At 44.1% G+C, this 138,096-nt stretch overlaps 1 protein-coding gene across 12 annotated transcripts; it reads right to left on the bottom strand.

The window, feature by feature from the left end:
* Positions 1 to 38,400: 38,400 nt before the first annotated feature.
* On the bottom strand, positions 38,401 to 122,001 carry LOC122920160 (sulfotransferase 1 family member D1-like). 12 transcript variants are annotated; one of them, XM_044269398.1, is made up of 10 exons: positions 121,905 to 121,970; positions 117,149 to 117,257; positions 73,238 to 73,386; positions 58,553 to 58,678; positions 58,073 to 58,170; positions 45,853 to 45,979; positions 45,675 to 45,769; positions 43,445 to 43,625; positions 39,809 to 39,967; positions 38,401 to 38,969 (listed from the first exon to the last, which is right to left on the bottom strand). In XM_044269398.1, exons 3-9 carry the CDS (start codon positions 73,374 to 73,376, stop codon positions 39,855 to 39,857), a joined length of 879 nt encoding a protein of 292 aa, XP_044125333.1. In that variant the 5' UTR covers positions 73,377 to 73,386; positions 117,149 to 117,257; positions 121,905 to 121,970; the 3' UTR covers positions 38,401 to 38,969; positions 39,809 to 39,854. The 12 variants fall into 12 exon arrangements, with proteins under 12 accessions (XP_044125333.1, XP_044125330.1, XP_044125331.1 ...); XM_044269395.1 differs by lacking the exon at positions 117,149 to 117,257 and adding an exon at positions 80,017 to 80,179 and having other exon boundaries at positions 121,905 to 121,965; XM_044269396.1 differs by lacking the exon at positions 117,149 to 117,257 and having other exon boundaries at positions 121,905 to 122,001.
* Positions 122,002 to 138,096: the final 16,095 nt, after the last annotated feature.

Here is a 138,096-nt window from a genome sequence, read left to right as displayed (position 1 = left end):
TTTCTTTATTCTTTCCCCGCCTCTGCCCGCCCTCTTATTCCCTTGTGTCATCATTCGGTCCGTCTGAAATCCCGCACCTGCGCACTGCCTCGCTGGGTCAGGGCATGCACACTGTGATGCCCATTGTTGGCACGGCATTAGTTTAACTACTATGCATGCCCCGGCGAACGGCGCGAAACCAGCGCCAATGTGCTGTTTGTCGGCGCAGTAGCTAAACCGATGCTGTACCAACAATGGGCATCGCTGTGTGCATGCCCCAGCAAGGCAGTGCACAGGCGCAGGATCTCAGCCGGACCGAAGGATGACGCGAGGGAATAGGAGGGCAGGCGAGGCATTGCTATATGTACAGTCAGGTTCATAAATATTGGGACATCGACACAATTCTAACATGTTTTGCTTTATACACCACCACAATGGATTTAAAATGAAACAAACAAAATGTGCTTTAACTGCAGACTGTCAGCTTTAATTTGAGGGTATTTACATCCAAATCAAGTGAACAGTGTAAGAATTACAACAGTTTGCATATGGGCCTCCCACTTGTTAATGGACCCAAAGTAATGTGACAATTGGCTTCTCAGCTGTTCCATGGCCAGGTGTGTGTTATTCCCTCATTATTCCAATTACAATGAGCAGATAAAAGGTCCAGAGTTCATTTCAAGTGTGCTATTTGCATTTGGAATCTGTTGCTGTCAACTGTCAAGATGAGATCCAAAGAGCTGTCACTATCAGTGAAGCAAGCTATCATTAGGCTGAAAAAAACAAAACAAACCCATCAGAGAGATAGCAAAAATATTAGGCGTGGTCAAAACAACAGTTTGGAACATTCTTAAAAAGAAGGAACGCACCGGTGAGCTCAGCAACACCAAAAGACCCGAAAGACCAAGGAACAACTATGGTGAATGACCGAAGAATTCTTTCCCTGGTGAAGAAAACACCCTTCACAATAGTTGGCCAGATCAAGAACACTCTCCAGGAGGTAGGTGTATGTGTGTCAAAGTCAACAATCAAGAGAAGACTTCACCAGAGTGAATACAGAGGGTTCACCACAAGATATAAACCATTGGTGAGCCTCAAAAACAGGAAGGCCAGATTAGAGTTTGCCAAATGATATCTAAAAAAGCCTTCACAGTTCTGGAACAACATCCTATGGACGGATGAGACCAAGATCAACTTGTACCAGAGTGATGGGAAGAAGAGAGTATGGAGAAGGAAAGGAACTGCTCATGATCCTAAGCATACCACCTCATCAGTGAAGCATGGTGGTGGTAGTGTCATGGCGTGGGCATGTATGGCTGCCAATGGAACTGGTTCTCTTGTATTTATTGATGATGTGACTGCTGACAAAAGCAGCAGGATGAATTCTAAAGTGTTTCGGGCAATATTACCTGCTCATATTCAGCCAAATGCTTCAGAACTCATTGGACGGCGCTACACAATGCAGATGGACAATGACCCAAAGCATACTGCAAAAGCAATGAAATATTATTTTTTTTAAATCTTTATTTATGACCTTTTTTTTCCGCATAAAGACATACAGTGTTCAAATTAGTACATCAGATATTAAATACGGCACAGTCGACATTATTGCATCAATTCGACCTTCATACAAAGCAGAAAGAGGGTCAACCAGTTGGGCGAGTCTTCCCAGCCACAAATAAGAGATGTCATGTATCCGCCTATAAGGCTAGAGTCAACTAACTCTTCCATTCATGCTACTTTATCCTAGGGCCGAGATATAGAATTGGCTGGAAGACAACCGCCCTCCCAGTCATCGCCTCCACCCGCTCGAGGCAATATAGGAGAAATACATACAACCCAAGAACAAAAGGACAGAAAAGGGGGGGGGGAGGGGGAACAAGTCAGTCAGGATGTCAAATATTCAATCCCATGGCTATTACCACAGTACTGATACCTCTGAGATATAAAGGATGCGAATGGATGGAACATGCATTGCCTACTATACCACAATAATGAAGACGATACTAGCCCGTGCCCTGAGCATATCTCTCCTCCATATGCACAAGCCAAGGCTTCCAGGTTTTAAGAAACAAGTCCCTGTTATTATTTTCCCACCCAGCCAACTCCTCCATCCTACAGATAAGATTAATTTTCTCGTACCACATTGTCAAGGTTGGTGGGTCAACCTCCCTCCATTTAATGGGGATAAGGAGTTTTGCAGCTGTGATCATATGAGTAGCCAGCGAGGATTTTTTTGGTCTAAAGTTTTTCTCTGGGCGCCATAATAGAACCAATGGGCCCGTGAGGACAATGTTATCCTGACATACCTTGTTAATAGTGGTCTCAATTTCATGCCAGAAATGTCTCAGTGACTGGCAAGCCCACCAAATGTGCGAGATGCTACCCACCCCCTTAGAACATCTCCAGCATTAATTTGAAGGAATTAAGTTAATCTTGTGGAGAAATTCCGGTGTACGATACCACCTAGTCAGTATCTTGACCGAGTTCTCTTGGACCCACACACATCTTGAGAAACCATGGGAATGAGATAGAATAAATGCCTTTTCTTTGTCATCCAATGTGATATTCAGTTCTCTCTCCCACTCCCTCAAATAAGTTGGGGTCTGCTTATCTCTCTCAGTCAGTAGTTGTCTATATATCAGAGAAAGACATTTTGGGGGGCGTGGAAGGGAGAAGGACATAATTCTCCAACCAGGTAGGATCCGGAAGGGGCATCAGTGAAGATCTCAAGAACTTGGCACATGTACTTTCGAAGTCCCATTTTTGAATCATATCTATCTCATCCACAGGGTTCCCAGTCAAGGCATTGTAATAGTCTGACCTTGGGCCAATTTTCACTAAGTCCCCCAATCTGAGATCATGAACAAATCCCCAGATCTTGGGTCGTCTACTCGACGTGGTTGAGAGCATTTGTGGAAGTAGCTGAAGAGGTACTATGGGTGAAAGGCAGTTCCGCCCCATATTGAGAGCTGAGGTAGCATTACAGTGCATAATTGTACATCTCGTGATGTCGCTCAAGACAACCTGTCTACTGGGAGTCTTGCTACTGTGTCTCCATATGAGGTGTTCCTGATTCTCTCCCAGAAGAGCCCTTTCTAGTGAAATATGTAGGGGGAGAGATTGCGTCCTAGAAAGGGTCAACCATCTCTCCAAGTGTATAGCCTGAATGTACATAGACAGGTCCGGAAGGGATATACCCCCCTGTTTCCGGCGCCTGGTTAAGAGTGCATAAGACAGTCTGGCTCTTTTGTCAGCCCAGAGAAACCTACCCATGAGTGTTTTCAGCTTGTTCAGGAACGACTTTGGGACCGTGATCGGAAGAGATCTAAATGTGTACATAACCTGAGGAAGGACATATGTCGTCAATACATTTTTTCTCCCTAACCAAGAAAGATTAGGTATTGAGGGCTTGGAGAGGAAAGCTTTTGTTTTATTTAGTAAGGGGGCATAATTAAGCCTGAAGAGGAGAGCTGGATTAGCCGGTACCATGATCCCTAGATATTTTATAGCTTCAGAGGGCCATCTAAAGGGGGTCAAAGCTTCCAACTGCTTCTTTTTGACAGGATCCAATGAGAAACCTAAGGCTTCGGATTTATCCATATTTATTTTGAAATTAGAAACACCTCCAAACTGTTCAAAAATTCCCAGGACATGAGGCATGGCTTCCTCTGGGTTCGTGATCATCAAAAGAAGGTCGTCAGCAAAGGCCGCCATCTTATGATGTACACCTTCAATTCTCAGTCCTTCAATGACGGGGGACTGTCTAAATTTCAATAAGAGGGTCTCCAAAGTCAAAACAAACAGGGTTGGGGAAAGTGGGCACCCCTGCCTAGTTCCATTTTTAATCTGAAAGGCGTCCGACAGAGTTCCATTAACCAACACTTTGGCCGAAGGGGCTGAGTATAATGAAAATATAGTAAAATATAAAGTATACTGGGCACTCACACTATATGTGGAACCAAGTGATAGATACTATGAGCTTCAATTGATAAGTTTATTGACATAACCATACATTGACATATATAGAAATATAATGTCCCCACAATTAATAATATAATAAGAACAACCTAAAAATTACTAGTAACTAAAATGGTGGATTAATTAAACATCGGTATAACCACAATAGCTTATCTTGCAACTAAAAGGACACTCCAAGAGTAGGTAAAATGATGCCTACGTATTAGATTAGTTGTACATCAGTGTGACCGCAATAGTTTCCTTGCGGCTAAAAACCTTGATCACTTAGGATGATAGAATGTAGTGACAAGAGTCATTAAATCGCTGCCTGTGTTATGTACAAGCAGGATTGGGGTCCGCTGGTTGGGACAAAGTCTCTGCGTCTCTAAAAGTCCACTTTACAATGAGTGTTTAAAGCGGCGTCCCGCTCTTACTCACTGTTCGGTGATTCCTTTTGCAGTATTCCACTGCTGAAGTTCCGGTTCACTGTGTCGTAAACTTGCTCCCAGGTTCGTCTGCTGCCGGACTCTATGGCTCTGGGCACCGTTCCGTTTTGGTAAAGAGCCGGTGTCCTCCAAGCCTATAGTCACCCTGCTTCCACGCTGAGTTACCTTTGCAGGCACGATGTTAGATAATCTCGTGCTGGGATCTTGATTGATCAGTGTTTGTCCCAACCAGCGGAGCGGTTATACCGATGTTTAATTAATCCACCATTTTAGTTACTATTAATTTTTAGGTTGTTCTTATTATATTATTAATTGTGGGGACATTATATTTCTATATATGTCAATGTATGGTTATGTCAATAAACTTATCAATTGAAGCTCATAGTATCTATCACTTGGTTCCACATATAGTGTGAGTGCCCAGTATACTTTATATTTTACTGTCAATTTCTTAAAAGAGGGGTGATTCCTTTTTACTGTGAGCACCTCCTTCTGCGGGGTCATCCACTCCTGTGCGTCTCATTACTGTATCTTTTATAAGGAAAATATAGCATCAATGACCTGCGAAGGAAAACCAAACGCAACCAAGCAGGCTTTCATGAAAAGCCAATTAACTCTGTCGAACGCCTTTTCAGCATCCGTCCCTAGGAGCAATAGGGGGATCTTTCTTTCTTTAGCCACGAATATGGAGTGTAGTACTCTGCTGATGTTGTGTCTTCCCTCCCTCCCCGGCACAAACCCTACTTGTTCTTCTCCTATTAGCTCTGGGAGCAATTTGGAAATGCGCTGGCTCAAGAGCTTTGCCCACCATTTCAAATCCGTATTGAGCAAGGAAATGGGTCGATAACTACCGCATTCCTCCGGATCTTTCCCTTCTTTATGCAAAATAGTTATGTGAGCCAATTGGGCCTGGGGAGTGAGAGAAGAACCTGACATCAGAGAGTTACATAAATTAGCAAAGTGAGGCAACAGTACCTCCTTGAACTTTTTATAATAGGCAATCGGGAATCCGTCAGGTCTCGGGCTTTTGCCAGACGGGATAGTGTGGAGAGTTGCTTCTATCTCCTTGATAGTGAAAGGCATTAATAGGCTAGCTTTCCCAGCTTCATTGAGGGTAGGAATTTTTATGGATTGAAGGAACGTATCAATGTGATCCTGCATGTGGGGAGGAGCGTTTCTAGAAGCGTCCTCTAGGTTGTATAGCGAGGTATAGAATTTACAGAATTCCTCGGCAATGGCAGGGGTCGTCGTCATTCTATTACCCGATTTAGTCTTTACCGCACTAATAAAGGTCTTATTTCTCTGGGCCTTCAAAAGAGCCGACACTAGCCTAGAACCCTTGTCTCCATGCGAATAATATTTAAACCTTAACTTTTGCAAAGCTCTGGCAGATGTAACATTGAGCACATCTTTTAATTGAGAACGTAATAGATTCAAATTATTTTGAGCTTCTTCTGACATATTGGATTTGTGTTTTCTTTCCAAACCGGAAATTTGTAGTAAGAGCCCTTCTACTTTCTTTGCCCTTAATTTATTTACCCTGGTTCCCATACTGATTAATTCCCCCCTAACAACTGTTTTATGGGCTTCCCACAATATAGTCTTGGAGGTTTCAGGAATATCATTGACTTTAAAATAGTCAAGTATTTTATCTTTAATGAGGTCCCTATTAACCATGTCATCTATAAGCGTGGTATTCAGCCTCCACGACCAAGCTTTAGGTGGAATGTCCTGAAGCCTAAAACAGAAGCTGACAGGAGAATGGTCTGACACAGTAATACTCCCAATCGAAGCACTAGTTACAGACAGTAGGGCTGTATTAGATATAAACAAATAGTCCAACTGTTGATAGGATCTATGGACCTGGGAGAAATAAGTATAATCTTTATCGCTCGGGTGTAGTACCCTCCATATGTCAGAAATTCCCAAATCTGTTAGGCTAATTTGAATCCTACGTATCTGCTTCCTAGGGACAGAAGCATGCTTGGACGTGGAGTCCTTTGAAAAATCTAAAGCCAGGTTAAGATCACCTCCCACAATAAGGGTCCCCTTGGTAAATTTCTTAAGATCTTCTAATGTCTGGACCACCCATGACACCTGTTTAACATTGGGGGCATACAAGGTAGCGAGCGTAACAACGGAATTCAAGATTCTCCCTTTAAGGAACAAATACCTGCCCTCGGGATCTACTTTTTTATCCAACACCACCAAGGGAATGTTGCTGCTAATCCCTATAGAAACTCCCCTGGCTGCTGACGAATAAGTAGCGTGATGCCAACTGCTAAAATACTTATTTACCATATTGGGTACATGTAAATGCCTGAAATGTGTTTCCTGTAGAAACGTGATGTCAGCTTTTTCCTTCCTGAGCATGTGATATACCTGGCTACGTTTTTGCGGCGTGTTCAACCCATTCACATTCAGCGTCACTACCGTGACTTCAGCCATATGAGAATTGTAGGAGGTACCCAAAGAGCATTGTCTTCCAATCCCGGACTGACAGGGGGGATTAACAATAAAAGAACGAAACCTAACATCGGCCCCTCATAGAAGATGAGGTAAGCCAAAAATCCACTAACGTAGATAACAGAGATGACATACATAGTGATGTATGTGGGGGGAGATAACTTATTGGTGAGAGCCACGATCTCATCCGGAGCACCGCCACCCGGTCTTGAATAGCATATTACCTGCCTGATGCTAAAGGGATCCATGAAGGGGACGATACCTATATATATATATATATATATATATACCCACGGATCTATTTCCGTGTTCTTCATCCCTAGCCAAGGTGACACCGCTAGTATCCTGTCCGTCTCAATAAACACACTATATGTGGAACATTGATAATAAACTGTGCGGACAGCCCTATCTTATAATGACACTGCGTCCCCTGTCCCAGGATAGTATTACAATAAACATACATAGGTGTCAGCCATCAAACAGTAAATCACTATGATATTCAGTCCCTTCATACAACCCTAAAAAGCAAAAGGTTAGGCAAAGTTGTGAAAGTCTCACGTGAAGGAACTCAATCCGCTGGACCAGCTCTCTTCTTGGGGGATTTGAACTTCCCCGCTCGGCTCCATGGAGAAGGAACATTTAACTTGGGAAGTTCGTCAAAATCCGCCACCGGCAGCCAAGGTGTAATGTCCATCGGTGCGATATCTAAAGCCTCCCAGATCTTCTGCAAGTCGTCAGGATGTTTCACCAGGAGCTGTCGGCCATTTATGGTGGTGCTGAGACCAAATGGAAACAGCCACCTCAAGGGGTGCTTCCTCGCTCTCAATTCCGCCGTCAGCGGTCGCAGGGCCCTGCGTTTAGCAAGTGTACTTGCGGCTAAGTCCTGGAATAGCAGGATCTTATTGTTCTCAAGAAGAACTTCTTCCTTTTCCCTCGCCGCTCTTAGGACGTCTGCAGTGTCCACATAATTAAGCAGAGCACATATGGTGTCCCGAGGAGGGTCGCCCGCTGGAGGTTTTGGGCGCAGAGCTCTGTGAGCCCTTTCTATTGTAATGGCTGCCGCACGGTCCGGTCCCAGCAGCGTGGCAAATACACTGCGGACCGCTTCCATCAAATCTTCAGAAGAGACCGTCTCCGGGATTCCTCTCAGTCTCACATTCTTACGACGACCCCGATTTTCTTGGTCTTCAAGGTACAGGTACGCATTATTTACCTGCGTGCGGAGCACTTGCATTTGAGACTGCATGCATTTGCTGTGTTGGATGACCGCTGCTTGTGATTCCTCTAAGGCCTCAACTCTGTGCCCCACGTGAGTCACTTCAGCCTTAATATCGGCCAGTTCCTTCATAACTGGAGAGAGTGCTTGCGCCAGAGTATGTTTCAGGAAGGATCTGGTGATAGGCATCGGGTTCTCCCGATCCTGAGCTTCGGAGTGAGCGCAGGAACTTGCGCCATCAGAATCTTCCTCCTCATGCGCCGCGTCGCTGTAGTCAGCCGGCGCCATTTTGCTGCGCTCGGCCGTGAGGTACAACTTCTTTTGGAAGAATTTATTCATGTCTCTATGCGACTTCTTGACCCTCGGGGTAGCCTCCGCTTCTTTCCCTCTCTCCTTGCTGAGTTTGCCCATAGTTTGGCAGTAAGAAACGCTGTTATAGCTAAGAAGCCGGGTGGTGTGGTGAGGAGCTGAAGGTTCAAGCGTCCTCCACCATGATCCGTTGGCTCCGCCCCCCTCATGAAATATTTTTTTAAGGGAAAGAAGTGGAATGTTATGCAATGGCCAAGTCAATCACCTGACCTGAATCCGATTGAGAATGCATTTCACTTGCTGAAGACAAAACTGAAGGGAAAATGCCCCAAGAACAAGCAGGAACTGAAGACAGTTGCAGTAGAGGCCTGGCAGAGCATCACCAGGGATGAAACCCAGCGTCTAGTGATGTCTATGCGTTCCAGACTTCAGGTAGTAATTGACTGCAAAGGATTTGCAACCAAGTATTAAAAAGTGAAAGTTTGATTTATGATTATTATTCTGTCCCATTACTTTTGGTCACTTAACAAGTGGGAGGCACATATGCAAACTGTTGTAATTCCTACACCGTTCACCTGATTTGGATGTAAATACCCTCAAATTAAAGTTGAGAGTCTGCAGTTAAAGCACATCTTGTTTGTTTCATTTCAAATCCATTGTGGTGGTGTATAGAGCCAAAAATGTTAGAATTGTGTTGATGTCCCAATATTTATGTACCTGATTGTACTAAATGGTAAAACACTGGGTAACACTGACATGGAAAAGGACTTAGGAATTTTAGTGGACGGCAAACTTAACTGTAGAAACCAGCGTGCGGTAGCTGCTGCCAAGGCCAAAAAGATTATGGGGTCTATCAAAAGGAGCATAGATGCATGTGATGAGAACATAGTCCTGCCACTTTACAAATCACTAGTCAGACCACACATGGAGTATTGTGTATAATTCTGGGTTCCTGTGAACAAAACAGACATAGCAGAACTAGAGAGGGTTCAGAGGAGCAACTAAAGTAATAACTGGAAGGGATGGACTACAGTAACTTGAAAGATTGTCAAGATTAGGGTTATTCACTTTAGAAAAAAGATGACTAATGGGAGATCTAATACCTATGTATAAATATATCAGGGGACAGTACAGAGATCTCTCCTATCATCTATTTATACCCAGGACTGTGACTGTGATGAGGGGACATCCTCTGTGTCTAGAGGGAAGAAGGTTTCTACACAAACATAGAAGAGGATTCTTTACTGTAAGAGCAGTGAGACTATGGAACTCTCTGCCGGAAGAGATGGTGATGGTGAATTCACTAAAAGATTTCAAGAGGGTGGATGTATTTCTGGAGTGTCATAATATTTCAGGCTATAATTACTAGAATTCTGAAGAAGGGTCGTTGATCCAGGGAGTTTTTCTGATTGGAGTCGGGATGGAAAATTGGCCTCCACCTCATGGCGTTTTGCCTTTTTCTTGATCACAGAAGTGCAGTGTAATTACAAGTACTCGTTCCATGCAAGTACTTGAAATTGCCCTATGCCACTACTACAGGTAAGAAAACACAATGTAATGAAAAGGAAGCATCGCTCGCAATGAGCACCACGTTTTCTTTAAAAAGCTGATTAGATACTGATGGCCTGCACAATCCCTGTAAAGGGGTTGGACATCTTTTTGTGTTTTTTTGGCAAACGGGGCAGCCGAGGCTGGGGAGCAAAGGAGCAAGGACCTAGAGGTATAGGAGTAGGTGAGTATGCTCCCCTTTCCAGGTTTGCCCAAGAGGGGAGGGAGGGGCTTGACGAAACCTGCAAAGGGGAGCATACTCACCTGCTCTGGGTCCCTGGGGGGTTTCCAAAGAAATTCAAAATTCCTCTAAGGTCAAATAGGGGTTAAGCTGCCTTATCTTACTTTGCTGTGTTTTTACAGTGCTGTAGAACACATCCTGCATAGGTGTACCATACCTCAATGGAGTGGATGCTTAGCAGTCTAATGACTGCTTAAGCTCTTGCTCAAATGGCCAGGATCTGAGTTTAACCTTTTGACTCCCATTGTCAAGAGTGTGGTGGCATGACAAAAAGAGGACTTCCCCAGCCATTCTGTCACCGAGTTTCTTCGTAACAAGAATGAAGATTGGAGAATCCCCGGAAACCTAGAAAGTACCCCAGGATTGTCTATTACATAGCCTCCTAATTTGGCTTGATCATCATCTAAAATAACATGAACCAATAAAAATGCCCAGCCACTCCCCCATGTGAAGGAACTCGCGCATCGCGAGAGTACTGCAATCTAACTGTGAGCAAGGAGGAGATGCGGAGGACGCAGGTGGTGCTGGGTTCCTTCACAGGGGGTGTGGCTGGGCTCCAAGAAGGTTAGTACAGCCCCTTGGGCTCCTTACCAGGGTAATTGACATATTTATAAAATCATTTTTTAAACACAATAAAAGGACACAGCACTATGGGACAGGTATATTGCAGACATGCTAGCGGCGAGCTCTATAAACTAAAACGAGGTGACAGAATCCCTTTAAGGCCTGGTCATTAAAGGGTTAACCAATAAGTGCTTTCCCGGGTAGTAAGGCCTCATACACATGACCGTACCTTTTATTTTGGTCCACGGGACACCAGCCATGTGTGTTCTGCATTTTGCAGAATGGAGTAATGGATGTGGGCAGCACACGGAGTTCTGTCCGCATCTTTTCGGCCCTGTTGAAGTGAATGGGTCCACATCCAAGCCACATAAAAAAAAATTTGGCTCAGATGTGGACTAAATTGCCGTGTGCGTGAGCCCTCAGAGAAAATGCTTACTGGTTATTGCTGGGCACCTACAGTATATCTGGGAGTGCAGAAGGTGGTAATAACTAGTGAGCGTCGTCCTCTGCAGTGTAAAGAACTCAGTGAATAGGAGGCAGGAAGGAAACGTCGCCATTTAAAGGAGTTTCCTAGTTAAAATAATTTTTAACCAGTTCCTGCAGCATAGTCCCTGACACAGAAGATTCCTACTTTCCTGCTCTGTGATGCACTCGCTGTCTCTATTCTCCTGCCTCGGAGCACCTCTGCAGCAAATGACTGGCTTAAGCGGTAAAATGCTGCTTGTGGCCACATCACCAGTGATGCCAGTCATTGGCTGGAGAGGTACAAGTGACTATGCCCATATCCAACCAGATGTAAACAGCGCTGGAACCAGAAGATGGAGACAGTGGGAGCGGCAGGTAGCAGGAGAGTATGAGTCTTCTGTTTCAGGCCCATGCTGCAGGAACGTGTTAAAAATATTTTTTTGTCAGGAAATCTCTAAGCCCCTGCTACACGGCACGCTATTCAGGACAATTACTGGGAACAAGTGTTCGTAGGAGCGCTGATATCTGGCCAGTATAATCGTGCCGCTGATCAGCCGATAAACAAGGAATCACTCCTTTGTCGGCTGATTTGCATATTTTATCAGGATGAAAGATGTACAATTATCGTCAGCACATCTCCCCGTGTAATCAGGAATGTGCTTCCGATAATCGATAGAAGTGAATAAGGGAGGAATGACTGTGGTAGTGACCATTCCTCCCCAGTCACTTTGCATAAGCCTGTGTAATAGGCTTATTAAAACAAGCGCTGATTAACTTTTTTTTTGCGGCCCCTTGAAATAGTGTGATGTGACAATGTGGCCCCCACACCAAAAAAGGTTGTGCACCCCTGGTATAAAGTTTGAAGAATGTAGGGAATGCACCTCACTTGTTTCTGAAGTGGCCATACATAAACATTGGAGGACTGTATCTAAAAATAAAATACCGTATTTTTCGCCGTATAAGACGCACCGGCGTATAAGACGCACCTAGGTTTTTGGGGAGGAAAATAAGAAAAAAAATATTTTGAACTAATTGTGGTCTGTGGGTGATGCACTGTTATGGGGATCTGTGGATGACGCACTGTTATGGGGGATCTGTGGATGACACTTATAGGGGATCCTCTCTGGATGGCGCTGTTATGAGGATCTGTGTATGACAGTTATGGGGGGGATCTGTGGATGACACATATATAGCATCTTATGCTATGTGTCATCCACAGATCCCCTCCATAAGTGTGGGGGTCGCATTTGCTTTTATAATGGGGGTGGGGGTCGCATCTGCATTTATAATGACAGCGGGGCCCGTGCAGTGACTGTATTCTACTACACGGGCCCCGCTTACTGTACAATCATATCCCTAATACCGTAGTTAATTGTTGTGTGCACTGCATGTAAAAGCATAATGAGCGATGATGAGCGCTATTACTTACAATTAGAAGCGCTTGCCGTTCGGAGCAGGGAGGAGGGAGGAGGCAGGAGGCAGGCCGGGAGGACGGGCGCTGGCAGTGTGAGTCATCCGTCATGCGCCCACGCCGCCTGCTTCATTCATGAAGCAGGCGGCGCAGGCGCGTGACGTATGACTCACACTGCCAGCGCCCGTCCTCCCGGCCTGCCTCCTGCCTCCTCCCTCCTCCCTGCTCCGAACGGCAAGCGCTTCTAATTGTAAGTAATAGCGCTCATCATCGCTCATTATGCTTTTACATGCAGTGCACACAACAATTAACTACGGTATTAGGGATATGATTGTACAGTAAGCGGGGCCCGTGTAGTAGAATACAGTCACTGCACGGGCCCCGCTGTCATTATAAATGCAGATGCCGCCCCCAGCCCCTCCTCCCTCACAGCTGATATACCCGCCGCACGGCATCGCGGCGGGTGTATCATTGAAAACTAAGCAAAATCGGCTACATTCGCCGTATAAGACGCACTGCTATTTCCCCCCCACTTTTGGGGGGGAAAAAGTGCGTCTTATACGGCGAAAAATACGGTACATTTCCCGCATATTCACTTAGATATTAAAATAGTAGTGTGACATTTGAGACATGAGGATATTCAGATATTCACCCACATAAAATGAATCTATACTATACATTTTTTTTATAATGGAGCATGGTTCCCAATTGCTGTAAAGTGACAACTATTGATCTGAACCAGAGTAGTTGGTGCTCCTCATCCTCTCATGATGGTAGAATTAGCACCATAAGGCCCCTTTCACACGGGCGAGTTTTCCGTGCGGGTGCGATGCGTGCGGTGAACGCATTGCACCCGCACTGAATCCTGACCCATTCATTTCTATGGGGCTGTGCACACGAGCGGTGATTTTCACGCATCACTTGTGCGTTGCGTGAAAATCGCAGCATGCTCCTCTTTGTGCGTTTTTCACGTAACGCAGGCCCTATAGAAATGAATGGGGTTGCGTGAAAATCGCATGCATCCGCAAGCAAGTGCGGATGCGGTGTGATTTTCACGCATGGGTTCTAGGTGACAGTCTATTCACTGTATTATTTTCCCTTATAACATGGTTATAAGGGAAAATAATAGCATTCTGAATACAGAATGCTTTGTATAATAGTGCTGGAGGGGTTAAAAATAATAAAAAAGTTAACTCACCTTCTCCTCTTGTTAGCGCAGATGCCGGTCTGTTCTTTATCTGTGGGCTAAAGGACCTTTGATGACGTCAGATCACATGCTCCATCACCATGGTGATGGACCATGTGATTGGAGCATGTGATCTGACGTCACCTCAGGTCATTCAGTCCACAGCTAAAGAACAGAGTGGAATCTGCGCGAACAAGAGGAGAAGGTGAGTTAACTTTTTTATTATTTTTAACCCTTCCAGCACTATTATACAAAGCATTCTGTAGTCAGAATGCTATTATTTTCCCTTATAACCATGTTATAAGGGAAAATAATACAATCTTCAGAACATCAATCCCAAGCCCGAACTTCTGTGAAGAAGTTCGGGTCTGGGTACCAAACATGCGCGATTTTTCTCACGCAAGTGCAAAACGCATGACAATGTTTTGCACTCGCGCGGAAAAATCGCGCATTTTCCCGCAACGCACCCGCCTCTTATCCGGGCAAAAAACATGACGCCCGTGTGAAAGAGGCCTAACAGTTGAAGCAGATACTTAAGGTCAAGCAATGAATCCTTGTGTCAAGACAGAGTAGCTAGCAGCTTTACTATTACTGCATTTACGTATGATGTCTGTGATGTTAGAATTCATGTAGAATAGGTAGACGTGAGAATGGGTTTTCCTATTGCTAAGGCAACCAGAAGATACAGGCATTACTGGAGTTGCATTTTAATGTGATCTTGTGGCACAGATCAGCATGCTGCCACTAAGTCCTTCCAGTATTATAAATTATAAGATTGCGTGTATAAAACTAAGACATTTCTGGGGTAAATCTAGATTAGTAGAGTGCACTCATATATGCCATATTTATAAAGCTAGAGTATTACCTATTTTTGCAAGTTTTCACGTCATTACATTTCACCTCACTACAGCAGGTCACATGCTCTATTAGGGTACGACCACCTGTAGCCAACATCCATAATGCCATCAAATCAGTGCAGAAATGCTGAAGATTTCACCTCTGCATTTCAGAGGGTGAAATCCGCAGAAAAGATCAGCAACATGCTGGATTCGGGCGCACAAATTCTCTGCAGCATGTAGATAAGATTTGTGAAACTCTCATCCACTTCACTGCTACAGTAAAGGCTGTGGAAAATCTGCAGTGTATACGTATTGGTGGAGGTTTGTTAAAATTGGTGCAAAGGAAAGGTCGAGGAGTTGCTCATAGCAACCAGTCATTTTGCTTCTTTCATTTTCAAAAGGACCTCTGAAAGGTCCTTTTGGAAATCTGATTTTATTGCTTTAAGCACCATGGAAATAAGTAGTTACCGGTATGTCACTTTTTTTGGTACAAAATTTGGTACAAATGCAAAGGATTATCCACAGTAAACGACAATGGGGCTAATCCTCACATGGATCCACCAAATTGAAAAGAGCAGATCCACTTTGAAAGTTCAGGGGTAATCCTCAAGTTTCTGCTGTGGAAAATACATGTTGGGAAAAAATTCCATCACATGAACACACACTTATAGATCTAAGGTGGTATTCTTGGTGTAAAATAAATGTAAAAGAAAAGGTTTAAGAGAAAGATAATGACATACCATATTCTATACTACTGGAGCATTCGAAATCATCTCGTGAACCTGAAGCTTAGATAATATTGTGCCAAGCTTTGTCTGTACACAGATTAGACATTTAGACAGGAGAGCTCATAGCAACCAATATTTACATGTGACTGAATGGATGGCTACAGATGGCTGTGTGAACAGCTGTCGGAACAACACACACTAAAAATGACTTGGTCCAGACGTCAGCACTACTATTTATGTTTTTGTTAACTAAACACGCTAGTGAGGTTGGAAAATAACAAGCAAATGCTAACACTGTAATCACATTCTCCAATTAGTCTTAAAGGGTTTCTGCCACTCCAATTTTTGCTATCAAACAGGCTGACATTATAGATGTGAAAATGTCACCTGAATTTAACTCTGCATTATTTAAGTATGCCCCTGTTTTCGTGTAATTTTAACTTTTATTATATGCAAATGAGCCTCTAGGAGCGGGGGGTGTGTTGCACCTGCTCCTAGAGGCTCCGTTCGCCCACCTCATTTCCATGCCCTTCTGTCATGATTGACAGGGCCAGGTCAGCGTTGGTTCTCCTGCTGGCCCCGTTTGCCGTGTAAATCTCGGGGCCAGCAGGAGAACCAACGCTGGCCTGGTCCTGTCAATCAAGACAGAAAGGCGTGGAAATGAGGTGGGCGAACGGAGCCTCTAGGAGCAGGTGCAACGGCCCCCTGCTCCTAGAGGCTCATTTGCATATAATAAAAGTAAAAATTACACGAAAGACTTCTACCACACAGATCGTTTGAACCATGAATGTTCTTGGATGTACATTCTTTTCACTCCAGAAACTGTCACGGCCTTTGGTGTGTTTTGTGACACTTTCCTTCACTTGGTTGCCCGTGGCAACGTGTGGTGTTGTGTGCATGTGGTGGCAGTGTCTCAGCCCTATGGCTGATCCCCAGGACATGGTTGCCACGCATGCCGTTGCCCGCGGCAACAGGTGAAGTGTGTGTTTATGTGTGTACTTCCCCTTTAAGTGTCCGTCTTCCCTTGCCTTGTGTTGGAAGGGTTAACTCCCTTCTGTGTGTGTGATCACCTGGTGTGTCTGAGTGTGGGTGTGGCTACTTTGGGCTATAAAGCCTCTGCTGTTTTCAGTTAGCTGAGGGGTTCTTCAGCCATGGTTGCTGGAGACAGCCTCCTGTTATACCATCTGCCAGTGGGGGCCACCCTTGTGGTCATAAGCTTTATGTATGGTGTTAAGTAGCTGTTTCTTTGGTCTTTATTTATTGCAGCATATGGTTTCCTGGTTTCCCGTGTGATGTGTGTTGTGTGCTGTGTCCCTTGTGTTGTTGTGGACAGCAGCACTTATACATGGGTTCCAGGCTCTGTGTCGGTGGCAGGTAGGTGTGGTACTAGTCTCACTTACCTGCCATTGCCATATGTCTGTTTCTGTTTCCCCTGTCTTTATAGCTTGGCCAGTGAGACTCCTGTTCGTCCATTTCTAGGAGGAACAGGTAGTCTTACCCAGCTCCTAGTCCAGGGCCACCCTGAGGGCTAGCAGGAATATTAGGTTCCGGAGTATGAGCCCTCCTACCATCAGGGACGGCTCATACAGGCTAGGAGACAGGGTCAGAATTAGGGATTGTTAGGTGACCTGCTCCCTGATTCCTGTCCTGGCCATGCTCTGACCATCCATCTGCTGATACCGCACGGCTGAGGGTTTTCCCCATCCTCAGCCGTGACAGTATGGCCACAATGGCTCCTCACATGGCATTCCCTCGAAAGAGGGTGCAGCAATTGGGTGCATGCGCGTTCTCCGGAGGGAGAGCGTTATGGGGGTTTCACCGTTTACGGCGCGGTGAGTGGCATTCCCCGCCATTTCTTTCTCACCGTTGTCCGTGTTGGTGTCCCCTTGTTTGTCATTCCCCTCCCATTGTTTTTTGTGCCCCACCAACTTTCCCCTTTTGTTGTTGGGGGGGGGGGGACTTTAAGGGGTGGGAGTATCCCGCCTTCGGAAGAGGGCGCAGCATGTGGTGCCTGCCGCTTTCTGGCACACATGCTTATCCTCCGGAGGGAGGGTGAAAGGGGAACCCTGATACTGTGCAGTTCTCTGTTGCTGCAGTGTCTGTGAACTGACACTTGTGGTTGGGTCTCTCCTCATCCACTTCTCAGAGGTTCGCTCACCTGTGTCGGAGTGGCTGGATGCAGTCCTCGTTGGACTGGCTGTAGTGTCTGCTGGGAGTGGATGCATGATGGCAGCGACTTGGTGGAACCATTTACTGAGAGTGGACGCAGTGTTCAGTGCGGTATCTCCGGGCTGTTTCTTTGCTGGTCTCTGGTCCCTGTGTGTTGTTCCAGAGGCTGGCAGTCAGCACCCTGGTCCCTGTGTGTTGTTCCAGGGGCTGGCAGCAGTCTTGGGGAGACTCGCTGACACTGATTCTGCTACCCTTTTCCCATATCCCTTCCCTGTTTTGGGTCCCACACTGGTTTTCCCTTTTTGTGTTGGTAAGGGGGCTTTGAGGGGTGAGAGTGTCACGGCCTTTGGTGTGTTTTGTGACACTTTCCTTCACTTGGTTGCCCGTGGCAACATGTGGTGTTGTGTGCATTGTTGTGCTTTTTCATAAGTTTAAACAGTTATATTTACTTATTTTAGTTATAATGGGTATTCATTGCCTTTAAGAGCAATGTTGATTTATATTCACTGTTTTGTATGAAGTTTCATGTAGGCCGAAGTAAGTCCATGAGAAGATTATTGTGCTGTTCAAAAACTAGTGTTATTGTAACAATATATTATACATTTAGAAAGTTAGAAGATACGCCGCACCTGCAGATTCTGAGGCTTTATTGTTTTTCCTATCTGAACATGAATTCCACAGTGTGAGAATGGTCTAGATGTTCCTCAAAGTATATATTCATGTATCAAAGTTTGTCCCTCAGCCCTGAGACAAGGCCTCTAGATGTCAGAGGTGTGAAGTGTTGAAAATATTAGGCATGTATGAGTTAACCCTTAATGGTATGATGCATATTGCTTATACAACAGTGCCACCTAGATATAAGCGGTTAATACTACATCAGTAGCAAAATTGCATTCTGGGTAGTATTATGACGTCATGCTCCTTATCAATGCACACACCCCTCCAACAATGATTGGAAAGTTCCAAACTCGGAGGGCGTGTTCATCTGATAAGTTTTGGGTTAAGAAACCAGTTACCAGAAAGACAAAGGAGGGAGGGAGAAAAAGAAAGATAACGTATATTTTGTTTTATGTAGTATTGATCTAAATTAATTGGCTTGATACTTAGCCAGATACCCGCTCACTTGCGGACGTGTAACGTTAGTTGCTACATCAGTATTTTCTCTGATTTCAGTTACGATGCATATAACTGAAACAAGGGGATAATATTGGAGAAACTCTTTGTTGGGAATCTTTGTATTCCATAGTTTGATATCAAGCCAATAATTTATACGTTTTGTTGCAATACTACCATTATCTGAAGATTGGTCATAATTTTTGGGCGGAGCAAGGGCTCGTATCTGTCATCTTCTTGATTGAGTTTTTCTGCATAATCCATTGATTGTATATCTCTCACAGATTTAAAGCTGTATTGCATCATATTCTTGTGTTGGTTGAGTAGTGTTTTGTTGGTATCATATAGTGGTGAATTCTGGGTACTGCATATCATTGTATATTATTGAAATTTATGTTGATTCATTTTTGTTTGTATTTTAACCTATTGTATAATAAATCATTTATATTTTTGCATAGACGCTTGTACCCTGTTTTACTGATTGCACAAAATAATCAGGTTCTCGATTGAACTCTTTCAGATGTTTATGTCCATCTAACGGGTCAATATAGTTTGCATAATTTTTCTTTTGACCCGATATTATTTATTTTTTTATATTTATATAAAGCATTTGCTTTATATACCCGACATAAAATGGAGGCCCCAGCAAGATCGAGTTAATTCTTTGATTATTTGTGCAAATAGTAAACCGTTCCATACGTTTCTTGGCTCACCAGATTATTCATAGATCTGTGTATAACTTTATTGTAAGAAAATGAGTGCAGCCGGTAGTGAAGCCGGTTGTGATGTTGCAACAGGAGATTGTCCATCTAGCCCGGAGCAGTTAATCCATAACGTTGTTGAATATGTAAATTCACATTTAGATTTGGATCATGATGTGGCTGCATGGATAAGTGAGTTGCAGGCAGAAGCCAAGAGAGAATGTGTGGATGTATGGACGCCACTTGGCACAGTCAGGAGACAACTAACTTATCTTGATGTGCTTAGAAATACCGCAGGTAAAAACCAACACCTCCTAAAGATGTTGCCATCAATTTTGTATGCATTATTAGAGGTCAGCATTTTCTCAGAGAGTAGACATATGCATATAACGAAAATGAAAGCATATATATCCCATATGGAAGAAAGATTAGAATCTGCAAATGCATCGATCGAGGACTTAAAATGTGAGCTCGATCACAGCCATGCTGCCTATCACAAATTAAAAAGTGAGGCAGAGGAGCTGCACATCCGTTATAGCAGTCTGCAGCAAACAAATGAACTAAGCCAAACTGTAGCTGATGTTCAAGGTGATCTGTCTGATCATGAGGGATATCCAGACCCTCCAATTCTCACACCCCAAAATGTAGATATGTCATCATCACATGCTCTTAAAGCGCAATCCATCCGAGACCTTAAGCCCCCTGAGGGTGATGGCATGATTACACATGAGGTCTTAACCCATTTCAGTCAGGCGTGTCAAGCTGTAACCGCCTTACTAGGCGCTAGCGACGCAAAAGGCCGCAGAAGTGCCCCTCCACGTCCTCTTCTAGAGAGGAATGTTAGGGTTAAGTCACCTGTGCCAAGTGGGTCTGATGGAAGTGAGCCGAGCATGAGTGATTGTGACAGTGATGTGGGAAAGCGTGTGATCCATTCCCTACCACGCAGGCATAAGATTGCCCATCAGGGGGATGAGAGTCTCAGACGACCAACATATGCTGAGGTGGTCTCTAGAAAGAAAAATACCCAGTGTTCAGAAAAGGATCAGAACTCCTCGAGTATTATTAAGTTTTTAAATGTCACTGTGCCCAAATTCTCTAAAAAGGGTTCTCCTGAAATCGCCAATCACTTAGAACTGTACCAGTCCACCATGGATTCTTTAAAATTGTATTCTGATGCAGACGGGATCAGATTCCTACCATGGGCATTTGATGGTAAATATCGCCACTACTTTATTTCATTTAGGGAGAGGGGAATTCAGGATTGGCAGGATGTTTTACATGAGGTCAAATTAGAATTCGGACCTTACCGTACTGTGACTGCTGCAAAACGTGATATCTATAAACTCACATGTAGACCCAATCAAAGTCCCCGTGAATTCCTCCCTATCCTTAAAAATGCCTATGGGTTGGCGTATAGATCCCCAAACTGGGAGTCTGAGGAGTTCAAACAGCTGTTTTATGATGCAATGCCCATGCAAATTAAACTTAGCTTGGCTAGAGATCTTGATCTCAAAGCTCCCTTGGACAGGTTGGTGACGGCTGCCACCTCACTGTATAACATCAGTGAATGCCATGCTACAGGTGAGAGGAGATATAAAAAGTCCCCAGAACAAAGCATAGCAGAGGCTAAGGTAAGCCCTAGCTTCAAATTTGAAACGCAGCCACGTAAGTACCCTCAGTCTACAGGACCTGTCCAACAAACCCAGCGACAACAGTTAGGACCCAAGCAAACAAGACCTCAGAGCCCCAATGGGCCAGAGGGGGATAACTCCAGTGCTGGCAGGTTTAACTACCGTCCCCGATATTACAATAGGGGTCCCCAAGGAGGATACAGACGCTGGAACAACAGGCCCAGACAACAGAAGGAAAATAGGCCTGAATCCCCTACCTCACCTAGAAGTCGGTCACCCACTTCTAATAAGGGCGCACCAGAGGTCCAAACTGTGCGCAAACCAAACAATCGTTTGGATCAGTTGGCAGATCAAGTGGCCAAATTACAGGAGATCGTTAGTAAAATGTCCCAGGTGTCAACTGGAAAACAGCCTGAGTCTTTTTTAGGGGCAACTGCAGGACCCAGCTCAGCCCCATAATGCAGGCAGGGCAGGGTCAGAGCCCAGGCCGGTGCAAGGCTACTGAGATAGTTGTAAAAGAATCTAATGTGATTTCTAATCCTACTTTGCCTTGCAGTGTTCTTGTCCCTAAAATTGAGGCCAAGGAGGAGATGTCTAACATGTTATCTATATTACAGTCTAATCATGATGATTCCTGCACTAATGTGTCTTCTCCAGTGAGTGATCCTATCATGTCAGCGTCCACCTGCGAGCTGCCGTCTGTAAGCTGTGATGTGATCCAGTGTTCTCCGAAGATGGGGGCTGCTGCTGCTGCCACCGCGAGCAGCAAGAATTCCAAGAATTCATCAGAGGTCGCGACGCTGCAGAAAGATCAAATCCTTAACAAATGTCAAATAAGTGATCACCCTAATTTTTTTATGTGATTTGTTTCAGATAGAAGGCCGATATTTTCTTGATTCCTATCTCCAAGATGAACTTATTGGACCAATCAGGGGTTTACTTGACACAGGATCACAAGCCACTATATTGTCATATAGTTATTTCCAACAGGTATTAGGGGTGACGGCAAAGAAGCCGAAGCTGAAATCGTTTGATGGCTCTTTGATAAGTGTCGACAGAGACACTTTGCAGCTCACCAATACATAGAGAATCTACGTAAGCACCTTCAACATGCTTTTGCATTTGCCCAGAAGAATCTGGAGAAAGCAGCCGTGAGCGCCAAAACCTACTATGATCTGAAGACTACTCAAAAGGAGTACCAAATTTCCGATCAGGTTTATCTCTATAACTTCGCCCGGGATCAGGTGAAGGAAAGGAAGTTCCTGCCTTCCTGGAAGGGACCCTATGTCGTCACTAACAAATTGTCACCTGTGGTCTACAAGATCAAAATTCCTAAGGGGGATGAATTTATAGAGAAATGGCTGCACATTAATCAATTACGTGTTTGTCATCCTAGGTCACAACTTCACCAAATGGAAAGATTGCCGGATGATGAAGAGTAAAGAGATAACAAGGTTCCAGCTAAAGACGGAAACCCAGGATTGGTATAGTATGAACATACAAATGTACTAACCTATCCTCATGTATTTTCCTCTGTAACTAATTATCTCTTGACTCACTTTTGTATCGAGAACTTGCTCTGTCCAAGAAAAGAAACGAGACCAAATCAAAGATGTATGGTAGTATTAACTCTTTTCTTGCAGGAGTGATAAAAAGTGGAAGATGTATGTACTTATATTTGTCATACAATGTATTACAGGTGTAAGATGGCACAGAGGGTTGTTGCCGTTGTCTACATCGTCCTGATCTTGGGGAAAGAGTTCCAGGCCGAGCCGATTGCTGTACCAGGCCCTTCATCTGGGATCATGCTACAGGATACCACGGGATTCATCTTGACGAATAAGAGGATTCTATCCCAAAAGATCTACGTCAGTTTAAAACCCACGTGTCTTCGTCGAGAGACAGTTCAACATTTCTGAGATTTCGTCTCCGGAGATAAAGAGTTGGTATCAAATGCACATCGGCTATTCCCAAGAAAGGGTTACACAGATCCTGGAACAGACAAGGAAAACCATGACCAGAGAACAGTTTTCAACAAGTCGACGACCAAAGCGGTTCATTTCTGCAATTACAGCCGCCATAATCTTTGCCGTAGTGGGCACTGTCATTGCCACCTGTGTATCAGCTGTTAATTCCATCTCTATTAAGACATTGGAACTTGAGATCGGTTCACTGAAAAGGAACCTAATGAGTATTCATGCAGAGATGGAGGATCAGAAAAAAAACATTTATCTAACTTATATTCCGTTGCAGAGGATACTGTCGTTACCGCCGACTTACACTCAAAGTTATTGACTCATTCAATGAATCTTCATGAGAGTCACGAACAGTTTAAACAAAAACTAATGTCTCTAAAGACTCTGAATGAAAACACCATTGTGACATTCCAATGTAACCCAACTTCTCTATTGGATTACATTGTAATGAAGGGGGATTTTGTTGTGCTTTTTCATAAGTTTAAACAGTTATATTTACTTATTTTAGTTATAATGGGTATTCATTGCCTTTAAGAGCAATGTTGATTTATATTCACTGTTTTGTATGAAGTTTCATGTAGGCCGAAGTAAGTCCATGAGAAGATTATTGTGCTGTTCAAAAACTAGTGTTATTGTAACAATATATTATACATTTAGAAAGTTAGAAGATACGCCGCACCTGCAGATTCTGAGGCTTTATTGTTTTTCCTATCTGAACATGAATTCCACAGTGTGAGAATGGTCTAGATGTTCCTCAAAGTATATATTCATGTATCAAAGTTTGTCCCTCAGCCCTGAGACAAGGCCTCTAGATGTCAGAGGTGTGAAGTGTTGAAAATATTAGGCATGTATGAGTTAACCCTTAATGGTATGATGCATATTGCTTATACAACAGTGCCACCTAGATATAAGCGGTTAATACTACATCAGTAGCAAAATTGCATTCTGGGTAGTATTATGACGTCATGCTCCTTATCAATGCACACACCCCTCCAACAATGATTGGAAAGTTCCAAACTCGGAGGGCGTGTTCATCTGATAAGTTTTGGGTTAAGAAACCAGTTACCAGAAAGACAAAGGAGGGAGGGAGAAAAAGAAAGATAGAGAAAACAAACATTTGGATTATAGATCTCTGGGGAATCATTTGGATTATCGGGAAAAACTCTTGAGAGCTGGCTGCCCCAAGACTCTGCACATCACTTGACCCTTGGGTAACGTATATTTTGTTTTATGTAGTATTGATCTAAATTAATTGGCTTGATACTTAGCCAGATACCCGCTCACTTGCGGACGTGTAACGTTAGTTGCTACATCAGTATTTTCTCTGATTTCAGTTACGATGCATATAACTGAAACAAGGGGATAATATTGGAGAAACTCTTTGTTGGGAATCTTTGTATTCCATAGTTTGATATCAAGCCAATAATTTATACGTTTTGTTGCAATACTACCATTATCTGAAGATTGGTCATAATTTTTGGGCGGAGCAAGGGCTCGTATCTGTCATCTTCTTGATTGAGTTTTCCGCATAATCCATTGATTGTATATCTCTCACAGATTTAAAGCTGTATTGCATCATATTCTTGTGTTGGTTGAGTAGTGTTTTGTTGGTATCATATAGTGGTGAATTCTGGGTACTGCATATCATTGTATATTATTGAAATTTATGTTGATTCATTTTTGTTTGTATTTTAACCTATTGTATAATAAATCATTTATATTTTTGCATAGACGCTTGTACCCTGTTTTACTGATTGCACAAAATAATCAGGTTCTCGATTGAACTCTTTCAGATGTTTATGTCCATCTAACGGGTCAATATAGTTTGCATAATTTTTCTTTTGACCCAATATTATTTTTTTTTTTATATTTATATAAAGCATTTGCTTTATATACCCGACAGCATGTGGTGGCAGTGTCTCAGCCCTATGGCTGATCCCCAGGACATAGTTGCCACGCATGCCGTTGCCCGCGGCAACAGGTGAAGTGTGTGTTTATGTGTGTACTTCCCCTTTAAGTGTCCGTCTTCCCTTGCCTTGTGTTGGAAGGGTTAACTCCCTTCTGTGTGTGTGATCACCTGGTGTGTCTGAGTGTGGGTGTGGCTACTTTGGGCTATAAAGCCTCTGCTGTTTTCAGTTAGCTGAGGGGTTCTTCAGCCATGGTTGCTGGAGACATCCTCCTGTTATACCATCTGCCAGTGGGGGCCACCCTTGTGGTCATAAGCTTTATGTATGGTGTTAAGTAGATGTTTCTTTGGTCTTTATTTATTGCAGCATATGTTTCCTGGTTTCCCGTGTAATGTGTGTTGTGTGCTGTGTCCCTTGTGTTGTTGTGGACAGCAGCACTTATACATGGGTTCCAGGCTCTGTGTCGGTGGCAGGTAGGTGTGGTACTAGTCTCACTTACCTGCCATTGCCATATGTCTGTTTCTGTTTCCCCTGTCTTTATAGCTTGGCCAGTGAGACTCCTGTTTGTCCGTATTTAGGAGGAACAGGTAGTCTTACCCAGCTCCTAGTCCAGGGCCACCCTGATGGCTAGCAGGAATATTAGGTTCCGGAGTATGAGCCCTCCTACCATCAGGGTCGGCTCATACAGGCTAGGAGACAGGGTCAGAATTAGGGATTGTTAGGAGGTGACCTGCTCCCTGATTCCTGTCCTGGCCATTGTCAGGGAACCATGAACCAGACGTACAACAAGAGATAAGTGGAAAATAAGAAGGCTTTATTGAAAATCAAGCCGTAAGCAAAAGTCCAAACGGATGGCTAAACCGAAGCAGGGTCTTGCGTAGACAGAGGTCAGGAACCAGAAGGGTAGTCAGACGAAGCCAGGATCAGGAACCAACGGGGTAGTCAGACGAAGCCAGGATCAGGAACCAACGGGGTAGTCAGACGAGGCCAGGATCAGGAACCAGAAGCAGCAGCAGTCTTAGAAGCATGTGAACACAGGAGGACCAAGCAAGGAACTGAAGCCACAGACCTCCTATATATATGAGCTAGGCATCCAGCTCCTCCCAGTGGGAAGGAGAAGCCGCAGGGTGGGAGGCTACAAGAAACCCAGAAACCAAGATGGCCGCCAGCACATGTCAAACGAAGGAGAACAGTGAGAAGGTAAGACCATGACAGTACCTCCCCCTCAAGGGCCCCTCCTCCGCGGAGTAAGGAACGGTTTCTGAGGGAAGCGTGCGTGGAAGGCTCGGAGCAAAGCAGGAGCATGGACATCTGCGGAGGGAACCCAGGAACGCTCCTCTGGACCATAACCACGCCAATGGACCAAAAACTGCAACCGACCGCGGACCAGGCGCGAGTCCAGGATATTGCTCACCTCATATTCCTCACGATTGCCCACTTGGACCGGACGGGGCCGAGGAACCGAGGAAGTGAAACGATTACACACCAATGGCTTCAACAGGGAGACATGAAACACGTTGGAGATCCGCATGCCAGGAGGAAGCGCAAGGGCATAGGCTACCGGGTTTACCCTGCGAAGCACTCGGAAGGGACCAACAAAGCGAGGCGCCAGCTTGGGAGTGGGCACTCGAAGGTTGAGGTTGCGGGTGGACAACCATACACGGTCTCCGACCTGGTAGGAAGGAGCGGGCGCTCGTCTGCGATCAGCCTGGAGTCTCTGGCGCTGCGCAGAGACCTCAAGGGACCTCTGGATCTGTACCCAAGAAGCACGTAGGACGGAAAGCTGATCCTCCACAGCCGGAATATCCTGGGGAGAGAATACCTCCGGTAACACGGCAGGTTGGAACCCATAATTGGCCATGAAGGGAGACGTCCCAGAGGAAGAGTTCACTGCCGTGTTCCTGGCAAACTCAGCCCAAGGCAGGAGGTCAACCCAATTGTCTTGGTGATCGGAGACATAGCAACGAAGGAATTGCTCCAAGGCCTGATTGGATCGTTCTGTGGCCCCATTGGACTGAGGGTGGTAGGCCGAGGAGAAAGAGAGATGAATCCCCAACTGGGAGCAAAAGGCGCGCCAGAACCTGGACACAAACTGACTCCCCCGATCCGACACAATCTCCTTGGGCAAACCGTGCAACCGGAAGACCTCCCTGGCGAAAATCGTGGCCAACTCTTGTGCAGAGGGTAACTTCTTGAGAGGAACACAGTGGCACATTTTGGAAAACCGATCCACAATCATGAGAATGACCGTATGGCCTCGGGATGCAGGGAGGTCCACAATGAAATCCATCCCCAGGTGTGACCATGGGCGCTCCCCGGTGGCTATGGGTTGCAACAGGCCCAACGGAAGGTGCCGAGGGGACTTACTCTGGGCACAAACGGAGCATGCCGCTACATATGCGGCGATGTCGGAACGTAGAGAAGGCCACCAGAACAGACGTGAAACAGCCCAGGACAGCTGATTCTTTCCAGGATGCCCCGCGGCCTTGGAGTTATGGTAGGTTCGCAACAACCGAGTGCGCAACTCCTCAGGCACAAAACACCTGCCGTTGGGTCTCCCAGAGGGAGCACCAGATTGAGCCGCCAAAATCTGCTCACCCAGGGGAGAGGTCAGGCTGGTGCGAATGGCGGCCAGGATCTGATTCGGAGGTATGACCGAAGTCGGAATCGACTCCTCCCCGGACAGCTCGGAGTACTGCCGTGATAAGGCATCCGCTCTGATGTTCTTGGAACCGGGTAGGTAGGAGACCACGTAATTAAAACGTGACAAGAACAGAGCCCATCTGGCCTGACGTGGTGTCAATCTCTTGGCCTCAGAAAGGTAGGTCAGATTCTTGTGGTCCGTCAGGATGAGAACCGGAACCACCGAACCCTCGAGCAAGTGCCTCCATTCTTTAAGGGCCTGCACGATGGCCAATAACTCCCTGTCACCAATCTGATAGTTGCACTCCGCGGAAGACAGTTTCCGGGAGTAAAACCCACAAGGAAGCAGAGGACCCTCTGGTGTTCTACGCTGAGACAGGAGGGCGCCTACTCCCGTCTCAGACGCGTCCACCTCGAGGACAAAGGGCAACCCAGGGTTGGGATGCGACAGAATCGGAGCCGACACAAAGGCGGACTTTAGAGCCTCAAACGCTCGGATGGCCTCGAGCGGCCAGACCTGGAAATTACTGCCCTTCCTGGTCAGATCCGTGAGCGGCTTGGCTAGCATAGAAAAGTCCCTGATGAACTTCCGATAATAATTGGCGAAGCCCAAAAAGCGCTGCAGGGCACGGAGACCACTGGGCTGGGGCCACTGTAAGACAGCCGAAACCTTCTCAGGATCCATGGAGAACCCCTCAGCGGAAATGATGTAACCTAAGAAGGTTACCTGGGATCGGTGAAATTCGCATTTCTCAAGCTTACCGAACAGCCTGTTCTCTCGCAACCGTTGCAACACTCGTCTGACATCCAGAATGTGGGCCTCCATGGATTCAGAATATACCAAGATGTCATCCAAATAGACCACCACACACTGCTGCAACAGGTCACGGAAAACATCGTTGATGAATTCCTGGAAGACTGCGGGCGCATTGCACAACCCAAAGGGCATAACCAAGGATTCATAATGACCGGTCCTGGTGTTAAACGCGGTCTTCCACTCATCGCCCGCCTTGATCCTTACCAGGTTATATGCCGCCCTCAGGTCGAGTTTGGTAAAGACCCCTGTAATCGATGCAAGGCCTCAACTCACCGCCCTTCTTTTTCACAAAGAAAAATCCAGCCCCTGCCGGGGACGAGGATTTGCGAATGTGTCCGCGTGAAAGCGCCTCCCTCACGTACTCCTCCATGGCCTCATTCTCCGCTACCGACAGTGGATAGACTTTGCCACGAGGAGGAACGGCACCAGATTGTAACTCTATGGCACAATCGTATGGGCGGTGCGGAGGTAGGGCAACCGCGCGCACCTTATCGAATACATCCCGGTACTCTTCGTATTCAGGAGGCAACAGAGAGTCCGAGGAAGTACACAGCAACTTGACAGGCCCATAGATGCAACTAGCCCCACACTGCGGTGACCACGAGAGGATCTCGGCCGATCTCCAATCGAAAGTCGGATTATGCTTCTGGAGCCAGGGGTACCCCAAGACCACCGAGTAGTGTGGAGACGAAATCACCTGGAAACAGACCGACTCTCTGTGAACGGCACCAATGGCTATCCCCACTGGAAGGGTCTCATGAGTCACGTGTGGCGGCAGAAGGGGTCTGCCGTCTATCGCCTCAAGAGCCAGTGGGGAACCTCGAGGCTGCAGAGGAATGGAATTGGCGGCAGCGAACACACTATCAATGAACAAACCACCAGCACCAGAGTCCACCAACGCCTGGGTCGTCACCGAGCCCCCGACCCAGGAGAGGACAACAGTGATCAGTGGTTTGTCAACACGGGAAACCGGGGACGAGGAGACTCCACCCAAGATCTGCCCCCGACAGGATCTCAGGTGCGAGCGTTTCCCGGACGGTTCTGGAAATGCCAACCGAAAATGCCCACCGAGACCACAGTACATGCATCGGCCCTCGTGTCTCCGGAGTACCCTCTCCCCCTCGGACAGGCGAGCAAACCCCAGCTGCATGGGTTCACCCCCAGACAAGTCATCCCCAGGAGGCGTGGGAGGAGAGGGAGGCACGGGTGGGACAGCAAACGTAGGCGCCAATCTGTTAGAAGACCTCCGCAGGCTCTCCTTAAAGGAAGGTCTCTCCCTGAGTCTGGTGTCAATCAAAATCAGGAAAGAAATAAGAGACTCGAGCTCCACTGGTAGGTCCTTAGCTGCAACCTCATCCTTCAAGGCATCCGAGAGACCATGAGAGAAAGCAGCGACCAGAGCCTCATTATTCCAGCCCACCTCTGCTGCCAGGGTACGAAACTCAATGGCGTATTCAGCTACGGATCGTGAACCCTGTCTGATGGACATAAGGAGCTTCGCAGCAGAGGCAGCACGAGCCGGCACATCGAATACCTTCCGAAGAGAAGCAACAAAACCGGAAAACTCGGCAACCACCGGATTGTTGTTCTCCCATAAAGGGCTGGCCCAGGCCAAGGCCTTGTCCGAGAGCAGCGAGATCAAGAAGCCCACCTTTGATCTCTCAGTAGGAAAGGCATGTGGCAGCAACTCGAAATAAATGCCCACCTGGTTAAGGAAACCTCGGCACTGAGTTGGCTCTCCCCCAAAGCGCTGTGGAAGGGGGGCAGAACCGGTCATACCCCGAGACACCGCAGGCGCAGCAACAGGTGTCGGGGTAGACTCTGGCGCAACAACCGGAGCGGCAGTAGGAGCGGGCCCAGGAGCGACAACCGACCCATCGGCAACGGAAGCGAAATGAGCCGTGCGTTCAAGCAGGGTTTGCAACGCCACAGCGAACCGACCCAACAGGTGATCCTGCTGATCAAGTCTGGCAACCAGCGTAGGTAGCGAGGATGGCCCTGTACCGTCAGAATTCATGGCTTGGTCCTAATGTCAGGGAACCATGAACCAGACGTACAACAAGAGATAAGTGGAAAATAAGAAGGCTTTATTGAAAATCAAGCCGTAAGCAAAAGTCCAAACGGATGGCTAAACCGAAGCAGGGTCTTGCGTAGACAGAGGTCAGGAACCAGAAGGGTAGTCAGACGAAGCCAGGATCAGGAACCAACGGGGTAGTCAGACGAAGCCAGGATCAGGAACCAACGGGGTAGTCAGACGAGGCCAGGATCAGGAACCAGAAGCAGCAGCAGTCTTAGAAGCATGTGAACACAGGAGGACCAAGCATGGAACTGAAGCCACAGACCTCCTATATATATGAGCTAGGCATCCAGCTCCTCCCAGTGGGAAGGAGAAGCCGCAGGGTGGGAGGCTACAAGAAACCCAGAAACCAAGATGGCCGCCAGCACATGTCAAACGAAGGAGAACAGTGAGAAGGTAAGACCATGACAGCCATGCTCTGACCATCCATCTGCTGATACCGCACGGCTGAGGGTTTTCCCCATCCTCAGCCGTGACAGAAACAGTGATAAAGTAGTGACCCCAATTTTTGAGACTGACATAAATTTTAGTTCTCACAAAGTTTTTTTGTGTTTATGGTGGCAGTTTGCATTAACTCTAGATTGTTATGAAGAGTTTTCAGATTAACCCCTTAAGGACCGGGCTCATTTTCACCTTCAGGACCAGGCCATTTTTTGCAAATCTAACCAGTGTCGCTTTATGTGGTGATAACTTTAAAACGTTTTGTTTTTTCGTCACATATTGTACTTCATGACACTGGTAAAATGGAGTAAAAAAAAATTCATTTTTATTTATAAAAAGATACCAAATTTACCCCAAATTTTTTAATTTCTCTACTTCTATAATACATAGTTATTCCAAAAATAGTTATTACTTTACATTCCCCATATGTCTACTTCATGTTTGGATCATTTTGGGAATATTTTGTTTTTTACGGATGTTACAAGGCTTAGAAGTTTAGAAGTAAATCTTGAAATTTCTCAGAAATTTTCAAAAAACAACTTTTTAAGGACCAGTTCAGGTCTGAAGTCACTTTGCGAAGCTTTCATGATAGAAAGCACCCAAAATGACCCCATTCTAGAAACTACACCCCTCAAGGTATTCAAAACTGATTTTACAAACGTTGTTAACCCTTTAGGTGTTCCACAAGAATTAATAGAAAATAAAGATACAATTTCAAAATTTCACTTTTTTGGCAGATTTTTCATTTGAATATTTTTTTTTCAGTTACATAGCAAGGGTTAACAGCCAAACAAAACTCAATATTTATGGCCCTGATTCTGTAGTTTACAGAAACACCCCATATGTGGTCGTAAACTTCTGTACGGGCACACGGCAGGGCGCAGAAGGAAAGGAATGCCATACGGTTTTTGGAAGGCAGATTTTGCTAGACTGTTTTTATTTTTTTACACCATGTCCCATTTGAAGCCCCCCCCATGCACCCCTAGAGTAGAAACTCCATAAAAGTGACCCCATCTAAGAAACTACACCCCTCAAGGTTTTCAAAACAGATTTTACAAACATCGTTTACCCTTTAGGTGTTCCACAAGAGTTATTGGCAAATAGAGATGAAGTTTTAGAATTTTAATTTTTGGGCAAATTTTCCATTTTATTCCATTTTTTCCAGTAACAAAACAAGGGTTAAGAGCCTAACAAAACTCAATATTTATGACCCTGATTCTGTAGTTTACAGAAACACCCTATATGTGGTCGTAAACTGATGTAAGGGCACACGGCAAGGCACAGAAGAAAAGGAGCGATGTAGGGTTTTTGGAAGGCAGATTTTGCTGGACTGATTTTTAGATGCTATGTCCCATTTGAAGCCCCGCTGATGCACCCCTACAGTAGAAACTCCCAAAAAGTGACCCCATTTTGGAAACTAGGGGATATGGTGCCAGTTTTATTGGTACTATTTTGGGGTACATATGATTTTTAATTGCTCTATATTATGTTTTTTGTGAGGCAAGGTAACAAAAAAATTGTTATTTTGGCACCTTTTTTATTTTCTATTTTTTACAAGATTCATCTGACGGGGTAGATCCTGTGCTATTTTTATAGAGCAGGTTGTTATGGACATAATGATATCAAATATGTCTACTTTCTTTGTTTCAGTTTTACATAATAAAGCATTTTTGAAAAAAAAAATGTTTTTGTGTCTCCATATTCTGAATGCCATATTTTTTTTTTTTTTTTCTGCCGATCGTCTTGTGCAGGGGCTCAATTTTTGCAGGAAGAGTTGACGTTTTTATTGGTACCATTTTTCGGTACATATGATTTTTTGATCATTCATTATTACACTTTATGGGGCAAGGTGACAAAAAATTGGTTGTTTTAGCACAGTTTTTATTTATTTTTACAGTGTTCACCTGAGGGGGTTCGTTCATGTGACATTTTTTATAGAGCAGATCGTTACGGACGTGGCAATACCTAATATGTATACTTTTTCTTATTTATTTAAGTTTTACACAATAATAGTATTTTTGAAACAAAACAAATGATGTTTTAGTGTCTCCATAGTCTGAGAGCCATAGCTTTTTTATTTTTTGACCGATTCTCTTAGTTAGGATCAAATTTTTTTGCGGTATTAAGCGACGGTTTGATTCTATTTTGGGGGCAGATACCTTTTTGATCGCTTGGTGTTATCCCGCTAACGGGATATATATATATATATATATATATATATATATATATAGTGAAAAACCAACCCGCAGTAGCTTATAACTAGGCCGAAATACGGAGGTGGGGATTCGTGATCGAGACAGCAAAAGATTAAATTACATATTTAATCACATTAAGGGCACACTAGATAACACAATATACACAATGAATATATACAGTGGTCTGAGGTTACGAACACAGGTAGTATGGTACAAACAGGATTACACAGAGTACAAGTCAGTTACCGGGTAGATGAATGTTCCTTTGGGTTATGATTAGTCCTTTGCTGTAGTCACATGGAGGGCAGTGATGTCAGCTGGTTGCAGGTCCCTCTAAACACATGGCATGATAAGACCCTTCTTCAGAGAAAGACGCCACCCGCTGGCTTGAATGGGCTTTTGAACTGTAGCCGATCCCTCCCCTCCCCACCTCTGGGAAGGGTCTCCTCTTCTGACCTGGCAACCAAGGACCCACAAAACCCTATTAGGGCCTATAGCACCAGACCAGGAGGTCAAAGGTAGATGGTTCTGGGACCAACAGACCCGCCTGGGTTCCGGTTACAATTAGAGTCCAAGCATGGTACCGTTATTAGGTTTCTGTGGGGAGATATGTATATCTCGCTTCCCTGGCCTCCCACCACCACACTAAGACCACGGGCCTGTTCATCGTGGCCACAGGGACACAAATATGTATCCGGTTTGTGCCTGTGATGGCCAGGCAATTCATAATTCCTTATAAATCGCCAGTTCCATGCTGTCTACTAGATTTTATTGAAATGGGGAATGGACTAGACGTCATGCTGAGAGATTTTTCCTGTCACATCATCTTGGTTCCTTGCTGACTGAATTCATACGCATGTGGCCTCATTGAAGCCAGAACCCCTGTGGAGTTCACTACCTCCTCTATCTGACAAGCAGAGGGTTGAAGTGAGAACTTATTTTGCATGTACACTGACAAAGGTGAATCAGATGAAAATCATGGCTGCCAGTAAATAATAATCCATATTCCTCACATACGCCTTTTTGATCGCTTGGTGTTAACACTTTTTGTGGTGTAAGGTAACAAAAATTGAATTTTTCATTTTTTTTACACAGTTTGTATTTTATTTTTTATGGTGTTTATCGGACAGGGTGGATCATGTAATATATTTATAGAGCCGGTTGTTACGGACGCGGCGATACCTAATCTTTGCCTAATTTTTTTATGACATAAATTAACTGATATGAGAAAAGACCATCTGATCAGCCTTAGGTACATGGCAGCCCGGACACCTTTGTAAGGCGTCCGGTTGACATGTCAACTATTGCACCGCTGCGATGCAGGAGAGAGGGAGCTCCTTCCCTCTCAACCCCATGGATGCCATGGGCGGCTGCTGACCGCAGCATCTATGGGGTTAAATGGTCGATTGGTGCCAGCACCGATTTCGCCCGTTGCAGCAGAGAGTTAGCTGTAAATTACAGCTAACACTCTCTGCTGATGGCAGCAGCTCCGTTCCTGAGCAGTGAAGATATCAGGGGCATGGGGGCACAGTGGGGGCAATTGCTGATTTCAGGCTGTGATCTCCAGCGTGGAGATCACAGCCTGAAACTGGCATTTTTACAAAGTGCCTCACTCCGATTAGTTATTCTGCATAGACTAACCCATCGGAGCGATCGTCGGCAAGGGACCACTCTGATTGGTTCCTTCGCCGGCATTACTGGACTGAATGCTGTCCCTGACAGCAGCAGTGCAGGGGCAGAAGCTTTAATCCAAGCATTTTGCAGCGCTTGGATTAAAGCGCTGCCATGACGTCTATACACATGCTAGCTGCATGGGGTAAGTGCAAATAGCACGTATATAGCCGTATGGCAGTCGGGAAGGGGTTAAAGAGAACCTGTTACTATAGACTTATTCACATGACTCCTGTTGCGGTCCACAAATAGTGGTATGCAATGCATGGGCACCGGCTGCGTGAATCCTGTATTGCAGTGCCGACTCACTGACTTAAATGGGTGAGCCATCTGCAAAATACAGCAAAAGACAGGACATGCCCTATATTTTGCAGTGCAGAAGCACAGATCCGAAAGCTCATGGAAGCACTTTGGAGTGTTTTCATGGGCTTCCGATCCGTGTCCTTTTTTTCACCTCTGCAGAGTCATTCAAGTCAGTGGGCCAGTTACCGTGTACTGCGGACCCGCCGTTTACGGTACACAATATGGGCACGGAGCCCTTACATTCTTCTGAATGAGCCCAATAACAGACCACTTTAAGGAATTTAGCATAATGCCCTATTTTAGTTATAGTAGTATGTAAAAACTTCATCCTTTATGCCCCCTAAAGTGTCAATTATGGGAATGGAAAATATTAGTTAAAAGACCTTTGTTAGTGCTGTTGTCTCATATACATTTTATGGTATTGGTCTCTGAAGTGTTTGACACTTCTGGCCACAAATTGCTGGGCATAAGCGTATACACTAGTATAGCACAGTTAGGAAATTATGCTAGGTACACTGTATGACCACAGGCTTTTGCCATAATTCTGCAGCTTGGAATTATGGCTGGAATTGCCACAGATTTCACCCTATGCTAGTACTTGTTTTAGTGGCATGTTTAAAAAGGACCTCATAATTGTATGCAACATTAAATGACCATCCTTGAGCATCTATTCTTATGACTATGTTATGGTACTCCTCTGTTATTCCTAATAGACATTTATGAATGTAATGCCAACTGGATATTACCAGTTGCGGTGTGCCTCAGTGGCCTGATGTACAGGGGTGGTGGTGGTAACACCTAGTTGTCAATTCATTAATTAACATCTAGTAGGTAATAGAGCAATAATACTAGAGAAATAGCACAATATAGAGATGTATGAAAAGATGCTCCAAAAGTGTTATTACATGGGCAGTGCGGGTAGTTTCTAAACAGACATGTCAGATGACCACTTCGATGACTTTGAGCTTCGATAATGCCGATGCTGAAAGGATCCTTTCCCAAGTGACATCGACTTCTGATTTTTTGAATATTCCTACCAGTGAATTTAAAAAGCGATACTGGGAATGTGAACTCAGACGACTCACATCATATGAGTTACATGCCATTACATTGGCGGAATACCATAAGGTGAAGAGAACATTTTCTTAACACAATTGCCAGTTTAGAATCGGTCCCCTCTGATAGTCTCTCTGATAGTCTCTTGGTAACTATAAACGTGGTTAGTTTATATACCTCTATTGACCATGTAACTGGTATGGAAGCAGTTAGATCATTGTTAGGTAGTAGTAAGTATACTCAGGAAGAACAGTAATTTTTTCTGCATTTATTAAAACTTGTGTTATATGAAAATTACTTCATGTTTGAGGATGACTACTACCTTCAGTGGCGAGGGACCGGGTCTCTTGTGGCCCCGCCCTATGCAAATGCATATATGTCTGATTTTCAGGATTTACATGTATATAATACCAGTTGGTATCTAAATAATGTCCTCGTTTGGAAGAGATTTATTGATTACATTTTTTGCATATGGACGGGGTCACAAGAGATTTACATTAGTCTATGACAACCATAAAGTGAGCTTTCTTGATACGATGGTGAAAAAGGATAAATGCGGTATGTTATCCACAGATCTGTTTAGAAAGGGCACAGACAACATTCTTTATTTCTCAAGTTTTCATCCACCAGCATTAAAGAGGGCTATTCCGAAATCCCAGTATCAGCGAGTGCAACGAATTGTGTCTGATGCTGACATACAGCTTATCAGGACTAATGAGATGACTCATACATTTGAACAAAGGGGTTATCCCCACTCAATTCTGAGTCAAACTAGAGGAGAACTTACTAATCCTGATAAATCAGTTAAAACTAATTTATCTAGAGTGGCACTGGTACATCAGTTTCATCCCTATAACCAGAAATTGGATAATATTATACGTAGACATTGGCACTTGTTGGAGAAGGCTTATCCTACCATAAAAGAGTTTAAAGGGAACCTGTCACCAGGATTTTGTGTATAGAGCTGAGGACATGGGATGCTAGATGGCCGCTAGCACATCCATAATACCCAGTCCCCATAGCTCTGTGTGCTTTTATTGTGTAAAAAAAAAAAGATTTGATACATATGCAAAAAACCTGAGATGAGTCCTGTCCCTGACTCATCTCACATACAGGACTCATCTCAGGTTAATTTGCATATGTATCAAATCGTTTTTTTTTACACAATAAAAGCACACAGAGCTAGCGGTGACAGGTTCCGGTGACAGGTTCCCTTTAAAAATCCTCCCTTGATATGTAACAAGAAGAATCCTTGTTACAGGGATAAACTTCTACATTCTGATATTGGGAGTACAAAAAAGACGTTAAAACAAATGGTGTTAGCTACTCAACGTAAGGGCACGTTCCCATGTTTGCACTGTTCTCAATGTTCCCATATAATTAGAGGCTCTACATTTTATCATCCACATAGTGGGCGACCCTTTGCGATTTTTTTCACATGTGAATCCACTAATGTGATTTATTTGATAAAATGTCCCTGTGGCTTGTTATATATTGGAGAGACCACACAAACGATTAGGGATCGTATTGGGAAACATAAATCTACTATTCGAACCAAGAATTTAATGTTACCTATCCCATTTCATTTTGATCAGTGCAAACATGGGATAGCTCAATTGAGGTTCCAGGTATTGGAACAGGTTAAAAGACCTAGGAGAGGAGGAGATTTGAAGAAGCTGTTATTACGTAGAGAGGCCTATTGGATTCATACGTTGGATACTCTGCACCCAAAGGGCCTTAACAGAGATTATGAGATCATGCACCTCTGATATTGTGTTATTTATATATAATCTTTATTTTATTTTTCAGACAGCAATTATCCGTTGTGGGATCTCATACACCAGGAAATATGAAATATATGATTTGTGGTAGATATGCAAATTTTTTGAAGTATTATATATATATTCTTTGAAGCTTAGTTTGAGACATGAACTCTGTTGTATAAGCCTTTGATATACTGATTGATATTTCTGTTTGTTACTTACCCCTCCCACCACCTGTGCAGGTGAGGGGAGTTGGTGTTGATGTCACAAGGGGAGGAGTTATCCCATTATATATACTTGGTCATTTTGTATACCTGTACCTGTTGATAAAGGCATGCTAGCCGAAACGCGTCCTGGATTGAGGACATCTTTTGATTTGATGCAATAAATACAGCATATACTTGAAGACACGACTGCTGGGATTCTCTTTGAATATTTGTGGAGACTTCTTCCTATCCCGTGCAGCGTACAACACTGAATGAGTGCCGGCTGTTTCTTTTGTGATGTCAGGAAAGATGACAGTCCTTAAAATGTATCATGTATTTAGTTTTTTTCAGATGTCACAAAATAGGCAAAAAAACATAAAAATGCAAATTTTATTCTAGAGTCGCATATGCCGTTTTTGGCATACGTTCACATATCCTGGTAATGGCCTACTCCAACTGTTGATATATATATATACCAATTTATCAACTCATTTCAAAATGTGTATCATATTATTACTTTGAAAACACAGATAGTATGACATTTTTATAATGGTCTGTTTCTGCAACAATGGAGTAACCTTATGATATTTAAAAAATTAAGAAAAATGTATCCTTATACATGTAAAGTATATTTAAAGTAATGATACATTTACAACAATTATGTGTACAAAGAATGCAAAAAAATTTATTTGAGCAAAACATATAGGATTCTGTAGATCGATTACATGTGGATTAATGTAAGACATTTAAATAAAAAGACTGTTTATATGAAAATAGTGATTCATTTATACAAGATTAAAACATCAGCAAAATCTCAGTTCTTTCAGTGCAAAATGTGTGTTGATTATTTCAGTGATTGGGGATAAACCACAGTAAAGCATGTAAATCAGTAGTAGGTGAAGACGTTGCAGATTTGGCCGCAAATCCCTTTTGTGATCGAATCTGTGAAAGATATATGCCAAAAATTGGCGTGTATTTATTAATACATGACCTCCATTGTGCATAGAGTAGTCTTGCCATTTTACAAAAATTAAGTGGCAACTGGAAATCGAAGGAACAGCATCATAAATATTCACAAAAGGAGGACGTTAAGTACTTTAAGGGTCCATTCACACATCCGTTGTTTCTTTCCTGATCTGTTCCGTTTTTTGCGGAACAGATCTGGACCAGATCTGGACCCATTCATTTTCAATGGGTCCTGAAAAAAATCGGACAGCACAATGTCTGATTTTTTTTTTCAGGACCCATTGAAAATGAATGGGTCCAGATCTGTTCCACAAAAAACGGAACAGATCAGGAAAGAAACAACGGACGTGTGAATAGACCCTAACTATGCATTATTATATATTTCAAGTGGGATTTTATTTGTGAAGCAGGCATCCTCAAACTGCGGCCCTCCAGCTGTTGTAAAACTACAACTCCCACAATGCCCTGCTGTAGGCTGATACCTGTAGGCTGTTCGGGCATGCTGGGAGTTGTAGTTTTGCGACAGCTGGAGGGCCGCAGTTTGAGGATGCCTTTTTTAAAGAAAGAGAGCAATTTGTGAGTCAGTCCATGTTTAGTATATGGAAATGCGTGTCCGGTTGGAGCGAACTATGATAGCCATGTTCCCTCCCATCAGCGGCCATGTTGGGACAGGATTATATATATACAGGAACCAGCTTTGTGGCCTGCGCTGCACAGCGTGGAGCAGCATATTAGTAAGCTGATTATAGTGCTATTTCCAGCACATTTGTAAAAGTTAGCATAAAATAGCAAAACCCTTTAATATTTACTTATACCTGTTATGTTGAATTAAACCATGAAAAAGGAGCTGTAAACTGTTCTTTAAATCTCAGTCCTGAAGTGAAGATCTGTGCCTGACATCTTCCACTTGTAGTCCTCATCAAACTTTTCATTCTGAGCAACAGTGAAATGCTTCTTCCAGTCCCCGGCAATACCTTATTTAGAGCAAAATATATCAAATAATTTTATTTCCATTATGGGAAACCTGTCAGAATTCCTAGAATATACTCAGGGCCGGCGTCAGAACCCGGCAAACCCGGGCAAGTGCCGGGGCCCACTGTAAGTTAAGGGGCCCACTCGTCTCCGCGGCGGCCCCTTTAAAATGTTTGCCAGAAATATTTGCGCAGCGCCTGCTCGCCGTCCGAGCCATAATTATTCATGTTGCGCAGCGCAGCGCCCGCCCCCTCTCTCACGTGATCCTCTTCTCTTCTGACTCCGAGTCCAGGCACCGCACGCCGCACAGATCAACGAATCCAGCGATGATCCTCATTTGAGTCTGACTCACTGTAAGCCCGCCCCCAGCCAGCAGCAGGCCTGATAGCCGAGCCCAGAGGAAACCTGGCGCCCAGCCCAGAGGAAACCTGGAGGAGCTGAATGCTGCTGCTGGACTCGTTTTAAATTTAGAATTAAGGTGAACTAGTAACAGTCACATACCAAGACCAGTTCATGAATTTTTGCCAATAAACTGTATAATTGATTTCATGTGTTCTAGTATTTTCTTATAGGAGTTTATATTGTGTTTTAGGCCGAATGCACACGTCCGCGTTCCACGGCTGTGAGCGGTCCGTGGTATCCCGGCCTGGCATCCTGCTAAGAGCAGGAGCGCACGGCGTCATTGGTTTCTGCTATGACGCCGTGCGCTTCATGCCGTCGCTGCACTACAGTAATACACTAGTATAGATCATACGAGTGTATTACTGTAGTGCAGCGACGGCATGAAGCGCACGGCGTCATAGCAGAAACCAATGACGCCGTGCGTTCCTGCTCTTAGCAGGATGCCAGGCCGGGATACCACGGACCGCTCACAGCCGTGGAACGCGGACGTGTGCATTCGGCCTAAAACACAATATAAACTCCTATAAGAAAATACTAGAATACATGAAATCAATTATACAGTTTATTGGCAAAACTTCATAAGAGGAAATTTTCCTCTTATGAATTTTTGACAATAAAGTGTATTATTGATTATCATTTTCTTATAGGAGTTTGTTTTAAGCCTCATTCACACGGCCGTTGTGTGCCCATGGCTGTATTGCGGCCCGCATACGGCAGGTCCGCAACGCAATACACGGGCACCGGCCCATGTGCACTCCGCATCACAGATGCGGACCCATTCACTTGAATGGGTCCGCAATCACAGAGATGCAGAACGAACGCATGGATTGGAAGCACTATGGAGTGCTTCCGTGGTATTTCTGGCCGTGCCTCCGCACCCCAATAAAATAGAACTTATTCAATTTTTTTGCGGGGGGCGGACGGTTAACGGACCCATTCAAGTTGAATGGGTCCGGATTCGTCCCGGCCACTGCATGGACGTTGCCCGTGCATTGGGGCCCGCAACGGATGTACAACGGCCGTGTGCATGAGGCCTAAGGGCTCTTTCATACGAGTGGATGCCGTGCGGGTAATCCGCTGCGTGAAAGAGTGCCAAGCCCCGTCCAGGACAGCAGAGACACGGAGCAGTAACATGAGTGATAATGCTCTTTGCCTCTCTCTGACATTTTTACTACAAAATGACAGTGAGATACAGTTGTCACTTGGATTTTGTAGTAGAATGATCACAGAGAGGCAAAGAGCATTATCAATCATGTTACTGCTCCGTGTCTCTGCTGTCCTGGACGGGGCTTGGCACTCTTTCACGCAGCGGATTACCCGCACGGCATCCGCTCGTATGAAAGAGCCCTTATGCCCCTTGCAGACTAGCGTTCCTCCCGCAGCAAGTCCACATCGCAGCACCTGGCCCAACCTCCCAGCGCTGCCGGAGGTCACATAGCATTATATTGATTGATCTAACCCTTAAAGTTCTGGAATGTATTGGATAACTGGCATAATGCTGTTAGTGTCATCTAATACATTCCAGGACTATAAGGGTTACATAGCATCATAAATTAATATAATGCTATGTGAATCCCATCAGTGCTGGGAGGTCAGGCCGGGTGCTGCGATGCGGACTCGCTGCGGGAGGAACGCTTGTCTGCAAGGGGCCTTAGCACAGGGGGGCCCACTGAGGCTTTATCGCCCAAGGGCCCACATGAACCTGGAGCCGGCCCTGAATATACTGATTGTCTCTCTGATAAAAGTGACCTGTGTTTTAGTTGCAGTATTTTCAGAGAAAAATTATATACTTTAAAATAGTGCTGGGCTCAGGGAGAAGGGTCCTCTGGGCTACTCCTCTCAGCTTTCTCCCCACCAAGCTTGGCTCGATTGTCATGTAACACATCTCACTCCCCATAGGGGTGTATGCACAGTCACCTGTATTATGGAGGTGAGTGGGTTGGAAATGTAGGATTCGAAGTTGGAGATCATGAGGTTGTTGCAGCCAGTGCCAATGCATTTAGTTGAAATCCTCCGGAGAAAGGTCCCCACCCAGCCGGAGGAATATCACAAGAACAGGAAGGTGAGTAGGGGTGGTATACCTGATGGGTTCCAACCAACTCAACTAGTTGAGGCAGGTGCAAGAAACGACAAGCAAATGGATAAAAGGAACTTTATTGGTGGGTAATTTTCAAGACAGACAATGCGTCTGTTTCTATTAGGAGGTGGCCAGTGGTAAGGGCTTTTGTATACGCTGCATGGCAGTGTGATGGATGACAGTCCAGATGCTGGGTGTGAGAAAGGTTTCTCTTTTGCTGGTCATTTCCTGCTCCTGCGTCAACTAGTTGAGTTAGTTGAAACCCATCGGGTACACCTCTCCTACTCACCCTTCTGTTCTTATTTGCATATAGGGAGAGACCTGACAATGAAGCTTAAAAGGGTTGTCCTGCCATTCATATGGATGACCTATTCTCAGGATAGGTCATCAATATCTGATCAGTGAAGGTCCGACACCTGGCACCCCCACCAATCAGCTGCTCGAAGAGGAGGCGGCATTCCATGCAAGCACCACTTCCTGTTCATTACCCTACGTTTCTGAATAGGTCATCAGTAAAAAGAAAACTGGATAGGTCATCAGTATCTGATCGGTGGGGGTCCAACACTTAGGACCCCCGCCTATCAGCTGTTTGAGAAGGGACCAATGCTCACAGTAGCACTGCGGCCTTCTCTCTGCTTTTCCTAGGTTGAGTGGTGACACTTTCATGTGTCACGTGGCCTAGGAGTAGCTCAACCCCATTCAACTGAATGGGGCTGATCACAATACCAAGCACAGCTGCTATACAATGTACGGTGCTGTGCTTTGTAAACTGCAAGAAGGCTGCAGTCTAAAACACCGGTCTTAATAAATTTGCTCCAAAATGTTCGGGGAAGTTTATTGCTCCTAAAGAGGCATGAACAAGTTATGAAATTCATAGCACTTACTTTTTCAGACCACATTTTATTGGTAATTCATGCAAAAATCCAGGTAATTCCAAAGCATTCACTTTTTTCTTGCAGCTGTACAACGCTAAAATGTAGGATGTTAATGTAAATCTTACCTTGTCTCATGAAGGGAGAAATAGTCTGATCTAGAACCTCATTGGGTATGGTTGTATAATTGACCATGTCATTGGTTTTCATGACATCAAAAGATGTGTGATAAATAATCTTTTCCAGAATATCATCACTCATCTCTTTTTCCAAGAAATGCAGCATCTTCCTGATTTCTCTCTTTGGATCCTATAAATCATGATGATAATTCAGATTTTGATTGATCAGTAATTAAGTGGTCAGTAACTGGGTTTTCTAAAATAAAATGCCTTACTGTGAGGCACACCTTCAAGCAATGTAAGCTTTTAACCTGATTCTGTTAGAGCAGGGGTGCATGCGGCCCCGAGAGCCAAGGTTTGCGGCCCCAGTCCTCCTGGACAGAAACACAGCTGATCGTGCGACCAGCTGTGTTTATGCCTGCAGCACTGCACTATGGAGCATTACAGCACTGTAGCAGGAGCAGGACGAGTCCCCGGCTGTCAGAGACAGCACAAGACCCGAGGAGAAGGCAGAAGCAGTGTATCAGCACTTCTGCCTTCTCCTCACACAGGTGAGCGGAGCGTTGTGCAGTTTAGACCTGGCGATCACGTGATCGCCGGGTGTCAGGGGCAGAGGACTGCAGAGCTTCACTAGCTCTGCCCTGTACAAAGCTCCCCTCAGCAGGCTTGTTTTTTTTTCCTGTAATTGGGGCTCCTTTGGATGCTCCAGTTACAGTGGAAATAGTGCAAAAAAAAAAAAAAATACAATTTGTGTCCCCAAAGGTCTTTTATAGACCTTTTGGGAAAAATGATGTGGCAAATATATATATTAAAAGTTAAAAGAAAATGTGAAAATACAAGTCCGTGTATTAAAAGACCTCTTGAGGGACATACAATGCTGCAAAAGTATATTACAAAAAAAAGAAAAGAAAATTTTAGCAAAAAGATAAATAAATAAATAGAATACAAGTAAAACAAAACTGTAAAAAATTTAAATTGTTCACTGTCATATTATGTGGCAAAAATATATTTTAAAAATAAATAATAGTGATGATAAAAAATGAAAAAAAAAAAAAAACATAAAAAAGGAAAATATGCAAAATAAAAAAGTCAGTGTCCCCCAATTTTTGTAGCAGAAATATATTTAAAAAAGTAAAAAAAGAAATAATTGTAAAATACATAAATGACAAAAACGCCGACACCAACCAAAACCATTACAATTATCACCCCATTCATGTGAAACTATACATATTGTATAATAAAACAATCCAACACATATAGGGAACGAATTATAATAATTTGCATATTTAAATAATGAGCTATAGTTTGACTTAAAAACAAAAAAAAAACTCTACAGTTTGTGACTGGTCATTAAGGTCTTTTCAGGCCTGGTCAATAAAAGGTTAACCAATAAGTGCTTTCCCAGCTAGTAAGGCCTCATACACACGACCGTACCTTTTCTTTTGGTTCGCAGGACACCAGCCATGTGAGTTCTGCATTTTGCAGAATGGAGTAATGGATGTGGACAGCACACGGAGTACTGTCCGCATCTTTTCGGCCCTGTTGAAGTGAATGGGTCCACATCCATGCCACATAAAAAAAAATGTGGCTCAGATGTGGACTAAAACAATGACCGTGTGCCTGAGCCCTCAGGGAAAATGCTTACTGGTTATTGCAGGGCACCTACAGTATATCTGGGGGTGCAGAAGGTGGTAATAACCAGTAAGCGTAGTCCTCTGCAGTGTAAAGCACTCATTTGTGAATAGGAGGCAGGAAGGAAACGTCTCCACTTAAAGGAGTTTCCTAGCTAAAATGATTTTTTACCAGTTCGTGCAGCATAGTCCCTGACACAGAATATTCCTACTTTCCTGCTCTGTGCTGCTCTCGCTGTCTCCATTTTCCAGTCTCGGAGCACCTCTCCAGCAAATGACTGGCTTCAGCGGTGAAACGCAATACGGGCAGGGGGCACACACACTCGTGTCCATGAGCCCTTAAAAATAATACTGTTCCCTACTAGACTGAGATTGCATTGTTTCTGACTTTTTGGTAAAGCCACATTTGATAGATTTGGTGTATACCGACTCGCATAGCTAACCATGACTACGTTCAAGAGTGAGGTAAAAATCACAAAGAGACAAATTTTTTTGCAAAAATGGTGTGCAATAAGAGTTACAACTTTTTTTTTTTTAACAGAAAGCTGACATAGAGGATTTCATTAATTCCTCCCATCTGTGTATGTACGATTTATTGTTGACTTTACCTCTTTCATATCTTCATAGAACAAATACAAGATATTGTAATCATGCCTCTTTTCCCACCAGCCTTTTACATGTTCATGCCATGAACCATAGCTCACTAAAGAAAAATAACAACTGTCAGGCTGCATATACTTATATATATTGTATGATATCATTGTATAATCAGTATCTTTCTCTTACCATTTCCCTTCATGTAATTATCTAAGAATGTATCCCAGGGTCCTGGATCAGGCATTGCTGTGACAATTTTTTGGAAGAAATAATATGACACTGCCACATCTTTAGCATTTCTTGCAAAATAGATAACCTGTTAGGAATATAATTATATTTATTTTTAATGTGTTGTGCAAAAATGGAATATGCTTATCTGCACAATAAATAAGCCAAGAATAAGGCCATATTCAAACATCCGTGTGTCAGCTGTAATATACGCCTGTATTACTCGGATGTGTCACGGCCTGGCCATGGGTATAACTGACCTAAACTCACAGCATCATACAGTAGATGTCTATCATGCTTTGAGTCATGGTCAGTTAAACCTGCAGGCGGGCCATGACACATCTGACTTTTACGGACGTATATATAATACGGCCAGCACACAGACATGTGAATCCATCCTAATAGTATAGCAGCAAATCAAGTATCTACAGTCGAGTCACATTATTATGACCACTTCCTACTTTCATTGACTGTAGCTTATAAAGGAGGTCATGTATTCTAAACTGGCTTGGTTGGGTATATAAGGTGTGCGATAGGCTGTCTGTACACATATCCTTCGTTGCTGGGTAAAAGGGACAGTTCCAAATAGAGATAATTATAAGCTTTTGGGCAGGGGCGTAGCTAATGGCTCATGGGCCCCGGTGCAAGAGTTTAGCTTGGTGCCCCCCTTTGCGCCCAGGGAAGCACTTAGCATTCGTGCTGCCTGAAGCAAAAATTAAAACAGCACCCCCCACCCCTGCCACAAATTTTTTGACCTAACCCCTTCCCTCCAGCCAGCATGCACTTTCTTTAATACCGTCTTATGCGGCACAAGGGTCTTTGGGCCCCCTCAGGCTCCTGGGCCCGGTAGCGACTGCTACCTCTGCACCCCCTATAGCTACGCCCCTGCTTTTGGGCCAAGGGTGGCAGTATTTCTGAAACTGCGCAGTTTGTGAACTATTTGCCGGCTGCTGTGGTTAAAGTGTATCGTGAGTGGACAGATGGCACCATTGCAAAAAAGCAACATGTAAACTCCATGTGCCATTGATTTGAGAGGTGAATGTCAGCTACATGGGTGTGCGAGGGCAGACCGACACACTAAATGTCTGTCTAAACAGTTAATGTATGGGACTCTGAAGTAGACAGGTGGTCACTGCACCTCTGCTAAGTTGAATAGGCAGAAAAGGATTCCTATTTCACGGTAGTATTGGAATTGGACCTCCGCTGGTTGGCAAAGGGTTGCCTTCTTCGATGAGTCACATTTTCTGCTTCACCAAACAGATGGGTGTTTGCGTCTCAGGTGTGAAAGAAATCTTGACGTGAACACAGCTGTGCCCAACAGGCATCCATTTTGTCTACTTTCTCCATATATCTTTGAATTAAGTAATATAGTCTGTGTTTTCTTGAATCTGTTTTGCAACCATCATTTATAAGGAACTTTCCTTCTCCTATATTTGCAAGTAGAGAAACTGCTTAGATAGCAAGATATTATTAAATTTAGAAAAGGGGCTCAGATCATGCGTTTGTACAAAATGTCTGATTGGTTACTTTATAATTAATATGTCTAATTGGTTGTATTGAAATTAGTGTGTGAGGGTGATGGCACACAGTGCAGTTCTGACATGCATTTAGGATGCAGTTTTCAATTTAGCCAGTTTAGCAGCCTTGTAAAACCCAGGTGTTTTGCATTGTGGGGATGATTTAAGTAATTTCAGCTTGCAACAATAAAAAAACTGCATCCTGAATGCATGTCAGAACTGCACTATGTGCCATCACCCTAAGGCAGGGGTGCACAACCTGCGGCCAGGGGGCCACATGCGGCCCTTGATACTATTCTGTGCAGCCCCCAACCATCTGGTAACAGACATGTATGTCTATGTTTTTTGACTGCTCACATGTATGTTTTTATGAATTCTTCCATTAGATGGGAGTCCTGAAACTGTAACTAGATCTTAATGTAATATACTATATGTTCAATATGCCATAAATACAGTATTTCAGTTGTTAATACCTCTTTAAATTTTAGTTTTGGCCCTTGACGTTGGTTCAGTCTGACAATGTGGCCCCCAAACAGAAAACGTTGTGCACACCTGGTCTAAGGGGAGGGGTCGATTCCCTAGGCTAGTGATAGCGAACCTATGGCACGGGTGCCATCGCCAGCACTCAGAGCCCTCTCTGTGGGCACCTGCACCCTGAAAAAAGTTTATGGTGTACCAATATGCCTTAGACTTTTCCTGCCATTCATTAGCGCAGGCCGCGTTATGAACACCACAGGCAGCGCATTGAATGTAGGCAGGCCATTATAGCTAAATGATAAAGTACATAGAGATATACTATATTGCATGGTAGTATTCAGGATAAATTGCCGTGTTGGCACTATGCGATAAATAGGTGGGTTTTGGGTTGCAGTTTGGGCACTCGGTCTCTAAAAGGTTCGCCATCACTGCCCTAGGCTATAGTTAATATAGCGTTCCATGGGCTACATCTGGGAAATAATCCATTACACAGCAAGCTGTCTGCATCTTTGATTCTTAGGCCAGCTGACTTTCCTTGGCACAGGGAAAGACCATTAACCAATTTGAATCCCACAGACAAGCCAAGTCTAGTCCCCTGGTTTGGGACTTGTCCTAATTTGCAGCAACACAGGCGAGAAACTTCAGAGAGCAAACACTCTGCAACCATTGCTGGAAGAACACAAGCCAGTGGTAGAAGCATTATGGTCTAGGGCAGGGGTTGCCAACCTGTGGCTCTTGAGCCACATGCGGCTCTTTGCTTCTTCAAGTGAGGCTCTAGCTGTGAAGCCAGGAAGCACTCTCCACCCCATGCTCAGATCTCTTTTCCTGATCGGGCACTGTTACTACTTTGCAGCTCCAGCTCATTCTCCACTACGTCCTGATGCACACAGTGTAAGAACGTAGTACGTGGAGACATGCACTATGACCTTAAATTGTGCTCATCAGGTCACAGTGGAGAGCATGTCAGACCTGCCGAGTAGCAGGTGCCCGACCGAGCAGGAGCGCAGTGCCTGATCAGGAGAGGGAAGAGATTTTTTTACATTATAGAACTGAGAATGTGGGTCTGATCTGAGCCTGGTGGGGGGGTGTCCTGATCTGGGCAATGGGGGGTCTGATCTGAGCATGGGGGGTCCAGATCTGAGCAATGGGGGTCTGATCTGTGCATGAGGGTTCAGATTTGAGCATGAGGGGCAGATCTGAGCATGGGGGTCTTGTTTGAGCATGGGTTGGTCAGGTCTGAGCATGGGGGGGGTCAGATCTGAGAAGGGGGAGATCTGAGCATGGGGGGGAATCTGAGCATGTGGGGGAGATCTGAGCACTGAGGGTCTGACACTGGGAGTCTGATTTGTGTTGTCTGATCCAAGCATTGGTGGTCTGATTTTGGGGGTTTGATTTGGAAGTCTGATGAGGTTTGGGGATCTTATTGTAGGTCAGATAAGGATTGGCGATCTGATTTAGGAGTTTGATCTGAGGTCTGATGAAAAATATATTTTTTATTTTTTTCTCTGCTAATGAACAATAAGAAAAAATATTTTTTAGCAGACCTCAAATTAGATGAAAAATATATTTTTTTAATCTTATTTTTCTTTGTTAAAACCTAGGTGCATCTTGTAGGGCGAAAAATACAGTAACTGTTTGTAAATGTATAGCCTGTGGCTCCTGGTAGTCATACTTTTTTTTTTTGGCTCTTTGTGTGTGTAAGGTTGGCCACCCCTGGTCTAGGGAATTTTTCTGTGGCATTCCCTGGGCCCACTCATCCATGTGGAAGGCACTCTACCGATTTAGGTATGAATCCATCCTTGCAGATTACGTACACGCAGATTGTCTTCCTTGGGGACATTGGTTGGAAAAGCATAATCAAGACTTCAAGTACTAGTCTGGCCTCCTAATTCCCCAGATTTGAACCCAATTGAGTATCTGTGGGACCATATCAATTGTTGTGTTCACTCTGTGGATCCTCCCCCATGCAACCTTCAGCAGCTGTAGGATGCTCTGCTTTCAGCTTGGCTCCAGATATCTGTGACAAGCTACCAGGACCTTAGTGAATCACTCCTAGCTCGTCTAGCTGCTGTCCGAGCTGCACACGGAAGATACTCTGGATATTAGCTGGTGGTCATAATAATGTGACTTAACGGTGTATATACTATAATATATACTTTATATCGTCATGATTTCTTAAGACCGAACCATTATTCACCTTTATACCCAGGCCATTCTTTGCTAATTTGACATGTGTCACTTTATGTGGTAATAATTTTGGAACGTTTTACTTATCCAAGCAATTCTGAGATAATGTTTCTTGTGACACATTGTACTCCATGACAGTGATAAATTTGAGCCAACTTGTTTCACCTTTATTTATGAAAAAATCCAAAATGGATCAAAATTTGAAAAAAATTCTATTTCCAGAATTTCAATTTCTCTGCTTTTAAAACAGATAGTGATACCTCATCAAATCTTTATGTTTGCATCATTTTGTAAATGTAATTTTTTTTTTTAAGTACCAGTTTAAGTTCAGTTAGGAAGTCACTTTGTTGGGCTTAAGTAATAGAAACCACCCATAAATGTCTCTATTTTAGAAACTACACCCTCAGTTTATTCAAAACCAACTTCACACATTTTGTTGATCCTTTAGGTGTTCCACAAGAATTAAAGGAAAATAGAGATGAAATTTTAAAATTCCACTTTTTTGGGCAGATTTTACATTTTAATAAATTTTTTCTGTAACACATCAAGGGTTAACAGCCAAACAAAACTCAAATATCTATTACCCTGAGTTTACAGAAACACCCCACATGTGGTCGCAAACTGCTGTATAAGCACATGTCAGGGCGCAGAAGAAAAGGAGCGCCATATGGTTTTTGGAGGGCAGATTTTGCTGGACTGGTTTTTAGACACCATGTCACATTTGAAGACCCCCTGATGCACCCCTACAGTAGAAACTCCCAAAAAGTGACCCTATGTTGGAAATTATGGGATAAGGTAACAGTTTTGTTGGTACTATTTTGGGGTAAATATGATTTTTTATCGCTCCATATTTTTTAAAATGTTCTGCCAATTGTCTTGAGTAGGGGCTTGTATTTCGCAGGAAGAGTTGACATTTATATTGGTACAATTTTTGGGTGCATATGATTTTTGATCATTCAGTATTACACTTTATGGGGCAAGGTGACAAAAATTTTTTATTTATTTTACAGCATTCACCTTAGGGAGTAGATCATGTGATATTTTTGTAGAGCAGGTCGTTAAGGACGCAGCAATACCTAATATGTCTACCTTTTGTAAATTTATTTCAGTTTTACACAATAAAAGCATTCTTGAAAATAAACATGTTTTTGTCTCCATTTTCTGAAATCCATGTATTTTGTCTTTTGTAGTGGCTAATTTTTTGCAGGATGATGTGATGGTTTGATTGGTACCATTTTAGGGTTAGGGTACATTTGACTTTTTGATCGCTTGGTATTACACTTTTTGTGATGTAAAGTGGCTTTTTTGACATCATATTTATTTTATTTTTTATGGCGTTCACATGACGGGGTGGATTATGTGATATTTTTATAGAGCAGGTCATTACGGATGAGCGGTACCTCGTCAACTTTTTGACATTTATTTCAGTTTTACACAATAAAAGAATTCTTGAACAATAAAAAAAATCATGTTTTTATATCTCCATTTTCTGAAAGCCATATTTTTTTGTTTTTTGGGGTGATTTTTTTGTAGGATGGGGTGACGCTTTGATTGATACCATTTTGGGGTACATTTGACTTTTTAATCACTTGGTATTACACTTTATGTGATTTAAGGTGACAAAAATTGCTTTTTTTGGCACAGTTTTTACTTTTTTTACGGCATGGATTTACAGGGTGGATTATGTAAAAATTTTCATAGATCAGGTCATTACGGACACGGCGATACCTAATATGTCAGTTTTTTTCTTCTATTTTTTACAACTTTATATGTCTTTATTAGGGGAAAGGGGTGTTTTTTTTAAGCTACTTTCACACTAGCGTTTTTGTTGGATCCGTCATGGATCAGCAAAAATGCTTCCGTTCTTATAATATAACCGCCTGCATCCGTGATGAAAGGATCCTGTTGTATTATTTTTAACATAGCCAAGATAAAACCGTCATGAACTCCATCGAAAGTTAATGGGGGATGGATCTGTTTTCTATTGTGTCAGAGAATCAAAATCTGTCCCCATGACTTACATTATGAGTCAGGACAAATCCGTCTTGCTCCGCACCACATCGTGGACAGAAAAACGGTGTAGGCAGCATTATTCTATCCGCGATGGGGACGCAACCAAATGGAACGGAATGCATTCTGGTGCATTCCATTTCGTTCAGTTCAGTTTTGTCCCCATTGACAATGACTGGGGACAAAACGGAATTTTTTTTCTCCCACTATTGAGATCCTATGACGGATTTCAATAGCGGAAAGTGTGAAAGTAGCCTTACTTGAAACTTTTTTTTTAATTCTCTTTTTAAAACTTGTTTTCACTTGTTATTTTTGTCCCACTGTGGGACATCAACTTTTGGGGGTCTAATCCCCTCTACAATGCACAAATAAAAGCACAGTTTATGGATTTTGAGACCTTTATTTTATTATGATGTTTTTCAGGCACCATTTAAGGTTTGCAGAGGCCTGAGGTGCCAACACATGAAAAATCCCTTTCCTCTTTAATGATCCCATTTTGGAAACTACACCCCTGAAGGAGTTCACCTAGTGATTTATTAAGCATATTAAAACCACAGGTGTTTCACAGAAGTTTTCAGCATTGGGTTGTGAAAATGAAATATTTAATATTTTTCCAATAATACATATAGTTTTAGCTCAAAATGTTTAATTTTCGATATGAGCACTCAGCAGTCCTCAGAAGGGAAGGAGAGCTGTTTGGCTTTTGAAGCACTAATTGATGGTTTTCAGGCGCCATGTCGCACCTGCAGATCCCTCGCAGTACAGTATAAACTCCCAATAAGTGACCCCATTTTGGAACTTCACCCTTCAGGGAATTTATTTAGGGGTGTATTTTCTTAACCCCACAGCTGTTTGATATAGAATTGGGCTTTTAAAATGAATGAAAATCAGTTTTTGCCATTAATATGTAGTTTTAGCTCAAATTTTTTTATTCACCCTATTATTTGTTAAGCAGTTTGTCCTGAGTGTGGCACATGGCAGGGCTCAGAATGGTAAACTGCCTTTTAGCTTTTGGAGCACAGATTTTGCTGGAATGGTTTTCAAGCTATTTGAGAGACACACTGCAAAGCCACACCCCTGGTGATGCAACAGCAACCTTAGGGCTCATGTCCGCAAACAGCAGTTCCGCTATATACAATTTTTTTTGTGGTGCGGACAGATCATGGATCCATTCAAGTTGAGTGGTTGTGGTCCCGAATGCACAGAACGGCTGGGCAACGGCTGTGTGCATGAGCCCTCAGCAAAAGGATGCAATGCTCTGTTTCTCCCCACAGTCAGCGTGTGCTGTAGGTAACTAACAGTGGGTTGATTGTTCAGCTGTTCTATTCTTGTGTGCTGTGTTCTGACTAAAGGAGCGCCGATGTATGACCTATCAGGTTCTGATCCTGGGACTCGGTGCTCTATTTAAACCCATTCCTGGCCAGATACTAGTGCAAGTGATAGTACTGTATAGGCTCATTAGCTAGGTTCCTGGTTTTTGGAATCATTTAGATTGCTTGTGTTTCTGACCATGGCTTGTCTTTTGACCACTGTGAGTTGTACTGTGTATCCCATTTGGTTCTGATATTGGCTTGTCTTTTGACTATTCTCTGTCTATCATTTTGGTACTGTGTTGTCCACCTGGTTCTGACCCATTTTTGTACGACTATCCCTTTGTGTTGTTTTGTCTTTTGGTGCCTGTCTGTCTCTGCACCTTAGTAGTGTAGGGACTGTTGACCAGTTGCGGTCTTGCTAGCTAGCGCTCGTACTGCAAGTAGGTAGAGAAAGCGGGCTGTGTTCCAGGTCATGGATCACTGTACGTGTCTGTCCCTATATACAAGCATTACAATTGTATTGTGCATTTTGACAGCACAGGTACTTTGCAGAAATGAATGCACAGTGTATGGTGCAAAGTAAAAACTGCTATTTTCCTACAAATATGCCATTTCAGTATGTTGTGCCCAGAGCACCATGCACATTTGAGAACCAGTATGATGATTTACAGAGCCATTACCATGTAAAAAAATAAAAGGAACCCCCCAAAAGTGACCCTATTGTGGGGTGTAGTGAACATTTTGACCCTGCAAGTGCTTCGTAAAACGTATGTGCAGTGGACCGTCCGCAGTGACTATTGCATTTTTCCCCATAGAGATGGCATTTCAGTGCCCAATTTGTTGTGCCCAGCTTGTGACACTTATGGTCCCTTTAAATGGGACAACAATCTAGCAGATTGTCGGGAAGAAAGCGTTCCTTCCCGACAACTTGCTGATCACTAGCGGAGGAGACCAGTTACATTTACATGCAGCGAGCTCCTCCAGAGTATGGGAAGGAGCGATCGCTAATGACATCGCTCTTGCCCATACTGTCTCGTTGTTTTCCTGGCAGAAGATCATGTTTACACAGCACAATCTGCCACTGGAAAACGATGATCTTTTGTTTTGCACAAAACATACAATTACCTGATGAACAAGTGTCACGGATGAAGTTGCAGATAGCTGGAACTTATAAATAAACGACCGACTGGCTTGATCCCAAACTAAGCATATAGCATATAGGTGAGCCCTATTAAAACCCTAAGCGTTCTCCCTGACTGCTATGCACATGCAAGGATCTCAATAGTAGACGATTGCATGCCCACGTACCTAAGACTGTGTGACACCTGAAAACCCTATAATAGTGAGGGGGCACGACCACCGGCTCCCTGCACTTAATATGGATGGAGTCAGGGTCACCTAGAATCAAGCCAGCAAGAAAACACAATAAAGGAAAAGACTTATCTGAGCAAACAGCAGCAGCAGCCTCCAACAGTAAACACTTCTTCGAGGAAGTAGTATAAACCGCAAAGTGAGGCAGTAGGGGAGGGAATATAAAGGAAGACAATTAGTCTAAATAAGTGACACCTGGCAGAAGGAAAGGAGATGAGAAAGTGAAACCAAAACAAAGAACGTCATACAAGAGGTAGAGAAGAACGTCTGCCAGTCCTTCTCACAGAACTGGCAGTGACAATACCCCTCCCTCTACGGGTGGACTCCGGACACTCGGAGCCCACCTTCTCAGGATGAGACCTATGGAAATCCCTGATGAGATGAGGGGCCTTAATGTCCGCCATTGGGACCCACATCCTCTCCTCAGGACCATAACCCTTCCAATGAACGAGGTACTGAAGAGAACCGCAGATAATGCGAGAATCCATTATTACCATTCAAGAAATTCAAGATTACCATCAACAAAAATCGGGGGAGGAGGCAAAGAGGAGGGTACAGTGTGTTGGACATAAGGTTTTAATAGGGACCTGTGAAAAACATTATGGATCTTCCAAGTCTGAGGAAGATTAAGACGGAAGGCAATGGGATTGATGACGGACAAGATCTTGCAAGGCCCAATAAACTTAGGACCCAACTTCCAGGAGGGAACCTTCAGTTTGATATTCTTTGTAGACAACCACACCAGATCACCCACATTCTGGTCCGGACCAGGCACACGTCTCTTATCCGCCACACGCTTATATCTCTCATTCATCCTCTTCAGATTACCGTGAATCTTTTGCCAAATAAATGACAAAGACGAGGAAAATCTCTCCTCATCAGGTAAACCAGAAGACCCTTTTCCAGAGAATGTCCCAAACTGCGGATGAAACCCATATGCACCAAAAAATGGTGACTTATCAGAGGACTCCTGGCGACGGTTATTTAAAGCAAACTCACCAAGGGACAAAAAAGAATACCAATCCTCCTGATTCTCCACCACAAAACAGCGCAGATATGTCTCCAGATTCTGATTGACGCGTTCGGTCTGACCATTCAACAGCGGGTGAAAAGCAGAAGAGAACGACAACCGAACCCCCAAGCGAGAACAGAAGGCCTTCCAGAATCTGGAAACAAATTGCGTGCCCCTATCAGAAACGATGTCTGTAGGAATGCCATGCAATTTAACAATGTGATCAACAAACGCTTGTGCCAGCATCTTAGCATTGGGTAACCCAGGAAAGGGAATGAAATGCGCCATTTTGCTAAAACGGTCCACTACCACCAGAATCACAGTCTTCCCCAAGGAACGAGGCAGGTCCATAATGAAGTCCATGGACAGATGCGTTCAAGGACGGGAAGGAATGGGTAACTGGAGGAGAGAACCAGATGGCCGTGAATGAGGGACCTTGGCACGAGCTCAGGTCTCGCAGGCTGCCACAAAACCCTCAACCCTCTTATGAAGAGCCAGCCACCAGAATCTCCGAGCAATGAGATCCATTGTGGCTCTACTCCCCGGGTGCCCAGCAAGGACAGTATCGTGGTGCTCCTTCAAAACCTTGTGTTGTATAGCGAGAGGCACAAACAATCTCCCAGGAGGACAAAGATCAGGAGCCTCTGCCTGGGCTGCCTGAAACTCTGCCTCCAAATCAGGATAAATAGCAGAGACGACCACCCCTTCAGCCAAAATGGGACCGGGGTCTTCAAAGTTCCCCCCTCTCGGAAAACAACATGACAGGGCATCCGCCTTCACATTTTTAACCCCAGGGCGGAACGTAACAACAAAATTAAACCTAGAAAAGAACAAAGACCATCTGGCCTGTCTCGGATTCAGACGCTTGGCTGATTCCAAGTAGGCCAGATTCTTATGGTCAGTAAACACGGTAATAGGGTGTCTGGCTCCCTCTAACCAATGGCGCCATTGCTCAAAAGCTAATTTGATGGCCAACAACTCCCTATCTCCCACATTGTAATTTCTCTCTGCAGAGGAGAGTTTCCTTAAGAATAAAGCACATGGTCGCCATTTGGCAGTGCAGCGTCCCACTACGTGTGTGTGGGCACTGCTTAAAAGCACTTTTTACTTTATTATAAGCACTAGGTTGTCATGTATAATTTTGCATTTGTGTATCTGCTAAATCCCTGTTAACAGGCCTATTAGGTGCAATTTATACATCCTGCCACTAGATGGGGATAAAGGTTAGGTCTTATATATACTTAGGTCAGGCCTAGTTAGTCAGTTGAGACCAGGAGTGAGTTGAGAGGAGTTGAAACCAGGAGGAGAGCAGATCTGAGGTAATCAGATCAAGTTAGTGGGAGGAAAGATAGAGTGAAGACTTCGCAACACAGATTAGTGAGTGGAGCCAACTTCGCTAGAAGGTGTTTACTCAGATATTTAGGCGCAGAAGAGCGTTTTCCTTCTGTAGCAGGACTATAGACTTGCATCCCTGACCAGTAGGAGAAGAGTTTGCCTGCCTGGAAAAGAAACAAGCAATCCTAGGAATTCATCGGTGATAAGAGCCATTCAGACCTTCTCAGGGTGCATCCGTCAAACAAGAGGTAGAGAAGAACGTCTGCCAGACCTTCTCACAGAACTGGCGGTGACAACAAGCATTTTGCTCATACATCGGGTAATCGGTGGTGCATTTACACGGCAAGATCATCACTAATAAGCATCACTAGTAGCGCTGGTTAACGATGATCTTTTCAATTGTCGGCCCGTGTAAATGGCCAATTAGAATGATAGCTCAATTGTTCTCTTGATAGGCCTAGATAAATATGCAAACAGAGGAGTGCTGTGATCCTCCTAGCTGCAGCAGTCATGAAGTCATCGTCTTTGTTGCAGTGATGATGTGTCCATATACCACATGTGAACGCTACAGCCAGTCACTGACCTCAGCGGGATACAATACAGGATTGCTGAGGTAGTGGTTATGTTCAGCATATAGGAACATCACTACTGAAAACATGTAAAGACCTGGAGGACCATAGCAGCAGTGGTAGAGCAAATTGGGCTTGTAAGTATTCATTATTTTAACACCTTCCCTGCCATTTAACATTGTTTTTAATTTATTTTAACTTTGACAATCCCTTTAATCCACGTATAACTTTCTTGGCAGTTCTTTAACAGACAGGAGCTTTTATGAAATTACTCTTATACCCATGTAGTGTGCTTCGAGATTGAGATTTCAGACCTAAATTAGTATTTGTAGTCTTATGTGATCATTATCAGAATACAGTACCATGCCTTATCTTGAAATGTATGGCTACCTTTGCGTTCTTTTCCCAAAAAGACTCTGGCATCAGCTGAATGGGGAGATGTGTTTTCACTAGTCTTGGGGATGGAGTGGCATTAAGTTGGTCAATACCTGTTAGAGTAAAGAAAATTTAGGTTTATGTAATCTAGTGAATCCTTGTGATTCCGATACTGGAGAGATTTTTTAAATCTATAATAAAAGAGGAGGAGCTGCGCATGACCATCAAACTGATTTAATTTCTATATTGAAAAATACTGCAGTAAACTTAGGCTCAGTTCACATTAGCATTGGGTTCCTGTATGAGTTTATGGCATTCTGTGAAAAGTACTGGTGGCTACCCTAAAGCACCCAGCATAACTGTCAAAGCTCTGTTACAAATGGAAGCCATGACACTAATGTGAATTGAGCCTGGTTTGTCAATTTCAGCTGTGGAAGTGGAGTTCTTTGCACATGATAACATATTTACCCTATATCTTAATATGTTCTCTATTACCTGAAGGCATTCCAGGAATTTTAAATTCTAGATATGGCACACGATTATGTATAGTATCTCGACGACATTTTTCATGGTCTCCTCCACAATAAATCATGTCGATAATTTCACTTGCCCATGTTGTTCCTAGAAAATAAAATATACTACGTCATTATTAATATCTATATCATTGAAATCTAGAAAATTTCCATAAAAAACAAACAAACATATTAATGGCCATAAAGTGGATTTGTAAATCAGGAAATAACAAATATTTGCTAATATAAAGTGGATCAGCCAAGTCATACAATAGGATGTAAAAATGTAACTAATATTGTAATGGATGGATATGGAGGTAAAATGAGTCCCTCCTTCTTGACTCGTTGTGCTCTGTGGATATTGCTCAATCCATAACTAACTTTTTCACTGATCACACTGAAGACTAAAGGCCACCCCTGTTAGTGGGAGGCACCCAAATGCGTAATTCATGGAGTTCTTATTAAACATGGGTCCCATCTCAAAAAAGAGAAAGCTCACTCAGTCAACCTTGCCCTCCAGAAGGTTGCCTCCATTGAACTGGCCCATAAGCATACACTCTCCTTGTCCACCTTACAAGAGCTTCAGAATGATTGTATAGAGGCTAAGCGCCTGTTAGAGTCATCCTATAAACGTATTATTCATATATGTTGCAGCAAGTTTTATGAATATGGAGATACGAGTGGGCACTTGTTGGCTCTTAGGGAACAACTAGCCAGTTCCCATATTCTGGCCATTAACCACCTCAGCCCCCCTAGCTTAAACACCCTTAATGACCAGACCACTTTTTACACTTCTGCACTACACTACTTTCACCGTTTATTGCTCGGTCATGCAACTTACCACCCAAATTAATTTTACCTCCTTTTCTTCTCACTAATAGAGCTTTCATTTGGTGGTATTTCATTGCTGCTGACATTTTTACTTTTTTTGTTATAAATCGAAATTTAACGATTTTTTTTTTTAAATTACATTTTTCACTTTCAGTTGTAATTTTTTTTAAAAAAACGACATCTATATATAAATTTTTCTCTAAATTTATTGTTCTACATGTCTTTGATTAAAAAAAATGTTTAGGTAAAAAAAAAATGGTTTGGGTAAAAGTTATAGCGTTTACAAACTATGGTACAAAAATGTGAATTTCCGCTTTTTGAAGCAGCTCTGACTTTCTGAGCACCTGTCATGTTTCGTGAGGTTCTACAATGCCCAGACAGTAGAAAAACACCACAAATAACCCCATTTCAGAAAGTAGACACCCTAAGGTTGTCACGACCTTGTTTATGGCCGTGACTCCTTGGGAGCCGCATACAGTTGCCCGCGGTTTGGTTTGTTGTGTAAACCGCAGCGGGGGGGCACTTTGCTGTCTGCCTCAAGTGCGGTTGCCGCGGAAAACAGGTATGTGTGCGGTTGCCTTTGAGTTGTGTGTGTGTATGTATGCACTCTGAATGTCTGGTGGGCACTCTGTTTTATGTTTGGTGTGCACTCTGACATTTTCCTTTCATCTGTGGCTGCCCATGGCAACGTTTGGTGTTAGTACATGTGGTGGCAGTGTCTCGGCCTATTGGCCGGCTACCAGGACACGTTTGCCACACATGTCGTTGTCATCGGTAACAGCTGCAGTGAGTATTTGTGTGTATTCCCCTTTATGTAGTCTCACTACACTTCCTGGTGTTGAAAGGGTTAATTCCCTTCTGTGTGTGTGTGAACACTGGGTGTGTCTGTGTGGGTGTGACTACTTGGGCCTATAAAGCCTTAGTGTTAATCTCCAGTCTGAGGGGTACTTCAGCCATGACTAGCTGGAGTAGCCTCCTGTCTTATATCACCTGCCAGTGGGGGCCACCCTTGTGGTCATATGTTTAAGTTTAAGTTTATGTGTGATGTTTAAGTTGATGTTTTCCTTTATTATTCTGTGCAGCTATGGATCTGGGTTCCTGTGTGTGGATGTGTGTGTGCTGAGTTATATTTGTATTGTTGTGGACTTCAGCTTGCCTGCACACGGATCCAGTCAGCAAGGCTGTGGCAGGTGGCTGGAGCTAGTGCAGCACCTGCCATATCCATAGGCCTGTTTCTGTTCCCCTTTTTCCTGCAGCTTGGCCAGTGAGACTCCTGTTCCTCCGTGTCCAGAAGGAACAGGTCGTCTTACCCTTCACTCCTAGTTCAGGGACCGGTCGGAGGGTGAGTAGGGATCCGAGGTTCCTGAGCATGGGCCCTCCTACCTTCAAGGTCGGCCCATGCAGCTAGGAGTTAGGGACGGATTAGGGATGTGTTAGGAGGTGACCTGCTCCCTAATTCTGTCGTCCTGGCCGAGCAGCCGTTAGCATCTTCTGGCATCGCACGGCTGAGGGTTTTTCCCATCCTCAGCCATGACAAAGGTATTCGCTGATGGGCATAGTGAGTTTATAGAACTTTTTATTTTTTGTCACAAGTTAGCGGAAAATGATGATTTTTTTATTTATTTTTTCCTTACAAAGTCTCATATTCCACTAACTTGTGACAAAAAATTAAAACTTCCATGAACTCACTATGCCCATCACGAAATACCTTGGGGTGTCTTCTTTCCAAAATGGGGTCACTTGTGAGGTAGTTATACTGCCCTGGCATTTTAGGGGCCCTAATGTGTGAGAAGTAGTTTGAAATCAAAATGTGTAAAAAATGCCCTGTTAAATCCGAAAGGTGCTCTTTGGAATGTGGGCCCCTTTGCCCACCTAGGCTGCAAAAAAGTGTCACACATCTGGTATCGCTGTACTCAGAAGAAGTAGGGCAATGTGTTTTGCGGTGTCTTTTTACATATACCCATGCTGGGTGAGAGAAATATCTCGGCAAAAGACAACTTTTCCCATTTTTTTATACAAAGTTGGCATTTGACCAAGATATTTATCTCACCCAGCATGGGTATATGTAAAATGACACCCAAAACACATTCCCCAACTTCTCCTGAGTACGGCGATACCACATGTGTGACACTTTCTCTGCAGCCTAGATGCGCAAAGGGGCCCAAATTCCTTTTAGGAGGGCATTTTTAGACATTTGGATCCCAGACTTCTTCTCACGCTTTAGGGCCCCTAAAATGCCAGGGCAGTATAAATACCCCACATGTGACCCCATTTTGGAAAGAAGACACCCAATGTATTCAATGAGGGGCATGGCGAGTTCATCGAAAAAAAAATTTGGGGGCACAAGTTAGCGGAAATTTTTTATTTTTATTTTTTCTCACAAAGTTTCCCTTTCCGCTAACTTGGGACAAAAATGTAAATCTTTCATGGACTCAATATGCCCCTCAGCGAATACATTGGGGTGTCTTCTTTCCAAAATGGGGTCATTTGTGGGGTGTTTGAACTGCCCTGGCATTTGAGGGTCTCCGCAATCATTACATGTATGGCCAGCATTACGAGTTTCTACTATTCTCTTTATATTGAGCATACAGGTAATGAGATTTTTTTTTTCCATTCAGCCTCTGGGCTGAAAGAAAAAATGAACAGCATGATCGATCAATTTGGATGAAAAAATCTCTGCCAAAAAAAAAAGGAGGGGAAAGGCGTCTGCCAGGACATAGGAGCTCCGCCCAACATCCATACCCACTTAGCTCGTATGCCCTGGCAAACCCGATTTCTCCATTCACATCAATCGATGTGGATGAATAAATCATTGCCGGGATTTTTTTATTTATTTTTTATATACAAAGTGTTTGCCAAAGCATAGGAACGCCGCCTCCTCCTCAGCTCGTATGCCTCGGCAAACTTATCTTTTACTGTAGAGGAAAAATCTCATCTTGCAGCGCTGCATACACCGACTTTTGTGTAATCTGACAGCAGCGCAATGCTTCTGTCAGAATGCACATCAGTGCTGCAGCTAGTCGATCGGTTGGTCCACCTGGAAGGTAAAAAAAACTAAAGAAAAAACCAGGCCGCAACGCAATAAATTTATTAACTTTATAATAACATTTGAACGGAACATATAAATTTTATTTAACTTTTAGAACAGAATGTTAACTTTTTTGCTTACCGGTGTTTTTTTTGGTTTTTTTTACCTTTATAGGACAAACCTCTTCTTCCCCATGGGACAATGTGCAAAGTGCAAATCGCCCAGAGATGTGGCGAAGTACATTATGCACTTTGTCCCAGGTGAAAGGAGAGGTTTGCAGCAGCTCTGTGTGAATGGGCCCTAATAGCCCTGTGTGCCTGTCCTGTGAGATGCAATCCCTATGCTAAGTGTACCTGTGTGTGGTACTTCCGGAAACACTACCCTAAGCATAGGGCAGGGTGGTCAGGGCAGTCAGGACAGAAATAGCAGGTGTCACGCCTTATTTCACTCCTGCTACAGACACAACATCTTTTTCGGGGTGACGGTTGGGTTGAGGTACCAGCAACGACATTGGGGAAATGTCGCTCGTGTAGACGGCTCACTACACTGGTGTTTGGGGCCACGGAACCTCCTGGATACAGGAGGTTCTCGATGATCTCTTTCTGAAATTTGAGGAAGGATCCTGTTCTCCCAGCCTTACTGTAGAGAACAAAACTATTGTACATTGAATCAAATATACAGACACCTTCTTATACCAGCGTCTGGTGCGTTGGGGAACTAAATATGGAGCCAACATCTGGTCATTGAGGTCCACCACCCCCATGAGCGAATTATAGTCGTGGACACAGAGGGGCTTTTCAATGACACTGGTTGCTCGTTCAATTTGTATTGTTGTGTCTGTGTGAATGGAGGAGAACATGTAAACGTCACGCTTGTCTCTCCATTTCACCGCGAGCAGTTCTTCATTACACAAGGCAGCCCTCTCCCCCCTTGCAAGACGGGTGGTAACGAGCCGTAGGGGGAAGCCCCGGCGACTAGGTCGCGCGGTGCCACAGCAGCCAATCTGTTCTAGGAACAAATGCCTGAAGAGGGGCACACTTGTGTAGAAATTGTCCACATAAAGATGGTACCCCTTGCAAAATAAGGGTGACATCAAGTCCCAGACTGTCTTCCCACTGCTCCCCAGGTAGTCAGGGCAACCGACCGGCTCCAGGGTCTGATCTTTACCCTCATAGATCCAAAATTTGTGGGTATAGCCTGTGGCCCTTTTACAGAGCTTATACAATTTGACCCCATACCGGGCGCGCTTGCTTGGGATGTATTGTTTGAAGCCAAGGTGCCCAATAAAATGTATAAGGGACTCGTCTACGCAGATGTTTTGCTCAGGGGTATACAAATCTGCATATTTGTTGTTGAAGTGGTCTATGAGGGGCCGAATTTTGTGGAGCCGGTCAAAAGCTGGGTGGCCTCTGGGACGGGAGGTGGTGTTGTTGCTAAAGTTCAGGAAACGCAGGATGGCCTCAAATCGTGCCTTGGACATGGCAGCAGAGAACATGGGCATGTGATGAATTGGGTTCGTGGACCAATATGACCACAATTCATGCTTTTTGGTTAGACCCATGTTGAGGAGAAGGCCCAGAAAAAAAATTAATTCGGAAACTTGGACGGGTTTCCATCGGAAAGGCTGGGCATAATAGCTTCCTGGGTTGGCGGCTATAAATTGAGTGGCATACCGATTTGTTTCTTCCACGACTATGTCCAAGAGCTCCGCAGTCAAGAACAGCTAAAAAAATCCCAGTGCCGAACCGATCTGAGCTGTCTCAACCCGAACTCCAGACTGGGCGGTGAAAGGGGGAACTAATGGTGCGGCTGAAATTGGGGACTGCCAATCAAGGTTTGCCAGCACCTCAGGGACTCTAGAGGCTCTACGGGCCTGTCTGTGTGGTGGCTGCAACGGGGTAACTATTGCACGTGCCACCGTACCAGCTTCAACTGCCCTTCTGGTGCTCGCCACTTCACCATGTTGTATGGCAGTGCTGGTACTAGGTCCAGAGTGGGCTGCGCTGCTGGTGTATGCCTCACGTAATCCGACAGCGCCAGCCTCACTCTGCTGCCCTTGAAGCGGATCCTGCGCAACCTGTGGTGTAGCAACACGGGTCCGGGTATGCCTGGTGGTATCTTAACCTCCTCGTCCGAACTTTGGGTCAGACTGCCACTGCTTTCTACAGGTTCATATTAGTCAGATGAGGGCTCCTATTCCTCATCCGACTGGGTCAGAAGCCTGTAGGCCTCTTCAGAAGAATACCCCTTGTTTGACATTTGGACTACTAAATTTAGGGGGTATTCCCTGAGACTACCCAAGAAAAAAAGCAAGCCTGTCTTACAAATGGTAGGCTAGAGAAGTACCGGAGGCCGCTGCGATTGATAAAAAATATTAAAACTGATTTTTTTATCGCCGCAGCGCTTGTAAAGTGATTGTGCAGTGATAAAAAAAAAATTTTTTTTTGTCACTGCGGCAGGGCGGGCGTGGGCGATTTGGGTGGAGGGCGAACTAAGGTGACACTAAGGCCTCTTTCACACGGGCGTGAGTTTTTTTGCCCGGATAAGAGCCGGGTGCGTTGCGGGAAAATGCGCGATTTTCCCGCGCGAGTGCAAAACATTGTCATGCGTTGCACTCGCGTGAGAAAAATCACGCATGTTTGGTACCCAAACCCGAACTTCTTCACAGAAGTTCGGGCTTGGGATTGATGTTCTGAAGATTGTATTATTTTCCCTTATAACATGGTTATAAGGGAAAATAATAGCATTCTGAATACAGAATGCATAGTAAAACAGCGCTAGAGGTTTTTTTTTTTTTTTAACTCACCTTAGTCCACTTGCTCGCGAAGCCCGGCATCTCCTTGTGCCTCCTCTGCTGAACAGGACCTGGGGTGAGCTGCTCCATTAAATACAGGTTAAGGACCTTCGATGACGTCACTCCGGTCATCACATGGTACGTCACATGATCTTTTACTATGGTGATTCACCATGGTAAAAGACCATGTGATGACCGGAGTGACGTCATCGAAGGTCCTTAAGCTCTATTTAATGGAGCAGCTCACCCCAGGTCCTGTTCATCAGCAGAGGAGGCACAAGGAGATGCCGGGCTTCGCGAGCAAGTGGACTAAGGTGAGTTAAATTATTTTTTATTTTTTTTTAACCCCTCTAGCGCTGTTTTACTATGCATTCTGTATTCAGAATGCTATTATTTTCCCTTATAACCATGTTATAAGGGAAAATAATAATGATCGGGTCTCCATCCCGATCGTCTCCTAGCAACCGTGCGTGCAAATCGCATGGCATCCGTACTTGCTTGCGGATGCCATCCGATTTTCACACACCCCATTCATTTCTATGGGGCCTGCGTCACGTCGAAATCGGACAATATAGAGCATGCTGCGATTTCAACTGAACGCACAAGTGATGCGTTAAAAACAACGCTCATGTGCACAGCCCCATAGAAATGAATGGGTCAAGATTTAGTGCGGGTGCCATACGTTCGCCGCACGGATTGCACCCGCACGGAAAACTCGCCCGTGTGAAAGGGGCCTAATACTATTGTAGATCTGACTGTGATCAGTTTTGATCACTTACAGATACTATAAAAGTACAAATGCTGATTAACGATACGCTAATCAGCGAATCAGTGACTGCGGTGCGGTGGGCTGGGCGCTAAATGATTGCTAACTACCTAACCAAGGGGCCTAAACTATCCTAAAACCTATCAGTCAATACCAGTGGAAAAAAAAGTGACAGTTTACACTGATCACTTTTTTCCCTTTCACTAGGTGATTGACAGGGGCGATCAAGGGGTTAATTAAGGTGATGGGGGGTGATCTGGGGGCTAAGTGTGCTGTTTGGTGTACTCACTGTGATGTCTGCTCCTCTGCTGGAATTAACTGACCAAAAGAACCAGCAGAGAAGCCATTTAACACCTTATATTTATAAATATAAGGTGTTATATGGCTTGTGATTAGTTTTCTTGAAAATCATCAGCCTGCCAGCGATGATCATTGACTGGCAGGCTGATGATGTAATACCCCTCCAACTTTTGCCATCCCGCGATACGAATGCGTGGGCCGGCTTTGAGCGTCATCTCGCGCCAATGCGTGACTCTGCCTGAGACTGCCACCTCTGAACCGCGATCCTGCGTTAGACGGTCCGGAGGCGGTTAAAACCCCCTTGGTCGTGCAGTTCTTACCACCAAAGAAATTGCTTCCTCTTTTCACTCCTTTTATTCTGGGCTCTATTATTTAACATCTCCATCACTTGACCAGTTGGAGCCTGGGCTCTTGCCCCCTTCTTCGTTTGCTCATCTGTCTGAGGAGGATTCTGCCAGTTTGTAGAACCCTTTCATGGGTTTACAGCTAGATTCAACTTTTCAACTTCCCTTTTCCCTTTTCTACTCAGGATCTTTAATGAGGTATCTTCTGAGCTTCCCGGCCCAGTCCACAGAGGCATATATAGCAGTAATTCCTACACCTGGCAAAGATCCCCAAGTCTGTGTGAGTTATCGTCTGATTTCCCTATTGAGTGTAGACATTAAAATGTATACAAAACTCATGGCAAGTCAAATGAATGCTTTTCTAATCCATTTCGACCAGGTAGGGTTTGTGCCAGGGAGGGAGGCTCGTGATAACAGGCTGAAGACAATATCCCCCTTATGGTTCTCTCTCTGGACGCGGTGTAACGGGGTGCCGAAGGCACACTCGGTCTCCCATCAGCCGCAGACCTGCTGCTTAGCTTCGGGAGCGAGGATCTGTGTTTGACCTCGTTCCCAGGGCAGCTTTGCTAGCTGGGAGGCTTCCTGCTCCTGGGTCTGCCTTGAGCACCGAGCTGATCACTCGGTACTCGACTGGTCTGTCTGTCGGTCATGTGATGCTGGACAAGTCACATGACCCTCGCTCCCCACTGTAAATACAGGCAGCCTGCTGGCCACAAGTTGCCTGTTAATTTAGGTTCCTGGCATTTGTTGGATACCTGTATACTTACCTGATCTTGTTCCCTCGCGATCCTTTGCCTGCTTCTCCTGTACTACGCATCCCTCCTGGTATTTTGACCTCGGCTTCCACCTGACTATTCTTTGCGGACTCCTTTGATACTTCTCGACTCTCCTGGTATTTATGACCCCGCCTTCTCCTGACCATTCTTTGCTTATCCCTCTGTACTGCGTTGTCCTCTTGGTTTTGACCCGGTCCATTCACTATCCGTTATTTGTCTTGTCTGTCCTTCCCGCACGTATCCTAAGTTAGGGACTGCTGTCCAGTTGTCCCCTGTCATCAGGACTCGTGAGGCAAGTAGGCAGGGCCAGGTGAGGGTGGAGCGCAGTGGTCACTAACCGTCCCCCCTGTGTGTGTGTGTGTACGTGACCGTTACACGCGAAAACCCTTTGATCGAATTTCATGGCCCTCGTTACGTACTACTTTTTCCTAGATTGGCCTAGGCCCATGGTTTTCATCTAATATTCCCAGTCTATATCAATCCCCTTCTGCGCATATAAAAATCAATGGCACTCTTTCTCCCTCTTTTCTTATTCACAATGCCACCTGACAGGGATGCACGCTCTTCCCACTGCTTTATGTTTTGATCATAGAGCATCATATGACCTCCATTTGTCACAACCCAGATATTTCAGGAGTGGCCTTTGGTGGTCATTGGTATAAATGAGCTGCTTTTGGTGATGACCTTTTAGTGTATGTAACAAACCCCTTATTTCTTTACTCTGCAACGTACTCTGCAAGAAATTTCTCGCTTTGGGGTAAGGTCCAAGGTAATCTGAAGTTCTGAATGTTTCCCTTTCTGGGTCCACTGTTTTGTCTCTCAAAGCTTCTTTTCTCTTTTTCCAGCCCACTGTAGGTATCAACTATTTAGGGAATTACGATTGTCTTGTACTTATCCCAGTCATTTAGAGATAATTTCACCCCCTCCTTCAGCGGTTTAATAAGGATTTGCAGTCTTGGCGTCGTAGAGAATTCTCATGGTTTGGAAGAATCAGCATCATAAAAATTAATCTCCTACTGAAATTACTTTACCTTCTGCAGACCATCCCCATCCACATCCCTGCTACCTACTGGACCCAAGTCCGTTGCTGCTCATGAGGTTTGTTTGGTCTCCTGAAGGTCCTAGAATTAAATAGGAGATTCTTACTCGCTCTAAAGATGCAGTTGGGGCTGGTCTCCCGGATTGCCACCTATATTATTACTCCACAGCTTGCGTTAGGCTTCTGGACATGCTTTGCCTTGACAGCCCTGGGTGCATATTGCCCTGGAATCCTTTGCTTGCTCTTTAATAGCCCCCCTGGATCATAGGAAGTCCATGTCATGCCTCGGCTTCGCTGTCCTTTACCGCCAACCATACATTTGCTGTTCTGGCTAGTATTGGACCTCAAAATACTCTTATTGATTCTAAGGGCCTCTTTGACCCAATTACGGATAACTCTTTGTGTCCACCTGGGGCTTCGTCTTCGTCCTCACTGGAACAAAAGCACGCCCACTGATTGGTTGTTATGGGCAACTAAGCCTGTTCTACTTTAGACCAGTTTGATAAATGACCCCATATGTTTTTGTCTTTTTTCTTGTTTATTGTACTGTAAGTACAGGTGAAGTAGCACATTCTGACTATAAGCTTGCTTTATTAAAACACTATCATAATGCTGTTAGTATGTTATTTAGCTATTATGATACCATTTGCCTTCTTGTGTTGTAATTGTTACAATTGTTAAAATATAAAATTGAATAAAAGTCTTGAATGAGAAAAAAAAGTTACCAAATTCTGTAGCATTTACTTCTGAACATTATGCATGTCTATTCTAAGTAATCATGTGTAGTAGAAGATATATTATTCTTATTATATAATATACGTTGTGGTTTTCTGAATTGTCTAAATGATAAAATAAGGAAATTAACAGGCTCTCTATATCTGATTTTAAAAGATATTTATTGTTGGATCTTATACAGAGTTTTTATTTAATAAGGATTTTAAAACATTTGGTGTTTTGGTGTTCTGAAAGAATTAATATATGGGAGTGTGGGGGGCTTGTTGTTGGTATTATCACCCAAAATAGTGTGGTAAGGATGTGATGGAGAGTGGTGCGGATCTTGGGGGTATCAAAAGAAAAACTAAGGATGGTCGTGGAGGTGAAAAAGTATGGTATATATGTATAGAATATGTAATATAAAAATGTCCAATAGTGTCCAAGGAGTAGGTGTCCGAAAAAATTAATTTGTGTCTAGGAATGTCCAAAAATATATATGTCCAAAAATATAGGAATGTCCAAAGATATATAGTGTCCAAGGAATATACGGAAATTGTCCCAAAAATGTATATAAGGTGATTGTCCCAAAATATATAGGAATGGTAAAAATATATAAATATAAAAATATTTAATTGAAAAAAAGTAAAAATAGGGATAAAAGGATAAAAACAAAACTAAGAAAGGATTTGAGGTTGGTCCAGTATTTATAGAGTCTTTGCAGGTGTAAATGGCGAGCGTAAATATAGGTAATACTTATCTGCCGTCAGGGTTTTTCACTTTCTGTTTTATTACTGGTGGCGTCCCACACAGCAAATAATAGTACTCACCCTGCGGTCCGAGTTTGATACCTGTTTTGGTGGAGCAATAGTCGGTATGGTCATTCACACTGATGCACCTGATTGCAGATATTGGGGCCTATGGATATGGGGGCATGTATATTATTATAAAGGGGGTCTCATAAAGGGGGATCTCATAAAGGGACACATATATTATAAGGGGGCACAGCCCTTACATTATAAGGGGGCACGGCCCCTACATTATAAAAGGGCACAAGCCCCTACATATATTAAAATGGGTCACATGTATCCCACAGGGGCCTCCATGAGCCCCTGTGGGCCACTAAGGGCAGATGGGCGCAGATGCTGGGAACATCTGCGCACATCCTCCTATAACGTGATTAATGCATGCATATACAGTCATGTGAAAAAATTAGGACACCCTTTGAAAGCATGTGGTTTTTTGTAACATTTTTAATAAAAGGTTATTTCATCTCCGTTTCAACAATACAGAGAGATTAAAGTAATCCAACTAAACAAAGAAAACTGAAGAAAAGTCTTTTCAAGATCTTCTGTAAATGTCATTCTACAAAAATGCCTATTCTAACTGAGGAAAAAGATAGGACACCCTCACATGTATTCCCTCTTAAATTGGCTCAGATCTCACACAGGTATATCACACCAGGTGCACATAATTAGTAGATCGTTACTCTGCATGTTGAATGAGGCTTGCCCTATTTAAACCTCAGACATTTAGTTTGGTGTGCTCCTGACTGTTGAAGTGAGAGTGAGCACCATGGTGAGAGCAAAAGAGCTGTCAGAGGACTTCAGAAAAAAGATTGTAGCAGCCTATGAGTCTGGGAAGGGATTTAAAAAGATCTCAAAAGATTTTGAAATCAGCCATTCCACTGTCCGGAAGATAGTCTACAAGTGGAGGGCTTTCAAAACAACTGCCAACATGCCCAGGACTGGTCGCCCCAGCAAGTTCACCCCAAGAGCAGACCGCAAGATGCTAAAAGAGGTCTCCAAAAACCCTAAAGTGTCATCTCGAGAACTACAGCAGGCTCTGGCTACTGTTGATGTAGAAGTACATGCCTCTACAATCAGAAAGAGACTGTACAAGTTTAACTTGCATGGGAGGTGTGCAAGGAGGAAACCTTTGCTTTCCAAGAGAAACATCGAGGCCAGACTGACATTTGCCAGAGATAAAGTTGACAAAGACCAGGACTTCTGGAATAATGTTCTTTGGACAGATGAGTCCAAAATTGAATTATTTGGACACAACAGCAGAGGACATGTTTGGCGTAAACCAAACACAGCATTCCAAGAAAAGAACCTCATACCAACTGTGAAGCATGGAGGTGGAAGTGTCATGGTTTGGGGCTGCTTTGCTGCAGCAGGACCTGGTCAGCTCACCATCATAGAATCCACGATGAATTCTACTGTGTATCAGAAGGTGCTTGAAGAACATGTGAGACCATCAGTTAGAAAATTAAAGCTGAAGCGGAACTGGACCATGCAACATGACAATGACCCAAAACATACTAGTAAATCAACCAAAGATTGGCTGAAAAAGAAGAAATGGAGAGTCCTGGAATGGCCAAGTCAAAGTCCAGATTTGATTCCCATTGAGATGCTGTGGGGTGACTTGAAAAGGGCTGTACGTGCAAGAAACCCCTCAAACATCTCACAGCTGAAAAAGTTCTGCATTGAGGAGTGGGGTAAAATTTCCTCAGACCGATGTCGAAGACTGGTAGATGGCTACAAGAACCGTCTCACTGCAGTTATTTCAGCCAAAGGAGGTAACACTCGCTATTAGGGGCAAGGGTGTCCTATCTTTTTCCTCAGTTAGAATAGGCATTTTTGTAGAATGACATTTACAGAAGATCTTGAAAAGACTTTTCTTCAGTTTTCTTTGTTTAGTCGGATTACTTTAATCTCTCTGTATTGTTGAAACGGAGATGAAATAACCTTTTATTAAAAATGTTACAAAAAACCACATGCTTTCAAAGGGTGTCCTAATTTTTTCACATGACTGTATATCATACATGCATGCACGTGTTTGCATGCATATATGTATATATATATATGCATGCGTCTCTCTACATTTCCTCAACAGTATATAAGAGGGCAGTCTAAATAAATCCAATATGGCCACTGATGAAGAGGTAGGAACACCTCGAAACGCGTATGGCAACTTGGCATTATATTTTGCGACTACCCACCAATACCCACGCCTTGCTAAAAGGACCCTGGATTATCGCAACCACATAGGAAACATGCTTACGAATCTTTGAAGTATACAAATTTTTGAGGTTTGAGATACGAAGAAAAACTCAGCAACCGAACGGCTTACTACCATGTGTCTGATCACGTGAGACGCCGAACAAGCAGGAAAGAGCGCTCAACATACAGTGTGGACAAAACTAACCACCAGGAAGACCATACCGACTATTGCTCCACCAAAACAGGTATCAAACTCGGACCGCAGGGTGAGTACTATTATTTGCTGTGTGGGACGCCACCAGTAATAAAACAGAAAGTGAAAAACCCTGACGGCAGATAAGTATTACCTATATTCACGCTCGCCATTTACACCTGCAAAGACTCTATCAATACTGGACCAACCTCAAATCGTTTCTTAGTTTTGGTTTTATCCTTTTATCCCTATTTTTACTTTTTTTCAATTAAATATTTTTATATTTATATATTTTTACCATTTTTGGGACAATCTCCGTATATTCCTTGGACACTATATATCTTTGGACATTCCTATATTTTTGGACATTCCTATATATTTATGGACATATATATTTTTGGACATTCCTAGACACAAATTAATTTTTTCGGACACCTACTCCTTGGACACCATTGGACCTTTTTATATTATATATTCTATACATATATACCATACTTTTTCACCTCTACGACCATCCTTAGTTTTTCTTTCGATACCCCCAAGATCCGCACCACTCTCCATCACATCCTTACCACACTATTTTGGGTGATAATACCAACAACAAGCCCCCCACACTCCCATATATTAATTCTTTCAGAACACCACTCCAAATGTTTTAAAATCATTTTTAAATAAAAACTCTGTATAAGATCCAACAATAAATATCTTTTAAAATCAGATATAGAGTGCCTGTCAATTTCCTTATTTTGTCAATTTCCTTATTTTATCATTTAGACATCCATCAGTGGTTAGGTGAACCACTTTAGACAAGAGCACCACTCCAGGAAGTAATCTGGGAGAGACACTATTACTTCTGTACAAAGTTTTCTGAATTGTATTACCAGATTTAGGATAAGTTGAAATAACCAAATCATCAGGTTGGGCCTGAAATTGTTCCACACCTTCCCAGTTTTCAGCAATTCCAATACTCAATGGAATTCCATGTACAGGAACCAGTGTCTGAAGTGTGGGTCTGTCCATTGTTTTCACTCTGAGGAAAGGAAATGGCATTAGTGACATTTTTGCATTATATGAGATCCAGATACAAGCAGCTAAAAGTTCCAAATCAACTCACTCTTCACCACTCCAGTAGTTATACAAACTGGATTCCCAAAAAGTTAGGACACTAAACAAATTGTGAATAAAAACTGAATGCAATGATGTGGAGATGGCAAATGTCAATATTTTATTTGTAATAGAACATAGATGACAGATCAAATGTTTAATCCGAGTAAATGTATCTTTTTAAAGGAAAAATACGTTGATTCAAATTTTCACGGTGTCAACAAATCCCAAAAAAGTTGGGACAAGTAGCAATAAGAGGCTGGAAAAAGTAAATTTGAGCATAACGAAGAGCTGGAAGACCAATTAACACTAATTAGGTCAATTGGCAACATGATTGGGTATAAAAAGAGCTTCTCAGAGTGGCAGTGTCTCTCAGAAGCCAAGATGGGTAGAGGATCACCAATTCCCACAATGTTGCGCAGAAAGATAGTGGAGCTGGGTGTTAGCCTGCGAAAAAATTGCAAAGACTTTGCATCTATCATCATCAACTGTGCATAACATCATCCGAAGATTCAGAGAATCTGGAACAATCTCTGTGCGTAAGGGTCAAGGCCGTAAAACCATACTGGATGCCTGTGATCTCCGGGCCCTTAAACGACACTGCACCACAAACAGGAATGCTACTGTAAAGGAAATCACAGAATGGGCTCAGGAATACTTCCAGAAACCATTGTCAGTGAACAATCCACTGTGCCATCCGCCGTTGCCAGCTGAAACTCTACAGTGCAAATAAGAAGCCATTTCTAAGCAAGATCCACAAGCTCAGGCGTTTTCACTGGGCCAGGGATCATTTAAAATGGAGTGTGGCAAAATGGAAGACTGTTCTGTGGTCAGACGAGTCACGATTCGAAGTTCTTTTTGGAAATCTGGGACGCCATGTCATCCGGACCAAAGAGGACAAGGACAACCCAAGTTGTTATCAATGCTCAGTTCAGAAGCCTGCATCTCTGATGGTTTGGGGTTGCATGAGTGCGTGTGGCATGGGCAGCTTGCATGTCTAAAAAGGCACCATCAATGCAGAAAAATATATTCAGGTTCTAGAACAACATATGCTCCCATCCAGACGTCATCTCTTTCAGGGAAGACCCTGCATTTTTCAACAAGATAATGCCAGACCACATTCTGCATCAATCACAACATCATGTCTGCGTAGGAGAAGGATCCGGGTACTGAAATGGCCAGTCTGCAGTCCAGATCTTTCACCTATAGAGAACATTTGGCGCATCATAAAGAGGAAGGTGCAACAAAGAAGGCCCAAGACGATTGAACAGTTAGAGGCCTGTATTAGACAAGAATGGGAGAGCATTCCTATTTCTAAACTTGAGAAACTGGTCTCCTCGGTCCCCAGACGTCTGTTGAGTGTTGTAAGAAGAAGGGGAAACAGTGGTGAAAATGGCCTTGTCCCAACTTTTTGGGGATTGTTGACACCATGAAATTCTGATTCAACATATTTTTCCCTTAAAATGGTACATTTTCTCAGTTTAAACTTTTGTTCCGTGATTTATGTTCTATTCTGAATAAAATATTAGAAGCTGGCACCTCCACATCATTGCATTCAGTTTTTATTCACGATTTGTATAGTGTCCCAACTTTTTTGGAATCCGGTTTGTATCTTATTAGTTCTTACCATTGGACGCTGACACAGGGTCGACCTGATTGAGATGAAGAATCAGTTATAGAAATAAATACACTCCACACTGAACACAGAAGGGAAGAGGTATTAGGCCTGAAACCTAGGGAAAGGGAAATCGTCACACCTAGTGAGTCCCTACGCCGAGCCCTGACTGATATCAGTATGAACAGACCTTGATGGTAGGAATGTTCTTACACAGGAACCTAAGCCCAATCTCACCCTACCAGGGCCCTGCAGATAGTGTCAGGACACGGATGGCCTATTCCTTCCCTGATGAAGGAATAGGAGACCCCCTCAGTCCTAATAGCAGGTAGGGGAAAACAACAAACAAAAAAGAAGATAAACTTAACTTCCAGAAGTATGCAGATGAGCAGGAACTCAGAGAGAACCAACACCAGGACTTCCACAAACAAGGAGCTACCGCAACCGCATAGCATGATGGGTGAGGCCAGACTAATTAGAGGAGAAGGAATGACCACTTAAGCTACACCTGAGACAGGAGGTGTGGTCATCCCCAGCAACAACACAGAAAAGAGAAACCAAAGAGGCTGTCAATTACATGCAGTCTCCTCGATCTTCTAGTCCCTGTCACAGGTGGGACCGTGACACTATTGCACTCAGCAAGGAAAAGAAGCAGCACTTGGCTAAGTGCTCCTGAGTCCTCGTTCTAGCAATCGGCGGGAGGTCTCAGCGCTGGAAACCCCGCCGATGAACACTTTTGTTTTAATGGGGTATTTATTGATGAAAGCATAAAAATACTTGTCAGTGTAATACAGAAAAATTCAGGTATGAAACTTGAATATACTTCACATAAAACAATAATACTTGTTGGCATTCATCTTGCTATACACAATTTAGTGCAGTTAGTGCAATATCTGTGGCCGATGAACACTTTTGATATGTCCTTAAGCTATGGAGAGATGATAAGAGAACATGACATGTAGTCACCCTTCAATCCTATATATGCAGTTCACCTTAGTTATCTTATGGATTTAAAGCCCAAAGAAATGTTTAATCAAATGCTGACAATGCTAAAACAGAGTAATAGAGACTTCTGGGGGCAGGGCATCTCGCATGGCCGCATTTTAACAGCGCTTTAGTCTCTCCCACCAAGAAACTGCCTCCATCGGGGCACAGAAACAAAACAGGGACTGCATTCAAGAGGTAACATACCCCCGAGGCATCTACAGCCCGGAGAGCGCCATCCGACATCACCCCGGGGTCCGTGGCGGTAAGCCACAGAGCATATATGTAGGCTGCTGGGATGTGCAGCTGAGGCCTATTTCCTCTTCCTGACGCCAGCTCCCTTCACACAGCTTGGCATCCGGCCAGCAGCAGCACACACACCTGCCTAACGATACCCAGCTGGAGGATCCATGCAGGGAAGTCGCACAGCTGAAGCAGCCATAAAACAACAGGGCTGCCTAGGACTGCACCCTCACCGCCGAGGCCCCCACGCCCCTCCTATCCTGTACAAGTTGTTTGGCCAAAACAAGCCTGCTATCAGCACCAACGATTCCACCCCTCCTCCCCACCATGTTGTGGGGAGGGAAGCAAGACTGGAGTAACTTATGAGTACCTTTGATCTACCTTATGCTCCTCTGTGCCCGGTCGGCTCACTTGTCTTCACACAGTCATATAGGTCAGAGGGTTTTTCCCTTCTAGTCTGCAACTGCATGTTACTTCCAAGCCAACAGCGACACCTTGTCGTCTAAAACGTAACATCACTTGCTGCCATTCCTGATACATCCACAGTGCTCTGCTGCCAAGTTACACTAGAATTGTACTAGAATCTCCTTGATTTCACTCAAGACCCCCTACGATCCATGAGAATCACCCTCTCAGGTTTAAAAACTAACCATAGTAATATAGCTGCCTCACGACACGGAGCGGACTAATAAGACCTGCTGACACCCTCCTGATGTCGTAAGCGCCCTATGAGGCCCATCCTCCCAGGATTATAATGAAATCATGACACTAGACAGCCAGACTTAGAGCTAACAGAGATTATGGACAAATTTGTGGCCAAGAACTCTTCTACAACTACATGCAAAACTCCTCCCAGGCGCACTCTGTTCCAACCGCCACTGATACCGCAACCAAAATGTCTAAATCCATGGGCAAACTGACAAAAAAAGTGCCCAATACTACCCAAAGACTCTCCCAATCAGCCTCAGATATACTTTTCTCTGCTGAACTTATAACAGGCGGCGACATTACACCACCTAATCTCTCTTTTAGATACGCCCCTTCGCTCTCCCCTGAAGAGGACCCCAACCACGCTTTTACTGTGGCACAAGAAGTTTCTCGGGTTCTACTACCCCTCTTTGACAAGAGACTGGAGGTACTCCACTCCTCTATCAACTCTGCCTTACAACTGATCACTACGAACTCCCAAAAAATCTCAGACCTAGAGAATAAATACACAGCCCAGGAGATAACTATATCCAATCTGGAATGCACCATAACACAATGCAGAAAAACAGAGTCTACTCTAACTGCTAAACTGGAAGACCTTGAAAATCTGAATCATCGCAACAACCTTAGATTCATAGGTGTCCCGGAGAGCATCCTAGGAGAGGACTTACGTACCTCACCATAGACCTACCTTCAGCGCTGAGATTGGAGCTGTTGATTGATAAACTTCACATCGAACTGGCACACAGAATTGTACCACCTAAGCCATCTGGTGTGGACAACCTGAGACCTCGCCTGGTCATCGCAAAATACCTGAACTGGGCAATCAAAGAGCAGATCTTACGTGTCTATCAGCGCCAACGCACCCTGAAAATACCAGGCCACTCTTTTACTTTTCCGAAACTTTTCTGCAACAGTCTCCCAGCATTCCCCCCAATATGTCAAAGTCTGTACGACAGGGCAATCCGATTCCAGCTGATCTATCCGGCAAAGCTACGGGTGCTGGCTAATGGCAGACAACTTATCTTTGAGGATCCACGTGACACCCACTGCCACTTCCAACTGGTGTCACGGTCCCTCCCGTGACATGTCAGAAGATCAAAGAGACTGGCTACACGTGAAGGGAGCTGTCTCTTTGGTCACTTTTGCTTTAGTGTTGTTGTTCATGACCACACCCCTTGTTTCAGTTGTAGCTTAGTGGTCATCACTCCTCCCCTATATAGTCTCCAAAACCACAATTTTTCGTTCGGGTCAGTGCAGCTATGGATCCTATGTCTGCACTGGTCGAACGGCTGTAGGGTCTGTCTTTGGAGATAGCTGACATCCGCATGACCGTCTTGCAGAGCCAGAGAACACTGAACATAAGATTGCCCTTCCGAACAGATTTTCCGGGGGTAGCGACAATTTCATTCGGTTCAGGGATCGTGTAAATTGTACTTTAAGCTGCGTCCATACTCTTGTGGGGATGAGAACTAACGTCCATACTCTTGTGGGGATGAGAACTAACATGTGAGTATGATCATTTCATTGATCAGTCTTGGACTTTTAATCTGCCGACCGGATCACAGTCCCTCCAGTCGGTAGATTAATTTTTTAGAACCTTGGGTCTTATTTATGATGACCCGGATCGGATCTCTCTGGCCGAGATCAAGTTATGTGGTTTATGGCAGGAAGAGCGCTCCGTGGAGACCCATTGCGCTGAATTTAGGAGATGGTCTACGGATACTGAGTGGAATGATCCTGCTCTTCGTAGACAATTCTGTCAGGGTCTATCTGAGAGGCTGAAGGATGCGTTGGCCTTTCATGAAAATCCTGATTAACTGGAAGCAGCTATGTCCCTTGCTGTAAGTCTTGATAGATGACTGAGGGATTGATCTAGGGTCCCTCACCTTTAGGACGTACTGTCTAATAATGTGGCAGCTTTCTTTGAAACTTATGGTGGAAAGACAACTGTGGTTACACCTTGCGATGAGCCTATGCAGTTAGGGGGAGCTACTCCTGGGACTGCTGGCAAGAGCTTTGGTCATATAAAGGGAGTCTGTTTTTGTTGTGGAAAGAAGGGACATTTTGTGAATATATGTCCGTACGTTCAGCGTCAATGTGGAAACAAAGAGAAAATGTTATATCCGCAACTTACTATTGGTGGTGTGGATGGGAAGCCAGCAAACTTACTTTTGTCATTTACTGGTAGTACCCGATTTCTCCTGTATGCCGACGTGATGCTAGAGTCCAAAACTGTGGGAATTGAGGTGTTTATCGAGAGTGGGGCAGGGGTTAACCTGGTTGATGGTCAGTTCGTTTGTATTCATGGGTTGACTACTAGTGCACTAGAGAAAAATATTTCTGTGTTTGCAATTAACTCAGCACCTCTTACCCAGAAATGCTTGTCACAGGTGGTGCAGGACATACATTTAAGAGTGGGTGATTTTCCCTTCTGACTATGCGGTTGATAGCTTCATTTGGTTTTGGAAGAGTTGGTTTGTTTTCCTCTCTAGTGATCCTGCTCGTCCATCTCTCTACAGAAGTTAATTGTCTTGTTTCCTTGTGGATTGTTTACCCTCCTCTTGCCTGTTGCTACTTGGCCTCAGGGAGATGCTAGTTCCTACACCTGGGAAAGAATAGGTTGTCTCAAGCCCTGCCAATACCCATAGGGCCACTTTAGGGTCTCCAGAGCCTCCAGGTTCCAGTGTATGGGCATTCCTACCTTCTGGGTGTGCCCATACAGATAGGAGTCAGGGCAAGAAATAGGGTTTTATAGGAGGTGTCCCTTTCCCTAACATTGAGGCCTAGTGGCTTTTCCCTTCCCTCCTGTTGTCAGTGTGGTGTTCCCTCCCATACCTCATCTGTGACAACTGGACCATGAGAACTGAAGCATATTCCACCATATTTGGAGTTTCCCTTACACCTTTCCATGCTCATGACCTCACCAACATGGGAGCCCCACGAGTCTAACTACCCCAGCAGTAATAGAATGCGGGGTGTTGTCTCAATTTTACTGAGGCTCACCTTTGTTAGCACTAATGTGCAATTGTTTCTATGGTTTTTGGCATGTTTTGTTTTCTTTATGGCCCACTTATCAACTTTTGTTCTTTTTCTCCAGGCATTTGGCCACGGTGCGCAGACCCCTCAGCACTCCATCTCGGTCTTCCAACTCTGCTCTCTGTCGCTGCTGGGACGACAGGGAATGGTGAGTTATGACACACTCTCTGAACCTTTACATCACTATACTGAGGTCATATGACATCATACACACCCCATGACACGTGGGATTACAATACCCCCACCACACTTAATTTGATATCCTGGAACGTGGCGGGCCTTAACAACCCAATTAAACGTAAAAAGGTCCTCACCCACCTAAAACGAATAAAACCTGATTCAATAATCCTACAGGAAACACACTGGAGGCGAGGGTCTAATAGCGGACTATGGGCAGCATGGCTTGACGGATGCTACTCGTCGGACTATACCTCTAAAGCCAGAGTGGTAGCCATACTATTTCGTAGAGGTTTAGGGGTATTAGTAGAGGAGGAGTTGGAGGATAGAGGGGGCAGATATTTACTGTGGCAAATACAAATAGCGGGGAAGTCGTATACACTTTTAAACATATATGCCCCTAATCAAACGAACACAGATTTCTTTGCTAGGCTCCAGGCCCTTCTCCTACCCAGGTCAGATTTCAACCTAATCATTGGGGGCGATTTTAACACCACTATATATCCAATGTTAGATAATTCCGCTTTACAAACATCAATTAGAACGTCCTCTAGAGATCTCACAAATCTAATGGAAGCGGTCACATTATGTGCCCCATGGAGAATCCAACACACCACCACCCGAGAATATACTTTCTATTCGGCAGCACATGTTAGCTTCTCAAGACTCGACTATCTATTAACATCAGCATCCCTTTTTCACTCTGTTAAGGACACCTTGATCATGGCAATTGCAATTTTGGATCATGCACCCATCACCATGACTATACAAGGCTTAGGGAAAAAATTATAATGGCTGCACAACTTTACAGATACAAACAATAGAGCTGAGAAATGGGGATCATTCTAAATTAAAGTGGTATTATATCACTAGCTGCAGCGATGACCTCAGTGTTGTCCTCTGCAGCTTCCTACTATAAATGGAAAAATGGAAGCTCCTAGCGCACATTTTGATCAAACATGTGTCGGGCCCATCTACCAGGCGTCAAGGTGGTTTCGACACACAAAGAGCTTCCATTTTTCCATTTTAGTTATAATGCCACTTTAATTTAGAATGATCCCCATTTCTCAGCTCTATTGTTTGTATGTGTAAAGTTGTGCAGCCATATTTTTTTTTTATCAACCATGTTTGCTTGATAGATATGCACCTGTGACTATGTAAATTAATTTGCTAGTCTAAATTTTCTTGTAGTATACAAGGCTTAGAACCACAAATCAGAACTAGGTTATGGAAATTTCCCACATATCTCTACAAGTCAGATGAGTTCCATGAATACCTCAAAATACACTGGGCAAATTTTGTGGACGATAATATTGAACACTTAGACAACCTGCCACTTTTATGGGCAACCTCTAAGGCAGTCCTCAGAGGTCATATAATCAACTACATACGCCTGAAACGCAAAAGGGTGGCTGAAAAATTCTCCTCCCTACATAAAGACCTACTCAAAGCCCAACAGTCATATATACATTCCCCTTCCTCTTATACCAAATGAGTATATGAAGAAACCAAACATGTACTAGAATAATTTTTCCAAAGCCAGGCAGTTTGGCTGATTCGGCAGGATCAAAATAGATATTAAAGAGAAGCAAACAGGCCGGGATGTCTCCTGGCACGTCTAGCCCAAAACCGTACTAAACTTGTACATATCCACTTCCCTGTACGACCCTGCCACTGCAAGTACCACCACTGAGACAGGAAAGATTAGGGATATATTTCACTCGTACTATGATAATCTTTACAGGGCTGCCCCAACAGATCCAGACAAGATAGTCTCCTTTCTCAATTTTCTTGACCTTTCCACTTTTACTGAGGACCAAATAATAACAAGGCCCCAAGTGCAGACGGGCTCTGTAATGAATATTATAAAATGCTCAACCCTGAGATCATCCCTATACTGACTCAGCTGTATAATGCCATATATACATAACATGCCATGGTGGTCTTGTTTCTAGACTCCAGGACAATACTGATTCCCAAACCCAACAAGGATGTGTCACACTCACTACCACAATCCTCTAGACCCATATCCCTTTTGAATAGTGATTACAAATTCTTGGCGAAAATTCTATGTAACAGACTACAAAATATTCTCCCCACAATCATACACCCCTCCCAAAAAGGATTCAATAAATCTAGACAATCTGTCAAAAACATCAGGGCAGCCATAGCTGCCACCCTTGAGACACAAGTCTAGATGGCGAAAAGGCATTTGGCAAAGTGTCATGGCCCTTTTTGAACGCCGCGTTATCTCACAGATGGTTTGCCCCGTGTTTTCCGACTTTATCTGCCATCTTCAATCGGATGTCCGCACCACACTCACGGTAAACGGCTACAACACTCCCTATCTAGACAGTTTTAGGGGCACCAGGCAGGGATGCCCTCTTTCCCCTCTACTTTTTAATATCTCTTTAGACACCCTTCTACATTATCTACAACCACTCAACACCTCTCCGCAAGACGACCGTCTTCCAGTTGCCCTGGCCGCATTTGCCGACGATAAACTGTTAATTGTTAAACACCCAAAAACCACACTCCCGCATCCTTAACCTGGATAAATCCGAAGCCCTGCTCCTTAAAGGGCCCACAAGACCGAGATGGACTGCTCTTTTCCCTTTTCAATGGTGCTCGCACTCCATATCATACCTGGGGGTACAGATCACCAAATCACCTGGTTAGCTATATAATGCAAATATTGCACCCTATGTGCATACGCTGGAGGACACGCTAGCAGACTGGCGACATATTCCTTTGTCATACATGGGGCGGGCATACCTTCTTAAGATGGTGGAATTTCCCTGCCTGCTATATCTTCTACATTCCCTACCAGTATATTTACGCCCCAGAGACGAGAAGAAAATTAACTTCTTATACCGCAAATTTATCTGGCATGGTTGTCATCCCAGGATACCTTATATTATTTTACAACAACCTAGGCTGAACGGGGGGCTGAACATTCCCAACATCAGGGCTTATAATATCGCAGCTCTGATGAGAATAGCAATAGACTGGATACATCATACATCCATGTTCTCAAATAGGTGTCAGGAGCAGGTCTTTACACCCAGACTGGCTCTGACCAATTTACTCCATACCCCATATGGCGAGTTTCCAGAGCGGGCCAGAGAAAACATCCTACTGATGTCAACCTGGTGAGCTTGGCAAAAAATGAGGCTTCTCAAAAACGTACACCCTCATTGCTCATTACCAATGACCCTCCTGGCAAACCCACATTTCCAAGCAGAGTCACCCCATAGGGATTTCTACGATTGGCATAAGGGAGGTCTAACTGTAATAAGTCACTTGGTGGACCACACCACACACAAGATTCTACCATTTGAAGATCTTAAATCTAAATACCCCAACATTCGTTTTAACTTCTTTCCTACAGGCATCCCTCAAACATACCCTACCCTAAGGGGACATACCACTAGCTACTATACATTTCTACACACCCCTCTGGACTATGGTAAGGGTAAATGGGCAATAGCTAAATGGCTCAAGGACATCCCGCAGTTAACGATGTTCACCCTATATCAGGCTCTGGAATGCAATCTTCATTATTTGCCATCCAGCCGCTACAGGGAGATGACCCTACAGGCTTATCACCGGGCATATATCTCCCCAGTTCTGGGCCACCATATGGGCGTCTTTGAATCTGACAACTGCTTTCGGTGTAAAGAGGCAGGAGCAGAATTTTCCCATTGTTTGTGGCTGTGCCCAGTGATACAATCTTTCTGGCATAAAATCCACACGTTTACCACCACCCATTTGACTTCAGCAGCACCTCTGGACCCTACAGTATATGGGCCATCTTTGGATACATTGACCCGACTAGCACACGGTGCACCCCTGGTAGTAGGAAATTGTTATGTCTGATAGTTGCAGCAGGAATCAAAACTATCCTCCACACGTGGATCGACCCCCCCCCCCCCCCCACCGTTTAAGCTATTTCTTGAGGAAGTCTCCTTCTTAATGAAGATGGACAGAGTAGAGGCATCTTCCAGGAAGGAGATCCATGTGAAGCAATTCTTTGCATGCAGGGAGAGCTTCATATATATACTGCCCCTCCAGGTTAGAAGATGCATCCAGGAATGTTTTCAACTCACTTCCTGGTATCAGAGGCGGGTCTTACTAAACTATCCGCCAATCTTAGGGATATGATCTTACTTGAGGGCTCAGTGGGGGTCCATGCGCACCGCATGCTTGCTTGGACTCTAAAGGTACTTTCACACTAGCGTTTTTCTTTTCCGGCACTGTGTTCCGTCACAAGGGGCTCAATACCGGAAAAGAACTGATCAGTTTCATCCCCATGCATTCTGAATTGAGAGAAATCCGTTCAGGATGCATCAGGATGTCTTCAGTTCAGTCACTGTATGGCGTTTTGGACGGAGGAAATACCGTCTTACAAATGCATTGCAAGAACGGATCCATACCTTGACAATCCTCTGCTCTTCCATGCCAAAGATTCACAAGTCCCCTGTCGGTCTCTGTTCACAGGGATCCGGTGAAAATGTTTTGACACAACCTGACTGCTTCTGCCAATTACAAGCTGCAGAGGACAACACTGAGGTCATCGCTGCAGCTAGTGATTGTCACAGCTGTGTCATGGTCTCAGTGCTGTTCACTGTGACACGTTAGCCGTGCATGCTGGTTGCCATGGGCAGCGTGTCGTTTATTTAGCATGTGTGTGCACTGCCCCTTATATCTTGGTTCCTTCCCTGTCTAATGCGGGAGGGGTTAATTCCCTGGCTAGGTGTGTTCTGGGTGTGGCCTCAGGGCTCTACTTATTCTGGTGCTGTGAGAATGAGGTCAGTTGTATCCAGCCTTGATCTGTGCTGGAGTTATGCTCCTGTGCTGGAGATTCTTTCTGTCCAGTGTGAGATCCACCTAGTTTGACATACAGTCACGGTGGGGAGTGGGGGAAACTCCCCACCATATAAATTGAGGTAAACAAGGCAGCTACTAGGCCTGGACACTGGGAAAAGGGAGCAGGTCACCTCCTGCCACCCTAATCCTGGCCCTGACTCCTATGAGCCATATGAGCGGACCTAGAAGGTAGGACGGCTCATACCCAGGAACCTCGGACCCTGGAATCCCTGAATAGCCCTAGGGCTAATGTCAGAACCTGAGAGATCCTGTTCCTCCAGGACACGAAAGAACAGGAGTCTCCACTGGCCTAGATGCAAGGAAGGGAAAGGCAGTGAACAGCAACTGAATAGGCAGGTAAGAGCCCAGAACAACAAGCACTTACTTGCCAAGGCAACAACGCCTGGAACCCGTGCCTCTGTACTGGAACCCCATCACCTAACAGGACACAGCAGAAAAACAACAAACACGGAATCCAGCGGCCCCAGGCATAGCTGCTCACTGACTTGTAGTTCCCCCTCCGGGGAACCCTGAGGCCCTCTTCCGAAGGCACAGACAACAGGGGAAATGTCTAGCAAACATGCTGGACTGAAAACACCAAGAGACCAGACATGTAACAACAACTAGACATACAACAAAACCCACACCATACAAAGAGACATATAGGGAAGGGAAGAGGACATAACATAGGGATGACATTGATGTCAAACTAGGTGGCCCTCACACTGGACTGATGGAATCTAGGGCAGGAGCATATCTCCAGCACACACTAAGGCTGAATCTCACAGCACCAGAATAAGTAGAGCCCTGAGGCCCAACCCAGAACATACCTAGCCAGGGAATTAACCCCTCCTGCACCAGACACGGAAGGAACCAAGATATAAGGGGCAGTGCACACACATGCTGAATAAACGAAACGTTGCGCCTGGCAACCAGCATGCACGCCTAAAGTGTCACAGCGAACAACACCGAGACCATGATCCAGCTGTGACAGTGATTGGCTGTAGCAGTTACATGTCTTGTTAACATGAATGGAATGATCTTCTTTAAGGGATGCTACCATCAATTTTTATATCACATAGTAATAACCTATTGTAACAGCGGCTGCTGTGCGCCGCTGTTCCCCTGCTTACCGCAGGGCGCCGTGTTCAGCAGTGATCTGCGGCCGGTGCTTCCCATTCACCGCTGCAGTCCTGGGCTCTGTCTGTGTGGGTGCTGTTGTTCTGGGTCCCGCTCCACAGTTTGCTCTCAGCCCTGGCCACAGCATGCTTGCTGTTTATTTCCTGCAGCACTTCCTTAAGGGCAAGTGCGTGTCACTTCCTGGGCTTTATGGGTTAGGTCAAGTGACCTCACTGACCTATCCTAGCCCTGCTGAGCATATATAAGTGGCTCAGCCCCCTTCCCAGATGCCTCAGTGTCAAGGTCCTTGTGTCCTGCTAAGGTTCCTGGTTTCTGCTAGTGTTCTTGTGTTCCTGACTCGTATCTGTATTCCTGGACTCTGCTACTTGTTAGATCCCTATCTGCTTGCCTTGACTCTCCTGTTGCCAACTCGGATTGCCTGACCTGTACCTGTGCCGCCTGCCCTGACATTTTGCCTGTCTGACTACGCCTCTGCCTCATCCTTCAGTCCTGCACCTCCGGTACCTTTATTAGGTACCTCCTGGTATGCCTGCACCAGCTGCCTCATGTGCCTATCCTCCTCAAGAGTTAGCGACCTGGTGTTCCCCTCGGGAAAATCTATCCCCACCATCAGGGGTACTGTGAAGATCCAGGGGTTCACATAGACAACACCCTTAGAGGAGGTAGGACACGTAGCACAGTGGGTTCACACCTGCTGATTCATGACACCTATATGTGAATATTTTATGTAAATATGCTAGTTTTCTGGATATAAATGGCCTCATTTGATTTTTTTCAGTCTGGCCATTCACTCTCACCAGAGAGGGAAGGTGATCAGTGACTCAATTAGATCCTCATACATTAAACTAAAAAGTAAACTGCTCTTCTGTTGATCTCTTGATTTACATAGATAAAAATGCCCACAGAAGTCTTTATACTGTCACCTCAATTCTACTAATCTACTATTTTACAGATAACATCTTTCCTTCACAGCAGCAATAAACTAAACAATAGATTACCTCTCTTTACATGAATTTCATCTCTCTGTGCTGACTGATACAGAAGGACAATATCTTCTAATTAATTTTTAATGGTATGGTACTGTCTAAATGAAAAAGAAAAACTGCCCAAAATTCTTACACTTTTTTTCTACCCCCTTTAATTTACTCCTTTCTGATGGAAGTGTCCCTTTTTTAAAGAGTTTTCACTGTAGAGAAATGTTTGTTCTCAGGGGTTAAAGGTGACTGTAGTGACATCAGAAATCTGGGAAATATTTTTTGAATATGATAGGAATCTCTTAATAACCTTACAGTGGAGCCAATATGATAAACTCCTTATGTTGTTTACAAACATCGACTTCTTGCATGAATTCTAAACTGTCTCCAAAATAGTATTTTCTCTTTTCATACAAATAACATGTTGCGGTGTAGTGCCTCCAAAGTGTAAGGAGTGCAAGTTGCCTTATACAGATACCTTTCCACTATTTACGTTAGGCAAGTAAGTCTGGTTGTAATAAAATGTGTTTTAAATCTTTTTCTCTTACGATCTATCTGTGCATAATCGCCACAGCCTAAAGCTTTCCATGAAAGGTTTTTTTCAGTGATTTTTATACTGACGTCTCATCCTCTGGATACACAGTCAATATCAGATGGGATGACACCCTGCATCCCCAATGATCAAATGTTTATGAGTAGCTCCAAAAACAGGCACCAGAAATACATAGCTCCCACCAATATTGGAGTCAAGTGGAACAAAAGATTAATGAGATTTGTAAGTCTTCCATTAATCTATCGCCCCAGTCAGTTCTGCTGTGGTTACCTTCCACAGGTTGGAATCTTTCAGCGACAGACTTGCCCACCTTGCTTATTCAGGCTGCTAGACTACTAATAGAACACATACTAAGTATCAGGGTAAATTTTATTTAAATCAAACTGATTTAAATCACACTTTAAATCACTAGTCAGTAAGGCTTGATTTAAATCATAGCTTTCTACATAAAGACTAATTCTTGCTGGTATAACTTATAATATGCAAGTAGGTGAAGATTTTTAGAATAACAACTTTTCATATTAGTTTGATTAGGTTGATTCTGCATTCATAGATTTGTAGAAGTTAGGATTAAGGTCTTTTTCTCAAAGTTAGGATTAAGGTCTGTTCATGTTATAATATTTTTGATCTCTGCTGAGTCAAATTCAGTTTTGAGAACTGCAAAAGTAAACCAAGCATCTGTGATACTATCTTGTAGGCAGAGAAACTGCCCAATAATCTTACAAAAACCTCTGGAAGAGCATGACATTGTGAATGGATTAATGGAATTGATTTACCAAAACAATCAAACATATACAGTGGTCCCTCAAGTTACAATATTAATTGGTTCCAGGACGACCATTGTATGTTGAAACCATTGTAAGTTGAGTAATCGGTTCCACAGCCCCAAAATGTCATCCAAGATAAGAGAAAACGAAGATTTAAGAAAAATAAGCAGATAACTAAGACAGATAAAACAAGTCTTTACATATAACAGTCTGGAATAGCTGCTAACTAGCTACTAATCCAACTATTTTACCAGAGAAGTGGACAAGATTTGTTGGGTCTGAGTCTGAGACATTGTATGTTGAGTCCGGTTTCAACTTAAGATGGGTCAGAAAAGACCATTGTATGTTGAGGGATCACTGTACAGCCTTATTCTACATAATTAAAAAACAAATCTTTATTTCATGATGGAATAACCTTTGGATGGTAATATATTTTCCTCAAAAAGCATTTTATATAAAAAAAATAATCTAATTTAAATCCCAAAAATCTGATTTAAATCTTTTTTTTTTTTAAATCATTGATTTTTATCCACCCTGCTAAGTATACTCACCTGTGGAAACCTTGGAAAACATTTTGCTAGCCTCAGTGACATTTGTAGGTATAAATGGGGAAACTAATTACAAAATAACGCCTAGAGGTGCTAGGATTCACCTCACTAGTGTCACTTCGGCCCCCTCAACCACTCAGGCCTGAACTCAAGCCTCAACTATATCGCTAATCTTTCTTACACTGTGCCAATAATCTGAAGAAAGGAACTGTCCATGACCGTCTGATATTGCCTATGTTTTTGTTTATAATGTTATTACCCTCCCCCCTTTTTTCCTCCCACCCCCACCGCTGGCACTTACCCTCCCACTTTTTCCATGTTTATTTATCCTATTTATTTTATTTACTTTATTTTGCTTATTTACTTTACTTTAATTATTTTATATTATTTCACTTAATTTTATTCTATACTATGTCATACCGATAGTTATAAGACGGTATTAAATCTCTCTGTATGTGCTTTTAAAACGTACAAAACCTTAATAAAAACAGATTTGTTAAAAAAAAAAAAAGAACTACATAGCTCCATCCATTATTTACTAGACAGAGCTAGTTATTCCAGTGCTGCTCCCATGGAAGTTACACAATGGACGGATCTGTTGTCAGGAGTTCACCTGGCATCCAGGGCTGTACTGGGAGGGTTGCCATGATGAGCAAATAGCGCCAGTGGCAGAACCTGCCAGTGTGACTGGAAACAGAGCCAATCAAGTTTCTGTCTCTGTGTTCAATCCTAGAGCTATGTGGGAAATTTAGGCTGTTCATTATCATCATTGCCTGGTATTGCATTTGTCTTCTCTAGGCTCTGTTCTCTGCGACTTACCACAGTACACAATTCTTTGGTTTGTGACTTCTAGCTTGTATTTTTTTTAAATATCTGTATTGTTTTTTTTCCATATACAAGAATACAGCCATGCGGACTAACTTTTCGCTGTCCTTTTCAAGAAACTTACAAAGGTATCAGTTCATGAAAAAAGAAAAAAACATTCCCTCCCTCCCACTAAACACCCTCCCTACCATCCTTCCCCCTAGTCTAAGTGCCAACTGTCTTACTCTACCATCTACCCGCATTACCACCACCCTTACTTAGTTTCCTAAGAAAGTCAATGCACTTTCAGAGCCCCTAACCTTACCCCTATATCAGCTTTTACGTACCATTCAGTATCCCATGAACAGGAACAGTATAAGGTTGATGGCTTCCCTGTCATGTGAAGCTATTATATACTTCCTCCACTTTCGGAAGAAGAGGGCCATTTTGGTGACTTTATGTTGCATAGCATGGGTTCTGTCCTGATGCATATATAGCAACAATTGATTGGTCACCTTGTGTACCGTGGGAACTTCTGGCCTCAACCAATATTGAAGCAGCGTTCGTTTCACCAACAGGAGCACCGCTAACACAATCAGAGGAAATGGACAGGAGTATCAGTAGCTGTGTAGAACAGTAGTATCTGGGGTGTTAATGGCAAGGTAATTTCCCAAGTTTCCTTTATATTGGATATCTGGATTTAGCCATCTTTGTACTGCATTCCTCTTTATAGCGTCACAGCCCCGATTAACGGTTTGGAAATCACTGTACGCACAATTGTGGTAAATTAAATCTAGATGTACAATTACATCCATTTGTGGCAAGGGGTTATATCTAAATACATAACATATTCAGATAATAAACACAGTTGGTATTATCTTCTGTCTTTTCCGTTAGGCGGAATCCAATCTTGTTTTGCATCTGTCTGATTGGCAGGATGACATATGCTTGCTTTATGAAAGGATGCCTGTCAATGTAACCTCTTCTGTGTGTGCTGATATGATAGTGTATCACATTTGATAACAGAAGGTTGAAAACATTGGCTTCTCTGAACCCTCCCCAGTTCTGCTATGTCTGTCTTGTTCACAGAAGCCCAGAATTGTACACAATACTCCATGTGCAGTCTGACTAGTGATATGACGTTATTCTCTTATTTTCATTGAGATATTCCTGAATAGCATCTCTTAGAAAACCCTCAAACAGTTTACTCACAACAGATGTTAAACTTACCGGCGTGTAGTTTCCGAACAGTTTTTTTGTACCCCTTTTAGAATATTGGCACCACATTTGCTAAGTGCCAATCCTGTGGAACACTCCCTGTCAATATAGTCCTTAAATATCAGAAATAAAGGTCTGTCTATTACACCACTTAATTCTCTTAGGAGCCAAGGGTGTATGGTATCTGGACCTGGTAATTTGTTTATTTTAAAGCTAGTTTCACACTAGCGGCAAGGAACTCCGGCAGGCTTTTCCGGCGGGTGAACAGCCTGTTGGATCCATGCTGCCGCTAGGGCACGCTTGGCCTCGACTACCGTTCAGGGCCCATTGACAGCCTGCCGGAGTTCCTTGCTCCTAGTGTGAAACTAGCCTAATATGTTTTAAGATGTTGCTGCACTTCTTCCTGCATTTTAGTCTACATTTCATTTGACAGTTCATTTTTAATGAATACAGTGGAGAAAAAAAATATTTAATAGCTTTAAGTTCTCCTCATCGCTTTCTAAAACTCCTCCCTCATCACACTGCAATGGGTTAACAGTCTCTGGTTTAAACTTTTTTCCTTTTTGTATACTTGAAGAGCATTTTAGGGTTGGTTTTATTCCCTTTGGCAATGACTTGGCTGCTTTTATCTGTCTTTCTATTTTTTTTCCTTATAGTTTTGCAATACTTCCTTACTGCCTTCCTGTCTCAGGAATTGAAATGCTTTCTTTTTATCATTCATTGCTCCCTTTACATTTCTACGTATACACCTTGTTTTTTTTCTTGTTCCTCACCCTTTTATTCCCATATAGTATGTACTTCTCACAATTATATTTTGGGGTGCAGCACATCCCTACGATAGAGCCTGTAGCTGACAGAGAAGTCGGCCCAGGAACCCAAACCCCTCCTTCTTACACCAGCTCTTGAGACACCTGTTTACCTCCCTAATCTCCCACTGCCTTTCTGGTGTGGCTTGAGGTACCAGTAGTATTTCAGAAAATACTACCTTTGAGGTCCCTGCCCTTGGCTTGTGCCCTACGAACCTGAAATAATTTTGAAGGATGCTCCACCTACTCCTAACTTTGTCATTGGTTCTAATGTGGACCATGACTGCTGGGTCTTCGCCAGCCCCTCTCAGTAATCTATCAACCCAATCCGCGATATGTTGAACTTGAGCGCCAGGAAGACAACATACTGTTCAACAATCCTGGATGATTGCTGCATCTGTATCCCTAATAATTGAGTCTTGGGGTTGTTGGGGTTCTCTAAGGGCCCATTACATGGGCAGATTATCAGGTCAATTATCAGTAACAAACATTTGGATGAACGCTCGTTTCAGATAATTGCTCCATGTACCATTGATCACCCAACAAACAAGCAACAATCCTTTAGGGCTCAAGCATGTAAACGTGTGCCACCCATTCCGTGCATTGTGGACCGAAAATTTTAGTCCTCAATGCACAGGCACCATCCATGTGTTTGTCCCATATGGGTGCAGACCCATTCACCTTGAATGGGTCAGTGATCCATTCGCACTGCAAAAAAATGGAACATGCTCTATTTATTTTTTTTGAAGTGCAGAGGCACAGACTGAAAACCACAGAAGCACTCTGTAGTTTTTCCATGAGGTGCCATACCTCCATTCCGATTGAGGACCCTGGCCGGAACACGTGTGTGCGAGTCCTTATCCAGTGATCCAACTGAGTATTGGCAACACATTGCCCTGTGTAAACAAGAATGTGCTGCTATCAAACAATGGAATTGTATGTGAATTAAAGACTGTAGTTGCGATTGTTTATCCCCACACAGAAGCAATTATTGCTGCATGCAATAAGCAAGTGGGTAATGATCAGGAATAAAAAGGTTAGTTCCTGATCATTGCCTGTGTATCTTCCCATGTATATGTAAGACGGAATACTCACCACAATGAAGCATTCACTTCCTCGTCTGTTCTGGCAGTGAGTAAAAATGCTCTTGCCTACTTTTTTTTTTTTCTATTTTTTTCTATTTCTTTCCCCTTATTATCATACAAAAACTACATACCAATATTGCATTTACAGTACTATAAAATCCAAAGGTCCGTCAGTTCTAACCATAGTTAAATATAATTTCATACAAGTGCCCATAATTATATGCATATTATCTAAATCAAATGGAGGTCTCACTTCCTGGGAAGAAAGCAGGACCCATCCGGCATCAAAAGCTTTAATAATGCAGATAGACAAAGACATCTTATTTGATATTATTATCTCTATACGGGGAGGGAGCAGAGGCCCGCGGCCCGGGCGGCCCGCCAAGCAGCGAACACGTACCGCATACGGCTTCCCTCAAACATAAGTCAGCACCACCGACAGGATCAACACTCGTGTGGCGAATCATCTGGTGCTCACATACACCGTGCGGGGCGAGCTCACAGCGATCTTTAATCGCACACTTCCATAGAATCGAAGAAAAAAAAAGGAGGGTCCAGCAGTCTTCTATCACAGTGGTGTAAAGCCCACTCACGTGTTTTACTGCCTCATCCCCGTGTGGTTAAGTTGAATATTAATGCCCTGTTTAAGCATAACTCGCATGTGTTTACCACGGTGTCTCGTGAAAAAAAGGACTCGAGTCAGATGTCGCTCAGCAGTCTCCGGCAATTGAAGAGAATATAAACAAAAACAGAGCCAACCAGCACCGACTCCATTTCATTAAGAGAAGACAGATAGTAGCACCCAACCCACACATGTGTCAGATCACTGCCCGTAGTTGAGGCTCATGTCCGACAGGAAAAGCCGCATCCCGGGTCACGCCCGATGCCCGGACCCCCCGAGATCCCGAGCCCCGGACCCTCACCCATGCATTACTCAATATTTTAGGTAGGTCAAAAATTAACCAATATCTGATGCCGGTGAGTCCTGCCAACCTCCAACATTTCTAGAGATACTCCAATACTCCATTATGACTTCACGTTCTACACTAATACATTGCATACAAAAAGAAGCCGGACTAATTGGATCTTCCCCAAAGCCCCCCCACCATCCCCCCCCCCCCCCACCTTGCAGACCAAAGAGAGAAAGAGAAAAAAAAAAAAGGGAAAAAGAAGAAACTCCTAGTTAGTTAATCGTGTCCCAATCTTTCCACAGTTTATTCCACTTTAAGTAGGATCCTCTTTGTTTGTACAAAATCTTCTCGTAGCTTTTCACCTTCTCAACCAGACTGTCATGGTCTTACCTTCTTGCTGTTCTCCTTCGTTTGACATGTGCTGGCGGCCATCTTGGTTTCTGGGTTTCTTGTAGCCTCCCACCCTGCGGCTTCTCCTTCCCACATATATAGGAGGTCTGTGGCTTCAGTTCCTTGCTTGGTCCTCCTGTGTTCACATGCTTCTAAGACTGCTGCTGCTTCTGGTTCCTGATCCTGGCTTCGTCTGACTACCCTGCTGGTTCCTGATCCAGGCTTCGTCTGACTACCCTGCTGGTTCCTGATCCTGGCTTCGTCTGACTACCCTTCTGGTTCCTGACCTCTGGCTTCGCAAGACCCTGCTTCGGTTTAGCCATCCGTTTGGACTTTTGCCTCACAGCTTGATTTTCAATAAAGCCTTCTTATCTCCACTTATCTCTTGTTGTACGTCTGGTTCATGGTTCCATGACATTAGGACCAAGCCATGAATTCTGACGGTACAGGGCCATCCTCGCTACCTACGCTGGTTGCCAGATTTGATCAGCAGGATCACCTGTTGGGTCGGTTCGCTGTGGCGTTGCAAACCCTGCTTGAACGCACGGCTCATTTAGCTTCCGTTGCCGATGGGTCGGTTGTCGCTCCTGGGCCCGCTCCTACTGCCGCTCCGGTTGTTGCGCCAGAGTCTACCCCGACACCTGTTGCTGCGCCTGCAGTGTTTCGGGGTATGACCGGTTCTGCCCCCCTTCCACAGCGCTTTGGGGGAGAGCCAACTCAGTGCCGAGGTTTCCTTAACCAGGTGGGCATTTATTTCGAGTTGCTGCCACATGCCTTTCCTACTGAGAGATCAAAGGTGGGCTTCTTGATCTCGCTGCTCTCGGACAAGGCCTTGGCCTGGGCCAGCCCTTTATGGGAGAACAACAATCCGGTGGTTGCCGAGTTTTCCGGTTTTGTTGCTTCTCTTCGGAAGGTATTCGATGTGCCGGCTCGTGCTGCGAAGCTCCTTATGTCCATCAGACAGGGTTCACGATCCGTAGCTGAATACGCCATTGAGTTTCGTACCCTGGCAGCAGAGGTGGGCTGGAATGATGAGGCTCTAGTCGCTGCTTTCTCTCATGGTCTCTCGGATGCCTTGAAGGATGAGGTTGCAGCTAAGGACCTACCAGTGGAGCTCGAGTCTCTTATTTCTTTCCTGATTTTGATTGACACCAGACTCAGGGAGAGACCTTCCTTTAAGGAGAGCCTGCGGAGGTCTTCTAACAGATTGGCGCCTACGTTTGCTGTCCCACCCGTGCCTCCCTCTCCTCCCACGCCTCCTGGGGATGACTTGTCTGGGGGTGAACCCATGCAGCTGGGGTTTGCTCGCCTGTCCGAGGGGGAGAGGGTACTCCGGAGACGCGAGGGCCGATGCATGTACTGTGGTCTCGGTGGGCATTTTCGGTTGGCATGCCCGAACCGTCCGGGAAACGCTCGCACCTGAGATCCTGTCGGGGGCAGATCTTGGGTGGAGTCTCCTCGTCCCCGGTTTCCCGTGTTGACAAACCACTGATTACTGTTGTCCTCTCCTGGGTCGGGGGCTCGGTGACGACCCAGGCGTTGGTGGACTCTGGTGCTGGTGGTTTGTTCATTGATAGTGTGTTCGCTGCCGCCAATTCCATTCCTCTGCAGCCTCGAGGTTCCCCACTGGCTCTTGAGGCGATAGACGGCAGACCCCTTCTGCCGCCACACGTGACTCAGGAGACCCTTCCAGTGGGGATGGCCATTGGTGCCGTTCACAGAGAGTCGGTCTGTCTCCAGGTTATTTCGTCTCCACACTACTCGGTGGTCTTGGGGTACCCCTGGCTCCAGAAGCATAATCTGACTTTCGATTGGAGATCGGCCGAGATCCTCTCGTGGTCACCGCAGTGTGGGGCTAGTTGCATCCATGGGCCTGTCAAGTTGCTGTGTACTTCCTCGGACTCTCTGTTGCCTCCTGAATACGAGGAGTACCGGGATGTATTCGATAAGGTGCGTGCTGGTTGCCCTACCTCCGCACCGCCCATACGATTGTGCCATAGAGTTACAATCTGGTGCCGTTCCTCCTCGTGGCAAAGTCTATCCACTGTCGGTAGCGGAGAATGAGGCCATGGAGGAGTACGTGAGGGAGGCGCTTTCACGCGGACACATTCGCAAATCCTCGTCCCCGGCAGGGGCTGGATTTTTCTTTGTGAAAAAGAAGGGCGGTGAGTTGAGGCCTTGCATCGATTACAGGGGTCTCAATCGCATCACGATCAAGAACGCTTACCCGATACCCTTGATTTCCGAGCTGTTCGATCGCCTCAAAGGGGCCACGGTCTTTACCAAACTCGACCTGAGGGCGGCATATAACCTGGTAAGGATCAAGGCGGGCGATGAGTGGAAGACCTGCGTTTAACACCAGGATCGGTCATTATGAATCCTTGGTTATGCCCTTTGGGTTGTGCAATGCGCCCGCAGTCTTCCAGGAATTCATCAACGATGTTTTCCGTGACCTGTTGCAGCAGTGTGTGGTGGTCTATTTGGATGACATCTTGGTATATTCTGAATCCATGGAGGCCCACATTCTGGATGTCAGACGAGTGTTGCAATGGTTACGAGAGAACAAGCTGTTCGGTAAGCTTGAGAAATGCGAGTTTCACCGATCCCAGGTAACCTTCTTAGGTTACATCATTTCCGCTGAGGGGTTCTCCATGGATCCTGAGAAGGTTTCGGCTGTCTTACAGTGGCCCCAGCCCAGTGGTCTTTGTGCCCTGCAGCGCTTTTTGGGCTTCGCCAATTATTATCGGAAGTTCATCAGGGACTTTTCCATGCTAGCCAAGCCTCTCACGGATCTGACCAGGAAGGGCAGTAATCCCCAGGTCTGGCCGCTCGAGGCCATCCGAGCTTTTGAGGCTCTAAAGTCCGCCTTTGTGTCGGCTCCGATTCTGTCGCATCCCAACCCTAGGTTGCCTTTTGTCCTCGAGGTGGACGCGTCTGAGACGGGAGTAGGCGCCCTTCTGTCTCAGCGTAGAACACCAGAGGGTCCTCTGCTTCCTTGTGGGTTTTACTCCCGGAAACTGTCTTCCGCGGAGTGCAACTATCAGATTGGTGACAGGGAGTTATTGGCCATCGTGCAGGCCCTTAAAGAATGGAGGCACTTGCTCGAGGGCTCGGTGGTTCCGGTTCTCATCCTGACGGACCACAAGAATCTGACCTACCTCTCTGAGGCCAAGAGATTGACACCACGTCAGGCCAGATGGGCTCTGTTCTTGTCACGTTTTAATTACGTGGTCTCCTACCTACCCGGTTCCAAGAACATCAGAGCGGATGCCTTATCACGGCAGTACTCCGAGCTGTCCGGGGAGGAGTCGATTCCGACTTCGGTCATACCTCCGAATCAGATCCTGGCCGCCATTCGCACCAGCCTGACCTCTCCCCTGGGTGAGCAGATTTTGGCGGCTCAATCTGGTGCTCCCTCTGGGAGACCCAACGGCAGATGTTTTGTGCCTGAGGAGTTGCGCACTCGGTTGTTGCGAGCCTACCATAACTCCAAGGCCGCAGGGCATCCTGGAAAGAATCAGCTGTCCTGGGCTGTTTCACGTCTGTTCTGGTGGCCTTCTCTACGTTCCGACATCGCCGCATATGTAGCGGCATGCTCCGTTTGTGCCCAGAGTAAGTCCCCTCGGCACCTTCCGTTGGGCCTTTTGCAACCCATAGCCACCGGGGAGCGTCTATGGTCACACCTGGGGATGGATTTCATTGTGGACCTCCCTGCATCCCGAGGCCATACGGTCATTCTCATGATTGTGGATCGGTTTTCCAAAATGTGCCACTGTGTTCCTCTCAAGAAGTTACCCTCTGCACAAGAGTTGGCCTCGATTTTTGCCAGGGAGGTCTTCCGGTTGCACGGTTTGCCCAAGGAGATTGTGTCGGATCGGGGGAGTCAGTTTGTGTCCAGGTTCTGGCGCGCCTTTTGCTCCCAGTTGGGGATTCATCTCTCTTTCTCCTCGGCCTACCACCCTCAGTCCAATGGGGCCGCAGAACGATCCAATCAGGCCTTGGAGCAATTCCTTCGTTGCTATGTCTCCGATCACCAAGACAATTGGGTTGACCTCCTGCCTTGGGCTGAGTTTGCCAGGAACACGGCGGTGAACTCTTCCTCTGGGACGTCTCCCTTCATGACCAATTATGGGTTCCAACCTGCCGTGTTACCGGAGGTATTCTCTCCCCAGGATATTCCGGCTGTGGAGGATCACCTTTCCATCCTAGGTGCTTCTTGGGTACAGATCCAGAGGTCCCTTGAGGTCTCTGCGCAGCGCCAGAGACTCCAGGCTGATCGCAGACGAGCGCCCGCTCCTTCTTACCAGGTCGGAGACCGCGTATGGTTGTCCACCCGCAACCTCAACCTTCGAGTGCCCACTCCCAAGCTGGCGCCTCGCTTTGTTGGTCCCTTCCGAGTGCTTCGCAGGGTAAACCTGGTAGCCTATGCCCTTGCGCTTCCTCCTGGCATGCGGATCTCCAACGTGTTTCATGTCTCCCTGTTGAAGCCACTGGTGTGTAATTGTTTTACTTCCTCGGTTCCTCGGCCTCGTCCGGTCCAAGTGGGCAATCGTGAGGAGTATGAGGTGAGCAATATCCTGGACTCACGCCTGGTCCGCGGTCGGGTGCAGTTTTTGGTCCATTGGCGTGGTTATGGTCCAGAGGAGCGTTCCTGGGTTCCCTCCGCAGATGTCCATGCTCCTGCCTTGCTCCGAGCCTTCCACGCACGCTTCCCTCAGAAACCGTTCTTTACTCCGCGGAGGAGGGGCCCTTGAGGGGGAGGTACTGTCATGGTCTTACCTTCTTGCTGTTCTCCTTCGTTTGACATGTGCTGGCGGCCATCTTGGTTTCTGGGTTTCTTGTAGCCTCCCACCCTGCGGCTTCTCTTTCCCACTGGGAGGAGCTGGATGCCTAGCTCACATATATAGGAGGTCTGTGGCTTCAGTTCCTTGCTTGGTCCTCCTGTGTTCACATGCTTCTAAGACTGCTGCTGCTTCTGGTTCCTGATCCTGGCTTCGTCTGACTACCCTGCTGGTTCCTGATCCAGGCTTCGTCTGACTACCCTGCTGGTTCCTGATCCTGGCTTCGTCTGACTACCCTTCTGGTTCCTGACCTCTGGCTTCGCAAGACCCTGCTTCGGTTTAGCCATCCGTTTGGACTTTTGCCTCACAGCTTGATTTTCAATAAAGCCTTCTTATCTCCACTTATCTCTTGTTGTACGTCTGGTTCATGGTTCCATGACACAGACCCAGCCAGTTATTACAGTCTGGAGCGGAGGAGCAAAACCATGCTCTGGAGATAAGAAGCCTAGCCAGAAACATCACCGTAATCAACAATCGGCCATTTGTAGGTTGGTAATTAACCTCCGATAAATCTCCCAGGACCCATATCCTGGGGGAAAAAGGAACAACAGTGTTGAGTTTACGAGCCAGATTGGTTTGAAACCGATCTCCAGTACCTGCTCACCATTGGGCAGTCCCAGAACAGATGTAAATGATCTGCCTCGGGATCGCCACAGCGGGGGCAGTCAGAGGAGGTTCTAAGTCCTCTCCTATATAACCATATAGGTGTCACATATATTTTGTGCAAAATATTAAATTGTACAACAGTGTGGTTAAAATTATGCGAGACCAATTTTAAACTTTCCCCTATATTCTCCCAGTTTGGAGGGCCCGTCTCTGAAAGCAAAGATGACCAGGCTCTCTGTCCTGGTGAAAAAACATCCAAAAAAAACTTTTTCATTAAGTGTCTATAGCAGTGTGATACTTTAATTCTCGTGACAATTTTCTTGCAAATTAAATCATGTAAAAATTCAGGAGTATCTAGAGTAAAAAGATAACGATTCGCAGTGCTAGAAAGTGCTGACCTCAGTTGAAAATATGCATACCAAGCCACCTCACCTAAATTTGCCCCTTGCTTTAGTTCCGCAAGGGGCAAAATGTGTCCACCACTGACCACTTGATGCAGGTACTGAACATTCTTGGTCCTCCAATACTGGCTGCAACTCAAATCATTTAAATTCAAAAGCTTTGGATTATGCCATAATGGAGTGCAAATGAGTGATGCCCCAGCTCCACACCAGTTCCTTATATTTCGCCAAGACTTTATAGCCATTCTGCAGAAAAGTGTATACCCATTTAGTGCATTTGATAAATAGTCAGACTCAAGTACTGTAAAAAAAATCTGCAAAGCCTGAATCTTTCACCACCTTACTGCGGAAATGGCTATTTTCCCACTCATTAAACAAGCAAAGTTGAGAGGCCACAAAATAGCCCCTAAAATAGGGGAGGTTAAGACCTCCCCGATTATAGGGCATAGAAAAGTAGAGTACCTTCAATCTCACACGCTTCCTTCCCCATATTAAATCATTAAGCATCCGCTCTATCAATCTGAAGTACTTATCTACAATCCATACAGGCGAATTGCGCAAGACATAAAGAACCTGGGGCAGCACTACCATTTTTATTAATGAAATTCTGTCCGCTCTCGCTGACAGGATTTTTTGCCATATCTTAATTTTAGCCCTCAGCTTTATCAGCAGGGGAAGCAGATTGAGTTGTAGGTATTCCTGGGGTTTGGCAGAAACTGTTATCCCCAGGTACTTTATTGAATCTGAGATCGTTAGCTGGTTATCCCATTCGCCCCGCAGTTCGTCTATAGGGAGGAGGACGGTCTTCTCCCAGTTGATCTCCAGACCGGAAGGACCGGAAAAGAGACCAACCAGGTCCATTATGCGAGGAAGAGTAGTGTCTGTTTGATGCATAAAAATCAAAATGTCGTCTGCATAAAGTGATACTCGATCATGATTCCCCATTGTGCCAAAACCAGCCACCCTCGGATCCTGCCTTATACTAGCCGCTAAGGGTTCAATGTAAATATTAAATAGCAGGGGGGAAAGAGGACAGCCTTGACGGGTGCCTCTTCCTAATGTAAAGCTCTCTGTTGTCATATCATTGATCCTTATCCTGGCAGCTGGGGAGTTATATAGAAGCTGTACCATCGCCAAGAATCTTGGGCCAAAGCCCATTTTTTTCATCACCTCCCAGAGAAAGGTCCACTCCACCCTGTCGAAGGCTTTAATAGCATCCAACGACAGGATGGAGCGGGCACCGCTCCCCGGGGACTGAATATTCATGAATAGCCTATGTAGGTTGTGATGGGTGCCCCTTTTTGGCATAAAACCATTTTGATCTGAGTGGATAATAGTGGATATAACCCGCGAGAGCCTCCTAGCCAAGATTTTTTATAGTAACTTAACGTCGGTATTTATGTTTCAAAAGGTATTTATTGAGTTTTGCACAGAAAAAGAATACATCATTACATTAATGATAGCAAAAAATAAAATTAAAAATAAAATAAAAATAATCATCACTCGGAAATGAAACATCTCTTGGGTACAATGTAATGGGGCTACATATGGTTAGGGTCTGGGAAACAAAGCCGGAAGTCAGACCTCCAGACTTCGGTCATGAGAGGCGCATTCTTATAGGGAGACAACCTGACGCAGGTCCGAAGAGTGTGATGAGGATAGCCAGGGTTCCCACACCTTTTCAAAAGCGGGAAATGAGTCTGTGCGGATGGCCGCCAATTTCTCAAACATCAATATTTTGTTTATTCTGTCCAAGACAGCCTGGAAGGACAGTGAGTCTGATCTCCATTTGAAAGCTATATGAATTCTAGCTGCAAGCAAAATAAATTGGGCAAGTTTAAATTTTGCATAAGATAGTCTATGGGGTTGATCCCCTAGGAGGCAAAACGGTACCGTTAAAGGAAAATTATAGTCTAGGACAGAGGAAATCAGACTCACCGTCTGGTTCCAGAACCTCTCAACTATAGGGCAAGACCACCAGATATGAAGCATTGAACAGTCCTCATTACAGCCTCTGAAGCACAGAGGTGACACTTCAGGATAGATACAGTGAAGTCGCGTAGGAACCATATAAGTTCTATGTAACACTTTTATAGAGGATTCAGCTAATGTGACTTGCCAGGAACCCTTGGATAGGGTCTGCGACCGTTGGAACCATTTTGAGGAAGAAAACTCTTGATGTAAGTCTTCTTCCCACGCCCTCATGTAAGACAATTTCTGTCCCTCGGGAATGGTATTGAGGGATCCATAAACCCTCGATAATAGGCCTTGCCGGTACAATGAGTATGTAATTGAGCGTTCAAAGGAGGTAAATTCCACCTTTTGATCAGGAATTTGAACAGATTTCAAGTATGAAAATATTTGCCCCATGACCAGGTAGACACTGTCAGGGGGAGAATACTTGTCCTTAAAATCTGCAAGTGTCATCAATTTACCTCTAACTGTAAATTTGTGGAGGGCACAGAGCTGATTATTGGACCACCATTCCAGATTACGGTGTTGAAGGCCTGGCAAGAAGACTGGATTTCCTACAATGTTTAATAACGGGGATGGCTTGGACTGAAGAGCAAATTTGAATCTAACTGACCTCCAGAGTATCAGGGAGTAATAGGACAGTGGGGAGTTGACTCGTAAAGTCTGAGGAATAGTAGATGTGTCCCAGGTCAATGCTTTCCAGGTATAGGGGTTAAGGTTAGAACCCTCAATCGAGATCCATAACGGATGTTCACGCGGAGCTAAATGGGTCAGAAACATTTGGGCTACTCTAGCTGCTTGATAATATTTTACAAAGTCCGGGACAGACAACCCCCCTTGGGCCTTATGTTTATACATGGTAGCTTTGGGAATACGTGGGCGTTTGTTATTCCAAATAAATTTCATGACATCATTCTGAACTGATCTAAGATCCCTTAATAAAACAGGTACTGGCAGAGTCCTAAATAAGTAAAGGAGTCTGGGGAGGATCACCATTCTAATGATATTTATCCTGCCTACCCATGAGGTTTGTAGTGCTTGCCATGTAGCTAAATCCCGCCGAATCTTACGGTACATAGGTAAATAATTAGTTCTATAAACCAGGTCTAAGGCATTAGGTAGTTGTACACCCAAGTAAGAGATGTGATGGGATCTGCTTTGAAATGGAAAATGTTGCTGTATCATTGTTTTAGTGGAAGTAGGTGTGTTACACCAAAGTAGTTCCGACTTAGAATGGTTAATAGCCAGACCAGAAGCTTCGGTGAATGACTCTAAGAGTTTTAGTAAGGAAGGGAAGGAGATAATGGGGTTGGTGATAGATAAAAGGAGGTCATCTGCAAAGAGGCTCAGTTTGTGGTCCTTTCCTCCAATCACCAAACCTTTAATATCAGGGTTAGATCGTATATGGGCTGCTAGGGGTTCTATAGCCAGTGCAAATAAAGCCGGCGAAAGGGGGCACCCCTGTCTTGTACCTCGTCTAATTGGGATGTGGGAAACTTTAGTAGTGGGCAGTTTAAGGGAAGCCTCTGGGTTAGAATAAAGGGCTTGTAAGGCGGCAAGGAAGGGACCTGTAATTCCCACTGCTGAGAGGACCCCATATAAATACGGCCAAGTAACAGTGTCAAATGCCTTTTCAATGTCTAGGGCCAAAAGGGCTAACGGGGTCTTGGTTTTATTAGACATATGTATGATGTTAAGTACCTTTCTAATGTTATCAGGGGCCTCTCTGCCTGGGATGAAGCCAACCTGGTCCTTGTGGATTAAGCTGGGAAGAAATCTATTGAGTCTATTAGCTAAGATGGAGGTGAAAAGCTTATTATCGATATTTAGGAGCGAAATCGGTCTGTAGTTAGAGGTAAGCAGAGGGTCTCTGTTTGGCTTGGGAATGACTGTAATCGAGGCTTTCAAAAATTCTCCCGGGGGCGTATTCCCTTGCAAAAGATGATTGCAATACTGGACTACATGAGGGGCGAGTAAAGTGGCAAATTTTTTATAGTATAGGGCAGAATATCCGTCGGGGCCAGGGGCTTTACCTAATTTTAAGGATTTGATGGTATACTCCACTTCTTCAATTGTAATGGGGCTATTAAGTCCTGACTGGGATTCAGGGGATAATACCGGTAGATTTGCAGAAGATATAAAGTTATTTTCCTGTAGGCCTGATCCTGCCGTAGGGGTAGAATAAAGCTGGGTATAAAATTTTTGGAATGTGGTATATATTGTGTCAGGGTTGGAAGTAGTTTGACCGGATCTTGTAGTTATTTTAAATACATTGTTAATCCTCTGTTTAGCTTTAAGTTGATTAGCTAGTAGTTTGTCTGGTTTATTTGCATATTTGTAGTAGAAGGAGTTTGTCCATCTAAGGGCCTTTGCTGTGTTGTTCGTCAGGATCATGTTAAGTTTCTGTTTAGCGTCTTTTATCTCTTTAAGCAGGTATAGAGATGGTGATCGCTGGTGGGCCCAAACCAGCCTGCCTAGCCTGGCTTCCAGGTCCGCCTGTGCTTTAGTACGTTCCTTCTTTTTTTTAATGGCCTTACTTATTAAACAGCCCCTCATATAGGCCTTATGGGTCAGCCACAGAGTCATAGGGTCAATCTCAGTGGAGGTGTTGTCAGTAAAGAAATTCGTTAGTTCCTCTTGCAACTGATTATATAGTTCAGGATGTGTCAAAAGAGACTCGTTTAGCCTCCACTGAAACGGGCCCCGACATTGCTGGGGAGTCTGAAATTCTGAAATGACCATGTCATGATCTGACCATGACGAAACAACATGTCTAGCATATGACATGTAGGGAAGGAGAGAGGTAGATGCCAGTATCATGTCAATCCTTGAGTATGTTTGATGGGCCGGGGAATAATAAGTGTAACTCCTTTGGGGACCATTATGCTCTCTCCATGTGTCAGCTAGAGATAAGGAGTGGAGTACCTGACTAATCCTAGTGGTCTGTGACGATGGTCGTGGTGTTGTTAATGGGTTAGTATGATCTAATACAGGATGAATGGTGAAATTGAAGTCCCCACACCATATTAACTTATTGAATGTAAGGTTGTCAATCACCTTGCTCATTTCTACAAAGAAGGCTATAGGATCATCTGTCGGGGCATAGGTATTAACCAGACACAATGAGTCTTCTCCATAAGTCCCTACAAGTATTACATACCTCCCTTCTGGGTCAATACATGTCTGAGTGACAGAAAAAGGGAAGGAGTTTTTTATCAGGATAATTACTCCTCGACATTTTGAAGTAAATGACGAGGAATAAAATCTAGTATATTGTGGGTGAAAATGTTTCGGGTGAGACATAGTTGTAAAATGCGTCTCTTGTAAGCAGATGACGTCGGGTACATGTTTAAGATATGATGAGAAAGCTGTCTTTCTCTTCCGAGGGGAATTTAAACCCCTCACATTATGAGAGAGTAGTTTACACATAATGGAGAAAAAAGAAATGAGCAAAGCTTAGGAATGAGTGCCCAACGTCAATCGCTCCCCTGGAGAATCGCATCCCAGAAACCCTGTACATCAGCACATCTAATGTGGTAACCCCGTTTAAAGATTCCAAGAGTGAACATAACAAACCAACCGCAGATTAATGCAGAAAAAACAAAAAAAATAAAAATAAACTGAGCTATCGGGCCCAGAACAATGAACATTAGCAGAAGGGATATGCAGACAGAGAGATAACCTTGTATAGGCCAACCTCCCTATCCCATAACTCCCCAGGATTAGGGACAACATGATAATCCGTATCATCGAAACCCTGCAATAACAAAACTGGCCTCATATGATCCTGAGATTAAGTAAAAAAAAAAAGAGAGTCCCCGAAACAGCCTACTACAGATATTTTGGTGAATACCGTCAGCATGATATAGAGTTCAAGCGGTCTTCGTCCTGCTCGGACCACCGGACCCTGGGGGAACCCTGGTCCAGACTCTCGCCGGTCTCTGGGGCTTCGGTGAGGAAGATGAGGCGGCTTGAACTTCGCAGGGGATACCCGCTCGCTGTAGCGCATCTATACCTTCTGTAGGCGAATGGATCGTGTGCATGCGAGAGTTCAGTTGGAACGACAGGTTGAAGGGAAAACCCCACCGATAGCGGATCTGTGCCTTTTGTAGGGCCTGAGTGACCGGCCTCATCTCACGTCGCCTGCGAAGGGTGGACGGAGCTAGGTCTGCATAGAGGTGGACCGACGGCGGGAGATCTGGTAGGGCGGTTAGGTCCCGTGCAGCTGCCAGGATTTTATCCCTCGTCTCCGGGTGATGAAATTTAAGGATGATATCCCTCGGTAGGTCCCCAGAGCGAGGTTTTCCTAGAGCCCTATGGACTCTGTCCATTTTAAAGGAGCTTGTATCTGCCTGAGGCAGCAGAGCAGTAAACAAAGCGGTGAGAGTGGATTGCAAGTCGCTGTAGGTCTCAGGAAGGCCTCTGACTCGCAGGTTTCCTCTCCTAGACCTGTTCTCAAGGTCCTCTATTTTAAGTTCAAGCTCCGCGAGCTGGGCTGAGTGACTGTTTATGTCCTCCTTATCATGGTCCAAGGCATCGGCCATGTCGTCCGCCCTCGTCTCGAGGTCCGAGACCCTGTTGCCTAGGTCCAGTATTTGGCGGGAAAATTCTGAGACGGCTTGTGATAGTTCAGCCTTAAATAAGGCTGCAATGTTCTTATATAAGTCCTCCTGACCTGCACCGCTCTCTGATCTGCCCGGAGAGGACTCATCTCGGTCTAAAGACTCGGGACTAGCAGGAGCTGGTGTCGCGTCCGCCATGACAGATTGTCTGGTCTGCCGGAACAGCTCGGGTAAGGTTTGCGATGGAGCAGGAGTACCCGGGATTCTCGACCGTCCTTTAGTGCGGGTCATCTTCGGGGTTCCTTGCATTGAATTTGAGGCGTGCTGGAGCCCTGTAACAGGCGCTAAGATCAGGGTAATGTCGATGATCGGAGCGGAGCTCACGGAAGCATGACCTGTCCGCAAGCCGCGCGCATGCGCCCCCCTTAACGTCGGTATTTAATAAAGAAATTGGTCTATAGGAGCTCAATTCTGCCGGGTCTTTATCCTTTTTTGGAATTAAAACAATGAGAGCCTCCATCATAGAGCATGGTAAACCCCCTCCCTGTATTGCTTGGGAAAACACCTCTAGCAACTGGGGGAGGATCGTCTCGCTATACTTACGATAAACTTCGTATGGAAGGCCATCCAGTCCTGGCGATGAGCTCCCCGAGATAGACCCCAGAGCCTCCTTCAGCTCAGAGAGAGACAACTCCTCTTCCAGAAATTCTATTTGAGCTTCATTCAAAGTAGAAAGTGGAATCCTCTCCAAGAACCGCATCGCCAGTTCGGGTGACAAATATTGTAGAAAGGTATCCCTGATCCCTTCTGGATTTGTTATAGTTTCCCCCTCTAAGTTACGGATTGAGGTGATAGATTGATTTTTCCTATCTTGTTGTGTGATTATTCTTGCTAAGAGCTTACCAGGGCGTCCGGACTCCGAAAAATATTTGAGCCCCTTAAAGAATACACTATGGTTTGCTTTCTCTACTAAATACTTCTCCAAAAAGCAGCTAGCCTTCTGCATCTCTTCCCTGTTGTATTCCGTGGGTTGGCTGGTAAAACGCTCAGTTGTAGATATAGCGATCTTAACCAATTCCTCCTCTTTTCCCCTAAATGTTCTCCTTGCTGCAGCAATCTCACTTATAAAGACCCCTCTTAGATATGCTTTCAGGGCATCCCATACTATGTTGATGCTAGCAGAGGGAAAATTCACCTCCCAAAAGGAGGATATCAGTAGTTTAATAGACTGAGGATTCTCCATAATGGTGAGCCAATATGGGTTCAGCTTGAATCCTAGCCCCCTTCTATCCTTATTCTCCCCAGTGCGAACCTCAACTAGTACGGGTGAGTGGTCCGAAACAGTTCTTACTCCGTATCGTATCTTACTGATATTACTCAAGTTGCTCTCATTGGTGAGTGCTAGATCAATCCTAGACATTGCTCTCCCACCCCTACTGACACAAGAGTATACTCTCTTTCCTCCGCCGAGGTGTTCCCATATATCTACCACTCCTACCTCTAAACAAAACTGGGGCAACAAGGAGTTACAAGGGTTCCTCCCCCGATCTGCATCTAAAGTGAATCTATCCTTGTTGGGGTCCATAACCGCATTAAAGTCCCCCATCAGGATTAACCGACATTCTGATCTATTTTCAGCAAAAAGCAATAACTGAGTCAATGGGTACATTGAAAATGGAGGGGGTATATAGAAGAAAGCCAGAATATAACTGTGGCCATACAGCTTACCATGTAGGAAAATAAATCTACCCTGATCATCTATATGGGATTTTATAAGGATGAAATCTACAGAATTATGAATCAGTACTGAAACGCCCCTGGAAGATCCGCTGAAGGTGGAGTGATAAGATTGAGAGTGCCATCCCGTTGCCAGACGGCGCAGGGTTTCTTTAGTAAGATGAGTTTCTACTATACAAATGATTGCTGGAAGGTATCTTTTTACTGCATCCATAATAGCTTGCCTTTTAACCCTATCCCCGAGCCCTCTGACATTCCAAGATACAATTCTAGTGGACATCAGTCAAACAGAAAGAGAAAGAAAAAAAAAAAAAAAAAGGAAAAGGAAAAAGAAGAACCCCCGACCTGCAAGGTGGGTTCCCACCCCCCCTCCCTCCCATCCCCCCTCTCCATTGATCCGCCCGATCTAGTCAGCGAACCTCTATCCTCCAGCCATTCTCCCCCAACCTGGCCCCGCCTCCCAGCCATCCCTTCGAACATGATAATACACAATTTCAAATGCCCGTTTGGTCAATCCAGTCTGACGCTTGTTGTGGTGTCTCGAAAAACAGGGAAATCCCATTATGGATCACTCTTAATTTCGCTGGATACTGTAGAGAATATTGGATATCCTTTAGCGCCAAACGCTTCTTTATCTCCATAAAATTACGTCTTTTTTCCTGAGTCTGCCGCGCAAAGTCAGGAAAGAAGAGCAAGTTAGAACCCTGATATTCAATGGGTGTACATTCTCTTGCTCTTCTTAATATCATATCTCTATCGGCAGACAGTAATAGTTTCATTAAAATTGTACGCGGCGGCCTCCCTGGAGTAGGTTTTCCTCCTGGCATTCGGTGGGCTCTTTCTATTTGAAACATAGGAGAAAAATTATCACTGCCTAGATTGTGCATGACCACATCTTTGAGTTGCTCCTCTAGATGCCGGCCTTCAGCCCCTTCTGGAAAACCAATTATACGGACATTGTTCCGCCTTGACTTATTCTCAAGATCCTCTAGCTTGTGTTGTAACACTTGATTTTCTGAGGCGAGAAGCAAAGTTTTAGATTTTAAAGTGACTATATCGGTTTGCAGGGAAACAACAGTTTTTTCCACATTGAGGACTCGGTCACGGATCTTTACTAAGTCTTCTCTAATTAAGGAGATGTCGCTCTGCACTGAACCCAATTGAGTGGACATCCCCTGCACCAGAGAGCCGTTATTTTCCACGGCACAAAGGATTTTATCCAAAACGGATGGATCATATTCTGTTCGCGTTTGTACAGGGAGACCTTCCTCTACCGCTTCCTGGTCTGCCTCCATTGATCCGTCCTCGGAGAGTTCCTCAAACTGGGGTGTTTTAGCATTTTTCTTCACGTTAGCAGAGAGTTTAGTTTTAGCTGAGTTCTTTTCATTAAGGAAGGGCGATTTCAAAAACTTGTCGATCTTATTCTCTGGTGTTTTAGACCCCAATTTAGTTACAGAGGAGTCCACTGATCGTCGCTTTGGGGCCATTCTCTTCCCTTTTTTCCCCCTCGTTTTCTCCCTTTTTTGTTAATTTTTAAATTTCTTTATGTTCCCCTTTTTTTCTTTCTTTTTTTCCCCCTCCCCCGGCTCTCCTCACCCTTTTCTTCCTTTTTTCCAACTTATATTCTCCTTTATGTCTCCTTTTTACTTCTTTCTCGCCCTATTCTTCCTCCTTTTAACCCCTTCCTCTCCACCTCTCCTATTCCTCTTTTCCTCCCCCACCCCTCTGCCCCCCCCCCTACCTAACCCCACAAAGAGAAACAGGAAAAATCTGGCAAAAATACGTCCTCCCAGCAAACACAGAAACCAACAGTGCAGAAAAAATAAAGTCAACGAGGGCTGTATTCTCACGTGTCCAGAGGAGAAATGGAGACAGGGAGCTCTCGCTAATCGCCGGGTGTCACCAGAGTGACAGGCAGTCCAGGTTGCAAGGAGACAGCTGAGGAGAAGCAGCAGGCAGAGCAGTGAAGCCGCCGGATCCAGAGGCAGAGACGGGACGAGAGACGAGCCAGCAGCGAGGGAGGGAGGCAGGAGGTCCCCGGAATAGCAAAGCAGCTGAGTCCAGACACAGAGCAGAAGAGAGGACCGACAGCAGGGGGAAAACAGCGGAGGGTCCCGTGCAGGACGTCCAGCAACCGCCGCAACAGCAACCAGGCACCCACGAGCGGCAAGCAAGGCGATCCAGGAGCCAACCCAAGTACAACGCAGAGACGACACTCAGCTATTCAGCTGTTCGGATGTGCCGGGAGCTTGGAGAGTGGAGGCCAGCGAGGGGAGAGCGAGACGTGCTGTGTTCACGTCATCACGCCGCCAACCAGATGATGCTCTTGCCTACTTAATTTACACTGATTCCAAGTAATTTGAAGCATCTACAATACTATTGTTTGTTTATTACAGGCTTTTATTCTATGCAGTCTTGTGTTTCAGATTTATACAAAAAGGAAACAAAAAAACACCTGTACAAATATTATGAGCATGGTAACCAAATACATATTTCACGCTAACAAATAAAAAGTTTCCTGAACATGTAAAGTTGAGTTGTAAGAAGATTACCTCTTTATTCTGTTGGTCAGTACAATTACAGCAAATACCAAATTTATATCGTTTTTATGTTTTACCTCTTTTAAAAAACTAAAAACCTTTTAAAAAATAATTTTCTTTGCATCTCCATTTTCTGACACCCATAACTTTTTTATATTTCCATCTACAAAGTTGTATATATGAGGGCTTGTTTTTTTTGTGAGGTGAACCATGGGTACATTTTAATCACTTTTTATGACAAGATGAACAAAAAATGGCAAATTGTGATTTTTTTTACAGCACATATTTTAATAGTTTAGATGTTTTTGGATGCATTAATACCAATTATGTTTATTTTTGATAGTTGCTTGTAAAATTCTGAGGTCACCCATACATGGTGAGTGCCAGCTGTATAATACAGCAGGCACCCACTGGCAGTGACCAGGTTCGGTGATTCAGTTGATCCCACCCTCAGATTCCACTGTCAATAGCAAGTGCGGCATCTGTGGGGTTAGACAGGGGGATGGGGCTCCCTCTGTCCTCCGATTGTAGCTCCCATGGTGAAATCGCAGGGCTCTGATTGGTTGACAAGACAGTCTGGTGCCTTGGGAAGGTGCCCAGGCCTGTTATGATGAGCTGCCTGAAAAGCCGTTACCTGAGGCCAGGAGCAAGTAGCAAACTGAATATTACAGGATGTGAAAATGAATAAAGGAATTAAATCTGCAGCCTGAAATGTAGGTCACAAACAAAAGGAAGTATATAGATCAGTATTTTGCATCATTATTTGTAAGCCAAAACCTGGAGTAGAACATAAAAGGAGTAATCTCTGTTTGCAGTCACTGCTGGTTGGGTGTCCACCCCATACAACCCCTTAACTGCAATCACATACACGTACATGATTATACTTTAAGGGGTTAAAGTGAAATCTGTTAATACAAGTGAAATCTGTTAATAGCAAAATGCTATGTGTGGCGTAAAACGGACACTGCCCATCACCCTGAGCACATCATCCCCACTGTGAAACATGGTGGTGAAAGCACCATGCTGTGGGATGGTGGGGGTACAGGGTAACTAGTCAGCGTTGATGGGAAGATGGATGGAGCTAAGAACAGGGCAATCCTGGAGGAAAACCTGGTAGAGGCTGCAAAAGATTTGAGACTGGGGTAGAGGTCTACCTTCCAGCAGGACAACAACCCTAAATATACAGTCAGAGCTGCAATGGAATGGTTTAGATAAAAGCATATTTGTGTTAGATTGGCCCAAAGTCCTGACCTAAATCCCATTGGGAATCGGTGTCAAGACTTGAAAATTGCTGTTCACAGACGCTCTCCATCCAGTCTGACTGAGCTGGAACTATTTAGCAAAGAAGAATGGGCAGAGATTTCAGCCTCTGCATATGCAAAACTGGTAGAGACATACCCCAACAGACTTTCAGCTGTTAATGCAGCAAAAGGACACCACACTTTCCAGATTTTAAGTTAATAACATTTTTGAAAACCATGTATCATTTTCTCTTCACTTCATGCATATGTGCAACTTTGTGTTGGTATAGCTAATAAAATCCCCCAAAAATTCATTTAAGTTTGTGGGTATAAAGTAAACAAATGTGGAAAAGTTCAAGGGGTATAAATAATTTTCCAAGGCACTGTATATATAGTTTTTTTTTATGTTTTATTACGTCTGTCAAAGTACCTTTTATTGAAACTAATTAGTTTGTTTTTTTGTCTCTGTATTGCAAAAATATATTTATTTTTCAGGTGGCATAGCTTTGTGAGAGTTTATTTTTAAGGGCAAGTTATTGATAAACTTTTTTTTTTTTTTATATTTAGGGGCAAGGGGGAGGGCTTCAATTCTGCCATTAATCTTTCAATGTTTTACACCATGTACAATACAAATGTTTCATACTTACCATCTGTTCTCTTCCAGAATTTCCCCTGGCTCTTATCTCTTCTTCCCTTTCACATGCATATGCTTTACCTCAGGTCACCTCTGACTTCTCCTAACAAACTAACGTCCTATCATAATCTTTTCTTCAGGGGTTATGAGTGAGCAAAGATACCGCTTATCTGCTGGCATCCAAGATTTTTCTGTGCCAGTATGATTGTGAAACTTTACTTGTACTTGTATGTTGACCACATTGTAAGTTGAGTAATCAGTTCCAAAGCCCCAAAATGTCATCCAAGATGAGAGAAAATTAAGATTTAAGAAAAATAAGCAGGTAACTAAGACAGATAAAATAGGTCCTTACATATCACAATCAGGAATAGCTGCTAACTAGCAACTACTACTTCTTCTGTTTTACCAGAGAAGTGGCCTTGATTGGTTGGGCCTGAGTCTGAGGCATTGTATGTTGAGTCTAGTTTCAACTAGAAAAGACCATTGTACGTTGAAAATGTTGTATTCTCAGGCCATTGTTTCCTGAGGGATCACTGTACCTTGGAGAATCCAGTTACAACTAGACATACATGTTTCTGTTTCTGTCCTTTTAGCATACATCTGGCTGGTATACATCAGAATCTTTTATTTTCCCTGTATTTTTTACAGTATTTTTTGCCTTTTCTTAAAAATGCTGGGTCCTTCCTCTGAGCCTTGTTCCGACTCCTGTGGGTGGAGCATTGCTCCTAGAGGCTCCTTTGCATATATTAAAACTTCATATGTATCAGCATTGTGGGGACATATGAACATTGGACCAACAAAGATGCCTTCAACCGCCAATCGCACATGCAACAGGTCAGCCAGTTTCATAGATATAAATCTGCTGACAGATGCCCTTTAACCCTCTACAGGTATCAGAACTTCGCTGCAGGGGAGTCACAAGGCTGCTACCTCTTGGAATAGTTCCGGTGGCTGACAGCTCACCCACAGGGGTCAGGGACACCAGTGTGAAATAGTGAACAGTCAGACTATACTTATACTCAGTTTCAGCCAGAGATTAGGGCGGGCATAGTTTTTGCAAATCTGAGAGACGAGTACGAGGTCAAGGAAAACAGCAAAGGTAGTAAACAGGCACGGGTCGGGTCAGGCAGAAGAGGGTCAGTTTCAGCAAACAAGCAGAAGCCGGTAAAGGAACAGGCAAACAGAATAACACACCTTCACAAATAAATAGTAAACTAGACTACCTATTGGTCAGGCATCCTGCCATACAGTAAGGTGCCCAGGTTAGGCAGCCGTTGGCTGGTGATGATTAGGGTGTGCACCCGCTGGTCCTTTGAGAGCCTGGAAGAGTATCCTACAGGCTAGCAGAAGAGGCCTGACAGAGAAGCGCAGGTTCAAGCCTGCAGCAGGGAGCGAGCCAGAGGATTCTGGCTCTGGACTGACTGCAGGTGGGCAGAGGAGGGCAAGAGGGTCCAGTCCCCATGGACAACAGGGGCAGGTGAGTGGTGCGGTGCCTGTGCGTGTGCTAGAACTGTATAGCGGGATGCCAGCAGGCACAGACCGCTGCTGTAACACCAGTGCAGATGTCAACAGAGTCTTAAATGGATGATTTAGCTGCTGTCATCATAAGGTTGAATGACATCCAGTCTATTGCCTCCAGAATAGTATCTGCAATGTGTTTATCACTAAAGTGTGTCTTAAAGGAGAGGAATTTTGCACAATCCCTATTGAGAATGTTAATGCTTTATAAATTGAAGCTGATAAACTGCTGGTTCTTTCAGTTTCGAGCTGCCATGATTAGCAGCTTACAATCTGATTTGTATAAATTTGTATATAAATTTGTATAAATTTGAAAATTAGGCCTTGTGTCTGTGCATATGTATTTGTCCAATATAATTAACTTTTAATATTACCCCTCTATGTGCTAAGTAGGATATGGTAGACAAGCAAGTGTGCAAGTTTTTAGTGTGGGTTTTAAGATCCACCTTCCACATCCACTGTCCCAACCTTCTTATTCATCTTGATTTTCTTTGCCCTTCCGATGTCTATGATGTCTTCTTTTTTCTGGTTGGTATGCAGGCACATAGCTACAGTGTATGGGATGCATAGGTAGCAGATGCATCTGGGCAAAGTCCACACACCCCTGTTAAAATGTCAGTTTTCTGTGCTGTAAAAAAATGAAACAAAGATAAATAATTTCAGAACTTTTTCTACCTTTAATGTGACCTATAAACTTTAATGTGACCTATAAACCACTCAATTGAAAAACCAACTGAAATCTTTTAGGTGGAGGGACGAAAACAAAAAAAATAAAATAATGTGGTTGCATTATAACTGGGGATGTAGCTGTGTTCAGAATTAAGCAATCACATTCAAAATCATGTTAAATAGGAGTCAGCATACACCTGCCATCATTTAAAATGCCTCTGATTAACCCCAAATAAAGTTCAGCTGCTCTAGTTAGTCTTTCCTGAAATTTTATTAGTCGCATCCCACAACAAAAGCAATGGACCACAGAGCGCTTCCAAAACATCAGAGGGATCTCATTGTTAAAAGGTATCAGTCAGGAGAAGGGTACAACAGAATTTCCAAGGCATTAGATATACCATGGAACACAGTGAAGACAGTCATCATCAAGTGGAGAAAATATGGCACAACAGTGACATTACCAAGAACTGGATGTCCCTCCAAAATTGATGAAAAGACAAGAAGAAAACTGGTCTGGGAGGCTACCAAGAGGCCTACAGCAACATTAAAGGAGCTGCAGGAATATCTGGCAAGTACTGGCTGTGTGGTACATGTGACAACAATCTACCGTATTCTTCATATGTCTGGGCTATGGGGTAGAGTGGCAAGACGAAAGCCTTTTCTTACGAAGAAATACATCTAAGCCAGGCTATATTTTGCAAAAACACATCTGAAGTCTCCCAAAAGCATGTGGGGAAAAGTTTTATGGTCTGATGAAACCAAGGATGAACTTTTTGGCCATAATTCCAAAAGATATGTTTGGTGCAAAAACAACACTGCACATCACCAAAAGAACACTATACCCACAGTAAAGCATGGTGGTGGCAACATCAAACTTTGGGGCTGTTTTTCTTCAGCTGGAACTGGGGCCTTAGTTAACTAGAGGGAATTATGAACAGTTCCAAATACTAGTCAATATTGGCACAAAACCTTCAGGCTTCTGCTAGAAAGCTGAACATGAAGAGGAACTTCATCTTTCAGCATGAAAACGACCCAAAGCATACATCCAAATCAACAAAGGAATGGCTTCACCAGAAGAAGATTAAAGTTTTGGAATGGCCCAGCCAGAGCCCAGACCTAAATCCAATTGAAAATCTGTGGGGTGATCTGAAGAGGGCAGTGCACAGGAGATGCCCTCACAATCTGACAGATTTGGAGTGTTTTTGCAAAGAAAAGTGGGCAAATCTTGTCAAGTCAAAATGTGCCATGCTGATAGACTCATACCCAAAAAGACTGAGTGCTGTAATAAAATCAAAAGGTGCTTCAACAAAGTATGAGTTTAAGGGTGTGCACACTTATTCAACCATATTATTTTATTTTTATATTTTTTCTTCCCTCAACTTAAAAGATTTCAGTTTTTTTTTTATTGAGTTGTACAGTTTATAGGTCACATTAAAAGGTGGAAAAAGTTCTGAAATGATTTAGCTTTGTCTCATTTTTTTACATCACAGAAACCTGACATTTTAACAGGGGTGTGTAGACTTTTTATATCCACTATACCTTGTCATCTTCAATTAACTCAATGTTTGTTCCTATAAATTTGCCTATTATGGATTTTAATTAGGGATGTCCCGATACCATTTTCTTAAGACTGAGTACGAGTACCGATACTTTTATTTAAGTACTCACCGATACCAATTACCAATACCAATTTTAACAATAAAATACACACACATGTATTTTGTGACCACTGACCAACCAAAAGGCCCAAAAACAGAACTATAACATTGTTTAAGTACAAGAGGCAGTATATCAACTATTTATGTAATATAAGTGGAAGTTTTTTTTTTTTAAGCGGCGCAGTTGCTGATAGCAATGTTTACTTTTCCTTTGTACAATGGTTAATAAATTAATAAATGGGCATATAACCATGTTTCACAACCAATGTGCCTCCAGCAGTTGCAAAACTACATCTCCCAGAATGCCTGGACAGCCTTTGCATGCTGGGAGGTGTAGTTTTGCAACTGCTGGAGGCACACTGGTTGGGAAACACTGTTATATGCCCATTTTCTCCCCCCTCCACCTTATTTTATATTCTCTTTTTACTGAATTTCTCCTAAGCTTTATTACTATTTACTAGGGTCGGTTTCTCTACCTTTGGAAACTCCTGGCAGGCAAACTCTGTGTGAGGAGGGTGTCTGGACTCTGGAGAGGCTTCTCCCGTGGCTGGCTTGCTCCTGTGCTCCGATTCGGAGATCAGATGTCTGTGGGCAAAGTCATGGGCAACATGAATTAAAAAAACACTTGAGGTTCCAAGGAGAGTTAGGAGACGTTAGACTGTATGGGGGCAGCCACAAGGAGATGTTAGACTGTATGGGGGCAGCCACAAGGAGACGTTAGACTATATGGGGGCAGCCACAAGGAGACGTTAGACTGTATGGGGGCAGCCACAAGGAGACGTTATACTGTATGGGGGCAGCCACAATGAGATGTTAGACTGTATGGGGGCAGCCACAAGGAGACGTTAGACTGTATGGGGGCAGCCACAAGGAGACGTTAGACTGTATGGGGGCAGCCACAAGGAGACTGTATGGGGGCCACAAGGAGACGTACTGTAAGGAGTCAGGACAACAATTTTTTAAACCCCTCCCTCCTCAGTATAATAGTCTTGTGGCCATTATACAGTAATGTATATTTCTTCTTGCCCTAATGCCTGCTTTTAGAGATCAATGTGCAGCTTGCAGGCAGGAAGGGAAGGACCAGGGCCATAGAAGACCGACACAACACCTTTATTTCTTTCTGTCTGTGACCACTTGGGCTGGTTATAATCTTCTAACTAAGCTTTATACACTTACTAGGGTCGGTTCCTATAACTTTTAAAACTACTGGCAGGCGAACTCTGTTTGAGGAGGCCGGAGGGTGTCTGGACTCTGGAGAGGCTTTTCCCGCCTCTGGCTTGCTCAGATGTCTGTGGAGGGAGGAGCCGGGGATGGTGGCGGCCGCTGCAGAAAGTGTGAATCAGAGCAGCCGCGGGAAAAGTCTCTTTCCATACAACCTCCACCACATACAGAACTGGTCACTTCCGATGGCTGTGGGCGGAGTCTTAAACATGGGAGGAGCCAGGGGACAGCGGAGGCTGAAGAAGCTTTTTTTGCTGTGCGACCGTGCGAGATGCAGGGGCAGTCCGCGGACGGACACATTTAGAAGCAGCGCACAGGTATCGGCAGTGGTATCGGGGACATTTGCACGAGTACAAGTACTCGTGCAAATGTCCGGTATCGGTCCCGATACTGGTATCGGTATCAGGACATCCCTAATTTTAATTACTGGATCTCCTGCCCCATTTAAACAGCCTGCCCTAGGTCACGTGCCCAATTAAAAAATAAAAATAAGAAAAAAAAATCTCCACTAGTGCCCCCCATCCCACGCCTGACTTGTTTTATTGTCATCAGGGAAAAGGGACATAACATGTATGGCCATCCAAATACATAATAGATAACACAAAATTGTGCTGCTTTGGCAATAGAAAGAATATATGAAATAAAATGTCCATACAGGGATGCAATATTGAATGATAGATTCTTTAAAGTGATATAATAAAATTGGTTGTTTTAATTACCTATTACCAGTGTCATTTTTATGCTCTTTTATTTTTTGGGTTGTATTTTGGAATCAATTCCTTTCCTGGCCTATTGTTTTCACCAAATGCCTGGCAGTTATGTCATATACACTGCCCCCTTCCCCATCGATTAATCGCTGCTGTGTATCTGCCTTTATATGGGGGGGGGGCAGACAACATTTTACTGTGTTTTTTTGTGCTAACAGTATAGTGGACCTGTCCTGATAATATGCACCCCCAGCAGCAAAAGAGTGGAAGTTTACATTTTCAGTTTTGTTTTTATGTACTGCTCACCCGTACAATAATAACAATCAGAGCTCACCCTCATGCACCAATCACATCCAGATCTCACCCCACACACACAGAGTAATCACATTCATACCATCCACACCACATCCCCCAAAGTAGTCCAAGAGCTTATTCCCCATACACCCAGCAATCATTTTCAGGCTCACCCCCCTCCCAATCCCCCAAAGAAAGCTGCATTTCCATCAAAACCAGCCCCTAATTCCCCAGCAATCACATTTAGGCTCACCATTCTCCTGCCACCGCCATCCCCCCAAGAATCCCATGCAGGCTCACCATCCCCTCCACTCCCAAGTAGTCAGCTTGCTCCCCTTCACAATCAAATGCCCCCCCCCCCCCCCCAAAGTAGTCAGAATGTTGGCACCTTATCATCCCATCAGCAATAACATGTAGGCTCACCATCCATCCCCAAATTAGTCACAGTGCACAGTCCCTCATTTTCCCAAGTTTACCAACCCTCCCCCACCTGCAAACTAGTCACAGTGCTTGTTCCCATATTTTCACAAGTTCACCATCCTCTCCCCACCTCTGAACTAGTCACAGTGCTCAATATGGTTTCAACATGACCTTTTGTGGAGAGGGGAGGAGGAGCTTGTAAAGCAATTTTGGGGTCTGGTCAGGGATCTAAATAGATTTTTGGAACTGTGTGTGGCATTAATTCAATTTGGATTTCTTTTGGGTGTTATAATAATAATAATAATTAATATATATATATATATATATATATATATATATATATATATATATATATATATAGAGAGAGAGAGAGAGAGAGAGAGAGAGAGAGAAAAAAAGTGGCAGGACCGTCTATAAGAAAAACAAGGGGGTGCAACTGGCCCAGTTGGGATCAAGCAAATCCAATGTATAAAAATCAAAAAAGTGGGCAGCACTCCATGAGATAAAAAAGTAGAAAAATCTTTATTTTGCCAAACAGGACATGCAACGTTTCGGCTCTATGCTGGAGCCTTCCTCAAGCAGTGACAGCCGAAACGTCGCATGTCCTGTCTGGGTAAATAAAGATTTTTCTACTTTTTTATCTCATGGAGTGCTGCCCGCTTTTTTTATTTTGTTTTATATATATTGTATATATATAATTATAAAATATTATATTAAGGGAACTGTTCTGGGGTGTGAATTAATTTAAGGGTCCTTCCCCCCTCAAAACTAGTCAAAGTGCTCGTTCTCCCATCTCACAACCTTCCCCTTCCCCCAAACCAACCACCATGCAACCATACTTGTTCCCCCATTTCACATTCCCTCTCCCACTCCCAGCTAGTCACAGTGTTCAGTCCTCCATTTCACCTTCCCCCCCACCCCCAAACTAGTGAAACGGCTCATTTCCCTATGTCCCCAAGGTCACCATACTCTTCCTATCCCCAGTGCATTCACATGCATTTCTGTGGCAGTCCTGAGGAGGAGCATCACAGCAGGAGCAGTGAGGTAGCAGGCAGCAGCGTAGCAGAGTCCCACACTGTGCTATTGTTCCTCTGTGCAGGCCAGAGTGGGAAGTGTCAGGGGAGGGCCCATCAAACGCATTGTGTGTGCCACGCAGTGCGGCGGCTGGGCAAATAAGAAATGGCAACTGAAAAAAAGTATTGCGTCATTTGATGACAGCTGGCGTGACAGCAAAATGTGGTTTGCGTGCCACCTCTGACACCAAACCCTGGTCTAGGCAATTGTAACCACTTCTGCACCGTGCTAGTGTCTTTATTGGTCTAACCTCATGTCATCTTATGCATTTATTCCAGGTCTTCCACAATGTGCATTTCTATTTTGTTATGCAAATGTTATGTTAATGTAATATTCCTGGTTCACCAGCAGGTGGCAGCAAACACGGCAGAGCTATACTTAGATAGAATGGAACCTTCCATTCCATTCTACCTCCCCCCCCCTGTGGAAAGAAGTGGACGAGTCCTACTTCCTGCAGGAAGGGTGGTGCAGAAGTTCTAGTCAGTCTAGCTTACCCCCAGCTAGGGGACAGGTGTGCAGGGGCTTGTCTCTGCTGGACGTGCCCATGCCAGCCAGAGCTCTGCTGGCCATGGAGGCCAAAGCTTGAAGCCTCAGGAGCCAGGAGGAAAGTTCCCTGGCATAATCTAGAGACAGATTACAGAGAGAAAGTGCAGCATACAGAAGAAGCTGAGTTATACAGCCAGCCTGTCAATACAGCAGAGTCAGAGAGAAACAAATATAGAAGAGTGGAGTTTGCCTGCTAGTTTCATGCTAAAGCCTGCTGGAACCAAGACAAACCTCTAAACCGTTTTGGAGAACGTTTATGCAACGTAAAGCTGCCATTGAACTTCATCTCAAGGTCTGGACTCAAGTTATTCTTTTATCCCTCAATTATTCCCCCTATTTATTGCTTTGGAGCCAAAGCCTGGGGTCCAGCCGGATCCAGGTAGGAACACAGTCACACACATAAAGAGACATTTTAGGCCGCACTATACCACTTCCTACGCCTGGGACGCGCGACATAAAGGGCCCTAGGGGAAGGCCGCCTGTTGCACAATCAGACATCCTGAAAAAGGTTACCCTATAATCTAATATGCCCCTAAAAAGATGAGAAACCAATAAAAATGCATAGAACAGAAGTTTGTAGTGGGTGGAGGTTTCAGTTATCAGTTGTTTTGCTGGTTTTGGCTGCTATACAGAGTGCCATAATTTTTTTCATTTTTATAAACTTCAGCATGCTTTGTCTGCTGTAATTTTGTTGTTTTCTTAGCCATCAGCCCAAAACAAGAACAAAAAAACTCATAAAAATAACTGCAGTGTTATTTTCTCAAAAGTCAGTTCTATCCTCCTGAAACTGTCAGTTGAACAAAAACACAACTTTCATTGCATCCGTGTAAATCAATACATGCAGGACTGTTTACATGGTACATGTGAAAACAATTATTTACAGGGAAAGAAAATAAGCATACCTTTTCTGACCAATGCACCAAAAAATGTATTAACATTAATGCTCTGTATTAACTAAAATATTACTTACATATTGTCTTCAAATATCACCCTTTTAGGTTTCTTTTAATGATCTTTATACAAAAACTTTGCAAAGCGTAACAGTGAAATATTTCACTGTTGTCGCTCTTGGAATGATATAACTATGCTTGGTTATTCATTATACAATTTAGGTAAATATTAACTAATATAGGAGGGTCTGTAAAATTCGCAGTTGGTGATCAAGCTCACATACATTGTTAGTGTCAGCCAAATAGAGGCCACAACTAATTAGAAGTACTAACTTTTTGAGCTAGGCAGCTCATATGCTTAAAAATATTCGAACAGAGGTTAGGTTCCCCTACTCTTTGCCCATTCAGTATACAAAGTAGCGATCATAGTAATTATTATTCACCTCCACACAACACCGATCATTGCTGCATTTAAATGCAAGGATTTCTTGTGGTCCTCTCTATCATGCTATGTAAAATGGCCCTAATATAGGACATCCCTTCTGTTACGGAGCAGGTGTGGAACCGCTGTGTCACTTGAACAGATTTGGCTTGGGGCTACTCTCAAGGGTGTTAGCTAAGTCCCCCCTGCCCGGTATTCACCCTTTAACCATTATACAAGGATCTGGACTTCACTGCAGGGGGAGCCGTTAGGCTTGCTACCTCTCAGAGTAGTCTCTGTTCAAGTAACTGCTGACTATGGTGGTCAAGACGCACTGGTGTGGAACACCAATGGATCAGACAAAGCTATAGTCAAGTATAGGCCAAGGTAAGGGTGGATAGATTATGTGCAATCCAGTAAACAGTCCAAAGTCATGGCAGGCAGACCAGTGTCAGTATGGAGAGCAGGCAGAGGTCAGGACATGCAGTGAAGAGTCAAAATCTGCATGCTGTTCAACTACATACAAGGTCTGGACTTAATCTATTTTTCAAATCCCTCAATTCTTCCCCCTATTTATTGCTTTGGAGCCAAAGCCTGGGGTCCAGCGGTATCCAGGTAGGAACACCGTGACACACATAAAGAGACAATTTAGGCCGCGCCACTACACCACTCGGCATTCCTACACCTGGGTCGCGACATAGAGGGCCCTAAGGGGAGGCACCTGTTGCAATAACACAGTAGACTTAATGCACTACATACATATATTTACTGTAAAGCACATAAACCAGCCTATGTTCATATAAAAAAACTTGATAGATCATTAAAGAAACTCCCCAGTTTATTATTATAGACATGATCAGAGCTGAGATGACTTCTAGCTATAGAGGAAAGCTAACCATTGTCTTCTTCTCCCGAGGACCTACCTTCTCAAAGTCGCTGCAGGGACCCCCATATTTAATCATCTGGTACTGTCTTGCTGCTGTGTGAGAAACTTTACTGGTGGACCCTAGACACCCCAGCTGATGTGTCCTGGAGACTGGAGACTTCTCTTTCCCAGGATGCTTTGCACTCCCGCAATGCATTGCACCACCCACAATGCAGTAGTCTGTAAAAGGAAAAACAGAGTGTAATACAACTTAACACCGCTAGATGGTGCTATAACCACACTAACCACTTGAGAAATACCAAGACTCTGGCCAGAATCCCTTTCTAAACCTGCTGGGCAGAACACCGACACTGAAGACATTTAATCTATAGTGGACTCATGGCTATGTCTACAAGATGCTCTCCAAATTGCTGTCATCAGTAGTGATGAGCGGCAGGGGCAATATTCTAATTTGTGATATTTCGCAAATATTTGGGTGAATATTCGCAAATTCGAGAATTCGTTATCTCCAGTCATTATTTTCTTGATTGCCGAAATCGGCAATTGAAAAATTTGCGATAAATATTTGCATTAAGAAGAAAATTTGTATTACGAAAATTTGCAATCAACACTACTTCTAAAGTCAAAGATATTGCAGCCTTCTCATTGGCCCACCAGCTAGAAGCAGGGAGGGATCATGTGTACTAATTTAAAAAAATTCTCGAATATTCAAAATTACGAATATATATCACTATATTCTAAATATTCACAAATTCTCAAAGTGCCGATATTTGCGATAAAAATTCGCAATTTAAATATTCGTGATCAACATTAGTCATCAGCAGGTTAGGAAAGAGATTGCAGACAAAGCACTTTGGGGGGAATTTATAATTTGCAATATTTTTTTGTGTCAGATTTTGGTTTGTGCCAGGGTACCTAATTTATGAAATGGCGCACAGTAATAATAAATTTGGCGCTAGTCTAATGTGGTATACTCATAGTTTTGCAACTTTTGTGAGTGTCACAGAATATAAATGAGACCTTAAAGTGCTCTATTCTTTATTCCAGCCCAGTTTTGAAAGTAGCGCGGGTGGTAAGGAGGCAAAAATTCTCAAAATTTTGTGCAAAAAAGTTGTGTGCGTCAGTATTTGTGACATTTAAACGTTAAAAAACGAATATACTAGATTTAACAAAATGTCCCCCTTTGTCTTTACCCTAGTCCTCCCCATCTTGAGGTACAGAACAGCTAGGTGAACGAACCTGAGCTTCTCTCCCTGGGCGTTCCTTCTCCCTGGCTGTAGCGCTGTCCAATCGCAGCACGTCACAGGCAGGAAGAAAAAAAAACTCACCTTCTCCCTGGCTGTGACGCTCTGTGCTGCGATTGTACAGTGCTAAAGCCAGGGCGATGTCTCCTCCCTGGTGTTCCGATGCTAGTGATTAGCATACAGCGCAGGACAAGGTAACGAAGGCCAGAGCGGCGCAACGGAGCGGCGCCCAGAAATAATAGTAAGTGCAGGGGCATCCCCCATGTATGCCCTACATGTCCTGCTACTTACTTAATCAAGTCTGGACCCATGAAAGATCCTCTTTAACTTTCCCTATTTATAGTTGTTTCTCCCACAATGCTGTGCGGTTTATAGCTTCAGTTGGACCTGTGGATAGCTGGTGTTTGGATCTCGGTTGAGTTCCTGGTGCTGCCATAGCTTCTTTGAAGTTAAGTGTTAAATTTCCCTTTGTATTTTGGCTTTTCTGTGTGTTGCAATTCCTTGTTGTTTTGTATTAGGCCTTAGCGAGACTCCCGTTCATCCTTCCTTTTGGAGGAACAGGATGTCTCATTCCTGTCATTAGTACCAGGGTCCTCTAGGGTTAGATAGGACTTTAGGTATTCCTGTGTGTGAACTCACCTACCTCTGGGGTCTGTTCACACTGGTAGTCAGTCAGAGCTTTGATTCAGGTTTTTTACTAGGAGGTGTCCATCTTCCTTCCCTAGTTTTCAGGTCTTATTTCCTTTCCCCTTTCCCTCCTATGTTCGGCGTGGGGTTTGCCTCCCACACTAGAGAGTGACATATCCACTAATAACATTCTAGAAATGCTGGAAGTTGTAGTTTTCTTCTATTATACCCTTCTCCCTATAATGTCCACTGATGACCCATAATAACAGTCTGAACATGCTGGGAGTTGAAGTTTTTCTCACATATGTCTCTCTGTGTAATTTCCATTAATGTCCCATAATATCAGTCTGAGCATTATTTGAGTTGCAGTGCTCTCTTCTTATACCCCTCTCCCCATAATGTCTCCTGATCCCCCCCATAATAAAAGCCTGAACATGCTGGTAGTTGTAGTTCTATCCTCTTATACCCCTCTCCCTATAATGTCTTCTGATGCCCCATAATAACAGTCTGGACATGCTGGTAGTTCTTTCCTCTAACTACACATCCAGACTCTTCATCTCCAGCCATACCTGACAACAGTCATTTTTGTAGCATCTTCAGAAAAAGCCACTGTATGACACCCATCTGAAGCAGCTGTATAAGACTACAGAATACTACATCTACCAAGATAAATCCCCCCCCCACTTAAATATATAGAAATATAACCCAGATAACTTAAGTGTATAAGGCTGTGTTCACATCATGTTTCTGTCCTATGTTTAATGTATACATATGATATATACATTAAACATAGGACACAAACATGATGTGAACACAGCCTTATACACTTGAGTTATCTGGGTTATATTTCTATATATTTAAGTGGGGAGGGGGGTTTATCTTGGTAGATGTAGTATTCTGTAGTCTAATACAGTTCCACATTGTTGTAACCCTACTTTCCCAAGATCCTGAAAGGCAAATCTGTTTAATTTTGGCACTATTTAGGAATGGGAAGATGGATTTATCTTAGTAGAGTTAGTATTATGTAGTCTATTACAGCTCCAAATGGTGGTAAACGAGATTTCCCATGAACCTTGAAAGGTATATCTGCCTAACTATGGCACTGTTTAGGAATGGGAACTTGAGTTTATATTGGTAGATTTAGTATTCTGAAATCTATTACAGCTCCATATAGTCATAATTAAATCTATTTTGTAATATTGATAACTAGAAGATTCCTTTCAACAAAATGGCCACACTAGTTGAGTAGACAAACGTTATCCACACTAAACCCAGTCTCCTCTAACACTTTCTGGCTTATGTTCATTAGAATGAAAGGGGATGAGAAGGAAGTGTAGTAGACAAGGCTGCTGCCTGAGAGAACAATGCACAGCTTTTCTAGTTTATTTTTCATGGTCTGCACTTGTGAAATCTGACGAAACAAGAGCAAATAAAAACACATAAGGAGATCATGTTACGTTTTGTTGGTTGTTCTTTTTTGTGTGTTTGTATTATGCCTTTAGTTCTCCTTTAAAAAACTGTCTATATACTTTATCGCTGTTGCCTACTAATCACCATGGTCTCTAGATGTCATAACACGCAGGTCAGTTCTTTGTTCTCTCTTCATTTCGACTGGTTCTTTTTATGTGGGTATTTGACCTTTTTGCAGTGCAAAATGTGTGTTTAGGAGGATTTCTCCTTTACTTTACTTTTTGTTGATGTCAGACTTGGTATGGACATTTTCTCCGTCACAGACATTTGGGATGTTTTCTGTTTTTGTAGCAAGTTACTTGTCTGCAGTGGTGCTTACCTTTGTGACACCACCTTTTAAGTTCATGACAAGCACATTGTATTGGCTCAGGCTGAGTCTGCCTGGTAGTTCTCTGCATATCAGAGATTGAAAGAAGCAGTATCATTTAGATAAGTAATTGGTTTAAGTTTGTTGGCACTTGCTGGAGCCCAACCTTCAGAGATATTCTGAGTTCATGCAATAAATTTTGCAAGCAGTTGGACCTTGTTAACCCCTTATTCACCTTATTTAAATTGTCGCATTCCAAGAGCTATAACTTTTTTCCCCCATTAATATAGCAGTGTAAGGGCATAGTTTTTGTGGGACAAGTTTTAGTTTTGCATAACACCATTTTGGGTTCCCAAAAATTTCTGATTAACTATTATTAACTATTTTTTGGTTGGATGGGGAAAAACAGCAATACCACCACTGAGTTTTTAGGTTATACATTTTGTGGTGTTCATCTTTCTGCATAAAGAACATTATAACTTTATTTTTTGTGTGAGTAAAATTAGAGCGATATCAAATATATATAAAAAATATATATTTTACTACTTTTGCACAACAAAAACCCTTTAAAAAAATTATTTTGCTTCACCGCATCCCAAGACCTATAACTTTACTAGTTCCACAAGGGTATTTTAACAGGTGATCTTTTGATTGCTTCTATATAATACACTGTACTAAAAATTACAAGCAGGCTGTACCAGAGATGCGCAGCTTGATATGGATACACTGTAGGCAAGCCTAGGACCTTCATTAAACCCCAGGTTGCCATGCAAAGACATTGGCACTCCACAATCTTATTTATGGGGTGCGGATGGCAGACAGAGGGAGCCCCTTCCTCTAAACCACTTAGATGCAGCTGTCACTATTGACAACAGCATCTATGGGGTTAAATAGCCCTTCTGCTGATCTGGGCTGTTAACATCAGCCTGGCAGTAATGTGAAAGCTGAACCCCCGCTCTCCGCTGCAAAGCTTAGACTAGGCCACCTTAATAAGGCAGCAGCCTAGCCTACGGCACTTTAGTGTCTGCTGTAAAAAGGTGTATTAGCAGTCACTACGCGGTTAAATCATTGTGCTTGTTTCATCATAAAAGTTAAACTTGCTATTGGAATGTGGTATACTATAAAATATGAAACTACTAGGTCAATTTTATTTTGCAATTGTGTTTAAATACCTTCAAGTGGGATGTGAACCTTTCCTCATCATCCTAGAGCAGGCATCCTCAAACTGCGGCCCTCCAGCTGTTGTAAAACAACAACTCCCACAATGCCCTGCTGTAGGCTGATACCTGTAGGCTCTTCGGGCATGCTGGGAGTTGTAGTTTTGCAACAGCTGGAGGGCCGCAGTTTGAGGATACCTGTCCTAGAGCTAAAATAGAAGAAAAAACCACAGCACTCCAACGTCTCAATGCAATTCTGGGTGAGAAATAAACACAGAATTGCATTGAGAAACACTGGCACCGCCACTGAATGGACATATTGAGAACATCTCAACAGGTAGTGCTGTCTTATGTTTTATTTTAAACACATCATCCTAGAGCAGCACAGCATGGACATGTTGTCCCCTAGTGTCCAATTTAGGACATCCCACCTAGAATTATAAAAAGAACAAGTTAGCATACCTGGAGCTATTCCTATAACCACACACCCTAATACACACAGTGTTTATTTTGTCCTCATTGCAGGTATAGTATGAACTTGCATAGCTTACCATTTCTATCTTTAATTATCTTTTTTTTCTTTTTCAGATTCTGTTCTATGCACTGTAAGGCTCTTCCTGATGGAGTTGTTTTACTTTTTTTATGTCTAATACCAGAGGGGTGACATTGGTTGAACCTAGTTATTAGTGTTGATCACGAATATTCGAATTTCGGGAATATAGGTACTTCGAAAATTTGCGAATATTTCGAATATATATTTTTTTTATTCGATTTTTTTTTTTTTTATCAGTACACATGATCCCTCCCTGCTTCTATCTTGTGGGCCAATAAGAAGGCTGCAATATACTTGACTTTAGGAGTAGTAGTGTTTGTGAATTTTGCTCTATATTCGTTTTTTCGAATATTCACTATATTGCTATATATTCTTGTTTTAGAATATTACGAATATTCGAAAAAACGAAGTTATAGCAATATAGCGAATATTCGAAAAAACCGAATATAGAGCTTTTTAGCTAATATAGTGCTATAATCTTTTTTTATAGTTGTAATTTTTTTTCAATCTGAACTTCAGATAAGAAAAAAATTACAACTATTAGACAAAGAAGATTATAGCACTATATTAGCTAAATTGCTCTATATTCGTTTTTTCGAATATTCGCTATATTGCTATATATTCTTGTTTTAGAATATTCCGAATATTCGCTATATTGCTATATATTCTTGTTTTCGAAAATCCTAATATTTGAAAAAACAAAGTTATAGCAATATAGTGAATATTCGAAAAAAAAACAAACGAATATAGAGCAATTTAGCTAATATAGTGCTATAATCTTCTTTGTCTAATAGTTGTAATTTTTTTCTCATCTGAAGTTCAGATTGGAAAAAAATCACAACTATAAAAAAAAGATTATAGCACTATATTAGCTAAATTGCTCTATATTCGTTTTTTTTGAATATTCGCTATATTGCTATATATTCTTGTTTTAGAATATTACGAATATTCGAAAAAACTAAGTTATAGCAATATAGCGAATATTCAAAAAAAATCGAATATAGAGCAATTTAGCTAATTGTTACGGATGAACCACGAGAAACCGCAAGATATCCGGAAATAAAACGCAGTCAATCGATTTTTTGATTGTCGCATCTAGGAATTACAGATTCAATTCCTGATGCCCAGCAGATAACGAAATAAAAATAAATTCAATTCCTGTAATTACAAACTGTTGTCTTAATGTAATTACAGCTAGTCTCCCTAATTAACCCTACACAAAGAACTTCCTTGCTGCAGAAATCTCACAGCTAGGTGCGAACCGACACCTGACAAGAACATTTGGTCTGTCACTGATAGAGGGCCTGCAAGTCAGACTTTCTGGCACCAATGGAAAATGAATAGGTCATATGATTTTTACTCCTTTGTACGAATATCATCCATAGGATAAATATGTAAAGTATATCATTTTGTTGGTCAGGATCCGCTGAGTATTCTGATATAAAACATATACCGCTGGGATAAGCCACATCCAGGTTATTAAACATCTCAGTAACCGAATATGACATAGTTCTCATGTATAGTGTCAATGAGATCGATATTTTCAGAGGATTGTAAATCTGTCATTATTAGTTGTGTGCGACGGACGTGTTCTGCGATATAAAAATGTCATATTTTTGGGATTTGAACTTCCCTCCGAATAACAGCACCAGCCCAGGGGCTGAGCCTGAGATCCCGCCCTAACAGCTGGACCCTTCATAAGGCCATTAGTGAAATCTAATGGGAGTCCTCCCTTGTGTAATATCATCTGAAGAAGCCAGCCACGAGGACCAAGGTGGGCTGGCAGCCATATTTACCGGACTTTTTATTTTGGAACAAACGGACTTTCTTGGACTTTCCACAAAGGACATTCTTCTTCTGAAACTAAGTATTCTCTTTCATCTGTTTTCCCTTTTTATTTTACACTGGACTATCCTTCCCTATAATTGTTATTTTTAATAATTTCTGTATATGTTAATCATTTGTATTATATGTATAATAAATGACGTTAAAGTCATTTTCTTCAGCCTCATACCTGCTCTGAGCACCGCAGAACGAATCCTAGCCGTTTCTGAAGAGTCGCTACCCGGATAGTTGTCGTGTTTAGTCAAGGGTTTCCCTTGCCCTGTTACAAGGGATGGTGGCAGTCTACCTACATATTGCGTAGTGTATGTTTTCTGTAGTCCGCACGCTTTCTCCTAGCCTGTCTGCTGCCCAAATTCCAGCGGTTTCAGTTCACCGATCGCATCCCCACAGTGGACGATCTGCGGTCTGAAACATATTGGAAGGCATTGAGCGTTCAGGCCACTAGGGGGCGTGTGATAGCAGGGGCAGCACGTGTTACAGTGCTGGCTGCGCTTTGTGACACTAATCTAGTGCTATAATATTCTTTGTCTAATAGTTGTAAGTTGAAAAATTCGCAATAAAAATTCGAATTTGAAAATACAAATTACGAAAATTTGCATATGACACAATCATTACCTTGCCGATTTTTCGAGTAAAAAAACAATCGTGAATTTTTGAATATTCGACGCCGCACAGACCTTTCACTTACCAGTAGGAGGAGCTCCCGGCCGGTCACAGACATCGCAGCTCGCAGGTAAGTATAATGCTTCTATTTATTGCTAAGTAACCATGGCAGCCAAGACTGCAATAGCGTCTTGGCTGCCATGGTAACCGATCTGAGCCCCAGCGATTAAACTGGGACTCTGATCGAAACTCTCCGCTGCCACCAATGATGGGGGGGGATGATTTTAATTGGGGGGGGGGGGGGAGAGGGGAGGCCGCACTGGTCTAATTTAATACTGGGAATCCGCAATGGCCACCAATGAATATAGAGGGAGGGGGGCTGCACTGGTCACATTTAATACTGGGGAGGGAGGGAGGGGGGCCGCACTGGCCACCAATGAGTTAAATACAGGGGGGGGGGCAGGGGGCAGTCATGTACACAGTTCTCAGTATATTCTAACTTGAAGCGTCCCCATCACCATGGGAACGCCTCTGTGTTAGAATATACTGTCGGATCTGAGTTTCACGATGTAACTCAAATCCGATGGTATATTCTAACATAGAGGCGTTCCCATGGTGATGGGGACGCTTCAAGTTAAAATATACCATCGGATTGGAAAAAACTCCAATCTGATGGTATATTAATAGGGGACTGAAAGTCAATGGGAGACGGATGTTGAAATCGGCATGCGATTACTTCGAGTTATATTAATCGCATTGCGATTTCAACTTGGACCTGGTTTACTATGGTTGGCTTGGTAGAATTAGCGAATATGACGAATATATTCGTTATATTCCACAAAACGAAGATAACGAAGTATTCTGCATCTTCGTTTTAGCTACCTATTCGTCAATCTTCGCTAATTCTAGCAATCATATAGGAAAGTTTACTATAGAGACAGCTAAGGCTACTTTCACACTAGCGTTCGATCGGATCCGTTCTGAACGGATCCGATCATATTAATGCAGACGGAGGCTCCGTTCAGAACGGATCCGTCTGCATTAAAATGGCAAAAAACAGCTAAGTGTGAAAATAGCCTCGGACGGATCCGTCCAGACTTTCAATGTAAAGTCAATGGGGGACGGATCCGCTTGAAGATTGAGCCATATTGTGGCATCTTCAAACGGATCCGTCCCCATTGACTTACATTGTAAGTCTGGACGAATCCGCACGCCTCCGCACGGCCAGGAGGACACCCGAACGCTGCAAGCAGCGTTCAGCTGTCCGCCTGTCCGTGCGGAGGCGAGCGGAGCGGAGGCTGAACGCCGCCAGACTGATGCAGTCTGAGCGGATCCGCTCCATTCAGACTGCATCAGGGCTGGATGGAGGCGTTCGGGTCCGCTCGTGAGCCCCTTCAAACGGAGCTCACGAGCGGACAGCCGAACGCTAGTGTGAAAGCAGCCTAAGTTTAATTCGCTATGCGATTATATGACTGCTTTACAAAAAAAAAAAAATAGAATGATTATAATACCTGATAATTATTATAATTATTCTATTTATAAAAAAAAAGCTAAGTAATATAATCGTATAGCGAATTAAACTTAGCTGTCTCTATAGTAAACTTTCCTATATGATTGCTAGAATTAGTTGATGAATATGGAGCTAAAACGAAGATGTAAAATACTTTGTTATCTTCGTTTTGTGGAATATAGCGAATACATTCGTTATATTCGTTTTGTGGAATATGACGACTACATTCGTCATATTTGATAATTCTACCAAGCCAACCATAGTAAATCAGGTCCAAGTAGAAATTGCAATTCGATTAATTCAAGTTATAATAATCGAATTATAATAATCGAATAGCTATATTACATATTAAGCTAGAATTAACGAATATGGAATATAGCAGTGCTAAGTTAAAATCGAAATTCTATTATTATAACTTGAAATAATCGAATTGCGATTTCAACGTAATTCTCAAATCCGACAGTACATTCTAGTATATGGAGACGTTCCCATGGTGATGGGGACACTCCATGAGCACGGAAGTCGGCAGAAGCGGTAACGGGCACTGACTGGAGCAGCCAGGAAGCCAGGAATCCAAAGGACAGGTAAGAACAACTTTAGGGAAGTGGAAAAGAAAAAAATATAACAATAAAAAAAAAAAAAAAAAAAAGAATATTCGAAATATCGAATTTATATCACTATATTCGAAATATTCGCGAATTAGCGAAGTGCCGATATTCGCGAAAAAAAAAAATCGATATTCGAATATTCGCGCTCAACACTATTTGTTGCCTGTCCTTAGCAGTGGTTTCCTAGCAGATTTTCTACCATGAAGGCCTGATTCACACAGTCTCCTCTTAACAGTTGTTCTAGAGATGTGTCTGCTGCTAGAACTCTGTGTGGCATTGACCTGGTCTCAAATCTGAGCTGCTGTTAACCTGCGATTTCTGAGGCTGGTGACTCAGATGAACTTATCCTCCGCAGCAGAGGTGACTCTTGGTCTTCCTTTCCTGGGGCGGTCAGCATGTGAGCCAGTTTCTTTGTAGCGCTTGATGGTTTTTGTGACTGCACTTGGGGACACTTTCAAAGTTTTCCCAATTTTTCGGACTGACTGACCTTCATTTCTTAAAGTAATGATAGCCACTCGTTTTTCTTTAGTTAGCTGCTTTTTTCTTGCCATAATACAAATTCTAACAGTCTATTCAGTAGGACTATCAGCTGTGTGTCCACCTGACTTCTCCACAACGCAACTGATGGTCCCAACCCCATTTATAAGGCAAGAAATCCCACTTATTAAACCTGACAGGGCGCACCTGTGAAGTGAAAACCATTTCAAGTGACTACCTCTTGAGGCTCATCAAGAGAATGCCAAGAGTGTGCAAAGCAGTAATCAAAGCAAAAGGTGGCTACTTTGAAGAACCTAGAATATGACATATTTTCAGTTGTTTCACACTTTTTTGTTATGTATATAATTCCACATGTGTTAATTCATAGTTTTGATGCCTTCAGTGTGAATCTACAATTTTCATAGTCATAAAAATAAAGAAAACTCTTTGAATGAGAAGGTGTGTCCAAACTTTTGGTCTGTACTGTATATATATACAAACCGGATTCCCAAAAAGTTGGGACACTAAACAAATTGTGAATAAAAACTGAATGCAATGATGTGGAGATGGCAAATGTCAATATTTTATTTGTAATGGAACGTAGATGACAGATCAAACGTTTAAGTAAATGTATCATTTTAAAGGAAAAATACGTTGATTCAAATTTTCACGGTGTCAACAAATCCCCAAAAAGTTGGGACAAGTAGCAATAAGAGGCTGGAAAAAGTAAATTTGAGCATAACGAAGAGCTGGAAGACCAATTAACACTAATTAGGTCAATTGGCAACATAATTGGGTATAAAAAGAGCTTCTCAGAGTGGCAGTGTCTCTCAGAAGCCAAGATGGGTAGAGGATCACCAATTCCCACAATGTTGCGCAGAAAGATAGTGGAGCAATATCAGAAAGGTGTTACCCAGCGAAAAATTGCAAAGACTTTGCATCTATCATCATCAACTGTGCATAACATCATCCGAAGATTCTGAGAATCTGGAACAATCTCTGTGCGCAAGGGTCAAGGCCGTAAAACCATACTGGATGCCCGTGATCTCCGGGCCCTTAACCGACACTGCACCACAAACAGGAATGCTACTGTAAAGGAAATCACAGAATGGGCTCAGCAATACTTCCAGAAACCATTGTCAGTGAACACAATCCACCGTGCCATCCGCCGTTGCCAGCTGAAACTCTACAGTGCAAAGAAGAAGCCATTTCTAAGCAAGATCCACAAGCTCAGGCGTTTTCACTGGGCCAGGGATCATTTAAAATGGAGTGTGGCAAAATTGAAGACTGTTCTGTGGTCAGACGAGTCACGATTCGAAGTTCTTTTTGGAAATCTGGGACGCCATGTCATCCGGACCAAAGAGGACAAGGACAACCCAAGTTGTTATCAACCTGCATCTCTGATGGTATGGGGTTGCATGAGTGCGTGTGGCATGGGCAGCTTGCATGTCTGGAAAGGCACCATCAATGCAGAAAAATATATTCAGAACAACATATGCTCCCATCCAGACGTCATCTCTTTCAGGGAAGACCCTGCTTTTTTCAACAAGATAATGCCAGGCCACATTCTGCATCAATCACAACATCATGGCTGCGTAGGAGAAGGATCCGGGTACTGAAATGGCCAGTCTGCAGTCCAGATCTTTCACCTATAGAGAACATTTGGCGCATCATAAAGAGGAAGGTGCAACAAAGAAGGCCCAAGACGATTGAACAGTTAGAGGGCTGTATTAGACAAGAATGGGAGAGCATTCCTATTTCTAAACTTGAGAAACTGGTCTCCTTGGTCCCCAGACGTCTGTTGAGTGTTGTAAGAAGAAGGGGAGATGCCACACAGTGGTGAAAATGGCCTTGTCCCATCTTTTTGGGGATTTGTTGACACCATGAAATTCTGATTCAACATATTTTCCCCTTAAAATGGTACATTTTCTCAGTTTAAACTTTTGTTCCGTGATTTATGTTCTATTCTGAATAAAATATTAGAAGTTGGCACCTCCACATCATTGCATTCAGTTTTTATTCACGATTTGTATAGTGTCCCAACTTTTTGGGAATCCGGTATGTATATATATATATATATATATATATGTATAGCAGGCTGGATTCCCAGCCTGCATTTGTGGGAGGGGCGTAGGGTATTTAGCCGGCTCACGCCCTCCCTCTGGTGTCGGCATCGTGCAGTGCTTCTCGGATTACGGCGACGTCATCCGAGTGCGACTTCCGGTTCCGGCTTGGGCGACGAGGCAGAGGCTACGCGTCTCCTGTGCAGCGGTCTCGCCTGTGGTAAGTGCCTTCAGCATCAGCGCGTCTCCCTGCGGCAACGCTCGCCCGCGCACCATGCCCCGCACCTTCCACCACTTCCCCGATGCGTTCCACGGTGGAACGCATCGCCAGCCCCAGTCCCGGAAGCTCCACTGCCTTCCCGATGCGTTCCACGCTGGAGCGCATCGGCAGGCCCAGTCCCGGAAGCTCCACTGCCTTCCCGATGCGTTCCACGCTGGAACGCATCGGCAGCCAAACGCACACTAATCATGAGAGGTGCCTCCCCTACCAGCGTTCCCTGGGCTCCATCAGGGGGGCACCCCCGGCTCCGCTTCCACCATCAGCGCCTCCTCACTGCAGTGCTCGCCCACGCACCATGCCCCGCATCATCCATTACCTCCCCGATGCGTTCCACGGTGGAACGCATCGGCAGGCGCAGTCCCGGAAGCTCCACTGCCTTCCCGGTGCGTTCCACGCTGGAACGCATCGGCAGCAAACTCACACCAACCACGAGAAGTGCCTTCCCTTACCAGCGTTCCCTGGGCTCCATCATGGGGGCACACGGGGGGCACCCCATTCCATCACACCGTGCTCCAATACGGAGGCACACCATCGCTCACTCCCGGTTCCTCCGCCACGGCGTCTCCCACAGGTGTCTTTCCACGCAGGGTCACATGTCCAGGTCAGAACAAACTGGGCGGGCACCTCGCGGGGATGCCGTGGCCGGTCGGCCCGGGCACCGGGCACGGGCAAGGGAAATGTCCGCTCCTGTTCCAGTTCACCCTGCCGCCATCTTTTATCCTTCCAGGCACATCCATGTGGTTTTCTCTTCCTGTCTTGCACCAACACGTTTCTCTTCATGTCCTATCGCCTGTCACGTCCAGGCTCATTGCCTGTCCAAATCTCCTGATACGTCCAGTTCCGTCTTAGGTCCGGTTGCCTGGCATGTCCGGGGTCTGTTTTCTTCATAGGTCAAGGTCTCCGAGTGTCCAGGATGGCCTCCACACCCTCCTGACCGATACGTTCAGGTCATTCGGTGGGTCTTCAGCCTGACACGCTCAGGTTCCGTTTCGTGCCTGTTTGCCCGACACATCCAGGTTCCCGTCTGCATGTCCGTCCACCTGATACGTTCAGGATTCCGTCTTCGTGTCTGTCTGCCTGATACGTTCAGGATTCCGTTTTCATGTCCGTCTGCCTGATACGTTCAGGTTTCCGTCTTCGTGTCCGTCTGCCTGATACGTTCAGGTTTCCGTCTTCGTGTCTGTCTGCCTGATACGTTCAGGATTCCGTTTTTTCATGTCCGTCCGCCTGATACGTTCGGGTTCTCTGTTCCGGGTTTTTCTGCCTGACACGTTCAGGTCCTCGTCATGGCCTCTTACTGGTCAATCCTTCGTCATGTCCTCCCTCCTGTTACGTGTGGTTCATGTCCCGTCTTGGTCAGTCAGGTTGGTGACCTGGTCATCTTTTCAGTTTTATTCTTGGGGTCGGCACCTCACTTCTAGTCACTTTCCTTTCTTACTGTCCTGTTCTATCTTTCTCTCTCCCCACAGGGGCGCCTATCACGGTCAGCTCAGGCGCCTTCATCTGTCTCGTTTTGGGGCCTGTCGCTCGCCATTGCCATCACGCACGGGTCATGTCTCCTCACTGCCTGCCACTTTGGTCAATTCCACACTGGCAGCCAGTTGGGGTTTCGTCTCCAGACGCGTCTCGGCTCTCGGTCGCGTTCAGGGCCCGGCGATCTTCGGTCGCTCGTTCACGCCAGGTCATGTTCACCATCACCTGACACGCTCAGGCCGCTCGGTTTTTCGTATTTTTTCTTTCAGGTTGTCCTTCCATCGCCTGGTATCGTTCCAGCGTTTTCTTACGTTCTGGCCTGCCACCTTCAAGGTTCCTTTCTTCCGTTTCATCACCACGTAAGTTTCGTCTTACCAGCACATGTTGGGGTACCTCTCCCCGCAGGTACCAGATAAAAAATTGTTTTTTCCCCACTTACCAATCTCAGATTCGCAGGGTGTGAAGTTCACCCTCCTCACGGACTTGCCCAAGTTTGGTGCAATTGCTCCCAGGTTCCCAAACAATTTTCCACCCCAAACCTCCGGAGGCTTCAGGTAAGTTCAATAAAAAAAAAAAAAAAAAAAACAGAAGGGTTGCACGAGGAGTTGTCAATTCACGTCAGATCCGTCCACAGGGTCCGGTTTTTCGTCACGCAACATGTCCCACGTCTCGGACATTGAGGACTCGATGTCCATCCCTGAGTCGGCGGTCTCCGAGGCAGGCAGCCACGCATCTTATAGGCATTGGA

The sequence above is a fragment of the Bufo gargarizans genome, chromosome 10 (genome assembly GCF_014858855.1).
Source record: "Bufo gargarizans isolate SCDJY-AF-19 chromosome 10, ASM1485885v1, whole genome shotgun sequence".
Lineage (NCBI taxonomy): Eukaryota > Metazoa > Chordata > Amphibia > Anura > Bufonidae > Bufo > Bufo gargarizans.
The sequence above is the reverse complement of the archived record's forward strand: the minus strand, read 5'-3'. Positions and strand labels throughout refer to the sequence as shown.

What these genes read in the sequence shown, in the direction of transcription:
- LOC122920160 (XM_044269393.1), bottom strand. An exon ending in AATTCCTGGAATGCCTTCAG is followed by an intron (nt 58,171 to 58,552) that starts GTAATAGAGAAC and finishes TTACTCTAACAG; the next exon opens with GTATTGACCAACTTAATGCC. An exon ending in TAATTACATGAAGGGAAATG is followed by an intron (nt 45,770 to 45,852) that starts GTAAGAGAAAGA and finishes ATTTTTCTTTAG; the next exon opens with TGAGCTATGGTTCATGGCAT.